At 35.7% G+C, this 125,557-nt stretch overlaps 3 protein-coding genes across 5 annotated transcripts; all 3 read right to left on the bottom strand.

Moving 5' to 3' along the window:
- Positions 1 to 13,026: 13,026 nt before the first annotated feature.
- On the bottom strand, positions 13,027 to 19,808 carry LOC149414190 (uncharacterized). Of its 2 annotated transcripts, XR_016304096.1 has the most exons (4): positions 19,093 to 19,808; positions 18,598 to 18,716; positions 18,199 to 18,356; positions 13,027 to 14,481 (listed from the first exon to the last, which is right to left on the bottom strand). XR_016304096.1 is itself a non-coding variant. In XM_089644029.1 (3 exons), the coding sequence occupies exons 1-3, from the start codon at positions 19,171 to 19,173 to the stop codon at positions 14,217 to 14,219; spliced, it is 465 nt and encodes a 154-aa protein (XP_089500155.1). In that variant the 5' UTR covers positions 19,174 to 19,808; the 3' UTR covers positions 13,027 to 14,216. The 2 variants fall into 2 exon arrangements, 1 of the variants encoding a protein (XP_089500155.1); XM_089644029.1 differs by lacking the exon at positions 18,199 to 18,356.
- Positions 19,809 to 67,939, bottom strand: LOC149414189 (uncharacterized). The gene is made up of 2 exons (XM_089644027.1): positions 67,719 to 67,939; positions 19,809 to 30,414 (listed from the first exon to the last, which is right to left on the bottom strand). The coding sequence occupies exon 2, from the start codon at positions 30,364 to 30,366 to the stop codon at positions 21,712 to 21,714; it is 8,655 nt and encodes a 2,884-aa protein (XP_089500153.1). The 5' UTR covers positions 30,367 to 30,414; positions 67,719 to 67,939; the 3' UTR covers positions 19,809 to 21,711.
- Positions 67,940 to 90,919: 22,980 nt separating this feature from the next.
- On the bottom strand, positions 90,920 to 98,285 carry LOC149414188 (uncharacterized). 2 transcript variants are annotated; one of them, XR_016304163.1, is made up of 5 exons: positions 98,158 to 98,285; positions 96,990 to 97,102; positions 96,495 to 96,613; positions 96,092 to 96,249; positions 92,241 to 92,374 (listed from the first exon to the last, which is right to left on the bottom strand). XR_016304163.1 is itself a non-coding variant. In XM_089644363.1 (4 exons), the coding sequence occupies exons 1-4, from the start codon at positions 98,192 to 98,194 to the stop codon at positions 92,110 to 92,112; spliced, it is 534 nt and encodes a 177-aa protein (XP_089500489.1). In that variant the 5' UTR covers positions 98,195 to 98,285; the 3' UTR covers positions 90,920 to 92,109. The 2 variants fall into 2 exon arrangements, 1 of the variants encoding a protein (XP_089500489.1); XM_089644363.1 differs by lacking the exon at positions 96,092 to 96,249 and having other exon boundaries at positions 90,920 to 92,374.
- Between the last annotated feature and the right edge of the window lie 27,272 nt (positions 98,286 to 125,557).

The raw sequence follows: 125,557 nt of genomic DNA, 5'->3' as shown, positions 1-125,557 counted from the left end.
GGAATTAATCACAGTCTGGCCCAACTCTGTGGTTAGAGCTTCATTATAAAGTTAATCAAATTGAGTCAACTGTTTTCTTTGTATTTTGATATTATTATGGCCTTTTTTCCAGTTGTAATAATTTCTTGTTCAACGACGCAAAGGATCACAATGGAGTACTGATACCAACCCTGAAGTATGATAGTGAGGCATGAAATTTTCAAAGGATGAAAGTAGGCTGAATGTTGTAGAAGTCAGATCCCTGAGGCGTATGTGTGTGAAAACGTTAATCGTGAACCTAAAGTCTAGGCGAGAGGTTCCCAAACTTTTGTGCCTGCCGAATATTGAATTTTCCTAAAACTATTAACGTCCCATGTGATAATCATTCAGATTCCCCTCCCTTGCCTGTCCAACAACCGGGTGGCGGTATAGTTCCTCTGTCTTTACATTGTGCAGACAGGGGCACCCTTGTGAGGTATTTTACACCAAATGAAAATGAAGCAGGATATGCAACGGGAATTTCTTTCTGTAGCTGGCCTTACAGAACTGCCCCTTAAGTTCTTTGTCAGTGCTTATTCCGGTCAGTTCTTCTTGTCACATGTTTTCCGATTCTTCAACGTTCCATTTCGATAGTCAAAATGTCCTCAAACTTAGTTTTGAAGTCTGTGTGAAGTGAATTTAAATGTTGAACGTCATTATTACCCTGGACGTTTTTCAAAAACAAGTTGGGGAACTAGAAAAATTCGCGGCTTCCAATGTGCAATGTTTTGCTTGAACATATTAATTCTGACGAGAAAAGGAACGTAGACTCTATTTATATACCTTAATTAACAACTTTACGAAATATAAACATACAAATATCAAATAAGTAATTTCTCAGTCTATTATATTTGTGTTAGGTCTTTTGTGTCATTTAACTCATAAATGTTGACTTGAGGTAAATGGGGGTCCGCTCGTATGTACCCAGATTTGAATCTCGTGGACCCCCAAATTTTTTTCTCGCTGTAATAGACCCCCAGCAAGCCGATATCGACCGCTGGGGGTCCATACAGATCACTTTGGGAACCTCTGGTCTAGGCCGACGTGTAAACTAGGTACTAGATATATTGAAATTAAATTAAATTTTTGTCACGAGAAATTTATATCCGTGGACCACCGGCGTATTCAATAATAATCAGTAATCTGTAAGCAATACTCGGCTGTTGGCACCTACAGATACAGATGTCGCGAGAGATCGACAATTCAATGGTTCATTGTACAAATTACTGAATAACGTTAAAATATCAAACAGAACAAAGCACCCATCAAACATCGTTCCGTGCAAATACATTATATGAGTACTTAGTAAGTTAACCCTTGCACCTTGTGTCCAAAAGCAATATTACTCATATTTCTATTTACGTCACTAACTATCTGTTGTTTCATCGCCATGGCCTCACTACTCACTAGGGTTGCCACCTTTCAAAAACAGTAGACCCGGAGATTTTAGAAATATAGTTTTTTTATAAAATAAAACTTTTTTAGTATGAATTATTTAATTAAGGCAAAATGTCATGGTAAATTACCATTGGTAATGTTTTTTAAATGTAAATGACCTAGCTAGTGCTAAACTGACTTGGACCAGCTTGACACATAAACTATATTTGTCTCTATTTATTGTTATTAAGTTTAATTTGTAGAACTCCATTTTATTTTTTTATTTTTTATATATTCAATAATATTGATATTGGGTTTATAAAAACAGTTTATTTTTAAACAAGTTCTGCTGTGTAATTATTATTACGCGTGACAGCTGTTTCGCCCTCTGAAGGCATTATCAAACTGTGGGTAGCCCACTTACAGACGATACATTTATATTATTTCTAGGTAGGTATTTTAATTTCAATTACTGATTTCTTAATTGATTATAACCAGTAAAGTTTCCCCAATTAGTGTAATGTTTAAATTTGACTGAATGTCTTTATGTTAGTTATTCTCAAGCCCTGCTTGACACTTAAAACTATATTTTTCATTCTGAAGGGATTGTTTAAACATCTTTTCTTGCTCAGCTTTCTTCAAAAACTTCAAAAATACTTGTCAATTCATATTGTAATTAATCTTCCCAATTAACTCTGCCTTCACCATGTCCACTGACAAGCAGTTTCGCTCGTCTGTCCACAAATTTCCCATTAAAGAAAAGACGCGTTCAACAAAAGCATTGCTTATAGGGATTGAAAAAATTTCCAATTATTTTTGGCAGTTCGGTGAAGGTTGAGGTGACTTTGAATAACTGAACCCATCGTAAATCAACAGGCAATGTTGAATCACTAGATTGTACGAACTGAGGAAATACTTGGTTTCATTTTCGGGTCTCGTCATAAAGTTTTCGTCATCTTCGTCGACATTTTTCAAACCAAGTGATTCGACAGTTTACACATTATTTTCGTAAATTACTGCACTTGTTAGATCGAATTTGGAAAAGATTTTGAATACAGAATCCTCAAAATCATAATATTTCTTTATGTATTCAAGAGTTTTCAGAAGGCCTCAAAAACTTTATGTTTCTCATTATTTTGGCACCGTAAAATTCATCATGCATTCACTCAGTCAGACAGTTACCGTGATGGTCGTCTGTCGATTCGCTGACCCGGAGATATTGATGTTAAACCCGTAGCCCGGACATGCACCATGCAAACCCGTAGGCTCCGGGTCAAACCCGGAGAGGTGGCAGCCCTAGGCCTCACCCATATTCTGTCTTTGCAATCAAATCCAAATAAATTGAATATTTTGAACGTATCCGAAAACTAAAAACTGTTTTTGTAAGGTGTTGAAACACTCCATCATATTTTTTAAATAGAAATGAACATATATTTGTTGATATATTAAAAATTTAAATGCAAACATTAAAAACTTTTAAAAATTGTTCACTTTACGTTTTTTGTAACTAAAATTAGGTACTGATAACAAAAAAATACATAAAAAAATCTTAATTTGTTAGACAAATGTTTTATAAACGTTATCGTAAGCTCACTTTTTTGTAGTTTCATATTAAAATAATTAATTAAAAATGAAGAAATTTTTATTTTTTTTCTCAAATTTCGGTCGAAATCACACACATTTTAATTTGTCTGTTTTAAACTTCTAAATTCAAATATAAAGCGTGTTGTTTTCTCTGTCTAACACCGTTTAGATCAAGGGTTGCCAACCCGCGGGTGTCTACTTGTACTTACTTTACTTTTGTGTACATAAAATCACCAAAAAACATTCCAACGTTCGTATCATATCTCGTACAAGTAACTCAGTACATTGATTCAACTATCAGTATTGCGAGTATTGCGAGTATTGCAAGTATTGCATGTCTATGTTTCAACTGTGTCAAATGTCCAATTTGATGAATTCAAAGGTTCCTGCCTATCTGTTTGACAGATTGCAGTGGTCCCGTGACTCTCATACACATAAAACTAGTGTGTTTGAGGGGAGTTATAGCTATTCTTCGTCAAAGCTTTGGAACGAAGTACCACTGTCAATTTGTATACCAACATCGTTGCATTGCTTCTAAAAGCTTTGCTGTGAATCGTTGCTATCGTTACAATGAAGGGGATACTTAGCTAGCTACTTGTGGTTGCGATTTTGTACTAGTATATTGTTTATTTGACCATATTATGAATTTGCACTGATTTGTATACCTATTATTTCTATTTTATTTTTTTTGTGTTGATTAGAGTTTTTATTGTCAAGGTGATGCACTACGTAGTAATGCAAAATCATGTGTTTTTGGTTTGAAAATTTGGTCGCCTAGAAATGTTTCAGATGCTTTAAATAAATACCTCGAGTAGAATACATCTTGGCCTTTGAAATAATCGAGTTTTTTTTACGTAAGTCTTTTTATAGGCCCAGAAAAAAATAATTTATAAGGCCTATGAAAACTGCTTTAAAGTTCAAAATTTCCTACTTACGAACCCATTTTCGGTTATGGTTTTATTGAATAATGTGGAAAATTAAGTTATTTATAAAATGATCGGAAAACATTTAAATATTTATGCCTGAACATCCACGAAATAAAATAAAATGCACTTTTTGGCTATGTTTTTTTCTCGCCTAAATCAAAATAGCTGGATGGTGTTAAGCGGGAATTTAAGCCTTATCGCCATCTACGTAAGGGCTGTTATTGATGGCGGCTCGATTCAAAATATTACACGACGCAGTGCATCACCTTAAGATTATTTCATTGTTCATTATTATACATAAATATGTATATATTAGTATTATTAAATTGGAGCCACTGCTGAAAACCAGCTGCATTCCCGGAGAGATCCGGAATGCATAGCTGAGCAGTGTCCTTTTTGTCAATAGAATTTATGTTAAAAAATATGTAAAATTTATCAATTGGCAAATAAATGTTTTATTATTATATTATACTAGGGAACAAGTATTTGGACTTTGTATTTATTCATACTTGTACCAGTTATTCCAAGTATCAAGACGAGCTAGTACGACTCACCTCTAGTACGGCCCGGTAGGATATCTCTTTTCTAAAATCTGGCCCGGCTGCTGAAAAGGTTGGCCACCCATGGTTTAGGTCATTTTTACGCAAAGAGTACAAAGCTGATGTAAGCGTAATGATCAAGAAAGGGACGCTTAGATGGTTTGGGCATGTAGAGCGAATGAGCGAAGAAAGGAGTGTAAGAAGAATATACGACGCAAATGTGAATGGTAGCAGAAGTCGGGGACGCCCGAGGAAGACATGGCACGACTAAGTAAATCAGATACTTGAGTCGGGCCATGTCATGAGTCAGAATAATAGAAGAGTATGTATTAGACGATGTATGAATGTTTGTTTGGCGGTCCGTCCTCTCAGCCTACCGCTGCGGGGAAACGGCGTGATGGTTAGCTAGTTATAAAAATGAATGGTGACTCTTCGATTTTTGTCGTCAGGTAATGTTTTCTATGTATTCTTATATTGCATTTTTGTATGCATTCATTGGAGATATTAATTTGTTGTGAAGTTTGATAGCTGATCCATCAGTTCGTGAAGTCGAATACTAGAATCATTATCACACATTTACACAGCCATTTTTTAAACATGACATTGTGTTAGTGATAAATAATGTTATGTTAGTCTCCATAGATTATTCCATTGTATTATTTCATAAAGCTGTTCATGGCGACAAGTAAACAAGTCCCAGAAAAACCGAATCGGTTGTAGATTTCTGTTTTACCATCCCGACAGTGACGTCAAAATTTACTGGAAGCGTCTCAACTTATCAATCTGTTTTGATAAGCTGTGAGAGAGCCGTAAATTCCCGCGTGAGCGATTAGACCAGCGGCGTAGCTACCTAGGGGCTACGCGGGGCAGTGCCCCGGGGCCCTCAAGCTCAGGGGGCCCTCGAATCCTTACCAGAAATCTCGTTCGAACTGAACTTTTGGAAATTTCTCCCATTTTCAAAATAAATATGACAGGTTGCAACTTGCAACCCCACTTTAATCATGACAACTCAGTTGAGAGAAATTCAAAAGTTATGCCCAGGGAATTCCCCTAAATTCAGGAAACAGCATCAAACGTTGGGATCTACTGTCAAAATTTACTGGCGAATCGGACACCACTCTAAAAAAACTAAATCCGACTGGATGGTCCAGTAGGGTCAATACGATATCTGCAATAAAACTTCGTTATTTTGATATTACGAGTATCAAAGCATTATCAGAAATAGTTCTAAAGAGTCCTAATAAAGATGAGCGTAGTGAGTTCGTGTTGCTTTGCGAATTCATGCACAGTGTATTGAACGACATCAATTATGCATCCAAAACTTTACAAAAATGCGACATCAATTTGGGTGAGGCGAGTAAAGTTTTAGCAGAGACCAAAGCAAAGTTGCAAATTTATAGAAATGATTTCGAATTATTCAAGTGCAAAGCCAGTGAAACTGCAAGAAAATATGGTATCGATAACCATTTTCAAAAAAAAAGGCAAAGAAAAGTTTTAAAACATTTTGATGAATTAACTACTGATCACCGATTTCCAAACCGAGAAAAAACATTTAAAATTGAGATTTTCAATAATGTTCTAGACACAGTAATATCTCAATTAGATACACGTTTTATTGGTATGAGTGCAGTCTGTCATATATTCGATTTTCTAACACCAACATTTTTATTACATGTTGATGAAGCAACTTTATTACAAAAGTGTGACGAATTCCAAAAAAAATATATAGGCAAATAATACAGATATAATAGGCCCTAGTTTTTCACTTCAATTTATTAATATTTACCATCTAGTTTTACCTCAACTAACTCAAGCATGGACTGTTCACCAATTATGTAAGGAAATAATGAGCAAATATGGAGTGCTAGAATGCGACCTAACGGAAGTATTTATAGCAATGTTATTATTCTTTACAATTCATGTTACTTCTGCAGCAGCTGAAAGGTCATTTAGCAAATTAAAAATAGTAAAAAATTATTTAAGAAATAAGATGGGCCAAACTCGACTCCGACATTTATCGCTAATAGCAATTGAAAACAAAACCGCATCAAGCCTGGATTTAAACGAAGTCATTGATACTTTTGCGAAAACTAAAGCTAGGAAAAAAATGTAAATATAATTGTTATTAAGTCAGTTGGTAGGCCCGACCTTTAAATAATAAACCCTTGAATCTTCTCTATTTCGTTTTATTAGCCAAACCTACACCAAGTATTAATTGTAATTTATGTTGTTACTGTTTAATATTTTTATTACCTGCCCTGCAGTCTGCAGTGCATAGAAAAAAGCTTAAGTAGCTTAGCATTTTTAAAGTGTTTGTATATTTTATATTTTTATTTGATAAAACCTAATCAGTTTACATAGCAGTGGGGCCCCATTTTTTAATTTGCCCCAGGGCCCTTGGTTACCTAGCTACGCCACTGGAATAGACCTGTCAAATCTTACGCAAGAAAAACTTCTGTAACTTGGTATAAATTACGGTAAGCAACTTATGGTGTCGTTTACATTGGTAAAGGTGTCGTAAGTCGCTTACGTGAGCAACTTACAGGAAAAAACTTACAAGTGTAAAGGCAGCCTTAGGCCAGTAACGGTGTAAGCATAAATAAACCAATCACGGTGTAAGCAATGTTGCCAACGGATCTTGGCCTAATGTTGCCGTTTTTCACACATTTAGTAGCCGAATTTCAGTTGCAGTAATTCTAATGAACTCGCATTAATTTTGCCCACATATTCCCCACAAATATTCTACGTGAGCTTGATTCCCCTTTTTATTATTCGAATTCCATGGGGGGGGGGGTTGTTAAAATGAGTACTCCCCACAAAATATTTTAAATTTCTTTGTTGGGGGAGGGTGGCTACGGAATTCCATTTCGAAAAATTCTTCACATTTTTCAGTTAAAATTAAATAAATTCATTTCAATTATATATTATTTGTAATTTGGCTGATTTAAATAACTTGTCTCTGAAGTAGCCTAATCGGCCCTTAGTGTACTGAAAAGTGTAAGGACTTGCCCGTTGTACTCTAAGGAGATTAAATTACATTTTATTATTTTTCCCAAATTCATGATAATTAATGCATGCTTAGAAGTTAACACTTGAATATATATAATTATAATGCTTGCATAATGTAGGTAATAAATATTAGATAATAAATAAATGACCCACTGGCGACGTAAGCAAGTTTTACACATGGAAATAATCATCACCCGGGTACTTTCGTTGACTTAGGGTACTTGGTAGTAGGTACTGATCATGGCATAGATGTCAAATTGTATAGATATTTGGGTACAAGAGGGTGGACAAAATAAATAATACGTCATCATTGTTACTGTTAAATTACATGATATATTAGCAAGTTTACATTTGTTTTTATTTCATTTGCACTTTTTGCACGTCAGTGAGAACATCTTATTTATATCAAAGAAAAACTTAACTACAATATACACACATAATACAGAGAAGATTAAAAAGAAATTAATAATTCAACAATTACAAAGGAAATAAAACAGCAGAAGATAATAAAAGCAAGAAGAGAAACATTCAAATAGAAGTTATAAATATATAATAGAATGAAACGATTAATGAGAACCAACAACATTTCTCTAAGTAAATAAATAGATTCATTTTGTAATTACATTAATGACCAAATAATTTAATGACTTATTGATTAATTATAAACAGCCTTAGGCCCTTGAGACTTATTTAAAATTCCACAAATAATAAAACACAATGAAAGTACTCACAGGACACAAATATTATTTCCCAAGTAAATAAATCCTTTGGCAAGCCATTGTAGATTTAGCTTCAGGTTCGAGTACCTAATTACCAAATAACTAGACATTGATTGTTGCCAAAAGTAACATAGTAACTAATGAAGGAAATGTAAATTAGATAATACATCAATATTCACCAACCTTTGAAATTTTATAAACTCTTTGCAAATCAACAACAAATACAATAAAATAAAAACTTTTATCAGTAATAACCACTTCCTTAACAAATCGTAAAAACCTAAGCATCCTAAGAAACCAATTCCGCGACAAACTAAAACACGGAATCATAATCCCAATATATAAAGGAGGCTCTAGAGCGGACATAACTAACTATCCTCCAATACATACATTACTAAATTCACTATCTAAAGCCTTTGAAAAAGCTATAAATAATCAACTAACAGAATACCTTGAACAAAATAACATACTATCCCACAACCAATTTGGATTCAGGAAAAATAAAGGCACCTCCGAAGCCCTGGCAACGGTTACAGATTTTCTAAATGAAAACTTAGACAAGGGTTCAAAATGCATATTAGTGATGCAACGGAAGTGTCTTAACGGAAGCAGAAACGGAAACAGATGTCAAAAGTAAATCGTAGCGGAAGCGGAAACGGAAGCGGAAGTGTTAATACTATGAAGAAAAAGCACAATTTTATTTTTTAAGATTTGTTTAACTAAATTTGTATTTTGTACTTTTAGTACTCCAAATTAAACAATGGTAAATTATATTTTATAAAAAGTAATTTGGCTGCTTTTTCACCTTTGAGTCTGTTTCGGTGTTCTTCATATATTAAACCAGCTGAACTAAATAATTGCTAGTGAGCAATTATTTAATTCAGCTGTTTTATTTAGCCAGTGGGCTACACTGCTGGGGGGAACTGATAAGTATTGGCGAACTATTGGCAACAGATGGGGGTATTTGTGCGCATTTACTTTCCACCACATAAGGGGATCCTCATTGAGAGGTAGTCTCTTCTCTTTCTTGTACTCACGAACATGTGACTGTATCTCTAAATATAAATTGTCACCATCGTAAGTTGTAGAAGAGTTCTCATTCTGGTCTTCATTTACACTTAACATCGATTCAATATTTGTAATGATGGTGATGATTTTGAAGTAGAAGGCTGCAATTCGATATCTTCATCTTCATTCGCAAATTGAGTTCGGCTTCTTTTGGGGGAAGGTACACGGTCATCATCTTGCATGGAATTGGGTTGTCTGGTTCTAAATGTAATATTGTTAATCATAATCGTTGCATTAAGTAATTTAGATTCAACCTGCTCTGAAATGATGCTGGTAAAAAATGAGATTTATATCGCGGATCCAAATAAGTCGCGATAGTGTATGGTGCGGTGATGCGCAGAATGCAGAATCATAAATAAACCCAGTGTTGCCAAAATACATAAACTATAAACAAACGAACTCGTTGCGACACGTTTGTATCGTTTGTGTCCCGCCTCCTGTCCAGTCGTCCCCGCGCCCCCCGCCTCCACGCTCCTCGCTGTATTCTCCGTTTAGAGTTCTGTTATAAAGTTTGCGGAACCAGAAACGGAAACGGAAGTGAAAAACTTGCGGAACTTCTGCAGAAGCGGAAGCGGAAGCAGAGCTCTGTTGCATCACTAATGCATATCAATATTCTTAGACCTGTGCAAAGCATTTGATACTATCTCACACTCTAAACTATTACAAAAACTATCTAACATTGGTATAAATGGTAATGAACTTACTATTATTAGCGATTACCTGTCAAACCGAAAGCAAAGTGTGAAAATCAATAACTGCAACAGCAATCAATTAGCGACGGCGTGCCTCAAGGAAGCGTTTTGGGTCCTACCTTATTCTTAATATAAATAAATGAACTGAGTGGAAATGGGCATCTAAAGTCTCCCTGCAACCAGTTTGGATTTGGTCAGCGATAGATTCAAAACAAAGGGATTAATATCCAACCCAATGTTGAGAACCACTCCGGGTCTCGGTGGAAAATGGTACAATAAATGATTATCTAATAACAAAGTTCAAGTAAAAGAGCAAATAAATTATTTATGAACATTTTAAAATGCAACTTGTTTGGATTTAGAAAATGATTTATTGACATAAATAAATTCTCTTGAAATTACATAACACTGTTCATTATATTTACATTAAGTAAAAAAGACAAATCCTCTAAAATACAATGTATTGTTACCTGTATGCCTCATTATTTCTTTAAAAATAATTTATCCTTACATTGCTATCTGTATGTCTTTTCTCATAACATTTAAATATAATCAAACATAATATAAATCAAATATAAAAAAAAAACACAGAAATTATTTTGAAAACCAATTTAAATTAATTAAATCCATCAAAATACGATCTATAGAAATATTATTTTTAGTAAAAATATTTTATTTTATTCTATTTTTTATAATTAGTACTATTAAAACCCTGAAGAAGTGAGCGTTGCTCATGAAACATGTTGGTATTTATAAACAATAAAAGTGGTAAAAACTAATATTATTAATTTCAAAAATATTTTAATTTCCAAAACTATAAAACTGCATTAAAAAAAAATCAAAATAATTTTTAAAAAATCAACCACAAAATTTAGTTAAAATAATCAAAAAATATTTTTCAAATAATCCAAACATAAATTTCAAAGCTAAAATTATTTTCTTTTCCTATTTAGTTATGTTTAATTTCATAATGTAATCATTTAAGTTCAGTTTAATTTCAAAATGTAATAATTTTAGACTTGTATTTCATTAAGAATCAACAGATAATGAGTTTTAATGACATTATATAATTTAACTAGTAGTTAAAAACCCGCTCCGCGGGTTTTTTTCTGCTAGGCCCTGCGGGCGGCTCTTCTTTGGGCTTCGCCCATTTTAAGTGATATTAACAACAGTTACATTTAATAGATAGATATTAGGACATTCACAGAGAGAGGGTAAGTATATATATATTGTTAAAACACGGAACAGAAAGGAGTTAATTAATAATAACATGCTAAATTTACGCATAATAAGAATGACAGTTGTTTGAATAAATGAAATTTTACGTATTTGTGATGGATTATTTCAAATGAAACACTATTATTGACTTCATGTCTACAACTGATATTAACTGTTATCTTAGGTACCTAATATAATTAGCTCATAGGAGACTTGCAGGGCTTAAATATGTGTTACAACCGTCAATGTCTATAAGTTGAATCAATATCGTTTAGTTTGTCACAATTAAAGATAGTTATAACAAAGTTGACTTAAATAATAGATTATTACATATTGATTAATTGTACCCGTGTTTATGAATAAAAGGAGGGTAATTGTGCGATGAGATTAGAAGTCGGTTTAATTAAAAGGTGTTAATTTTACTCCAACTGGTGGTAATTCTTAACCTACAACTGTTACTGTATCTAATAAAGTTTAAAGTTAGATTATATATACAACATCATCAGGAGAGTAAAAATCTATATATAAAGGTAGATTATTACAATATAGCGCCCCTGAGGTGATATCTCACAAAAGCGGCGCTATGCGACTTGTCCAATAAATAAATAAATATAATGTTTACATTTTATTGTGTATACACCGAAGTCATAAATTAAATATAGATTGCAATTGGGAAAGAAGAAGTGGAAGGAGAGGGGAGGGGTAAGAGTAGGCTGGGTTTATAATAATTAGGAATTACAATATCGTTAGACGGGAAAGACCAGTTGAGTGGGAAAATATTTAAAAGAGAGTTTATAAAAAAATTCTTGTTAATTATATCTGCTTTTATATTAACATGTTTCCTCGTTTCCCAAATTTATATATTATTTATAGTGAAGTATTTTAAGACCTGAAAAAAACAAATAGCATACAACCATAAAACAATATATCCATAAGACAAATAGCATTTAATAACGGTTATTCTAATAAATTGATAGTTGAAATACTAAATAAAAAAATTAAACATATTCTCTTCAAACGGTCTTTCTAAAGATAGAAATAAACAATGGCGTAGAATTCTGTTTGTGGATAACGATACTTTTAAAATTATATATAAAAACAATCCTGGTACTATTCAACTGGCGTTTTACACTAATAACAATGAAGAAATATATTCTTAATAATAAAGATAGCAAAATTCGAAATTCAAACAAAAAAATCAGGAGTTTAAAAACTCAACTGGGATGATTGTAATTTCTTTTACAAAGGTAGAACCAATAGAAATTTTGAAGTCAGAACTAAAGAATATCACACGGCTCTACATGGAAATAGTGAATCTGACTTTGCAAATCATCTTTTGAATAATGATCACACTTTCGATAAAAAATTCAGGTCTTAAAATACTTCACTCAGGACATAAAGCATCGCAAATAAATAATTTTGAAATTTTAGAAATTAGAAAACATGTCAATATAAAATCAGATATAATAAAAAAATAAAAAAAATATAAATAATAATGAAAAATGCCATTACAAAGTGATAAGCTTCCAGAAGAAATCTGCTTGTTAATCGTAAGTCCTCAAATATTGTGAGCTGCATATTTAAATATTCGCGCCATTCGTTTGGTTCGTTTTTAGACCGCCAGAGATGCGCTCTGTCGGCGATCTAATCTATAGCCGTGCGTATCGGCCATTGAAGGATCGCGTGATTTTTTTATAAAAGTCAAACATAATTACGTAACTGTGGATAATTTTCACTGTAATGTAATTAATCCAATGGATTATGAACTTTCTAAAACATATTTTATTTGATATTATCCAAAAATTATATGAGGAGAAACGATGCTTTTGAAGAAATCTCGTATTATTATGAGGCGATCCTATTTTAGTATGAAATCGTGTCTTAATTTTCAAGTTAGCGGAATTTAACCGAAACAGACAATTTAAATTTGACCAATCAGAGGGCCTACACCGTCCAGACGCTGGAGTATTAATAATATCAGATTACACTTATATAATTGTCCTTTCTTTCCATATTATTGTATGACTATCAATAGCTGCCATATATGTAAATGGCACTTGTGGCGTTAATTCTAAATAAATAACTCTCCTCAGAACAGACATTGTCTAGTGAGGCGGGGAAACAAAACTATGGAAGTAATAAAAAATCACAATTAAATAAAGGGCCGGGTTGCCGGCACTGAAACTGATAATACTTTGTTTTTATTTTTCCTTAAAATATGTAACTACCGATAATAACAACATTAACACTACCTAATCTGTCAATAACGTTGCACCGATATATTTGAATAGTACATTTCTGTCACCTAACTTATAGAACTGGTGACACCTAGTGAGGCAGGTAATGTAAAGGATACAATTAAATTATGTATGAATCAATTATGACGGCCTCGTGGTCGAGGCGTAAGGCTCAACTAGTAAAGCGGAGGTCGCTGGTTCAAATCCCGGCGGGCGCAGTCTATTTTATTTGATTAAATTTATTCATTTAAACAATATATAAATTATTTGCGGCGCATTCCAGAAAGGAAGATACTCTCAGAATTGAAATATTGCTTGCAATGGCTTTAGCCGTGTGTGGTGACTAGATCTGAATATTTTTTTTATAGCCAGGTACTTTCCCACCTTCATCTTACCCATCTCCTTCCCCATTTCATTTTTAGTCTCACAACATTCCTTAATAAGGAATTTTCTTTTTTTATTTAAAAAAAATGCGGAAAATTAATTATGGCATATACCTTCTTATATTGTTGTTTTTATTGTACATAACTGTAAAAATAATATTTCAATGCAATTGTTATGTGCAATGCATTTCACAAATAAAGAGCAATTTATTATTAAAAGTAAAGTAGCAATGTGCAATGCATTTCACTAGATCTGGTTCAATGAACTCAAATACCACCAATAATATATATTTTTTTAGTATAACAGAAAAAAGAATGCGTGAAGAATTCAGACTATTTTGTGATCTTTCACAGGTCTGCGCTAGTTAAAAACAAACTACTCACTGTGAACAAGTTCATATACCTAGGCTGGTCTATAAGTGAGGAAGGATGCACTGATATATCATTCAATAGACTATCAACAACTGTCTGCCCACAGCGTATTCTGAGATGCTTCTGTCACGTCGCTCTCCAAACTGAGAACTCCAACCTGGAGAAACACTGGCAAAGTGTTTGTTTGGCAGGAGAAGCAGAAGTTCACCGATGCGATGGACTGACCAAATATCAGCTATGTCCGGTGTCCTTGGCTCTGCATGCAGCGCAGGACCACGAGGAGTAGAGGAGTCGAGTTCATCAGAGAAATGGTCACGATCTCCAGCAATGCGGCAACAACTGAACAACAACAAAAGGTCACAATAAACCTAAGTACTTAGTAGAGTTGATACTACTACCACTGAACTGACGTCACATTACTCTGCGGTGAGAACTTATCTAATTTTTTCAAAGACTTTGGATAAACCGATTTAAATGTATTTTTCAATGTATGTAGAAGTTGGTTATCTTTTGTAAATTATTTAATTAAAATATGGTAAATGAGTTAAAATTAATAATAAGTATCGTAACCTGTTTTAAATTATTAATTAAGCAAGAAAGTGTAACTGAGCAGGTATTCAAAATAAGTTATATAGTGTTGCTACTCGCACGTTATGTCCAGCGTCAGGGGGTTTTTTTTTTTTTTTTTTATTTTTTTTTTTTTTTTTATTGAATAAATAGTTAATACATAATATCAAAAAACAAGTCCTGCTAAGCCGATTGAATTGGCTTGTCAACAGGTGCTTAAAGTTAGTTTCAAATACATTTTTAAAGTTATAATTTACATCTTATATCTACAGAATTAACAATTTTTTCATACAATATTTCATACATATTAAAATAAATATTTTTTTTCCGATAGCCAATTTTTCACCATATATTTAACCTTATTCATAGATTTACATTGCTTTATAGTGTCAGGTAATAAATTAAATATCTTCGGTATGTTGTATTCAAACGTTCTCTGTCCGTATTTATTATTAAATTTCGGAACTATTAACCCGTCATTGCGCGTGAATCTAGTACTGTATTTATGTTCTAATTTTTCTTTATGCTGCGGGGTAAATATATACTGAATTATGATTTTTTGCCATAGTATAGCCTTAACAGGTAAAATTTTGGCACTCTGAAACAGCAACGGTGTATTATGTCTCTGTTTAAAAATATTAGGGACGACTAGTAATTTTACAATTGCGTTTTGTACAACTTGGACTTGTTTCAGATTGGTTGTACTAGTATTTCCCCATATGGTTAATCCATATCTTATAATAGATTCTGCCATTGACATATAAATTATTTTAAGTGTTTCAATTGATAGGAAAAAATTTAATGTGTACATTCTGCCAGCAATTGATCTGAGTCTTTTACAGGTTTTTTTTAATATGTTTGTCCCATTTGAAAAAGCAATCTACTGTAACACCAAGATAGACATATTCTGTAACTAATTCTAAGCTTTCACATTTACAATTAGTCGGGATATTTTTATGGATGCAATTAAAACTATGAGAAATAATATTAGGATTGAATTGAAATCTGGCATTAGGTGATCTTATATGCATAACTTTGGTTTTTTTAGCATTTATTAATAGTCCTGCATCATGTGACCATTTACAAAGTTGATTAAAGTCAATTTGCATGAGTTCAATTGCAATTTTTAGATCTTTATGTGATATGACCAATGCCGTATCATCTGCAAATACAAAATGTTTAACAAAAGAGAAAAGTTTTTTCATTATAGTTACATAAATTATATATAGTGTAGGTCCCAATATGGAACCTTGTGGAACTCCTGCAGATACATTCTTTGTTTTACTAAAAGTATTATTTATTTTGGTACATATTTTTCTATTTCTAAGATAATCTTTAAATAAATTTAACACATTTCCTCTTATTCCAATTTTTTCTAAGGTTTCTAGCAGTTTTTTAGAGTTAATTGTGTCAAAAGCTTTAGAGTTATCGATAAATAACACAATAACATGTAATTTATTATTTAATTGATTATTTATGTAATTGGAAAAATCTTGCAGTAATTTTTCAGTATTTTTTTTCTTTGAAAGCCATATTGATTGGGATCTATGATAGCGAATTTTTCAATGTAATTATTTAATTTATTTGATAAAAATTTTTCGAGAATTTTTTCTAACGCAGGTAGTATACTAATAGGCCTATAATTTCCCAGTTCAATGTGTTTTCCACCTTTAAATATTGGTCTAGTAATGCTACATTTAAATTCTTGTGGAATTTTTGCTTGCTTTATTATCGTATTGATTAAATGAGTAATTATTGGCCCAAGAGTTTTTATATTTCTTTTTAAATCAAACATTCTTATATTGTCAATACCTGTGCTTTTAGAGTTCTTCATTTTTTTAACAATGTTTTCAATATCAGTTATAGTAGCTCTTGGTATAAATAAACTGTGAGGCAGTTCTTCCAGTACAATATTAGTAGCTTTGTGATTGCATTTATGTAACATGTTGCTGATGCTATCCGAGAAGTAATTCACAAAATCATTTGACACAGAATCCTCAGTTCTATCTTTTAACATATATCGTGTTATTGTTTCATCACAATCGTTTTTGGGTTTACGTCCTAAAATATTATTTATCACATCCCAGGTTTTTTTTGTATCATTAAAACAGTTTTTAAATTTATTATTATAGTAGTTAGTTTTATCTTTATTTATAATTTTATTGACAAGGTTTCGTGATTTTTTGTATTCTGTTTCATATGTTTTGTTTGTTGGTGTACTTTTCCATTTTTTATATTGTTTATCCCTTTTATTTATTTGACATAATAATTCACTGCTTACCCATTCATTTATTGCATAAGGTCGTGTTTTCGGGTTTTGCACTATCGTTTTAGAACTACTCTTGTAAAATTTATTAAATAAAGATTTTATTTTTTCATATAATGAAATACAATCCTTATCCTCTATAAGTTTACTCCAGTTATAATCTCTGATATGTCTATCAATATCCTTTTGTGAGATGATTTGAATATACTTATTTGCAAAGTCTACCTGACGTTTATGACATTTTATATTAATAGCAGTGATAAAATGATCGGCAATATTATTTTCACAGACGCAAGCTGTTATTTTCTTGCCTCTAAATTTGACAAATATATGGTCAATACACGTGCGAGTAATTTGTCCATTTGATACAGCTTCTCTGGTTACTACATTGATGCATTTAGTTAAATAATGGTTAGTAAGTAAGTTTTCATACGAAGTTACAATATTATCTTGTTCATCAAGCAAATTAAGATTTATATCTCCAAGTAAGATAATATTTTCCTTACTATTAATTGTCTCAAGATATGATGATAATTCCGTCAGAAATGAAGATTTACTGAAATTAGGAGGTCTATAGATAGCTATTATATTGACTTTAGTTTTGTCCTGGAGTATGAGCTTTCCTGATATATTTTCAAAATGTATTGATTTTAATGTTTTTAGTCTAAATTCAAATTTGTTTCTTATATACAATATAATTCCTCCTCCTGACTTATCAGTCCTGCAGTAGTTATATGCATTATATCCAGGAATATTGTAAATACACATACTTTCATTTTGTACAGATGTTTCACATAGCATCAGAATGTCAATATGCTTCAAACAATTAATTAAATATATATGCAATACATCCCAATATTTTTGTATAGATCTAATATTTAATTGAATACAAACAAGATTATCAGACGAATTTATGTTTTGTTTTTTTATCCAATCTTCTAAATTATTTACTGTACTACTTTCTATTTCATTATCATTATCTATATAAGAAAAATTATTCTGCGCCATTTAATTCGTGATGGTAATTAATTGTTTTCTTGTTTTGTTTAACAGACATATTTTGAGTATAAATTGAAGAATTTAATGTTAAATATTTAACAAAATAAAAGTGATTGTATTTTAAGCTAATTGGTACAAGTAATTTTTGATAAAGGCTTAATAAATATAAAATAAACTGTATGTTCACATCTAGTGTTATTTCAGAATATTGTTCAGGGTCATACATAGAATGTGGCTGCCATGAGATTGTTGCTCTCCTCAAGTGATGTCCAGTGGCGTAGATAGAATGTGACTGCGTTAAAAGTGTTGCTTCCCAAGTGATGTCCAGTGTTATAGATAGACTGTGGCTGCCTTGAGAGTGTTGCCCCCATCAAGTGATTCCCTGCAACAGATTGTTCGTATTTCAAATAAATATCTCGGAAGATAACATTTAACCAACAATGTTCATATAGTAATGATTAATATTATATCTACACATTTGAAAGAACTTTAATAAACTTAAAAAGTAGTAATGGTTGAAAGAGAATAATATTTATAAATCTTATTTTAGCAATGTGATTAGATAAGAACAGATAATGTTAAAATTAATCAATGGATATTGCGTACATTAATAAATTAAATACGCATGGATGTTCGCCTCTTTATGGATGAAATAAGTAATCGAGTCCACCATGGAGTGCTGATACCAACCCTGATGTATGGCAGTTAGGCATGGAACTGGTAGACGAAGGATGAAGGCAGACTGAAAATAAAAAATGTGATTCCTGAGACATACGTGTGGTAAAATCATGTATGTGTTACAAATCTGAAAATCCGTAAAAAAATACAAGGCGTAATGGATAAGATAAATAAAATTTACGCTTAGACCAGATGAACGGAGAAAGGAGTGGAAGGAGGATATATGGCGAGGAAGTGAATGGTAAAAGAAGTCGGGAATGCCCGAGGAAGACACAGCACGATCAAGTAAATCAAAAACTTGAGTCAGGTCATGGTCAAGAGCCAGAATAACAAGAGTAAATGAATGTGTATGAAGCAAGGAGTGTATAGCAAAACAGAGTTGAGTGGCGGTCTTTCATCTCTGGAGAAACCGCGTGATGATTAACTAGTTAGTGACTCACCAGCGGGGAATCTGTATAAATCAGTCTTCCCGAGAGTACGATGTCTTGATCCTGGTCCTGATCCTTACACAGTCTCTTCATGAACTCAGCGCGGTACTCAAATTGAGGAAGGGCTTTAAGCAAACAAACAAACAAATAAATAAACGATAACTAATTTTAGATCATTAGGATTTTGGAATGTGGATTTTTTGGGAAGTTGGTAATTTGGGGAGTTGTTTATTGTGGAAATTGTTCACTTTAGAGGCAGACAGAATCAGGTAGATAATTCTCAAACATGTTCATTCAGGATGTTGGCGAGCCAAGAAATGGTTCATTCGGTCATTATGTGCAGAAGATATAAAGTTCATTTTTAAAGATTCTGATCGTCATACTAAAAATGTTTCATTTGAATATTTTTATTCATAAATATTGATTTAAAAACGATCTTAAACCCCACACTACGAAACGATACCAACTCCCTACCCTCGCTGTGATAGAGATATTTACTTCTGTCAAGTTGCTTACTGATATACGGGGCCTATGACACAGAAAATGCCAATTTGACGTCAACGTCGTTTAGCAGCAAATCAAAAATACCACATTTTAAAATGATACATAAAATTATTGATATTGAAAATACCGTATTGTTGTTCAATCAGAGAGATGATTCATTTAATAGAAAGTTTATTTGTGAAGTTTGTTTGGAAAATTGTTAATTTACAAATTTTTAAGGTGAATTTTAAAATCCCTCAAGTACTAGTATAGATTACCCCTTTTCAATGAATGCTTTGAAAACACAAACCAATTAACCTTTTTGATTTCCGCTATTTAACTCAATGCCGATTGTTATTCCTACTGCAACTTACCAAGAGCTGTATTATAATCTGACAAACTGCATTATTTTATTTCAGCGTAACAAATCACAGGCATTTTTTCAATGTGACCACCGCACAAGATTATAAACTGCTTCCAACTATCTAGAACCTGTGGGGCTATGGCATATACAATAAGGCAATGCTCTTAGGCTAAAGGTTAGTGGGAGAAAAAAGAGATGAAGAAGGCTGGGCGTTAACTAACTATTCAGATCTGGTAACCAAACATAGCTAAAACCATTTCAAGCAACGTGTCGAATCAAAAAAACATTTAAGAAAGTGAACTAGATACGCAAGTTAAAAAAAGATAAGTTTACCTGTTGAAGTGAGTTGAGCAGGAGGTTCCTGGAACATGTGTTCAGTGTTCAGTCAGCAGGCGCTGCATCTGCCTTGTCTCTTGCTTGGATTGCGTATTGCATAGACTGGCCAGGGTAGCCATAGCTTCACTATTCTACTAAATACTAACTTGTCACTGCTACAGACTGATGTACACTTTAGTGCATGTTTCATGGGGACATTCTGTTACAAGTGTTTTAACCAAGACCGCACTTGATTAGATTGTCATTATTACAGTGAATTCCTGGAGCATGTGTTCAGTGTTCAGTCAGCAGGCGCTGCATCTGCCTTGTCTCTTGCTTGGATTGCGTATTGCATAGACTGGCCAGGGTAGCCATAGCTTCACTATTCTACTAAATACTAACTTGTCACTGCTACAGACTGATGTACACTTTAGTGCATGTTTCATGGGGACATTCTGTTACAAGTGTTTTAACCAAGACCGCACTTGATTAGATTGTCATTATTACAGTGAATTCCTGGAGCATGTGTTCAGTGTTCAGTCAGCAGGCGCTGCATCTGCCTTGTCTCTTGCTTGGATTGCGTATTGCATAGACTGGCCAGGGTAGCCATAGCTTCACTATTCTACTAAATACTAACTTGTCACTGCTACAGACTGATGTACACTTTAGTGCATGTTTCATGGGGACATTCTGTTACAAGTATTTTAACCAAGACCGCACTTGATTAGATTGTCATTATTACAGTGAATTCCTGGAGCATGTGTTCAGTGTTCAGTCAGCAGGCGCTGCATCTGCCTTGTCTCTTGCTTGGATTGCGTATTGCATAGACTGGCCAGGGTAGCCATAGCTTCACTATTCTACTAAATACTAACTTGTCACTGCTACAGACTGATGTACACTTTAGTGCATGTTTCATGGGGACATTCTGTTACAAGTGTTTTAACCAAGACCGCACTTGATTAGATTGTCATTATTACAGTGAATTCCTGGAGCATGTGTTCAGTGTTCAGTCAGCAGGCGCTGCATCTGCCTTGTCTCTTGCTTGGATTGCGTATTGCATAGACTGGCCAGGGTAGCCATAGCTTCACTATTCTACTAAATACTAACTTGTCACTGCTACAGACTGATGTACACTTTAGTGCATATTTCATGTGCTACAAGTGTTTTAACCAAGACCACAATTAATTAGATTTTCATTATTTATAAATAAGATAATGTATAGTTTATACGTGTAAGTCTTTTAGAGGACACTTCACTTTACACCGCCCATGAGGTGATTTTCTCACGAAAACGGCGCTATTCGAATAATTCAATAATTTTTATTTATTTATTTAATATTCACATGTTTTATTATTTCACCAGGACATATTTTAAACCTTACAAAATGCTTTAATATGGAAGTGTTGATATTGTTGGTTTAATATTGATTGGTGGTACAGTGTACAAAACTCAGAGAGAAACTCAGAGACTCACTCCATCGGGTTAGCTTCCAGGTAGCTGCGCAGAAACACAACCACTTCTCCGTGTCCCATTTCTTCCGCCCAAGAGAGAGCCGTCTTCCCATCCCTATCCTGACAAAAGACATCTACAGCACAATGCTGCAGAAGGACCTCCACAACATTCACATGTCCTTTGAGAGCTGACCATGACAATGCTGTTCTGCCATCATCACGCTGACAGTTGACATCAACACCGCACTGCAGCAGGAATACCACTATCTCCGCATGACCATTGGCAGCCGCCTGGAGAAATGCAGTATCACCATCTATATCCCTGGAGTTTAAATCAGCTCCATTCGACAGTAGCAGTTTGGCAACCTCTAGATGTCCATTACTTGCTGCACAGTTTAATGCAGCCAAGCCAATATCATTCCTTGTGTGGATGTCTGCTCCTTTCAAAAGTAGATGTTCACTGACCCCTAGATGTCCATTACTTGCAGCTTGCATTAATGCAGACTTGCCATCATTATTCGCTTTGTGGATGTCTGCTCCTTTCAACAGTAGGTGTTCGACGACCCCTAGATGTCCCTTTTGTGCAGCTAGCATTAATGCAGACACGCCATCATTATTTGCTTTGTGGATGTCTGCTCCTTTCAACAGTAGGTGTTCGACGACCCCTAGATGTCCCTTTTGTGCAGCTAGCATTAATGCAGACACGCCATCATTATTCGCTGTGTGGATGTTTGCTCCTTTCAACAGTAGGTGTTCGACGACCTCTAGAAGTCCATTACTTGCAGCTGCGATTAATGCAGACGAGCCATTATCATCCCTTGTGTGGATGTCTGCTCCTTTCAACAGTAGGTTTTCGACGACCCCTAGATGTACATTACTTGCAGCTAGCGTTAATGCAGACGACCTGAAATTAGTCCTTGTGTGGATGTCTGCTCCTTTCAACAGTAGGTGTTCAACGACCCCTAGATGTCCATTACTTGCAGCTAGTATTAATGCAGACCAGCCATCATTACTCGCTGTGTGGATGTCTGCTCCTTTCAACAGTAGGTGTTCGACGACCCCTAGATGTCCATGACTTGCAGCTACCATTAATGCAGACGAGCCATTAATATTCGCTGTGTGGATGTTTGCTCCTTTCAACAGTAGGTGTTCGACGACCTCTAGAAGTCCATTACTTGCAGCTGCGATTAATGCAGACGAGCCATTATCATCCCTTGTGTGGATGTCTGCTCCTTTCAACAGTAGGTGTTCGACGATCCCTAGATGTCCATTACTTGCAGCTAGCGTTAATGCAGACGACCTGAAATTAGTCCTTGTGTGGATGTCTGCTCCTTTCAACAGTAGGTGTTCAACGACCCCTAGATGTCCATTACTTGCAGCTAGCATAAATGCAGACCAGCCATCATTACTCGCTGTGTGGATGTCTGCTCCTTTAAACAGTAGGTGTTCGACGACCCCTAGATGTCCATTACTTGCAGCTGCCATTAATGCAGACCAGCCAATAACATCCCTTGTGTGGATGTCTGCTCCTTTCAACAGTAGGTGTTCGACGACCCCTAGATGTCCATTACTTGCAGCTTTCATTAATGCAGACGAGCCATTATCATCCCTTGTGTGGATGTCTGCACCTTTCAACAGTAGGTGTTCGACGACCTCGAGATGTCCATGAATTGCAGCTACCATAAATGATGACGAGCCATTAATATTCGCTGTGTGGATGTCTGCTCCTTTCAACAGTAGGTGTTCGACGACCCCTAGATGTCCCTTTTGTACAGCTAGCATTAATGCAGACACGCCATCATTATTCGCTGTGTGGATGTTTGCTCCTTTCAACAGTAGGTGTTCGACGACCTCTAGAAGTCCATTACTTGCAGCTGCGATTAATGCAGACGAGCCATTATCATCCCTTGTGTGGATGTCTGCTCCTTTCAACAGTAGGTGTTCGACGACCCCTATATGTCCATTACTTGCAGCTAGCGTTAATGCAGACGACCTGAAATTAGTCCTTGTGTGGATGTCTGCTCCTTTCAACAGTAGGTGTTCAACGACCCCTAGATGTCCATTACTTGCAGCTAGCATTAATGCAGACCAGCCATCATTACTCGCTGTGTGGATGTCTGCTCCTTTCAACAGTAGATGTTCGACGACCCCTAGATGTCCATGACTTGCAGCTACCATTAATGCAGACGAGCCATTAATATTCGCTGTGTGGATGTTTGCTCCTTTCAACAGTAGGTGTTCGACGACCTCTAGAAGTCCATTACTTGCAGCTGCGATTAATGCAGACGAGCCATTATCATCCCTTGTGTGGATGTCTGCTCCTTTCAACAGTAGGTGTTCGACGACCCCTAGATGTCCATTACTTGCAGCTAGCGTTAATGCAGACGACCTGAAATTAGTCCTTGTGTGGATGTCTGCTCCTTTCAACAGTAGGTGTTCAACGACCCCTAGATGTCCATTACTTGCAGCTAGCATAAATGCAGACCAGCCATCATTACTCGCTGTGTGGGTGTCTGCTCCTTTAAACAGTAGGTGTTCGACGACCCCTAGATGTCCATTACTTGCAGCTGCCATTAATGCAGACCAGCCAATAACATCCCTTGTGTGGATGTCTGCTCCTTTCAACAGTAGGTGTTCGACGACCTCGAGATGTCCATGAATTGCAGCTACCATAAATGATGACGAGCCATTAATATTCGCTGTGTGGATGTCTGCTCCTTTCAACAGTAGGTGTTCGACGACCCCTAGATGTCCATTACTTGCAGCTACCATTAATGCAGACGAGCCATAAATATTCGCTGTGTGGATGTCTGCTCCTTTCAACAGTAGGTGTTCGACGACCCCTAGAAGTCCATTACTTGCAGCTGCGATTAATGCAGACGAGCCATTATCATCCCTTGTGTGGATGTCTGCTCCTTTCAACAGTAGGTGTTCGACGACCCCTAGATGTCCATTACTTGCAGCTAGCGTTAATGCAGACGACCTGAAATTAGTCCTTGTGTGGATGTCTGCTCCTTTCAACAGTAGGTGTTCGACGACCCCTAGATGTCCATTACTTGCAGCTAGCATTAATGCAGACCAGCCATCATTACTCGCTGTGTGGATGTCTGCTCCTTTAAACAGTAGGTGTTCAACGACCCCTAGATGTCCATTACTTGCAGCTGCCATCAATGCAGACCAGCCAATAACATCCCTTGTGTGGATGTCTGCTCCTTTCAACAGTAGGTGTTCGACGACCCCTAGATGTCCATTACTTGCAGCTTTCATTAATGCAGACGAGCCATTATCATCCCTTGTGTGGATGTCTGCACCTTTCAACAGTAGGTGTTCGACGACCTCGAGATGTCCATGAATTGCAGCTACCATAAATGATGACGAGCCATTAATATTCGCTGTGTGGATGTCTGCTCCTTTCAACAGTAGGTGTTCGACGACCCCTAGATGTCCATTACTTGCAGCTACCATTAATGCAGACGAACCATAAATATTCGCTGTGTGGATGTCTGCTCCTTTCAACAGTAGGTGTTCGACGACCCCTAGAAGTCCATTACTTGCAGCTGCGATTAATGCAGACGTGCCATTATCATCCCTTGTGTGGATGTCTGCTCCTTTCAACAGTAGGTGTTCGACGAGCCCTAGATGTCCATTACTTGCAGCTAGCGTTAATGCAGACGACCTGAAATTAGTCCTTGTGTGGATGTCTGCTCCTTTCAACAGTAGGTGTTCGACGACCCCTAGATTTCCATTATTTGAAGCTATCATTAATACAGACACGCCATCATTATTCGCTGTGTTTATGTCTGCTCCTTTCAACAGTAGATGTTCGACGACCCCTAGATGTCCATGACTTGCAGCTAGCATTAATGCAGACCAGCCCTTATCATCCCTTGTGTAGATGTCTGCTCCTTTCAACAGTAGGTGTTCGACGACCCCTAGATGTCCATTACTTGCAGCACACATCAGGGCTGTTTCACCGTTCCTCGATTTGATAGAACGAAACATTTTGTATATTCCAGCATGTGGAAATGCGGTTGCTTTTTCATCGAGATGATTTTCATTTTTGATTAATTTTATGCTGTTATAGGTTTCTATCGATTGATTTAGTAAATAATTCACAATACTAATGTGTCCTTTTTGTGCTGATCGATGCAAAGGATTTTCTTCATATTTGTCATATGACATGCAAACTCCTTGTTTAGCAAATAATTTGAACAACGTATGATCGTCTTTGTTTGCTGCTACATTTATTGCAGTATGGCCCTCTTTATCAATGGCAATCAATAAGTGAGCTCGTTCAGTATCACTTTCCATTCCATCTAAGATATCTCGCACAGTATCGTAGTTTTCCCCTCTCACTGCCGCCATAAACGGAGTGATTTCTTTTCTAATCTGTTCAACTCTTTTTAAGACCTTGTTTAATTTACTTGACGGCTCGGTATTTGAAGAATATTCGCTAAACAAGTTGTGATCTCCGTCAATATCTAAAAAAGTCGCAAGCATAAGTTTAAGCAGCGACTCGTACGAACAACTCTCCACATTTTTCTTAATTTGCTTTACAATATTGTCATTCCCATTCTCTAATGCTATTTTCAGTGCGGTCCTCCCGGCCTTGTCTCTTGCTGCTATAAATTGGATGTAGGCTTCCTCAGATGACCTACTGCGCGGGCTACTCAGGAGGACTGCAAATGTGTGTATATTCTGCTCTTCAGCTGCTATATGCAATGGAGTTTTAACACAATCATGAAAGAATAGCTGACGATGTTCAGACCAGTGTTGGTACAATATCGGGTTGTTTTCCAGTACGTCGTTCCGTGGTGGTGACTTTTCAAGTTGTGTCTCTATAAACTTTCTAATGAAATAATACTCTGGTTTGAGCAACAAAACACACAACTCACTTTTAACGACTTTGATTAGTTCATTGCTTTCTCTTCTCTGACTCTCTCCAAGCCATTGGACGAAGAAATCTGCGCAAAAGTACTCTTCAAAAGTGCGGTGAATGAAAGAAAAGGTTCCATCAATATTAGCCCGAATCAGCCCTAGTCTACTTATGTCTTTCTTATTTTCGTCGGATATAATCGTGAAATATTCTGCGGCGAACTTTGGGTTAAGGGACTGGAAAGCCTGGACACGATGATTTTCCATTATGTCTGTGACCATATTATTTTGAAAGAAAGGCGGAAGAAGTTTATTGAAATTATTTTTTTGCTCAAAGTATATTGATTTCTTAACTTCGATAAACTGTTTATACAAGTCATGCAGATTGGTGATTTTGCATAAGTTCTGTGCTGGTTCAGGAGACACCACAGACCGTATGGCCTGCTGGAGGAACACTTCCGCCAGCATACGGATCTGCAGCGGGATCCCCATAAATCTGGACACATCTTTACGTAGCACTCCCTCCACCTCCTTCCTCAGCTCTCCGGCAAACTGGCGCAGTCTCCTCTTCCCCGACTCTCCGTGCTCTGAGAGTTCCAAGGCCAGGTGAGGAAGCCAGGAATTCATCATATAATCATCCTGTTCTGTTTCTGTAATTTTTTCTAATTCTGTAGAAAATTCTGACAGTTCATTTTCAAGCCATTCTTGCGGGTGCACCCTTGTGGTGACTATTGTTTTACAAGTTGTGGTGTTTTTTAAATATTTCAAAACATCTAACATTTTGACTTTGGTATTTTCTTCAATTATTTCATCAAACGCATCCACTAAAATACAAATCTGCCTCGAATGATCCGATTCAAGGCAGTACTGTAAAATACTGCGCAGAAAATCATCATTAGTAGGTAAACCCGAAGCACAAATCAAACAGTTTGTAACCAATTCCAGGCTAAGTTTTGATAGTTTGGTGAAAGCGGAAGTCAAGTTGTGGTGATCGATTCTCAGTATCCAAGAGCCTTTGATGAGCTCTGACATGCGCGTCAGGCTGGTGGATTTGCCTATTCCAGGATCGTCAGCAATAATGGTCACATTCCTCCTTGATTTGCTGAAGGCAACTTCCTCGGTGGGCTCCCTGTTATCCCTGGTGATGAAGCGACGTAAGCCTTCCAGGGAGCCGTGGGAGTATTGCCAGACCAGACACGCGCTGCCGCTAATCTCCAGCTTTTTAAAATAATGTTTGTTGAACAATTCCTCCATATTATTATTTCCGATATTCAATTCATGGGAATGATTTTGAATTTCAAAGTGATCTCTCGAGACAAATAGTTCCTCAGCTTCCTTGGATAATTTGAAGGAACTAATAAGTGTTAATTTATCTTTCACATCGTTGAATATAAAAACATCCTTATTTCCGTTATAGCGAACAAATTCTTCCACGGATTTAATGACAAAACGAGTGTGGTATTTTCTGGGCATGTAGAGACCGCTATTGTACACTTCCCTCAGGAAGAGGCCTTCTTCGCATAAATGAAGCCAGTAGATTACTCTAGCTGACTCCTTCCGACACTTTTCAAGAAACATGTCCCTTCCATCTTCCTTATAGATGAAGATCCTGGCCCATGTTGCCTCCGCCCCCTCCCCCCAGTGATCCTGGCTGAGGTGCTTTGGATCGCTGATAACCAGCAGTGGTCCATCGGCCCCGCTCCTCTCCAGCAGTACAGTGAGATTCTCTTTGTCCACAAGCTTGTTCACTTTACAAAAGAGAGCATCTAATTCACAAAGCTTCGGTAGATTGTTTGGGATGTTAATTTTATGCTGGTGGTCTTTCATGAGGTTCATCAACATGGGTGAAATTAATTCATTGATTTTCTTTTGAACCAGTTTATCGTTGGATTTACAGTCATCTCCCAATAATGTCAACAGACTCATTGTTTCTCCCCCTAATACTATTGCATTTCTTGTAAAAATTTCTTCTCTAGATGTAGGAACCAGGTCACTCAATTCAAATTCTTTAAAAGACTTAGTATCAACGGTCAGAGTGAAATCCTTCAATAGTTGATAATTATTATTTTGCTGTAGAATGATGACGAGCTTCTTACACTTGCATTCAACTAAATTTGCTAAAAGTTTTTTGAATAGATCGTTCGGGAGTGAATTATCGGTTGGAGAAGCGAACTCAAGAACGAGTAGGTTATTAATAGTAATACTCTTCCTGTTTAAGGCTTTAATATCTATTTTCTTAGCTATATCAGTCATATTATCCCAACTAAGTGATGTGTGACAGTTGTCATCTTTCAAATACATTTGATTAAAATCTGTGATTTTGGTCTTAAGCAAGATATTGTTTATTCTGGCAGCTTCAAATTTGGTATCATTTGTCATAATTTGTAAAACACGTTGTTCGGGATTTTCTAAGAATTTATTCAACTCCAAGGTGTCTTCGCAGTCCAGGATATTGGGCAATGTGCGGAGGTAGGCCTGGCCAGTCAAATACAAGGGGGCCGATTTTACACTACTGTTCTGTTTCCGCACAGCCTTCATTATCTTTGCAGGTAACCAGCGAAACAATTGTTTAGTTTGTTTTATCATTTCCACCAATACCTCCTTTGAATCACAAGTAATCGTTTTTTTTCGATCATTAATATAACCAATAACTGGGAAATCTAGTTTGTCAAGATTTAGGGAAGACTGAAATTTTTTAATTTCCGACAATTCAATCATATGGCTTTGAAAAAAACTCATATTTTTAACAAATTTCAACTCCTCCGTAGAAAATACTCCCAGATGACAAGTGTTTCCAAACCAAATATTGTATCTGTAATTTTTGGAAGATGGGTCAGTTCCGTCCTTCGTTTCTTTCAGTTTCATCAACTCTTGGTAAGTTCTTCTCTCAGCAAGTCCTTGTGGCCAATTCTCTACTACAAATCTCGTCCTCCCGTCACCGATGGCTTTGATTAAGGGATCTAAAGCATGGGCGTCCACATTGTAAAACAACGTGGCCTTCTTCGAGTCACTGGAGAGATCAAAATCTTTCATTGGGATGTGTTGTATATCTCCCACATGAAAGCCAGTGCTGTTTACCATATTAGGATCGGATAAGATGTTGGTAATATCTAATTCCTCGATGAACATGGAAGGGTTGTAGCGGTCGTCAAAATCTCTTCGTATCTTTATTAAAAAGTCTTCAACCCCCGGACTCTCCAAGGCCAGCGTGTGCGCATGGAGACCTTCTTCAATGCTATTGATTTTACGGAAGCCTTCACCTTCCCTCTTCAGGTATTTAACGGTCAAGGTGGTAACCCCTGCCAGCCAGGCCCCCAACGAGTGTCCACTAAAGGACAAAACGAGGTGGCAGGGGTTATTTTCTTTATTAAATTTCAGAATTTCTTCCTTAACCTCATCAGCAAACGTGATTGCGGAACACATATGTTTCGTGTAGAGGTTAAAATATACGCCTTTCAGGTCGACCCAGACAGCCCCCAACTCACTGAGTACTGTCCCTCGATGGGATATGACGATTTGCTGCAGCGACGGGCTCCAAAACGCACAGCCGAAGTATCCGTTGAAGAGTTTACCCGTCGAACAGCCGTTTTCTGCCGTGGTGAGCAGGCACCAATCTCCAGTCAGTTCTAGCTTCTTCTTGCAATCGGTGTAGGCCAGCTTCGCGAAGTTGGACAACAATTGTTCATTGGGATAGGGCTCCATCGCCATTTTATCTCTGTTGTTTTCAATGGGACGAAATTTTTTGAGTATTTCTCGCCAGTTGGGAGAACTGTAAACCAAGTTTTGGTGTTTCAGCATGTTGAGGAGTCGTAAGATGTAATATAATGGATATTCCGGAGATGGATTCTGCAAGATGGTAAACAATAGTCAGAGTTGGTTTTGTATTTACTAATGGACAGACAGACAGACAGTGAGCAAAATATGTAATTCCTCATACCTACCATCCTACTAACGATTTATCCATACAAGAGTACATGCACAGCAATACACTGAGCACACGTGTTATTGTGTGGGTCTTAATGGTAGATAAAATAAAGTTATTATTAATTTACTTTAGCTGTGTTTTGTGACAATCTGAAAAGCAAAGTGCACCACGAACTATCTCTTCCTTTTCTTCTTTTCCTCGCCACTAGTTATTTAATTATTTAATTGATTGTCAAAAATACAGATCAGTGTGCCTATTTTAAATCTAACCTAACCTAACCTAACCTAACCTGCTAAGGGACATAGTCAATATCCACATTAGTTTAGTTTTGGTCTATACCTACATTTGATTGCAAGCGTTGCAGTTTGTTTGGGTAGCGTTAGGACGTTAATTGGGTGTGGTCAGTTAGGTGAACATTTACTCGACTTGGCTTCAGTTTACATTTTAATGTTCAAGCATCACTTTTAAGGTGTAAATAATTGTTTATTTGCGATGATAAATATAAAACATGCATATTACATTTATTTTGTTAAATTCTCTAAATGATAGTGAAAACCCTATCAAAATCCGTTGGAAAGTTTAGAAGAACTAAGCGCACAAACAGACAGACGCGGATAGCGCAGATAAATTTAGAGATGACCATAATAAAATATGTAGGTACTCTAACATAAAAGAGGATTTTTATCCTTTAAAAATATGCAGTAATTATTCAAAATACTAATTTCTGATGCGTGTCGTCTGTGTTTGTAACTACGGTTCAATGAACTCTAGAACTAGGATATGCTTTGAATTTAAGACTCATCATTTTCAAAATTGGAAGTGTTTGTTTGGAAAATTCACAAAAGCGATGAAATACCTACCTACAAGATAGTTTTAACAGAAAATAATTATAATTGCCATTTTAAAAACTGGAACTGATTTGTCGAAAATCCAGACTATCCCCATTGACGTGGAATATTTAAATACCTGATTTTTAGGTACATCTATAGATCAATATAGATTTTCAATGAAGAACACGGTAAAGAATTTTTTGAAACATTATCGAGACCTTTCTTATTTTAATTTAAATGTTTTTTTCACAAAAATCCATTTATAACACTTGTATAATTTATAAGGTTCGACGCATGTGGTAATTTTTTTCAATATAACGTTATGTCAGAGTATTCTATTTTTACCTAGTGAGGAGATGGCAAATATGATTTAGTATACACAGGAGGCCACGGAACCAATACACGTGCAAACAACTTGTGTGTTCTGATTTCACAGGGCATTTCCATTCAAATTATGTTATATTATATTACAAATAATAACATGTTTTTAAAATTAATAAATGTTATTACCATTTATTTCATATATGTTTAGGTCTGACTGATAATTTATAGTTGGCTACTCTGACAAACATATATATGTTTGTCAGCACGTTTGTTATATATATTATACGCCCATATGGGCTTTTACAAACATGTACATAATATTTAGGTGGAACAGTAATCAAAATTAAAATTTGCTTTTAAAATTATATAAATCCCAGGAGGAAGAAAAGTATTATGCTAACCTTAATTGTTATTATTACTGAGATATGTTATTTATAGCCTTCTTGTAACTATATTCCGTGCAGTTGAACACATCTACGCAAATTGTGGGAAACGGCGTGATGGTTAGTTTGATAGAAACAAATTGAAACGATAAAATCAAAAAGGTTGAAACCTTTGAATTACATTTTCTAAACTTGTTTTATAATTTCAAAAAATTACAAAAAATATATGTTCTCGAGTAATAAAATATTTTAGAAACAACAAAAGTAAAAAGTTATAGAACCTCTGAATTCCACATATTCTATTTTATTTATTCATTAATTTATTAACGCTCTTTTAGGACTTTAGTAAAAAATATGCAGTACATATTTATTACACATAACTAAACTGCCAGTAACAATAGTTTGTATTTGTTTAGTGATAAATTAAAGATGTCCACTGACTCGGTATAATTATTTCTGGACAATGGGGAATACATTTGGTAGTTAGTCCAAGAATTTTTCTGCACTGAAATAAATCCCGACTTTTAGTATTACGTAGTGGAATCCGAAAGCTTATCCAATGCAAGCAATTCTATTTTCAATGAAGCAACTATCAAATGCATAATTTAGAATTTTATGTAGAAATACTAAGTCAGTGAAAATCCATCTGTCCGACAAATTAAGCATATTCATATAATTTAGAAAAGGTATAGAAACAGTAAAATTTAACAGATTGAGCTCCTCTAATTTAACCGTTTGAGCTCCTGTGAATTCTATTTTTTCTATTTAAAAAATGGAAAATTTAGTCGTTGTTCTTTTAGTGTTATTAAAAAAGGAAAAACTATGAATTCTATTTTTATTCTTATGTAAAAAAAATATGTGTGAGAACCTCTGAATTCTTGGTTTAACATGGTTGTAATTCTTTCAAATTTATAGTTTAGGAATTCTACAATCACTTTATCAGTTGTAAATAATTCTTTATGCATATTATATAAACCCTCCGGAAGAAATTCTATAAATGATGGTGAAAACCCTATCAAAATCCGTTGCGTAGTTTAGAAGAACTAAGCGCACAAACAGACAGACGCGGATAGCGCAGATAGATTTAGAGATAACAATAATAAAAAATGGAGGTACCATTGATGTATTATAATATTAGTCTATGGTAGGTACTCTTTAAAAACAAAGAGGATTTTTATCCTTTTAAAAATATGCAGTAATTATTCAAAATATTAATTTCTGATGTGTGTGGTCTGTGTCTGTAACTACGGTTCAATGAACTCTAGAACTAGGATTTGCTCTTAATTTAAGGCGATGCCATACGTAGTAATGCAAAATCATGTGTTTTTGGTTTGAAAATTTGGTCGCCTAGAAATGTTTCAGATGCTTTAATTAAATACTGCGAGTAGAATACATCTTGGCCTTTGAAATAATCAAGTATTTTTTAGATAAGTCTTTTTATAAGCCCAGAAAAAAATAATGTAAAGGCCTATGAAAACTGCTTTAAAGTTGAAAATCTCCTACTTACGAACCCATTTTCGGCTATGTGGCAAATTAAGTTATTTATAAAATGATAGAAAAAAAATTAAATATTTATGCCTGAACATCCACAAAATAAAATAAAAGGCACTTTTTGGCCATGTTTTTTTCTTGCATAAATCAAAACAGGGGGATGGTGCTAAGCGGGAATTTAAACCTTATCGCCATCTACGTAAGGGTTGTTATTGATAGCGGCTCAATTTAAAATATTACACGACGTAGTGCATCGCCTTAAGTCTCACCATTTTCAAAATTGAAAGTGTTTTTAAAGAATTCACACAAGCGGTGAAGTACCTACCTACATAATATTTTTAACAGGAAATAATTATAATTGCGATTTTAAAAACTGGAACTGATTTGTCGAGAATCGAGACTATCCCTATTGACGTGGAATATTTAAATACCTAATTTTAGTTATTTTTCTGAAAGGGACTCCCGCTTTGTATTTTTCGTCGAACAGAGATCGTAAAAGTGTCAGCTATTCTTCTAAAATCTTCTTTTGATAACGAACACTGCCCCCTTTAACACTATAGGGAAGTTGCAATATGGTCTTGTGGATCAACAAGTACCTACTGATTCTGAATATATTTATATTTGTATATTTTAATACTAAGGGGGTATTTCACTATCTCTGATTATGTTCTGACCAAGCACTTATCCGCGGATTAGTCATTTTTTCGTTTTCACTATATCTGAATAACGCTAATGCTCGGGTTAAAGTTAGATTTGACTAATCAGTGTTCGAACTTCACGTTAGGCGCTATTCCTCGAATCAAAGATGGCGTCAAAACATTCCGAGTTTAACAGCTGAGAAGTGAGTCGAATTTTGTAGAATGAATTTGAATGCTTGTATGATCCATCCTGAATTATTTGATTGTGTTCAAAATAAGAAACAATGTATTAATTCGACACGAATCTATCTAAAATGACCTGATAATCAACATAACATAACCAAAAAAATGCACACTTCGCGGTGTGCGGACTGTGACGCATGACAGCCGTGGCAGTAGATGGAGTAACTGCAAACATTTTGCGATGTTGCCAGACTATTTCGAGTGTTATCTATCCGAAAGTTCGAAACAATGGTGAAACGGTCGCCGTTGAATAACGAAGTTATTCTGATCTTTAAATCCAGCCAACGGATAGCTAGTCAGATATTTAGCCCGACATAGTGAAATACCCCCTTAAAATTAATTAATCGTTCTTAAAAATGGTTAAAAGGCCATAATACTCGTATAATAACGCTTCATGATTGGTCGAAAGAACTCTGACGTCGACTGTACGGAACCCTTTGTTTATGGTGCATCTCTTTCTGTTACATGCATACTTTGCCAACAAGAGGGAGAGGTTCTATAGGCTGAACAGTTTTGTGTGGTTTTGCTTGCTGTCTGTGTACGAACGGTTGTCTTTTTAGTTTTAACGATCATTTTAAAGTTTTAACGATCATTTTAAAGTTTTAACGATCATTTTAAAGTTTTAACTCAAATTAGGTAAATGTATATTTCGTGTCCGTAATATACAAAATCTATTTCAAAAAACTATATAGCATGTCCGTAATCGGATATATTCAAGCACAGTCCGACAACCTACCAATAGTTGATTCTGATATGTTGATATTATATTTAAAAAATAACAACAGTATAATGCAATAATATTATTACATTATTTACGAAAGTATACTTGTAAATATTGCAGGAGATGACTGTTTAAAACACTTGCACACTAATATATATCTATATGAATAAAAATATTGTTGAATTTGATCCACACAGTATGTAGGTACAAAATATAAAAATAAAAAATCCAAAACAATTTTTTTCTTTCAGCCAACTACTGTTAATGTGTAAGTCAATTTAAATAGCTTTATCAAAATGTTCCCCTACTTGATGAAAAACTTCAATAGGGTATGCTTATATATTGAAATTGATGTACTAAATATATCAACAACATCGGAGTATTTGTTTCCTAGCTGTTGAATCCGTCGCATAGGAGTGTGATATTGGGACGTTTATATAGAATTGCTACAATAATATGGTAGGTACTGTCTTGTAACCGACCTGCTTGGAGTATGAAAAGAGATTACATATAATAAATCAGGGGTATCAAACATTGAATTAATGATTTTATACAAACAGGTTAAATAGGAAATGATTCTATGATCAGATAATTTTATTAAATTTAATTAACAAAGTACGTTATCGTAATTATGGCATTCTCTAGAAATGCCCGTTTTAAAATTTACAAATCTCAAAAAAAATATTTTGGATTGAATGTCGCATGTGAATGAACCTCATAATTTGGGGACCAAACCGTGGAATTGTATTCTACATGACTCCTTATTAGTGACATATATAATGTGTTTACAGTATTGACATTATTGAAATCACTAGATACCCTTAAAATAAATCCCAACATTTTCAAAGCTTTATTTGTTATTATTTCAATATGCTTGATAAAGTTAAGTTTCGTGTCAAACCAAATACCCAAGTCATTAATTTCCGAGACAGATACTAACGACATATTGTAAATGGAATAATAAAAACAAAAATTGGATTCTTTATTCGATAAAACCTCATTATTTGACATTTGCTTATGTTAAGTTGCAAGCGGTTATCAAGACACCATTATATAATACATCTCAACAAGTTATGTGACTTATAGTTATTATGTAACATTTCCAGCAAATATCTAACAGATAACTTAAATTAAACTGTCGTACTAACATCAAAGTGATATTTGCAGCAATATCTTGCGGAATTACAAGACAGAACCCAATTTTGAATCACATCTCACCATTTTTTACCAAGTACAGCATTCCTGGGAACAGCGATAAATTGTTTATCGGATGCAGTAATGCCTGTATTCTTACAAATCTACATATTTGAAGGTTTTGTAGAAAATACGATAGCACGCAACTGACAGCGAGGCGGCTAACGACGAAAGTTGAAGTTCATGCCGGGCAGATCGACTCTAACAAAACTTTCTTTATTCGAACATATTATATAATGTTCACTTGAAAATAAATCCCAAGTCGACTCATTAAAAGCATTATTTGACAAAGTAAACCGTAGAATTTTTCTCGTAGAGGGTAAATTATTGGAATGGGTAAAGATGTACCTAACTTATATAATTCTACAAGTAAGAAATAATTCTAACCTTTCATACAAATTCATGGCCACTAGTGGTGTACCTCAATACTTCAGGATCCAAGGAAAACGTTATTATATTTTCTGAAGACTTTTTTCGATATTGTGTGAAGATTACAAATATATAAATTATCGAAAAAAAAAATCTTAAAATTGTAAGAACGGACAGTTTAAATGAGAAAATTGTTCGGGAAATCGGGCAGAAAGCGGGTCCGGAAATTGTGGAAATTATTTTATGTGAAATTCGCCGTGTTGGGAAATTTTTATTTTTCTGAAAAAAAAAATTTCCCGAAAAATTGGAAAATATGTCATTTTAGGTCCGAATTTTTTTTGGAAAATAAATCGGAAAATGGGTCGTGTATTATTTATTAATAAGAAAAATGTTAATTGTGTATGGCCAATATCACCCCTAATGGGTGAAAGCCAAAATAAAGAAATACATTCTATATATGGGGTATTTTTAATCTTAAATTTGGATCATTTTTGTAATCTAAGATTTAAAAAGAAATTTTAGAAAAAGATGACAAAATAGGTCGGAAAATGGGTTGGGAAATTGTTTACGTTTTTGAAACCGAGAAATGCAAGTACTGTTCATTTACTTTTTGGCTTTTTCTCATCGGGGTGTTGTTTGAAAACAATTTTTTTTTAAATAACAGAGGGCACCACTTCCGTCTACGACAATCAAAAACTGTTCAGGCTTTGAGATACTAATACTATTCACCTGAAAACCACCACGTTAATTTTTGTAGGAAAGGCATTGTTAAATAATACTAAACCTCCTACTAGGTGGTGCGGGATATATTATATCAATTTAATGGTGAAATATATATTTCATTTTGTTTCTGGCTTTCATCATTCAAACACTCATTTCAAATTATGAAGAATAATTATGATAATAACAAAGCGAATTTATATATTAATTTTGTTTACATTACTGATAAGGATAAGGCTTGAAAGAAGAGGGACAACCAAAAAATATGTGATCTAAAATTCCCATTTGTAGAGAACAGAATGTACAATCTGGGGAGTCAAGCACGTGAAGTTTATAAAGATGAGAAGGAACGGAACAATGTCCAATCCTCAGTCGAATAAGTGAGGAAATTTTAATTATGGAGAAATGGAGGAGTTGTTGAAACCACGGTTTGATGGGATAGTCCTTTGTGTTGAGGCATAGCAGGCTCCCTTGGGTTGACTAGCAATGTGCCAATACTCTGACCAAACATTACGGATGGAAAAATCGACAGATAGGGGAATGTGGTTTACGAGGGCAACAAAGGATTGGATACTCCTTATTTTCCCAAGGAATCCGCAATATCAGGCACGATGCCAACATGTCCAGGAATCCAAATAGAGTTACGGTTTTGCCAGAGATTTGAATGGGGGCTATCCAGACGCGGCCCGTGACTGTAATTACCAGCAGTGCATTTCACTTTAAAAATGTACCTAGTCTGTTATTTAGGTGGAGCAAATTAATGAATGGGAACACCTACTGCAATTCATTCTATCTTCTAAGTTATATTTGTAAAATAACTGATTAAATAATACAAAATTATCTCGAAAATAAAGGACACTCAATTCATCGTTGAAAATATAGTGAAACCATTTGATTTCACCGCGAACGAGTTCCAATGTGTTAATGTTGTTGCGTTAACATTGAACATTAGTATTTTTAAGCGAATCCATTCCGAACGCATTGGATTACGCATGATCAAAGTGATGCAAAATTCACTCGCCGTCAAAGAACTTCGATAATGCACGGATGGGTTATGTATCTGCACTACTCTAACACGTAATTTGACGTTAAGAGTGTAATCTGTCTCGGTCATGTCACCGTTTCGGCTACTTCGGGCTGTCTCGATACCGCCCGATGCTGTTTTATTAGTATGGTAAAAGTTGGTTCTGTGCATATCGGGGTATGCACGACCAGTGGGTTATTTATGCGCTTGATCTTGCGCGGGATTTTTTAACTAGAAGATAGCTCAAATAATGACCTGACGGGAATTACGAATTTCTTACATCGATCACTGGGGCACAGATGTCGTTGTAATTTGTTATGTGGAGATTGAAGACAAGCAGTGCAATGCACAAATGCACGTACCAAGGAACCGCCTCTCCGGCTATCAGCACTCGAATAGGGCATACAAAGTGGATTTTTTCAATTTATTTGGGTGTTTCAGAATAATAATTATTGCTTATCAAACTTATCATTATAAGCAAAAAATCATTATTTGTTATCCTTTATGCTTTAAAAGGAATGTGGAAGGTAAATTTCGTATTTCAGAACCGGCCCCGTGTAGCTGAATTTATAGAAAGGATTATGTGTAGATAAGAGAAAGAGATAAAGAGCAACATATTTATTTATTTATTATTTATTAACGCCGATTATAGCGGCTTTTACAAAAAAATAACATTTGTTTTATATATTAATACAGAATATACATAGATAAAAAATATATAAATATAAAATACATAAAAGAGAACAATAGAAATAGTTATTATAAATACAATACAACAATATATATATATATATTGTCCTCTTCCCGTATTATGTTGATCCAGTTAAAAAGTTGTTAGACTAAGTTGATCCACCTTTAACACCATATAACTTGGCTATTATGGAATACATCTGAATGAATTGACAACAGTGGTACAATAATTATCAATGTTGCCAGTTTGCCAGAAAAACCATTTGATATACTGTTAATAAAATTTTCAAAATTTGTATGGAAATCGGATGCATAATTTATGTTGATCTACCCAAATTGGCATACTTATGTTGATCTCATATATATTGATCTATTCCCGTAGTATGTTGATCTACCCAAATTGGCATACTTATGTTGATCTCATATATATTGATCTATTCCCGTAGTATGTTGATCCAGGTAAGAAGTTATTAGACAAAGTTGATCTGTGTCCCTATATATGGTTTTACTAAATGAACCAATCAAGGGGCAATCGGTGGACTGTTCAGTGTTCATCACAAGGTTTTATGTGATTCCGTAATCTTTTGTGATATTGAACTCAAAGTATTAGTCTCTAGAGTCGAATATCGCATGAAATGACTGTGAAATGGTACCGTTTCAAATCAAAATGACGTGTGTTGCTTGAATTGTTTATAAGAAATGTATGCGTATTTAGATCGAAACGAAAATTTCACAAAAACAAATCCATAAAAAAATCATAACTTAGCAGGGGTACACGGGTTCATAGGGTGAGGTTTGTCTAGGTCCTGGCGGCGGATGCGTTTTCCCATCTACTGCGTGGCGGGCCGGATCGAAATAAACTGGTTGAGGGATACCTTTCGACCATAAAAATCCAAAATGGCGGCAAAAGGAATAATGTTATATAGGAAATTTTGAACCTGTATCTTTTACCATCTCTCCTGATTACGCTTCGTGACTTAGTAGGGGAGGCCGGGTTCTTGGTTATAATGGGTAATTAATGGATGATTGGACGCGGTTGGAGCTAACTAAAAACTGTCCAAAGAAGCGAAGCTAGCAGTCCACAAAGGAGTGCTGGTACCTACCCTAATATATGGAAATGAGGCATGGAATTGGCAGAAGAAGGCTGAAAGTAGACAGAATACTGTAGAAATGAGATCCCTAAGGCATATGTGCGGTAAAATCATGTATGACGAAATGTGCGTATGCTGTGTCTATTCTACAGGTATTTTATAAGAGCCTGTTAAAAGGAGCTAGCAGCATTGATCCCCGGTGCACCGTGCACGTGCTTGATACTCGACGGACACGAGCGGAACACAGGTTCACAGTAAAGTTGATGTTATCGATATATGAACGGGTCGTTTCTCCGACTCGTTTTACCGTAAGTCGGCTCGCATGTGGAACGAGCTATCAGCATCTGTTTCTCCTCCTCCATATAATTCGCGCCTCTTTAAGACCAGCATTAATAAATTCATTCCTACAGCCCCTACCTTAACCCGCCTCATAACGCTGCCCAACCGGTTGGCGACATAGTTTCTCTTTATTTAGAGTGTAAAGACAGGGGCGCTCTAGTGAGAGGTGTCACATAAAAAAATCAAACCGCCGAATTTTAATATGGAGACTTACAAAATGATCTATATTATAAATTATAACCAATGAATCCACCCATCTTTTATCGATTATCACCTTTTAATAGGATTTAAAAAAAAATCGTAGGCTTTATAATCGCACAACTCAACTCAACTTCAAATATTAATATTCTGTATAAACGATTGTTACATCTTACCGGAGATGACCGGATAAATCATCAAAATGATTATTTTGTGTGTCTTTATATTCAAATTGGCAAGTATGATTTTTTTATGCGACACCTATCACAAGAACGCCCCTGTCTTTACACTTTAAATACAGAGAAACTATGTCGCCACCCAGTTGGGCAGCGTTATAAGGCGGGTTAAGGTAGGGGCTGTAGGGACGAATTTATTGATGCGGATCTGAAAGAGGCCCGTATTATATGGAGGAAAAAACAAACACACGAGCGGACTTACGCAAAAACGAGTTGGAAAAACGACCCGTTCTCATAAAGACAACATCAACTTTATTGTGAACGTGCGTTCCGCTCGTGTCTGTCGAGTATCAAGCACGTGCACGGTGCACCGGGGAACAATGCTGCTAGCTCCTTTTAACAGGCTCTAATAAAATACCTGTAGAATAGATTTCGTCATACATGATTTTACCGTACATATGCCTCAGGGATCTCATTTCTACAGTATTCAGTCTACTTTCAGCCATCTTCTGCCAGTTCCATGCCTCACTTCCATATATTAGGGTAGGTACCAGCACTCCATTGTGGAGTTTCGCTTCTTTGGACAGTTTTTTGTTATCTCCAACCGCGTTCAATCATCCATTGATTACCCATTTTAAATAATTACCCATTATAATCAAGAACCCGGCCACCCCTACTAAGTCACGAAGCGTAATCAGGAGAGGTGGTAAGAAGTTCAAAATATACCATATAATATTATTCCTTTTGCCGCCATTTTAGATTTTTATGGCCAAAAGGTATCCCTCAACCAGTCTCTTTCGATCCGGCCCGCCACGTAGTAGCTGAGCAAACGCAACAGTGTACCCCTGCTAAGTTATGATTTTTTTATGGATTTGATTTTTGCGAATGTTTCGAATAGCTCTAAAGATGATTCTTTTAAAATCATCTCATATTTAATATTATAAAACAATATGACCGGAAGTCGGCATCTTTCTATAAAGCATAAACTAAAAAAACAGCTACAAGGTGGTTACAAATGCAATTATATTTAATCAATTTGTTCGATTATATTTTATGTGAAGTTGTTTTCACAGTGGCCCAATGAATATTATATGGGGCCAATTGAACCAATTTGACTTTAAGCATTTTCTACGTCTTGCGATAAAAACTTAGGCTTACGATAAAAATACTCATAATCAACGGCAGAAAACTAGTTGTCTACCAAATTCTTATTTTTTTAATCTCATATAAATTAAGCTATATACTCATAAACCGATCGAGTGAAAAGCTGCAATGATCCCGACCCCGGGGTCATTGCAGCTTTTACGGAATGACGAGGAAAATAATATTTTTTAATTAGTTGAAAAAATTACTTTTCAAAATTTCAATTATGTTTAACGTAATACACTATCTGGCCTCAAGTAAATCAGTTTTATCACGAACCGTAACTATTTAATGTAATAAAATAACAAAACAAATTAATGTTAATATGATAGTTTGCTTTAATCTCAATAAAAAAATAAAGAGAAAAAGTTTTTTTTTTATGATTGAGATAAAACTTTCCCCCAAATAACATGTATATATATTGATTAAAATTATAATAGCACCTTCACATTAGGAAAGAGAGGACAACGAACAAATAAGTACATTGACTAAGTGTTACGGACGGACATGCACTTGAGCTTATAAAACTTGGGAGCTGTACTCACAGAAACTGGAGTTTAATTGTAATACGGGGTCAATTGTACCGGTATAATCATCCCCCAAAAACATTAACATAGAAACCATATAAACTACTAAATGCGGTTTAAAGCTAACGAATCCACCTAGATTTAATCAATAATCCCGTATTTTTAGATTCCATAAGTACCCACTCTATTGTGTACCTAGAGGTAAAACTAAGATATTGCACAATATTGGCAGAATATGGCAGAAATGGCTCCAGTGGATAAGTAATAAAACGTATTTTATAAGCACTTTTAAAAATAAATTGTCTAAAGAAACAGATAAATTCCTAAAACAATTATGACTAAAATACATTCTGGAATCGTTAATAAGTCGTTTTGAAATATTTCGTCGTGTTTAGTAATCAATAGTATCGCGGTGGCAAGACGCAGAATTCCCTAGCTGTTGATTATCATAGACAAAACAAATAAAATTATAATTATTATATGGGTTAAATGTATTATAATCAGGGTGTTGTCACATCCCGGCAGCTTAGAGTAATAATATTAATAATAATACTCTAAGCCCGGCAGTCCGCAGCTGCATTGTTTTAACAACGAAGTTTTGGTCTGATCACATTTTCAATACAGTATTATTTTGAAACGAAAATAGTTTTCATACAGAGAATATACAAATACACCTTTTTTGTGTATAAAAACATATCCACCTTTAAGTTAAGATGTAGTGTGATATGATTTGTATTTTTTTATTAAACACTAAAGCATGAAGCATGAAGGAATTATCAAAATTTAAATAAAATATATTGAAGTGTTTTATTTTATCTTTTAGTTGGTATTACTATAAACTGCACGTGTTAGTTCTACTTCTGCCATTTGTGTGCTAAAAATACGTTATTCAACTTCTCGAAGTTAGCAGCTGTGGCTTTTTGTAGGAAATATGATATCTGATTATAATATTTGTTTCATTTTTTACAAATAAAAACTTGTGTGAATACCGCACCAGAGTCATACAGTCCTAACCGCTCCCGTCTGGAGCCAGTGAGACTATGGCATCCTCAAAGGAGACCTCGAAGGAGATGAGGAGGAGGAAGGTGGGAGAGAACCTGGCTATTCAGATATGGTCACCAAACACTAATTGTAAAATAGTACAAATTAATTTTAATAAAATTTATTTGAACCCGCGACCTTCGGATTGCTAGTCGAGAGCCACCTCAAGTAGTTTGATATGTTTGGTGACTTAGCAGGAGTGCCCGGGTTTATAGGGTGAGGTTTGTTCGGTTCTTGGCGGCGGATGCGCTTGCCTACCAAATGCGTGGTGGGCCGGATCGATTAATCCTCTTTCAACGCATCGCCTTGCAACGCAGTAAGAGAGTTGGATTTTTATGTTTATCACTCGAACACACTGACCCCCAGATTACTACCCACCCATCATACCTATTTCCTTCCCAGAACTCACTGTCCTTCCTTTCTTTCAAAATACCCCAACACAGCATTCACAAAGATGACATAGGCCTTGAGAGTTAAGATTTTTCCTAAGGGCCTCCTGTGTGGAGACGATGTAAAAAAATACAAAAAATAAACAACTATCTCGCTAAATTGTATTGGTTATCTAATAAATGGTTCCCGGGGCGGCGGTATACATAATTGTAATAATTCTCGAGGGCTCTGATGTACAGACATTATGGCTCCTGTTGATTGACGAACATATACTAAAACATCGTTGGTTGGAATCGGTGCTTGAAATGACTTTAGCCATGTTTAATAAAAAACAAATTGGAATAAATTTTTCAGCAATTTTAATTTAAAATTTGAAAAATTAAATTCTCACCAATCTAATCGCCGCAATTTTAATAGGCACAAATTATGGATATTACGCTTTGTTTCAACTTAATCATTACAAGAAACTTACGTCGGGAGAGATGGTAAAAGATACATTAAAATAAAATTTGATTCAATCAATGTTCAAAATTTCTCTTTTAAAATGACTCAATGAACCTCACCCCATGAACCCGGGCACTCCTGCTTAGTCACGAAACGTAGTAAATGAAGCATTAAAGTTATATTTTTGTTTAATCAAGTTCAAAAGATTTTTTAAGCATGGATTTGACGTTTGCGAAAGTTCCATTTCAATATAAATATGCGTGAGGCAGTCTATCCTCTTTAAGTACAAAGTCATTTTCATAGAATATGGATGTTCTAACAGAATCTAAAAAGTACCACAACGCGCGCGAAATACAAGTTACAATGCATGCAAGCCGTCAAGTTGGTCAGAAATATAAAGATCAACAAAATAAATCGTGTAAAATGTATATGCGACCGAAAAATGGGCGTGGCTTACAGCTAAATCTCGATGACACAAGTTGATCTGTAGGGATTTACATATGTATGCCAGCTTGGGTAATGGATCAACATATCCGGAGTGGATCAACAAATGCAAACGGATCAACATATACCTGGCGTACCGTCGCTCGAGATCAACATAGTACGAGAGGGGATAAATATATATATATATATTTATCCCCTCTATATATATATTGACCTCTTCCCGTAGTATGTTGATCCAGTAAGAAGTTGTTAGACTATGTTGATCCACCTTTAACACCATATAATTTGGCTTTTGTGGAATACATCTGAATGAATTGACAACAGTGGTACAATAATTATCAATGTTGCCAGTTTGCCAGAAAAACCATTTGATATACTGTTCATAAAATTTTCTAAATTTGTATGGAAATCGGATGCATAATTTATGTTGATCTACCTAAATTGGCATACTTATGTTGATCTCATATATATTGATCTATTCCCGTAGTATGTTGATCCAGGTAAGAAGTTATTGGACAAAGTTGATCTGTGTCCCTATATATGGTTTTACTAAATGAACCAATCAAGAGCAATCGGTGGACTGTTCATCACAAGGTTTTATCTGATTCCGTAATCTTTTGTGATATTGAACTCAAAGTATTAGTCTCTAGAGTCGGATATCGCATGAAATGACTGTGAGATGGTACCGTTTCAAATCAAAATGACGTGTTCATTCGACTGTTTGTTGCTTGAATTGTTTATAAGAAATGTATGCGTATTTAGATTGAAACGAAACTTTCGCAAAAATCAAATCCATTAAAAAAATACCTACTGCGTGGCGGGCCGGATCGAAAGAGACTGGTTGAGAGATACCTTTTGACCATCAAAATCCAAAATGGCGGCAAAAGGCATAATGTTATATGGGAAATATTGAACTTGCATCTATTACCATCTCTCCTGATTATGCTTCGTGACTTAGTAGGGGTGGCCGGGTTCTTGGTTATAATGGGTAATTAATGGATGATTGGACGAGGTTGGAGCTAAGAAAAAACTGTCCAAAGAAGCGAAGATAGCAGTCCACAATGGAGTGCTGGTACCTACCCTAATATATGGAAGTGAGGCATGGAACTGGCAGAAGAAGGCTGAAAGTAGACTGAATACTGTAGAAATGAGATCCCTGAGGCATATGTACGGTAAAATCATGTATGACGAAATGTGCGTATGCTGTGTCTATTCTACAGATATTTTATTAGAGCCTGTTAAAAGGAGCTAGCAGCATTGATCCCCGGTGCACCGTGCACGTGCTTGATACTCGACAACTCGACGGACACGAGCGGAATACACGTTCACAGTTAAGTTGATGTTATCTATACATATATGAACGGGTCGTTTCTCCGACTCGTTTTATCGTAAGTCGGCTCGTATGTGGAACGAGCTATCGGCATCTGTTTTTCTTCCTCAATATAATCCGGGCCTCTTTTAGACCCGCATTAATAAATTCATTCCTACGGACCCTATCTTAATCCGCCCCATAACGCTGCCCAACTGGGTGGAGACATAGTTTCTATGTATTTAACGTATAAAGACAAGGGCACTCTTGTGAGAGGTGTCACATAAAAAAAGTCATACCTCCGAATTTGAATATAGAGACATACAAACTGATCTATATTATAAGCAATGAGTCCACCCATCTTTTATCGATTATCACATTATTTTAGAATTTAAAAAAACTCGTAAGCTTAATATTCGCACAACTCAACTCAACTTCAAATATTAATATTCTGTATAAACGATTGTTACATCTTACCGGAGATGACCAGAAAAATCATCAAAATGATAATTCATCACATCTTTAAAAAGTTATGTAAAGTCATGGAAAGTGATGAAACAAAAACATTATTAACTGGGTTAAGTAGGTTAGGTTCGGTTAGGTTTAATTTTTTTATTCATCGTTTCTAATGACTGTACATCACTTTTTAAAGGTGTGTTGAATTGTCACTGTGTTGAGTTATCATGGAACCCTTACCGGAAAGGTTTATATTTTAAAGTTCTCTAAATAAAATGAAATGCTCTTAAAAGAAACATCTCATATTTAATATTATAAAACAATATGACCGGAAGTCGGCATCTTTCTTTGAAATAAATAAATCATAAACTAAAAAACAGCTACAAGGTGGTTACAAATGCAATTATATTTAATCAATTTGTTCGATTATATTTTATATGAAGTTTTTTTTACAGTGGCCCAAATGAATTCTATATGTGGCCAATTGAACCAATTCAACCAAAGTTGTCCAATTGTAATAACTTCGACGAGGAAAAAAAGGTTTTTAATTAGTTGAATAATAATTTTTCAAAATTTCAATTATGTTTAACGTAATACACTATCGGCATCAAGAAAATCAGTCTAGTCACGAACCGTAACTATTTAGTGTAATAAAATAAAAAAATAAAATTATGTTTATATCATAGTTTGCTTTAATCTCAATAAAAAAGAAGGAAAAAAGTTTTTTTTTAATGAATGAGATAAAACTTTCCCCCAAACAACGTGTATATTTAACTAACTAACTAATTAACGATCACGCCGTTTCCCCGCAGGGGTAGACAGAGAGGACGGACCGCCAAACAACTCGGTCTTGGCACACACTTCTTGCCTCATTCACATTCATACATCGTCTCATAATACTCTTCTATTATTCTGACTCTTGACATGACCCGACTCGAGTATCTGATTCACTTGATCGTGCCATGTCTTCCTCGGGCTTCCCCGACTTCTGCTACCATTCACATTTGCATCATATATCCTCTTTACACACTCCTATCTTCGCTCATTCGCTCTACATGCCCAAACCATCTAAGCGTCCCTTTCTTAATCTTACTCATTACGCTTACATCAGCCTTGCACTCTTTGCGGATCTCCACATTCCTCACACGGTCAAACATGGTTTAACCACACATACGCCTCAGGGATCTCATTTATGAATTAAAATTAAAATAGCAACTTCACATTAGGAACGAGAGGACAACAAAAAAATAAGTACATTGACTAAGTGTTACGGACGGACATGCACTTGAGCAAGACTTGGGAGCTGTATTCACAGAAACTTTAAAAAAAAACTGACGTTTAGTTGTAGTACTGGGTCAATTGTACTGGTATCCCCCGAAAACATAAAAACATAAACAATATAAACTAATTTTTGAAAAGAAAGACAAACATTCCCGGGTTAAGAATAACCTGGCAATATTTGAAAATCTCCTACTACCACCACAGTCAGCTGAAAATGTTGCTTATGTTGTGATGGGGGACTTAGCCAGCCCAGGAATTGAACACACTATGCCTGGGTGGGACCCAAACGCGATGTCAACTCGGCCACCGACCGGTCTAAAATATGGCAGAAATCGCTCCAGTGGATAAGTAATAAAATGTAGTTTATAGGCACTTTATAAAAAAAAATTGTCTAAGGAAACAGAAATATTTAAAAACAGTAATAAATAAAATACATTCTGGAATCGTTAATAAGTCGTTATGAAATATTTAGCCGTGTTAAGTAATCAATAGTATCGCGGTGGCAAAACGTGGAATTCCATAGCCGTTTTTAATTTATTAAAAATATTTATGATATCAAAGACAAAACAATTAAATGTATTCTAATCAGGGTGTCGTTATATCTCGGCCGGCGGCCAGAGACTTAGAGTATTATTACTTTAAGGCCAGAGTCCGCAGGTGCATTATCTTAACAACGAAGAGTAGGTCTGATCAAATTCACAATACAGTATTATTTTATTAACGAAATTAGTTTTCATACAGAGAATATCCAAATAAACGTTTTTAGTGTATAAAAACATATCGGCTTCTTTGTCTGGATGTGGTGTGATTTCATTTGTATTTTTTTATGAAACATTAATATGAATCATTGAGGAATTATCAAAATTTAAATAAAAAAATATTGAAGTGTTTTACGCTCTCCTCTAGCTGGTATTAGTATAGCACTGCACGTGTCTTCCATAAACTGTGAAACAAATCAGCCTCTCGTTGGGTGGTCATGTTAAATGAATGTTATTCACTGACACTATTTCTGTTTTCATTTAAAAAAAAAAAAATGAATATCACACCAGAGTCCCTGGAGCCAGTGAGACTATGGCATCCCCAATCGGGGTTGTCGTGAGACTAAAGATATTGTGAACCTCGAAGGAGATGACGAGGAGGAAGTTGGGATAGTACCTGGCTATTCAGATCTGGTTGCCAAACACTAATTGTAAAATAGTACAAATTAATTTTAGTAAAATTTATTTCAGCCCGCGACCTTCGGATTGCTAGTTGATAGCCTTACCCCTCGATAACAGAGGCCGTCATTTAGGTACGTTTTAAATTATGTTTTACATTTGAAAGTAGACGTTTATTACAATTTGGGAGGAGGGTATGTGTACCACCGCCCCGGGAACCATTTATTGGATAACCCACACTTCTGCCATAGGTCTCCCCAAGTTGTTTGATATGTTTGGTGACTTATCAGGAGTGCCCGATTTTATGGGATGAGGTATGTGAGGGGCTTGGCGGCGGATGCGCCTGCCTAATAACTGCGTGGTGGGCCGGATCGATTAGTCCTCTTTCAACGCATCGCCTTGCAACGCAGTAGGAGAGTTAGATTCTTATGTATATCACTCAAACACACTAAACCCCAGATTACTACCCATCCATCAAACCTATTTACTTCCCAGAACTCACTCTCCTTCCTTTCCTTCAAAATTCCCCCAACACAGCATTCACAAAGATGAAATAGGCCCTGAGGGTTAAGATTTTCCTCAGGGCCTCCTGTGTGGAAATGATGTAAAAAATATAAGAAATAAACAACAATCTCGCTAAAGGTTGGCCGTGACCTAGGGTAGGGGTGTTGGTTATCTAATAAATGGTTCCCGGGGCGGCGGTACACATAATTGTAATAGTTCTCGAGGGCTCTGATGTACAGACATTATGGCTCCTGTTGATTGACGAACATATACTAAAACATCGTTGGTTGGAATCGGTGCTTGAAATGACTTTAGCCATGTTTAATAAACAACAAATTTGAATAAATTAATAGCAATTTTAATTTAAAATTTGAAATTATTAAATTCTCACCAATCTAATCGCCGCAATTTTAATAGGCACATATTATGGATATTACGCTTTGTTTCAACTTAATAATTACAAGAAACTTAAGTCGGGAGAGATGGTAAAAGATACATTAAAATAAAAATTTTATTCAATCAAAGTTCAAAATTTCTCTTATAAAATAACCCAGACAAACCTCACCCCATGAACCCGGGCACCCCTGCTAAGTCACGAAACGTAGTAAGTAAATGATGTATTAAATTTACAATTTTTGTTTAATCAAGTTCAAAAGATTTTTTTAGCATGGATTTGATGTTTGCGAAAGTTTTTCAATATAAATACTCGTGAGGCAGTCTATCCTCTTTAAGTACAAAGTCATTTTCATAGAATATGGATGTTCTAACACAATCTTAAAAGTACCACAACGCGCGCGAAATCGGCGGTTTTCAATTTACAACGCATGCAAGCCGTCAAGTTTGTCAGAAATATATAGATCAACAAAATAAATCGTGTAAAATGTATATGCGACCGAAAAATGGGCGTGGCTTACAGCTAAATCTCGATGACACAAGTTGATCTATAGGGATTTATGTATGCCAGCTTGGGTAATGGATCAACATATCCGAGGTGGATCAACAAATGCAAACGGATCAACATATACCTGGCGTACCGTCGCGCAAGATCAACATAGTACGAGAGGGGATAAATATATATATATATATATATATATATTGTCCTCTTCCCGTATTATGTTGATCCAGTAAGAAGTTGTTAGACTAAGTTGATCCACCTTAAACACCATATAACTTGGCTATTATGGAATACATCTGAATGAATTGACAACAGTGGTACAATAATTATCAATGTTGCCAGTTTGCCAGAAAAACCATTTGATATACTGTTAGAAAAAATTTTCAAAATTTGTATGGAAATCGGATGCATAATTTATGTTGATCTACCTAAATTGGCATACTTATGTTGATCTCATATATATTGATCTATTCCCGTAGTATGTTGATCTACCCAAATTGGCATACTTATGTATGTTGATCTCATATATATTGATCTATTCCCGTAGTATGTTGATCCAGGTAAGAAGTTATTAGACAAAGTTGATCTGTGTCCCTATATATGGTTTTACTAAATGAACCAATCAAGGGGCAATCGGTGGACTGTTCATCACAAGGTTTTATGTGATTCCGTAATCTTTTGTGATATTGAACACAAAGTATTAGTCTCTAGAGTCGAATATCGCATGAAATGACTGTGAAATGGTACCGTTTCAAATCAAAATGACGTGTGTTGCTTGAATTGTTTATAAGAAATGTATGCGTATTTAGATCTAAACGAAAATTTCGCAAAAACAAATCCATAAAAAAATCATAACTTAGCAGGGGTACACGGGTTCATAGGGTGAGGTTTGTCTAGGTCCTGGCGGCGGATGCGTTTTCCCATCTACTGCGTGGCGGGCCGGATCCAAATAAACTGGTTGAGGGATACCTTTCGACCATAAAAATCCAAAATGGCGGCAAAAGGAATAATGTTATGTAGGAAATTTTGAACCTGTATCTTTTACCATCTCTCCTGATTACGCTTCGTGACTTAGTAGGGGAGGCCGGGTTCTTGGTTATAATGGGTAATTAATGGATGATTGGACGCGGTTGGAGCTAACTAAAAACTGTCCAAAGAAGCGAAGCTAGCAGTCCACAATGGAGTGCTGGTACCTACCCTAATATATGTTGCTTGAATTGTTTATAAGAAATGTATGCGTATTTAGATTGAAACGAAACTTTCGCAAAAATCAAATCCATAAAAAATACCTACTGCGTGGCGGGCCGGATCGAAAGAGACTGGTTGAGGGATACCTTTTGACCATCAAAATCCAAAATGGCAGCAAAAGGCATAATGTTATATGGGAAATTTTGAACTTGCATCTATTACCATCTCTCCTGATTACGCTTCGTGACTTAGTAGGGGTTGCCGGGTTCTTGGTTATAATGGGTAATTAATGGATGATTGGACGAGGTTGGAGCTAACAAAAAACTGTCCAAAGAAGCGAAGCTAGCAGTCCACAATGGAGTGCTGGTACCTACCCTAATATACGGAAGTGAGGCATGGAACTGGCAGAAGAAGGCTGAAAGTAGACTGAATACTGTAGAAATGAGATCCCTGAGGCATATGTACGGTAAAATCATGTATGACAAAATGTGCGTATGCTGTGTCTATTCTACAGATATTTTATTAGAGCCTGTTAAAAGGAGCTAGCAGCATTGATCCCCGGTGCACCGTGCACGTGCTTGATACTCGACGGACCGAGCGGAATACACGTTCACAGTTAAGTTGATGTTATCTATACATATATGAACGGGTCGTTTCTCCGACTCGTTTTATCGTAAGTCGGCTCGCATGTGGAACGAGCTATCAATATAATCCGGGCCTCTTTAAGATCCGCATTAATAAATTCATTCCTACAGCCCCTACCTTAACCCGCCTCATAACGCTGCCCAACCGGTTGGCGACATAGTTTCTATGTATTTAACGTGTAAAGACAGGGGCGCTCTAGTGAGAGGTGTCACATAAAAAAATCATACCGCCGAATTTGAATATGGAGACTTACAAAAACTTCCGTCTGGAGCCAGTGAGACTATGGCATCCTCAAAGGAGACCTCAAAGGAGATGACGAGGAGGAAGGTGGGAGAGTACCTGGCTATTCAGATATAACCAAACACTAATTGTAAAATAGTGCAAATTAATTTTAATAAAATTTATTTGGACCCGCGACCTACGGATTGCTAGTCGAGAGCCACCTCAAGTAGTTTGATATGTTTGGTGACTTAGCAGGAGTGCCCGGGTTTATGGGGTGAGGTTTGTTCGGTTCTTGGCGGCGGATGCGCTTGCCTACCAAATGCGTGGTGGGCCGGATCGATTAATCCTCTTTCAACGCATCGCCTTGCAACGCAGTAGGAGAGTTGGAATCTTATGTTTATCACTCGAACACACTGACCCCCAGAATACTACCCACCCATCCATACCTATTTCCTTCCCAGAACTCACTGACCTTCCTTTCTTTCAAAATACCCCCAACACAGCATTCACAAAGATGACATAGGCCTTGAGGGTTACGATTTTCCTTAGGGCCTCCTGTGTGGAGACGATGTAAAAAAATACAAAAAATAAACAACTATCTCGCTAAAACGTTGGCGGTGACTAATGGTAGGTGTATTGGTTATCTAATATATTGGCTCCCGGGGCGGCGGTACACATAATTGTAATAATTCTCGAGGGCTCTGATGTACAGACATTATGGCTCCTGTTGATTGACGAACATATACTAAAACATCGTTGGTTGGAATCGGTACTTGAAATGACTTTAGCCATGTTTAGTAAAAAACAAATTGGAATAAATTTTTCAGCAATTTCAATTTAAAATTTGAAAAATTAAATTCTCACCAATCTAATCACCGCAATTTTAATAGGCACATATTATGGATATTACGCTTTGTTTCAACTTAATCATTACAAGAAACTTACGTCGGGAGAGATGGTAAAAGATACATTAAAATAAAATTTTATTCAATCAATGTTCAAAATTTCTCTTATAAAATGACTTAGACAAATCTCACCCCATGAACCCGGGCACCCCTGCTAAGTCACGAAACGTAGTAAATGATGCATTAAAGTTACATTTTTGTTTAATCAAGTTCAAAAGATTTTGTTGATCTATATATTGATCTATTCCCGTAGTATGTTGATCCAGGTAAGAAGTTATTAGACTAAGTTGATCTGTGTCCCTATATATGGTTTTACTAAATGAACCAATCAAGGGGGCAATCGGTGGACTGTTCATCACAAGGTTTTATGTGATTCCGTAATCTTTTGTGATATTGAACTCAAAGTATTAGTCTCTAGAGTCGAATATCGCATGAAATGACTGTGAGATGGTACCGTTTCAAATCAAAATGACGTGTGTTTCTTGAATTGTTTATAAGAAATGTATGCGTATTTAGATTGAAACGAAAATTTCGCAAAAACAAATCCATAAAAAAATCATAACTTAGCAGGGGTACACGGGTTCATAGGGTGAGGTTTGTCTAAGTCCTGGCGGCGGATGCGTTTGCCCATCTACTGCGTGGCGGGCCGGATCGAAAGAAACTGGTTGAGGGATACCTTTCGACCATAAAAATCCAAAATGGCGGCAAAGGAATAATGTTATGTAGAAAATTTTGAACTTGTATCTTTTACCATCTCTCCTGATTACGCTTCGTGACTTAGTAGGGAAGGCCGGGTTCTTGGTTATAATGGGTAATTAATGGATGATTGGACGCGGTTGGAGCTAACTAAAAACTGTCCAAAGAAGCGAAGCTAGCAGTCCACAATGTAGTGCTGGTACCTACCCTAATATATGGAAATGAGGCATGGAATTGGCAGAAGAAGGCTGAAAGTAGACTGAATACTGTAGAAATGAGATCCCTGAGGCATATGTACGGTAAAATCATGTATGACAAAATGTGCGTATGCTGTGTTTATTCTACAGATATTTTATTAGAGCCTGTTAAAAGGAGCTAGCAGCATTGATCCCCGGTGCACCGTGCACGTGCTTGATACTCGACGGACCGAGCGGAATACACGTTCACAGTTAAGTTGATGTTATCTATACATATATGAACGGGTCGTTTCTCCGACTCGTTTTATCGTAAGTCGGCTCGCATGTGGAACGAGCTATCAATATAATCCGGGCCTCTTTAAGACCCGCATTAATAAATTCATTCCTACAGCCCCTACCTTAACCCGCCTCATAACGCTGCCCAACCGGTTGGCGACATAGTTTCTATGTATTTAACGTGTAAAGACAGGGGCGCTCTAGTGAGAGGTGTCACATAAAAAAATCATACCGCCGAATTTGAATATGGAGACTTACAAAAACTTCCGTCTGGAGCCAGTGAGACTATGGCATCCTCAAAGGAGACCTCAAAGGAGATGACGAGGAGGAAGGTGGGAGAGTACCTGGCTATTCAGATATAACCAAACACTAATTGTAAAATAGTGCAAATTAATTTTAATAAAATTTATTTGGACCCGCGACCTACGGATTGCTAGTCGAGAGCCACCTCAAGTAGTTTGATATGTTTGGTGACTTAGCAGGAGTGCCCGGGTTTATGGGGTGAGGGTTGTTCGGTTCTTGGCGGCGGATGCGCTTGCCTACCAAATGCGTGGTGGGCCGGATCGATTAATCCTCTTTCAACGCATCGCCTTGCAACGCAGTAGGAGAGTTGGAATCTTATGTTTATCACTCGAACACACTGACCCCCAGAATACTACCCACCCATCCATACCTATTTCCTTCCCAGAACTCACTGACCTTCCTTTCTTTCATAATACCCCCAACACAGCATTCACAAAGATGACATAGGCCTTGAGGGTTACGATTTTCCTTAGGGCCTCCTGTGTGGAGACGATGTAAAAAAATACAAAAAATAAACAACTATCTCGCTAAAACGTTGGCGGTGACTAATGGTAGGTGTATTGGTTATCTAATATATTGGCTCCCGGGGCGGCGGTACACATAATTGTAATAATTCTCGAGGGCTCTGATGTACAGACATTATGGCTCCTGTTGATTGACGAACATATACTAAAACATCGTTGGTTGGAATCGGTGCTTGAAATGACTTTAGCCATGTTTAGTAAAAAACAAATTGGAATAAATTTTTCAGCAATTTCAATTTAAAATTTGAAAAATTAAATTCTCACCAATCTAATCACCGCAATTTTAATAGGCACATATTATGGATATTACGCTTTGTTTCAACTTAATCATTACAAGAAACTTACGTCGGGAGAGATGGTAAAAGATACATTAAAATAAAATTTTATTCAATCAATGTTCAAAATTTCTCTTATAAAATGACTTAGACAAATCTCACCCCATGAACCCGGGCACCCCTGCTAAGTCACGAAACGTAGTAAATGATGCATTAAAGTTACATTTTTGTTTAATCAAGTTCAAAAGATTTTGTTGATCTCATATATATATATTTTTTTTTTTTTTTTTATAGTGAATACCTCACAAGAGTCCCAACTGCTCCCGTCTGGAGCCAGTGAGACTATGGCATCCCCAATTGGGGGATGTTGTGAGGCTGAAGGTAAGTGGGGAAGGGAAAGAGGAAGGTGGGGAAGTACCTGGCTATTCAGATCTAGTCACTAAACACGGCTAAAGCCATTTGGAGCAACGTTTCAATTCTGAATGGTGGTCTTACACCAGGGCGATACTGGTAGTATCTTCCACTCTGGAACGTGTCGCAAATATACTATATATTATTTTAATTAATTAATTGTGAAATAACACAAATCAATCAAATAAAATTTATTTGCGCACGCCGGGTTCGAACCCGCGACCTTCGGAATGGCAGTCCAATGCGTTACCACTGGACTATGCCGGCCGTCTATATTGATCTATTCCCGTAGTATGTTGATCCAGGTAAGAAGTTATTAGACAAAGTTGATCTGTGTCCCTATATATGGTTTTACTAAATGAACCAATCAAGGGGGCAATCGGTGGACTGTTCATCACAAGGTTTTATGTGATTCCGTAATCTTTTGTGATATTGAACTCAAAGTATTAGTCTCTAGAGTCGAATATCGCATGAAATGACTGTGAGATGGTACCGTTTCAAATCAAAATGACGTGTGTTTCTTGAATTGTTTATAAGAAATGTATGCGTATTTAGATTGAAACGAAAATTTCGCAAAAACAAATCCATAAAAAAATCATAACTTAGCAGGGGTACACGGGTTCATAGGGTGAGGTTTGTCTAAGTCCTGGCGGCGGATGCGTTTGCCCATCTACTGCGTGGCGGGCCGGATCGAAAGAAACTGGTTGAGGGATACCTTTCGACCATAAAAATCCAAAATGGCGGCAAAAGGAATAATGTTATGTAGAAAATTTTGAACTTGTATCTTTTACCATCTCTCCTGATTACGCTTCGTGACTTAGTAGGGGAGGCCGGGTTCTTGGTTATAATGGGTAATTAATGGATGATTGGACGCGGTTGGAGCTAACTAAAAACTGTCCAAAGAAGCGAAGCTAGCAGTCCACAATGTAGTGCTGGTACCTACCCTAATATATGGAAATGAGGCATGGAATTGGCAGAAGAAGGCTGAAAGTAGACAGAATACTGTAGAAATGAAATCCCTGAGGCATATGTGCAGTAAAATCATGTATGACGAAATGTGCGTATGCTGTGTCTATTCTACAGGTATTTTATAAGAGCCTGTTAAAAGAAGCTAGCAGCATTGATCTCCGGTGCACCGTGCACGTGCGTGATACTCGACGGACACGAGCGGAACACAGGTTCACAGTAAAGTTGAAGTTATCTATGTATGAACGGGTCGTTTCTCCGACTCGTTTTACCGTAAGTCGGCTCGCATGTGGAACGAGCTATCAGCATCTGTTTTTCCTCGTCCATATAATTCGCGCCTCTTTAAGACCAGCATTAATAAATTCATTCCTACAGCCCCTACCTTAACCCGCCTCATAACGCTGCCCAACCGGTTGGCGACATAGTTTCTATGTATTCAACGTGTAAAGACAGGGGCGCTCTAGTGAGAGGTGTCACATAAAAAAATCATACCGCCGAATTTGAATATGGAGACTTACAAAAACTTCCGTCTGGAGCCAGTGAGACTATGGCATCCTCAAAGGAGACCTCAAAGGAGATGACGAGGAGGAAGGTGGGAGAGTACCTGGCTATTCAGATATAACCAAACACTAATTGTAAAATAGTGCAAATTAATTTTAATAAAATTTATTTGAACCCGCGACCTACGGATTGCTAGTCGAGAGCCACCTCAAGTAGTTTGATATGTTTGGTGACTTAGCAGGAGTGCCCGGGTTTATGGGGTGAGGGTTGTTCGGTTCTTGGCGGCGGATGCGCTTGCCTACCAAATGCGTGGTGGGCCGGATCGATTAATCCTCTTTCAACGCATCGCCTTGCAACGCAGTAGGAGAGTTGGAATCTTATGTTTATCACTCGAACACACTGACCCCCAGAATACTACCCACCCATCCATACCTATTTCCTTCCCAGAACTCACTGACCTTCCTTTCTTTCAAAATACCCCCAACACAGCATTCACAAAGATGACATAGGCCTTGAGGGTTACGATTTTCCTTAGGGCCTCCTGTGTGGAGACGATGTAAAAAAATACAAAAAATAAACAACTATCTCGCTAAATCGTTGGCGGTGACTAATGGTAGGTGTATTTGTTATCTAATAATTGTAATAATTCTCGAGGGCTCTGATGTACAGACATTATGGCTCCTGTTGATTGACGAACATATACTAAAACATCGTTGGTTGGAATCGGTGCTTGAAATGACTTTAGCCATGTTTAGTAAAAAACAAATTGGAATAAATTTTTCAGCAATTTCAATTTAAAATTTGAAAAATTAAATTCTCACCAATCTAATCACCGCAATTTTAATAGGCACATATTATGGATATTACGCTTTGTTTCAACTTAATCATTACAAGAAACTTACGTCGGGAGAGATGGTAAAAGATACATTAAAATAAAATTTTATTCAATCAATGTTCAAAATTTCTCTTATAAAATGACTTAGACAAATCTCACCCCATGAACCCGGGCACCCCTGCTAAGTCACGAAACGTAGTAAATGATGCATTAAAGTTACATTTTTGTTTAATCAAGTTCAAAAGATTTTGTTGATCTCATATATATATATTTTTTTTTTTTTTTTTATAGTGAATACCTCACAAGAGTCCCAACTGCTCCCGTCTGGAGCCAGTGAGACTATGGCATCCCCAATTGGGGGATGTTGTGAGGCTGAAGGTAAGTGGGGAAGGGAAAGAGGAAGGTGGGGAAGTACCTGGCTATTCAGATCTAGTCACTAAACACGGCTAAAGCCATTTGGAGCAACGTTTCAATTCTGAATGGTGGTCTTACACCAGGGCGATACTGGTAGTATCTTCCACTCTGGAACGTGTCGCAAATATACTATATATTATTTTAATTAATTAATTGTGAAATAACACAAATCAATCAAATAAAATTTATTTGCGCACGCCGGGTTCGAACCCGCGACCTTCGGAATGGCAGTCCAATGCGTTACCACTGGACTATGCCGGCCGTCTATATTGATCTATTCCCGTAGTATGTTGATCCAGGTAAGAAGTTATTAGACAAAGTTGATCTGTGTCCCTATATATGGTTTTACTAAATGAACCAATCAAGGGGGCAATCGGTGGACTGTTCATCACAAGGTTTTATGTGATTCCGTAATCTTTTGTGATATTGAACTCAAAGTATTAGTCTCTAGAGTCGAATATCGCATGAAATGACTGTGAGATGGTACCGTTTCAAATCAAAATGACGTGTGTTTCTTGAATTGTTTATAAGAAATGTATGCGTATTTAGATTGAAACGAAAATTTCGCAAAAACAAATCCATAAAAAAATCATAACTTAGCAGGGGTACACGGGTTCATAGGGTGAGGTTTGTCTAAGTCCTGGCGGCGGATGCGTTTGCCCATCTACTGCGTGGCGGGCCGGATCGAAAGAAACTGGTTGAGGGATACCTTTCGACCATAAAAATCCAAAATGGCGGCAAAAGGAATAATGTTATGTAGAAAATTTTGAACTTGTATCTTTTACCATCTCTCCTGATTACGCTTCGTGACTTAGTAGGGGAGGCCGGGTTCTTGGTTATAATGGGTAATTAATGGATGATTGGACGCGGTTGGAGCTAACTAAAAACTGTCCAAAGAAGCGAAGCTAGCAGTCCACAATGTAGTGCTGGTACCTACCCTAATATATGGAAATGAGGCATGGAATTGGCAGAAGAAGGCTGAAAGTAGACAGAATACTGTAGAAATGAAATCCCTGAGGCATATGTGCAGTAAAATCATGTATGACGAAATGTGCGTATGCTGTGTCTATTCTACAGGTATTTTATAAGAGCCTGTTAAAAGAAGCTAGCAGCATTGATCTCCGGTGCACCGTGCACGTGCGTGATACTCGACGGACACGAGCGGAACACAGGTTCACAGTAAAGTTGAAGTTATCTATGTATGAACGGGTCGTTTCTCCGACTCGTTTTACCGTAAGTCGGCTCGCATGTGGAACGAGCTATCAGCATCTGTTTTTCCTCGTCCATATAATTCGCGCCTCTTTAAGACCAGCATTAATAAATTCATTCCTACAGCCCCTACCTTAACCCGCCTCATAACGCTGCCCAACCGGTTGGCGACATAGTTTCTATGTATTCAACGTGTAAAGACAGGGGCGCTCTAGTGAGAGGTGTCACATAAAAAAATCATACCGCCGAATTTGAATATGGAGACTTACAAAAACTTCCGTCTGGAGCCAGTGAGACTATGGCATCCTCAAAGGAGACCTCAAAGGAGATGACGAGGAGGAAGGTGGGAGAGTACCTGGCTATTCAGATATAACCAAACACTAATTGTAAAATAGTGCAAATTAATTTTAATAAAATTTATTTGAACCCGCGACCTACGGATTGCTAGTCGAGAGCCACCTCAAGTAGTTTGATATGTTTGGTGACTTAGCAGGAGTGCCCGGGTTTATGGGGTGAGGGTTGTTCGGTTCTTGGCGGCGGATGCGCTTGCCTACCAAATGCGTGGTGGGCCGGATCGATTAATCCTCTTTCAACGCATCGCCTTGCAACGCAGTAGGAGAGTTGGAATCTTATGTTTATCACTCGAACACACTGACCCCCAGAATACTACCCACCCATCCATACCTATTTCCTTCCCAGAACTCACTGACCTTCCTTTCTTTCAAAATACCCCCAACACAGCATTCACAAAGATGACATAGGCCTTGAGGGTTACGATTTTCCTTAGGGCCTCCTGTGTGGAGACGATGTAAAAAAATACAAAAAATAAACAACTATCTCGCTAAATCGTTGGCGGTGACTAATGGTAGGTGTATTTGTTATCTAATAATTGTAATAATTCTCGAGGGCTCTGATGTACAGACATTATGGCTCCTGTTGATTGACGAACATATACTAAAACATCGTTGGTTGGAATCGGTGCTTGAAATGACTTTAGCCATGTTTAGTAAAAAACAAATTGGAATAAATTTTTCAGCAATTTCAATTTAAAATTTGAAAAATTAAATTCTCACCAATCTAATCACCGCAATTTTAAAAGGCACATATTATGGATATTACGCTTTGTTTCAACTTAATCATTACAAGAAACTTACGTCGGGAGAGATGGTAAAAGATACATTAAAATAAAATTTTATTCAATCAATGTTCAAAATTTCTCTTATAAAATGACTTAGACAAATCTCACCCCATGAACCCGGGCACCCCTGCTAAGTCACGAAACGTAGTAAATGATGCATTAAAGTTACATTTTTGTTTAATCAAGTTCAAAAGATTTTTTAAGCATGGATTTGACGTTTTTGAAAGTTCCATTTCAATATAAATACGCGTGAGGCAGTCTATCCTCTTTAAGTACAGAGTCATTTTCATAGAATATGGATGTTCTAACGGAATCTAAAAAGTACCACAACGCGCGCGAAATTGGCGGTTACAAGTTACAACACATGCAAGCGGTCAAGTTTGTCAGAAATATATAGATCAACAAAATAAATCGTGTAAAATGTATATGCGACCGAAAAATGGGCGTGGCTTACAGCAAAATCTCGATGACACAAGTTGATCTGTAGGGATTTACATATATGCCAGCTTGGGTAGTGGATCAACATATCCGGGGTGGATCAACAAATGCAAACGGATCAACATATACCTGGCGTACCGTCGCGCGAGATCAACATAGTACGAGAGGGGATAAATATATATATATATATAAATATATATAAACAATTCATATACAATAAATCCCGGATAAATTAATACTTTAAAACTGTATTTGATTATAATCAATCTGAGAAGCGCTGACATACAGTTTTAATTAAGTAGTGTTTGTATGAGGTTAAGCTAGCAATGTTTATAGATTCATCCAAAACATATTTATTACCAAGTACATGTAGGCGATTCATTATGGAATTGAGTTCAGCGTTAGATCCCGTATTGTTGCAATGATAGGGTAATTTGAAACGAACTGATCGACTAGGTACATGGAAACATATTAACGAAAGAAGTTCAGGGGAGTTCAACAGGTTGGTAACGATTTTAAATAAATAAAATAGTTCAAAACAAATTCTTCTTTCTTTTAATGTATCGAGTCCCAATAATTGTAACAGAGAGGGGTAATTAATGTTTTCGACGAATATTCCCAATTTAAAATTAATGTAACGTAAAAATTTATGTTGGACTCGCTCAAGGGAATTCTCATGTACACTGTAGTAAGGACTCCAAATGGTGGTGTTAAATTCTAGTTGGCTTCTAACAAGTGAAGTGTAAAGTAATTTGACAGTTTTTAAATTTTTAAAATCCTTTGAAATCCGTAAGACAAATCCTAACATTTGCATTGCTTTACTGGTTATATTATTAATGTGTTTAATGAATGTTAATTTAGTGTCAAAGGTTATACCAAGGTCTCTTATTTCATCCACAGATAATAAGGTGTGATTATTGAGAAAGTAGGTGAACAAGAATGGGTTTTTTTTTCTGTGGAATCTCATAAGTTGACATTTTTTTACATTAAGAGTTAATTTGTTTTTAAGACACCAATCGTAAAAGCTATTAATATTAGACTGAAGTGTTAGACAGTCCTCGATATTGTCAATAATTCTATATATCTTCATATCATCAGCGAACATTAGAATGAGAACACGGGTGAATATGTTTGTTACGTCGTTAATGAATAAATTAAAAAGTAAAGGACCAAGATGCGAACCCTGGGGTACGCCACTGGTAGCTTCGAACATGTAGGATAAGTGATCATTAATACAGACAGTTAACTGACGCCCAAGTAGGTAACTCTTAAACCAAGATAAAAGGTTTCCATTAATGCCGAGTTTCAAAAGTTTATTAATGAGGATTTTATGACAGACCTTATCAAACGCCTTACTGAAGTCGGTATATATAGAATCAACTTGTTGTTTGTTGGCAAGTGCATTGGAAATAAAATTTTCATATAATGTTAGGTTAGTCAAAGTTGATCTGCCGGAGATAAAGCCGTGTTGACAAGTTGCGATATAAGAGTTTACAAAGAAGCTGATTTTCTTAAGAATCAATTTCTCAAAAAGTTTAGGTATAGACGATTGAATACAGATAGGCCGATAATTTTCAACAAAGGATTTATCACCACTTTTAAATACAGGAGTTAGGTAGCTAAGTTTCCATATTTGTGGAAAGTGTCCTGTGGAGAGTGACTTGATGAACAGTATATTAAGCGGAACAGATAAACTTTGGACACAATTCTTAAGTAAGATGGAAGGAATCTTATCAGGTCCCGAGCTCGTTTTGGGTTCAAGTGATTTAATACAGACTATAATGTCTTCAATATCAATGTGTATTTGCGATAAGTGTAAATTTATATCCGAATTGAAGTAAGGAATTAAGTCATCTGGAATATCAGGTTCATACACGTCCTTAAAGTAATCAGCAAACATGTTAACAATTTCATAAATTTTACTGGAGCTATTTTGTCTGTAACGTATATTACCAGAAATACCAGCATCATTGTTTTTCATTGATTTTGTGTATTTCCAAAAGTATTTTACATCATGAAGTATCGTGTTCTCAACCGAATTAATGTAATTTTTATAACATCTTTTTGTCATTTTTTTGCAATCTCTTCTAATATTGTTGAATGCCGTATAGTTGGGAATTGTTCTGTGTTCTTTATATTTTTTATGTGTTTCTTTTTTAATAACAATTAACTGAATTAATTCTTTGCTGAACCATATCGGATACTTTCGTACTTTATGATGAATTAGAGGAATTGTGTCGGAAATGATACTATTCAGTTGAGAGTAAAATAGTTCTACGCTATAGTTGAGATCACCTTCCTTGAGAACAGACCAATTTACTTTGTTAAGTGCATGATTAATGTCCTGGTAATTAGCATTAATGAAATTACGACTACAATTTTTAATTAGAGGGTCACACTCTATTGTAATAGGTACTAGTATTGTAAGTGGAGGGTGGTGACTATCAATTGGGTCAAAGGATTCGGCTGACTCATAGACTTTTATATCCTCATCAGTAGAAAAAATTAAATCAAGTGTCCGATTACTACAATTCGGCACATTGTTACATTGAAATAGACCTAAATAGTTCGACATGTCTAAGATTTCTCTCTCGCACGCCGTTAATGGTAAGTAATCCAAATCATTAAATTTACAATTAGGTAGGTTATAATCACCGCAAATTATAATATTGTGATTAGGGTGGTTAGATTTGAGTAGCTCGACATCTTCACAGTGATTTTTATACATTATTATATTAGAATTTGGTGGAATATATACACATCCGATGATAGTTTTTTTGGATTTATCGTTTAACATTACAAAAATTTGCTCAACATCATTGTTTTTGTTTTTTAATAATTTCGATGAAATTTTTTTATTTACTGCTATCAGGACGCCTCCTCCTCTTGATTTGGAGCTGGTGTTCCGATTTCGGTCAACTCGGTAGATACTGTGGTTAGGTAGACCGAGCTCCGCTGAGTATATCGATGGTTCCAGCCAGGTCTCAGAGAGTATGATGATGTCCTGTGTGATGGTGGGTGCATTAGTTCTAAAGTCACTGAGTTTAGTCCGAAGTCCCCTGACGTTCTGGTAGAAGATGGAACGTGGCGCGGTTATAAGTTTTTTGGTATATTTATTATAATTTTGGGTCTATTGTTGATATATTTGATAATTAAATTATTTTCTCCCTTGCTTTTTCGATCTTCCAGCTCCTTCCACAAGTTTTGTACTTCTTGCCGTTGAAGCATTGTTAAGTCGTTCTTGGTCTTGATAATTACATTTCCATACGGTATTCCTTTTTTCTGTAGAACAGTTCTGGCTTGATATTTATCGGACAGTTCGACCTTGATGGGGCGTGTTTTATTAGTGTCCTTCTTACCCAATCGATACACTTTAATTAGCGAGGTATCTACATTATCAACATTGTTAAGAATATTCTTGACATTATTCAGATCTTCACTCATTGTTGCAGTTTGAGAATTACCCGAGCTTTCAGGAACATTGAACATTATTACATTTTTAGATCGCGATTTTCTCTCGTCCATTTCATTCAAAGTTTCGCAAATTCCTGTTAGTTGTTCCGTTTCGATGTTGGTAGTTGATAAATTTTTGGAATGATTAGGTGAAATGTTCCTGTAGGCATTCAATTCACCTTCAAGAAAACCAACTTTTGTGGAAACCAAACTAATATTGCCTAGTAGCACTGAGAGTTGAGGCGTTAATTTACCCATTTGTTCTTTAGTAAATTTATTAGTGGGATCCACGATGGTCGTATTTAAATCACGTATAATATTGTTTGCTAATGTGATGAATGCATATGTATCGCAGGAGTCCATGATAAAGTAGCTGGCGAGATGGGTTTAGCTGCCCTGACTTGTGTCGGCGGGAAGGAGTGAGTACTTGCGCTGAGCGGCTAGTACGGACACGCACACAGTCACACTAGAGTAGTAAGTCGCGCTAGGTGGAATTAGGTACCTAATAGCGGTAATGGCGGATTATTTTTAATAAACTTAGGTTTTGAGTTGACACAACACGTATGTGGAGTAATGCACTACTTTCACTGCACTGTTACTAAATTAGCACTAGAGTAACGTATTACTTATGATCAGGATCTATTTAAATTAGTTATTTTTTTAATATTTTAGCAGGAGCTGATTCAAACACGTTAGTAATGTGTATATTCGTATTGTTGTATGATAATTCCGGTCACGAATAACCTGACAATATTTGAAAATCTCCTACTACCACCACAGTAAGCTGAAAAAGTTGCTTGTGTTGTGATGGAGGACTAAGCCAGCCAAGGAATTGAACACACTACGCCTGGGTGGGACCCAAACGCTATGTCAACGCGGCCATTACATGACACTCCCACCATTTCAATATTCAACTTTCATGTCTTCATTTTATTACATGACAATTTATGAATCTGCCGAATGATATTTATCAGAAAATTAATCCACGTGAAATCGGAACACTAGCGGCACAAGAAGTGTATCCACAAATATTATTAATCGAAATATTTTTAATAAAAAAACTATATTTCTAAAATCTCCGGGTCTACTGTTTTTGAAATGTGGCAACCCTATATGTAACGCATTATTATATCAACACTTCGGCTTCTTCCATAAATAGGAATGACGCAGGTTACTGACTATGCATTTCTACGCTGAGAGAATTCTTCATTAAACAAGCTGAGCGTTTTTACGCCGGAATACCCAATCATAAAAATAACTCAATAAATAAACTCGCCCGGTATGACGAAAGAGTCCGTACTATACATAAAAAGCCCAAACAAATCCTCAGGAAAGACTAAAACTATATTGCAACCACTCCCGCAAAATTAACGACCACAAACTTGTAAATTAATAATTTATCTGTAAAATCATGCCCATCATTATAAAGGAGCTAGAGCTTGTAAACCAAGCTAATTACTCTATTTGCCATTCTATCAAAGTCAAAGTCAAACATCCCGCAAACAAATCGCCGAATTAAAATATCAGATGCTATTGTTAGAGGTTTTTTGACTTATTCTAATTTTAAATCAACCGTGTTTTAAATATATCTAGTAAGTAGTATATATATATATTTAGTTATATATTTCACTAGTGTATGAATGCAATTCAAAGTGAAAATTAACCCGATATCTGATCGAGCTGAAACTCGGCAGACAGGTCGATGATAAAACATTCTATTTCGGTGGCATACACACACGAATGTATGTTGAATGACACCGCAGCAGTTAATATACGAAATAAATGTCGGTCCTATCCAATCGGGATTTGGTTCAGTTGTTAGCGCAGTTGACTGCAGTCTCTGGGGAGGAAGATTCAATCTTCAGTACTTAACCAAATCAAATGTATTTTTAAATAATCCATTAATAAAAACAGATTTATTGTAGGTAGTAAAAAAACATTTTTATTGGTCGCTAAACAAAACTAACTAACTAACCATCACGCCGTTTCCCGAAGGGGTAAGCGGAGAGGATGGAACTTCACTCACTCTTTGGACAATCGTATTTTTAAAAAAAGCAACACACACAGCGGTAAAATGTGTTATTTACGGTTGGTTAGTGGTTAAAGCGAAGTTTAATGCCAATTCACTATTTTGATTAATCTTTATAACGAATCTATGTACATTATGAATACCAAAAAATATGCTTTAGATAAATAAGATTTTCCTATCGTTTTGCTCGAGTATAATACAAATAAAATAATAAATTACTCAATTAAAAATATAAATGCAAGCTACTAAAATATTTTTTCAATAGAAATGTAAGAACGCGTAAAGGAAACCACTTTTAAAAAATACAGTTTTATAGCTAAGATTATCTGTGACAGTTTCACTTGATTAACTTTTTTGCTTTCTTATAAAATTATTTACAAAATAACTAAAAACGAGATTTTTGCTTGAAATCGAACTTTTCTAGACTCCGTTTGTCAAACGATTTTAATGCCTATTACCTACAATATAAGGTATACCAAGAATATACACATTTTTGGCTTGTAGCTTCCGCTTAAGTAATGACCTGGTTAAATAAGTACCTAATAATTAGATTAATTATTAACTTGTGATATTCTTACCTATAGATAACGGCGCGGCGGTTGGTTGCTTCTGTGCTTGCTCCTTCTTTTAGTCCAGATTAGATTTTAACTAAACGAACTTCACAAAAAATCAACCGGTCAACAACGAAGCAATGAAATCTTTATATAAGTATTCACAAATAACGTTATTAATGATTCTAATATTAATCGATAAAATGAACTGATGAAATCTGACTGGTAAGTTGTAGATAGCTTCACCCACTGGCCACGAGTGACCAGGAGAAAGAGGACGCTTATTAATAAGTTTTTTCAGTATCAGTGATGGTATGCCGAAAAAATAAATCTCCCCAGCTTTTTCGGCAAAACTCTCAGATTTCTTAAAAACTCCCCAGATTCGAGAAATTCGGTACTTCAACCTTGAAAAAATAAGCAAAACTGCAAAATACCGGTTAAAACAGGCACAACAGCTATCGACGAGCGGGGCAATACTTTTTCCATTTTCAATAATGTTTTATTTCGTAATATTTAGACTAACCTTCCCACAATCCTTATCGTGATAAACAACACTCGGTCAAGATCATATCTTGGAGTAATCCGCTCAAAGCGCCGAATTGTCAAGGCGCTGATAATACCTTACAGTCCTAACACAAGGAATGGGTTCACTGGGGGTTCATCTTGGCATGGCTCCTATCAGCAGGGCCGGCCTTGGAGCAAACCGCACTGGGCGCCGAATTGTCAAGGCGCTGATAATACCTTACAGTCCTATCACAAGGAATGGGTTCACTGGGGGTTCATCTTGGCATGGCTCCTATCAGCAGGGCCGGCCTTGGAGCAAACCGCACTGGGCGCCGAATTGTCAAGGCGCTGATAATACCTTACAGTCCTATCACAAGGAATGGGTTCACTGGGGGTTCATCTTGGCATGGCTCCTATCAGCAGGGCCGGCCTTGGAGCAAACCGCACTGGGCGCCGAATTGTCAAGGCGCTGATAATACCTTACAGTCCTATCACAAGGAATGGGTTCACTGGGGGTTCATCTTGGCATGGCTCCTATCAGCAGGGCCGGCCTTGGAGCAAACCGCACTGGGCGCCGAATTGTCAAGGCGCTGATAATACCTTACAGTCCTAACACAAGGAATGGGTTCACTGGGGGTTCATCTTGGCATGGCTCCTATCAGCAGGGCCAGCCTTGGAGCAAACCGCACTGGGCGCCGAATTGTCAAGGCGCTGATAATACCTTACAGTCCTAACACAAGGAATGGGTTCACTGGGGGTTCATCTTGGCATGGCTCCTATCAGCAGGGCCGGCCTTGGAGCAAACCGCACTGGGCGCCGAATTGTCAAGGCGCTGATAATACCTTACAGTCCTAACACAAGGAATGGGTTCACTGGGGGTTCATCTTGGCATGGCTCCTATCAGCAGGGCCGGCCTTGGAGCAAACCGCACTGGGCGCCGAATTGTCAAGGCGCTTATAATACCTTACAGTCCTAACACAAGGAATGGGTTCACTGGGGGTTCATCTTGGCATGGCTCCTATCAGCAGGGCTGGCCTTGGAGCAAACCGCACTGGGCGCCGAATTGTCAAGGCGCTGATAATACCTTACAGTCCTATCACAAGGAATGGGTTCACTGGGGGTTCATCTTGGCATGGCTCCTATCAGCAGGGCCAGCCTTGGAGCAAACCGCACTGGGCGCCGAATTGTCAAGGCGCTGATAATACCTTACAGTCCTATCACAAGGAATGGGTTCACTGGGGGTTCATCTTGGCATGGCTCCTATCAGCAGGGCCGGCCTTGGAGCAAACCGCACTGGGCGCCGAATTGTCAAGGCGCTGATAATACCTTACAGTCCTATCACAAGGAATGGGTTCACTGGGGGTTCATCTTGGCATGGCTCCTATCAGCAGGGCCGGCCTTGGAGCAAACCCCACTGGGCGCCGAATTGTCAAGGCGCTGATAATACCTTACAGTCCTAACACAAGGAATGGGTTCACTGGGGGTTCATCTTGGCATGGCTCCTATCAGCAGGGCCGGCCTTGGAGCAAACCGCACTGGGCGCCGAATTGTCAAGGCGCTGATAATACCTTACAGTCCTAACACAAGGAATGGGTTCACTGGGGGTTCATCTTGGCATGGCTCCTATCAGCAGGGCCGGCCTTGGAGCAAACCGCACTGGGCGCCGAATTGTCAAGGCGCTGATAATACCTTACAGTCCTAACACAAGGAATGGGTTCACTGGGGGTTCATCTTGGCATGGCTCCTATCAGCAGGGCCGGCCTTGGAGCAAACCGTACTGGGCGCCGAATTGTCAAGGCGCTGATAATACCTTACAGTCCTAACACAAGGAATGGGTTCACTGGGGGTTCATCTTGGCATGGCTCCTATCAGCAGGGCCGGCCTTGGAGCAAACCGCACTGGGCGCCGAATTGTCAAGGCGCTGATAATACCTTACAGTCCTAACACAAGGAATGGGTTCACTGGGGGTTCATCTTGGCATGGCTCCTATCAGCAGGGCCGGCCTTGGAGCAAACCGCACTGGGCGCCGAATTGTCAAGGCGCTGATAATACCTTACAGTCCTAACACAAGGAATGGGTTCACTGGGGGTTCATCTTGGCATGGCTCCTATCAGCAGGGCCGGCCTTGGAGCAAACCGCACTGGGCGCCGAATTGTCAAGGCGCTGATAATACCTTACAGTCCTATCACAAGGAATGGGTTCACTGGGGGTTCATCTTGGCATGGCTCCTATCAGCAGGGCCGGCCTTGGAGCAAACCGCACTGGGCGCCGAATTGTCAAGGCGCTGATAATACCTTACAGTCCTAACACAAGGAATGGGTTCACTGGGGGTTCATCTTGGCATGGCTCCTATCAGCAGGGCCGGCCTTGGAGCAAACCGCACTGGGCGCCGAATTGTCAAGGCGCTGATAATACCTTACAGTCCTAACACAAGGAATGGGTTCACTGGGGGTTCATCTTGGCATGGCTCCTATCAGCAGGGCCGGCCTTGGAGCAAACCGCACTGGGCGCCGAATTGTCAAGGCGCTGATAATACCTTACAGTCCTATCACAAGGAATGGGTTCACTGGGGGTTCATCTTGGCATGGCTCCTATCAGCAGGGCCGGCCTTGGAGCAAACCGCACTGGGCGCCGAATTGTCAAGGCGCTGATAATACCTTACAGTCCTAACACAAGGAATGGGTTCACTGGGGGTTCATCTTGGCATGGCTCCTATCAGCAGGGCCGGCCTTGGAGCAAACCGCACTGGGCGCCGAATTGTCAAGGCGCTGATAATACCTTACAGTCCTATCACAAGGAATGGGTTCACTGGGGGTTCATCTTGGCATGGCTCCTATCAGCAGGGCCGGCCTTGGAGCAAACCCCACTGGGCGCCGAATTGTCAAGGCGCTGATAATACCTTACAGTCCTAACACAAGGAATGGGTTCACTGGGGGTTCATCTTGGCATGGCTCCTATCAGCAGGGCCGGCCTTGGAGCAAACCGCACTGGTCGCCGAATTGTCAAGGCGCTGATAATACCTTACAGTCCTAACACAAGGAATGGGTTCACTGGGGGTTCATCTCGGCATGGCTCCTATCAGCAGGGCCGGCCTTGGAGCAAACCGCACTGGGCGCCGAATTGTCAAGGCGCTGATAATACCTTACAGTCCTAACACAAGGAATGGGTTCACTGGGGGTTCATCTTGGCATGGCTCCTATCAGCAGGGCCGGCCTTGGAGCAAACCGCACTGGGCGCCGAATTGTCAAGGCGCTGATAATACCTTACAGTCCTAACACAAGGAATGGGTTCACTGGGGGTTCATCTTGGCATGGCTCCTATCAGCAGGGCCGGCCTTGGAGCAAACCGCACTGGGCGCCGAATTGTCAAGGCGCTGATAATACCTTACAGTCCTAACACAAGGAATGGGTTCACTGGGGGTTCATCTTGGCATGGCTCCTATCAGCAGGGCCGGCCTTGGAGCAAACCGCACTGGGCGCCGAATTGTCAAGGCGCTGATAATACCTTACAGTCCTAACACAAGGAATGGGTTCACTGGGGGTTCATCTTGGCATGGCTCCTAAAAATACAAATCACTACAGTTACAGTGACCGGCGTCTACTGGTTTTGACAAGTGGCGTAAAATTCAACTTGCGCAAGGCATCGTTCGGTTCATGGCCGGCCCTGGGAATTACCTGCTTAATCAGATCTGATCACCATACACAGCTTAAGCCTGGGCTTATTTTCCACTCTTGAAAGTGTTTATTTATTTCATACATTTTATTTAAAACATAGATATATAATACAATAATAATCCTGGTTATATGATTTGAGGATATACGCACATAAGAAATGCTTTATATTATGTGACGATATAAGCACATAAGAAATGCGTTATATGATTTGACGATATACGCTCACAGGAATTGCGTTATATGATTTTTTCTTATTGTTGTAAAATTATCGCTTCGATCTTACTTTGTCAAAGCATTTCAAGACAACACTTTCATAGGCAAGTAGAATAATACAAAGATATTAGATTTCTTTTAAAAGAAAATATTTGTACATAAATACCTTATTGTTTATAATTATATTTGACCAATTTATGTAGCGCCGTTTTCGTGAAGAATCATCTCTTGGTCGCTGCTGCAGTAAAAGTGATGAAACTGCGCTTTTCGTTCAACAACTTAGTTCCTTCAAAACATTCAAGAGAATTTTTTACAAATCTCGCCACTGATCAACTATGAAACTACTTGTTGGACATTTTCAGTGGATGGTGATTTGATAACCTTGGATATGAAAAAATTCCCCGAGGGATTTTTTTCTCCCGAGATATAAAGAAATTTCACAAAACATTGCATCACCGGTGAAACATTACATTGCGGCCTACAGATGACGTGGTGGCTTATTTACACAGATGTAGAAGTGGTATATTTTTTGTCTGCTGATATCGTTAGTCGATTGCCGCCGCCATCTTTCAAATATCCAAGTTGAAACTGCGTGGGATATAAATAAATATATTATAGTCTATTGAGTGTGAGTTACATTCCGCAGATTGTTCATGTCTGGAATTTGGTAAATACGCGAGCGCAAACGTAGGTTAATTTTAGGCACCCACTTTAAATTGTTATTCGTATAACATGCTCTGTTATATCTGGTTAACGTACAAATAAATCCAATTATAAGATTCCTAATATAATTTTGCCGTTCTCTTGTTTGATTATATTGTTTTATTATTAATCTTATATTTATTCTAGAACTTAAAGAATGACCTACCCAATCTAGTACTTATTTATTTTTATATAGGTATATAAAAAATACTTTTTACATAGAAGTGATACATGATGCAGTGTACATAGGAGAATATCTGTATTATACAGGAGATACTGACAACAAATAGATGTAATCCATTGTAAAGAAGGTACAAAATACACAATTGTAAAATTGTGATTACAAGTATAATGAGAAAATATTAAGAAATAATTTAAAAAAAAAACTAAATATGAAGCAATATTAGTAAAACGTAAGAGTAACATAAAGTAAAAAATAAATTACCACAACACTTCATATAAGACAAATCATTAAAACTAATTTACCAACGCTACTCTAATTTGTAGGATTCGGCAAAGAGTTGGTATAGATTATGCTTAAATGGAGTCGGTAAATATATCAATAGCACCCCCATACTTGTTGCCCAGATCATGCATCCTATTGGTCAGTGAGTGTGTCTGATAGTTGGTCGTGTATGTATTACAGAAGAATACATTAAAACACTACTAGCATTTGGATCGTTGCACCCAATTTATATTTTTTTAATTATTAGTATTATTGGTGAAAATTAACACTTGAATTAATTTCTTTTGTTTCCAAATTAAAATCGTGAGTAAGTTGTTGGGGTTGTAGAGTAAAGAAAAAGTTAAGACGATGCACTACGTCGTGTAATATTTTGAATCGAGCCACTATCAATAACACACCTTACGTAGATGGCGATAAGGCTTAAATTCCCGCTTAACACTATCCAACTATTTTGATTTATGCAAGAAAAAAACATGGCCAAAAAGTGCCTTTTATTTTATTTTGTGGATGTTCAGGCATAAATATTAAAATGTTTTTCGATCATTTTATAAATAACTTAATTTTCCACGTTATACAATAAAACAATAACCGTAAATGGGTTCGTAAGTAGGAGATTTTGAACTTTAAAGCAGTTTTTATAGGCCTGATGCGTTATTTTTTTCTGGGCTTATTAAAAAATACTCGATTATTTCAAAGGCTATTTAATTAAAGGATCTGAAACATTTCCAGGCGACCAAATTTTCAAACCAAAAACACATGATTTTAAATTACTACGTAGTGCAGGTGTGGCGAACCTTTTTGGGCCCGCGTGCCAAAAATTCTCTTATATTATTTCTAGATTGTGTGGCGTGCCCAAGCTGTAAAAAAAATAACCAAATAGATAAAATAAAAAAAAGTTTTTTTTTTTAATTTTATTCATAAGCTTAAAAATTACAGTAGAGTTTCATAAAAATAAAGTCATAATCAATAAATGTACATATTAGTTATTTATCAATGAGATTTTTGCTGTTGTACATTCGATTACAAATTCTTAATATCTGGATCATATTTCGTCACTTTTAGTAACACACCCGACCAACTGGATTCGTCAGTCATTCTCGTTATTGAATCACATTTTATGAAATTCATTTCTGAAATTGACTCACAAGCATATGTAGAAGAGAAAATTGAAAATATTGCTCTCGCTAGTGTTTTTAAATCGCTAAAGATTTCTGGAATGGCTTTCCAAGTTCTCATTATTTCTTCTTCTGCATTTTTACTATTTATATTCGTTAATCGAACGCTTTCAATTATTTCCAGATCATTTCTCAAATAAACAAATTTTTGTTTCCATAGCGAACTCGATTGGAATTCGATAAATTGCATTTCAAAATCTTCTAGATTTAGCCACTCGAAAATCTCCAAATTGGGGTCATCTGCTGATAATGTATCTGGATATAAAATAAATTTTGATATCTTTTCAAATCTCCTGAATTGTTTGAATCTTGAAGAAAACTCGTTGATTATCGATTGAATAACTACAGAAAATTATTGTGTTAATTTGATTTGATCTGGATATTCTTCTGCAAAAAGTTTTTTTTGTATTTGGGAAATATTTTAAGGTGTTAGATACAACGTCACGATCAAAAATTTGTAATTAAGCTTGAAATGCTTTGATTAAATCAAACATAACAATAATTGTTTTGCTAACGCCTTCCAATTTAATATTTAATTAATTTAAATGTCAGCACAAATCAGTAAAAAACATTAATTTTGAAAGCCATTCGAGGTCTAGTAACTCATTTATTAAAAAAGCCTAACTTCTTCCAAACACTCAACGAATCTTTGTAGAACTTTTCCACGACTTAACCATCGCACATTGTTGTACATAAGTAAGCCCGTATATACTGAGTTTACCTCATTTAACAATTCTAAAAATTGTTTCGGCGGGGAACATTGAATGAAATTTTCAAATGTAACGTAAGTTAAATTTGAGTTGGAACAACCCATTCTGGTTTGAAAAAAATCAACAGAATGACTGTTACATTTGAAAAGAAAAGAAGAAAATAAACGATTGTTTATTTTCTTTTCAAAAAAACATTTTTGAAACAACTGGTCAAATCAAAAAAATATATTTTTTCAACTTAAAAATTAAAAAAAAAATTGTTCTTGGAAATCGTTAGTGTGCCATCCAAATGATCAAACGTGCCACCTCGGGCACGCGTGCCCTAGGTTCGCCATACCTGACGTAGTGCATCGCCTTAACAATTTTTCCTCATAAAACTCATGAATGTAACGTAAAATCAGTCTTGTAAATACAACCATCAGATGGTAATAGTAATAAGGCCAACTGAGCCGCAGTACTAGTTAGTTAGACACATGAAAGGGTATTGTTATAAGCCCTAGCTAGTTAGAGGTTACGAAAGAATCCATACAACCAAAATAAAATTAAAAAATTGTCGTGACCAAGCCAAGTCTGCACTTGTAAGTATGTTCTTGAAGCGTGTTGCTGGACTGCATCTTTGGTGGGTGGTAGCCTGGATAAATTTAATTTGTTCTTTTTTACTCCTTTGACAAAAATGATGTACCTTAAATTTTCCAAATTTGATTTCTCATTGCCGCCATACAAAAGTGCAAATAATTGTTCGGCAGCCAAAGTGATTGTTTCTGGCTTTACTTTTGGATCTTGAAATACACGAACAAGTTCATTCGCTGAGCGTTTCTTGAGAAGAATATTACAAAATTAGTATTTGCTTTGACCGAACGGAGCTCCAGTTGTATCGCAACCACTAATGGCATGAAGGAATAAAATGTTTCCAAATATTTCAATGTGTTTAAAACATTTGTTCGGGTACAACGCGTTAGATGATTTACCTTTACCAACTTTTTGGTAATATACGTTGGGAGGTGAGAGAGCTGTGAGGAGTACCAGCAGGTCAATATCCTGACCAACGATTATGACTTCATCATGTTGAGATGACAACGAGTTTGCTGTGACTACTATAAGAATGTCAGCATCCTCTTCAGCTTGTACTGTCGTTATGTGGGATCGTGCAAATGACGTTCTGAGTAGGGAAATAAAACGAGACTTGTTCTTGTCATTTCCCTGAAATTTTTCCTGTGACACTTGTGGGTGCATGCTTTTAAAAAACAAAACTTCAGCAGAAGTTGTAACTCTGGCACGCCGTGCTCTTTCCACCCCTTTAGTGCTTTTCTTTTCTATATAATCTGGGTATCCATCGAAGACCACTAGGTACTGCATTGGATCCATAATGATTTTGTACATTTCTGACATATTGCTGGAAAATCACTGAAAAGGGTTGAGCACGACCCCATACAACTTTGTGCAGTAAATATCCTCAATCAATTACGTGTATTTTACTGCTTCCCAGTTCTGTATTATTTGGTAGAGGGTTGAATGAGTAAAATATAGACTTCGTTTCTTCCTCTGAGAAAAAAGACAATGGGACAGGAGAGAGTTCATATTGGAAATATTATTTAGGTTCACTTTCAGACCTTTTGGCAATACACATACGATGGAATTGCATTAATGGATCTATTGCCATAGTCACACCCTGGTTTTTGATACTGCTGATCACCGCCGCAAGAGAAACTATCGCATCATTACGTTTTAAGGCGAAGCTTAGTGCTAAATCACTATTTTGATTAAACTTTATAACGAATTGGTGTACATTATGAATACCAAAAAATATGCTTTAGATAAATTGAAGGTTTTCCTATCGTTTCGCTTGAGTAAAATAATAAATTACTCAATAAAAAATATAAATGTTGACTACTAAATTTTTTTTCAGTAGAAATGTATGAACGCGTAAAGGAAACAACTTAAAAAAATACAGTTTTATAGCTAAGATTATCTGTGACAGTTTCACTTGATTAACTTTTTTGCTTTCCTATAAAATTATTTACAAAATAAATAATAACAAGTTTTGTGCTTGAAATCGAACGTTTCTAGACTCCGTTTGTCAAGCAATTTTAATGCCTATTACCTACAATGTGGTGTACCAAGTGTGGTGTACCAAGAATATACACATTTTTGGCTTGTAGCTTCCTCTTAAGTGGGTTTCCAAAGTTCTGGTTGATAACTTTAGACGTCTATAGCTACAAGCCAAAAATGTGTATATTCTTGGTATACCTTATATTGTAGGTAATAGGCATTTAAATCACTTGACAAACGGAGTCTAGAAACGTTCGATTTCAAGCAAAAAACTGGTTTTTACTTATTGTGTAAATAATTGTATAAGAAAGCAAAAAAGTTAGTCAAGTGAAACTGTCACAGATAATCTTAGCTATAAAACTGTATTTTTTAAAAGTTGTTTCCTTTATGCGTTCATACATTTCTATTGAAAAAATATTTTTTGTAGTAGTTTGCATTTATATTTTTTATTGAGTACCTAATTGATTTTTTTATTTGTATTCTACTCAAGCGAAACGATAGGAAAACCTTCAATTTAAGTAAAGCATATTTTTTGTTTTTCATAATGTTCACCAATTTGTTATAAAGATTAATCAAAATAGTGATTTGGCATTAAGCTTCGCCTCAATAATAACAGAATTTTCCCTGTAGCTCAAATATTGAATTATAACGTAATACGAAGTCTGTTGTTATCGCTAGCGGATGCGGAGTATGTTCACAAGAACTATAAATAGGAATTAATCACAGTCTGGCCCAACTCTGTGGTTAGAGCTTCATTATAAAGTTAATCAAATTGAGTCAACTGTTTTCTTTGTATTTTGATATTATTATGGCCTTTTTTCCAGTTGTAATAATTTCTTGTTCAACGACGCAAAGGATCACAATGGAGTACTGATACCAACCCTGAAGTATGATAGTGAGGCATGAAATTTTCAAAGGATGAAAGTAGGCTGAATGTTGTAGAAGTCAGATCCCTGAGGCGTATGTGTGTGAAAACGTTAATCGTGAACCTAAAGTCTAGGCGAGAGGTTCCCAAACTTTTGTGCCTGCCGAATATTGAATTTTCCTAAAACTATTAACGTCCCATGTGATAATCATTCAGATTCCCTTCCCTTGCCTGTCCAACAACCGGGTGGCGGTATAGTTCCTCTGTCTTTACATTGTGCAGACAGGGGCACCCTTGTGAGGTATTATTACACCAAATGAAAATGAAGCAGGATATGCAACGGGAATTTCTTTCTGTAGCTGGCCTTACAGAACTGCCCCTTAAGTTCTTTGTCAGTGCTTATTCCGGTCAGTTCTTCTTGTCACATGTTTTCCGATTCTTCAACGTTCCATTTCGATAGTCAAAATGTCCTCAAACTTAGTTTTGAAGTCTGTGTGAAGTGAATTTAAATGTTGAACGTCATTATTACCCTGGACGTTTTTCAAAAACAAGTTGGGGAACTAGAAAAATTCGCGGCTTCCAATGTGCAATGTTTTGCTTGAACATATTAATTCTGACGAGAAAAGGAACGTAGACTCTATTTATATACCTTAATTAACAACTTTACGAAATATAAACATACAAATATCAAATAAGTAATTTCTCAGTCTATTATATTTGTGTTAGGTCTTTTGTGTCATTTAACTCATAAATGTTGACTTGAGGTAAATGGGGGTCCGCTCGTATGTACCCAGATTTGAATCTCGTGGACCCCCAAATTTTTTTCTCGCTGTAATAGACCCCCAGCAAGCCGATATCGACCCCTGGGGGTCCATACAGATCACTTTGGGAACCTCTGGTCTAGGCCGACGTGTAAACTAGGTACTAGATATATTGAAATTAAATTAAATTTTTGTCACGAGAAATTTATATCCGTGGACCACCGGCGTATTCAAGTAATCAGTAATCTGTAAGCAATACTCGGCTGTTGGCACCTACAGATACAGATGTCGCGAGAGATCGACAATTCAATGGTTCATTGTACAAATTACTGAATAACGTTAAAATATCAAACAGAACAAAGCACCCATCAAACATCGTTCCGTGCAAATACATTATATGAGTACTTAGTAAGTTAACTCTTGCACCTTGTGTCCAAAAGCAATATTACTCATATTTCTATTTACGTCACTAACTATCTGTTGTTTCATCGCCATGGCCTCACTACTCACTAGGGTTGCCACCTTTCAAAAACAGTAGACCCGGAGATTTTAGAAATATAGTTTTTTTATAAAATAAAACTTTTTTAGTATGAATTATTTAATTAAGGCAAAATGTCATGGTAAATTACCATTGGTAATGTTTTTTAAATGTAAATGACCTAGCTAGTGCTAAACTGACTTGGACCAGCTTGACACATAAACTATATTTGTCTCTATTTATTGTTATTAAGTTTAATTTGTAGAACTCCATTTTATTTTTTTATTTTTTATATATTCAATAATATTGATATTGGGTTTATAAAAACAGTTTATTTTTAAACAAGTTCTGCTGTGTAATTATTATTACGCGTGACAGCTGTTTCGCCCTCTGAAGGCATTATCAAACTGTGGGTAGCCCACTTACAGACGATACATTTATATTATTTCTAGGTAGGTATTTTAATTTCAATTACTGATTTCTTAATTGATTATAACCAGTAAAGTTTCCCCAATTAGTGTAATGTTTAAATTTGACTGAATGTCTTTATGTTAGTTATTCTCAAGCCCTGCTTGACACTTAAAACTATATTTTTCATTCTGAAGGGATTGTTTAAACATCTTTTCTTGCTCAGCTTTCTTCAAAAACTTCAAAAATACTTGTCAATTCATATTGTAATTAATCTTCCCAATTAACTCTGCCTTCACCATGTCCACTGACAAGCAGTTTCGCTCGTCTGTCCACAAATTTCCCACTAAAGAAAAGACGCGTTCAACAAAAGCATTGCTTATAGGGATTGAAAAAATTTCCAATTATTTTTGGCAGTTCGGTGAAGGTTGAGGTGACTTTGAATAACTGAACCCATCGTAAATCAACAGGCAATGTTGAATCACTAGATTGTACGAACTGAGGAAATACTTGGTTTCATTTTCGGGTCTCGTCATAAAGTTTTCGTCATCTTCGTCGACATTTTTCAAACCAAGTGATTCGACAGTTTACACATTATTTTCGTAAATTACTGCACTTGTTAGATCGAATTTGGAAAAGATTTTGAATACAGAATCCTCAAAATCATAATATTTCTTTATGTATTCAAGAGTTTTCAGAAGGCCTCAAAAACTTTATGTTTCTCATTATTTTGGCACCGTAAAATTCATCATGCATTCACTCAGTCAGACAGTTACCGTGATGGTCGTCTGTCGATTCGCTGACCCGGAGATATTGATGTTAAACCCGTAGCCCGGACATGCACCATGCAAACCCGTAGGCTCCGGGTCAAACCCGGAGAGGTGGCAGCCCTAGGCCTCACCCATATTCTGTCTTTGCAATCAAATCCAAATAAATTGAATATTTTGAACGTATCCGAAAACTAAAAACTGTTTTTGTAAGGTGTTGAAACACTCCATCATATTTTTTAAATAGAAATGAACATATATTTGTTGATATATTAAAAATTTAAATGCAAACATTAAAAACTTTTAAAAATTGTTCACTTTACGTTTTTTGTAACTAAAATTAGGTACTGATAACAAAAAAATACATAAAAAAATCTTAATTTGTTAGACAAATGTTTTATAAACGTTATCGTAAGCTCACTTTTTTGTAGTTTCATATTAAAATAATTAATTAAAAATGAAGAAATTTTTATTTTTTTTCTCAAATTTCGGTCGAAATCACACACATTTTAATTTGTCTGTTTTAAACTTCTAAATTCAAATATAAAGCGTGTTGTTTTCTCTGTCTAACACCGTTTAGATCAAGGGTTGCCAACCCGCGGGTGTCTACTTGTACTTACTTTACTTTTGTGTACATAAAATCACCAAAAAACATTCCAACGTTCGTATCATATCTCGTACAAGTAACTCAGTACATTGATTCAACTATCAGTATTGCGAGTATTGCGAGTATTGCAAGTATTGCATGTCTATGTTTCAACTGTGTCAAATGTCCAATTTGATGAATTCAAAGGTTCCTGCCTATCTGTTTGACAGATTGCAGTGGTCCCGTGACTCTCATACACATAAAACTAGTGTGTTTGAGGGGAGTTATAGCTATTCTTCGTCAAAGCTTTGGAACGAAGTACCACTGTCAATTTGTATACCAACATCGTTGCATTGCTTCTAAAAGCTTTGCTGTGAATCGTTGCTATCGTTACAATGAAGGGGATACTTAGCTAGCTACTTGTGGTTGCGATTTTGTACTAGTATATTGTTTATTTGACCATATTATGAATTTGCACTGATTTGTATACCTATTATTTCTATTTTATTTTTTTTGTGTTGATTAGAGTTTTTATTGTCAAGGTGATGCACTACGTAGTAATGCAAAATCATGTGTTTTTGGTTTGAAAATTTGGTCGCCTAGAAATGTTTCAGATGCTTTAAATAAATACCTCGAGTAGAATACATCTTGGCCTTTGAAATAATCGAGTTTTTTTTACGTAAGTCTTTTTATAGGCCCAGAAAAAAATAATTTATAAGGCCTATGAAAACTGCTTTAAAGTTCAAAATTTCCTACTTACGAACCCATTTTCGGTTATGGTTTTATTGAATAATGTGGAAAATTAAGTTATTTATAAAATGATCGGAAAACATTTAAATATTTATGCCTGAACATCCACGAAATAAAATAAAATGCACTTTTTGGCTATGTTTTTTTCTCGCCTAAATCAAAATAGCTGGATGGTGTTAAGCGGGAATTTAAGCCTTATCGCCATCTACGTAAGGGCTGTTATTGATGGCGGCTCGATTCAAAATATTACACGACGCAGTGCATCACCTTAAGATTATTTCATTGTTCATTATTATACATAAATATGTATATATTAGTATTATTAAATTGGAGCCACTGCTGAAAACCAGCTGCATTCCCGGAGAGATCCGGAATGCATAGCTGAGCAGTGTCCTTTTTGTCAATAGAATTTATGTTAAAAAATATGTAAAATTTATCAATTGGCAAATAAATGTTTTATTATTATATTATACTAGGGAACAAGTATTTGGACTTTGTATTTATTCATACTTGTACCAGTTATTCCAAGTATCAAGACGAGCTAGTACGACTCACCTCTAGTACGGCCCGGTAGGATATCTCTTTTCTAAAATCTGGCCCGGCTGCTGAAAAGGTTGGCCACCCATGGTTTAGGTCATTTTTACGCAAAGAGTACAAAGCTGATGTAAGCGTAATGATCAAGAAAGGGACGCTTAGATGGTTTGGGCATGTAGAGCGAATGAGCGAAGAAAGGAGTGTAAGAAGAATATACGACGCAAATGTGAATGGTAGCAGAAGTCGGGGACGCCCGAGGAAGACATGGCACGACTAAGTAAATCAGATACTTGAGTCGGGCCATGTCATGAGTCAGAATAATAGAAGAGTATGTATTAGACGATGTATGAATGTTTGTTTGGCGGTCCGTCCTCTCAGCCTACCGCTGCGGGGAAACGGCGTGATGGTTAGCTAGTTATAAAAATGAATGGTGACTCTTCGATTTTTGTCGTCAGGTAATGTTTTCTATGTATTCTTATATTGCATTTTTGTATGCATTCATTGGAGATATTAATTTGTTGTGAAGTTTGATAGCTGATCCATCAGTTCGTGAAGTCGAATACTAGAATCATTATCACACATTTACACAGCCATTTTTTAAACATGACATTGTGTTAGTGATAAATAATGTTATGTTAGTCTCCATAGATTATTCCATTGTATTATTTCATAAAGCTGTTCATGGCGACAAGTAAACAAGTCCCAGAAAAACCGAATCGGTTGTAGATTTCTGTTTTACCATCCCGACAGTGACGTCAAAATTTACTGGAAGCGTCTCAACTTATCAATCTGTTTTGATAAGCTGTGAGAGAGCCGTAAATTCCCGCGTGAGCGATTAGACCAGCGGCGTAGCTACCTAGGGGCTACGCGGGGCAGTGCCCCGGGGCCCTCAAGCTCAGGGGGCCCTCGAATCCTTACCAGAAATCTCGTTCGAACTGAACTTTTGGAAATTTCTCCCATTTTCAAAATAAATATGACAGGTTGCAACTTGCAACCCCACTTTAATCATGACAACTCAGTTGAGAGAAATTCAAAAGTTATGCCCAGGGAATTCCCCTAAATTCAGGAAACAGCATCAAACGTTGGGATCTACTGTCAAAATTTACTGGCGAATCGGACACCACTCTAAAAAAACTAAATCCGACTGGATGGTCCAGTAGGGTCAATACGATATCTGCAATAAAACTTCGTTATTTTGATATTACGAGTATCAAAGCATTATCAGAAATAGTTCTAAAGAGTCCTAATAAAGATGAGCGTAGTGAGTTCGTGTTGCTTTGCGAATTCATGCACAGTGTATTGAACGACATCAATTATGCATCCAAAACTTTACAAAAATGCGACATCAATTTGGGTGAGGCGAGTAAAGTTTTAGCAGAGACCAAAGCAAAGTTGCAAATTTATAGAAATGATTTCGAATTATTCAAGTGCAAAGCCAGTGAAACTGCAAGAAAATATGGTATCGATAACCATTTTCAAAAAAAAAGGCAAAGAAAAGTTTTAAAACATTTTGATGAATTAACTACTGATCACCGATTTCCAAACCGAGAAAAAACATTTAAAATTGAGATTTTCAATAATGTTCTAGACACAGTAATATCTCAATTAGATACACGTTTTATTGGTATGAGTGCAGTCTGTCATATATTCGATTTTCTAACACCAACATTTTTATTACATGTTGATGAAGCAACTTTATTACAAAAGTGTGACGAATTCCAAAAAAAATATATAGGCAAATAATACAGATATAATAGGCCCTAGTTTTTCACTTCAATTTATTAATATTTACCATCTAGTTTTACCTCAACTAACTCAAGCATGGACTGTTCACCAATTATGTAAGGAAATAATGAGCAAATATGGAGTGCTAGAATGCGACCTAACGGAAGTATTTATAGCAATGTTATTATTCTTTACAATTCATGTTACTTCTGCAGCAGCTGAAAGGTCATTTAGCAAATTAAAAATAGTAAAAAATTATTTAAGAAATAAGATGGGCCAAACTCGACTCCGACATTTATCGCTAATAGCAATTGAAAACAAAACCGCATCAAGCCTGGATTTAAACGAAGTCATTGATACTTTTGCGAAAACTAAAGCTAGGAAAAAAATGTAAATATAATTGTTATTAAGTCAGTTGGTAGGCCCGACCTTTAAATAATAAACCCTTGAATCTTCTCTATTTCGTTTTATTAGCCAAACCTACACCAAGTATTAATTGTAATTTATGTTGTTACTGTTTAATATTTTTATTACCTGCCCTGCAGTCTGCAGTGCATAGAAAAAAGCTTAAGTAGCTTAGCATTTTTAAAGTGTTTGTATATTTTATATTTTTATTTGATAAAACCTAATCAGTTTACATAGCAGTGGGGCCCCATTTTTTAATTTGCCCCAGGGCCCTTGGTTACCTAGCTACGCCACTGGAATAGACCTGTCAAATCTTACGCAAGAAAAACTTCTGTAACTTGGTATAAATTACGGTAAGCAACTTATGGTGTCGTTTACATTGGTAAAGGTGTCGTAAGTCGCTTACGTGAGCAACTTACAGGAAAAAACTTACAAGTGTAAAGGCAGCCTTAGGCCAGTAACGGTGTAAGCATAAATAAACCAATCACGGTGTAAGCAATGTTGCCAACGGATCTTGGCCTAATGTTGCCGTTTTTCACACATTTAGTAGCCGAATTTCAGTTGCAGTAATTCTAATGAACTCGCATTAATTTTGCCCACATATTCCCCACAAATATTCTACGTGAGCTTGATTCCCCTTTTTATTATTCGAATTCCATGGGGGGGGGGTTGTTAAAATGAGTACTCCCCACAAAATATTTTAAATTTCTTTGTTGGGGGAGGGTGGCTACGGAATTCCATTTCGAAAAATTCTTCACATTTTTCAGTTAAAATTAAATAAATTCATTTCAATTATATATTATTTGTAATTTGGCTGATTTAAATAACTTGTCTCTGAAGTAGCCTAATCGGCCCTTAGTGTACTGAAAAGTGTAAGGACTTGCCCGTTGTACTCTAAGGAGATTAAATTACATTTTATTATTTTTCCCAAATTCATGATAATTAATGCATGCTTAGAAGTTAACACTTGAATATATATAATTATAATGCTTGCATAATGTAGGTAATAAATATTAGATAATAAATAAATGACCCACTGGCGACGTAAGCAAGTTTTACACATGGAAATAATCATCACCCGGGTACTTTCGTTGACTTAGGGTACTTGGTAGTAGGTACTGATCATGGCATAGATGTCAAATTGTATAGATATTTGGGTACAAGAGGGTGGACAAAATAAATAATACGTCATCATTGTTACTGTTAAATTACATGATATATTAGCAAGTTTACATTTGTTTTTATTTCATTTGCACTTTTTGCACGTCAGTGAGAACATCTTATTTATATCAAAGAAAAACTTAACTACAATATACACACATAATACAGAGAAGATTAAAAAGAAATTAATAATTCAACAATTACAAAGGAAATAAAACAGCAGAAGATAATAAAAGCAAGAAGAGAAACATTCAAATAGAAGTTATAAATATATAATAGAATGAAACGATTAATGAGAACCAACAACATTTCTCTAAGTAAATAAATAGATTCATTTTGTAATTACATTAATGACCAAATAATTTAATGACTTATTGATTAATTATAAACAGCCTTAGGCCCTTGAGACTTATTTAAAATTCCACAAATAATAAAACACAATGAAAGTACTCACAGGACACAAATATTATTTCCCAAGTAAATAAATCCTTTGGCAAGCCATTGTAGATTTAGCTTCAGGTTCGAGTACCTAATTACCAAATAACTAGACATTGATTGTTGCCAAAAGTAACATAGTAACTAATGAAGGAAATGTAAATTAGATAATACATCAATATTCACCAACCTTTGAAATTTTATAAACTCTTTGCAAATCAACAACAAATACAATAAAATAAAAACTTTTATCAGTAATAACCACTTCCTTAACAAATCGTAAAAACCTAAGCATCCTAAGAAACCAATTCCGCGACAAACTAAAACACGGAATCATAATCCCAATATATAAAGGAGGCTCTAGAGCGGACATAACTAACTATCCTCCAATACATACATTACTAAATTCACTATCTAAAGCCTTTGAAAAAGCTATAAATAATCAACTAACAGAATACCTTGAACAAAATAACATACTATCCCACAACCAATTTGGATTCAGGAAAAATAAAGGCACCTCCGAAGCCCTGGCAACGGTTACAGATTTTCTAAATGAAAACTTAGACAAGGGTTCAAAATGCATATTAGTGATGCAACGGAAGTGTCTTAACGGAAGCAGAAACGGAAACAGATGTCAAAAGTAAATCGTAGCGGAAGCGGAAACGGAAGCGGAAGTGTTAATACTATGAAGAAAAAGCACAATTTTATTTTTTAAGATTTGTTTAACTAAATTTGTATTTTGTACTTTTAGTACTCCAAATTAAACAATGGTAAATTATATTTTATAAAAAGTAATTTGGCTGCTTTTTCACCTTTGAGTCTGTTTCGGTGTTCTTCATATATTAAACCAGCTGAACTAAATAATTGCTAGTGAGCAATTATTTAATTCAGCTGTTTTATTTAGCCAGTGGGCTACACTGCTGGGGGGAACTGATAAGTATTGGCGAACTATTGGCAACAGATGGGGGTATTTGTGCGCATTTACTTTCCACCACATAAGGGGATCCTCATTGAGAGGTAGTCTCTTCTCTTTCTTGTACTCACGAACATGTGACTGTATCTCTAAATATAAATTGTCACCATCGTAAGTTGTAGAAGAGTTCTCATTCTGGTCTTCATTTACACTTAACATCGATTCAATATTTGTAATGATGGTGATGATTTTGAAGTAGAAGGCTGCAATTCGATATCTTCATCTTCATTCGCAAATTGAGTTCGGCTTCTTTTGGGGGAAGGTACACGGTCATCATCTTGCATGGAATTGGGTTGTCTGGTTCTAAATGTAATATTGTTAATCATAATCGTTGCATTAAGTAATTTAGATTCAACCTGCTCTGAAATGATGCTGGTAAAAAATGAGATTTATATCGCGGATCCAAATAAGTCGCGATAGTGTATGGTGCGGTGATGCGCAGAATGCAGAATCATAAATAAACCCAGTGTTGCCAAAATACATAAACTATAAACAAACGAACTCGTTGCGACACGTTTGTATCGTTTGTGTCCCGCCTCCTGTCCAGTCGTCCCCGCGCCCCCCGCCTCCACGCTCCTCGCTGTATTCTCCGTTTAGAGTTCTGTTATAAAGTTTGCGGAACCAGAAACGGAAACGGAAGTGAAAAACTTGCGGAACTTCTGCAGAAGCGGAAGCGGAAGCAGAGCTCTGTTGCATCACTAATGCATATCAATATTCTTAGACCTGTGCAAAGCATTTGATACTATCTCACACTCTAAACTATTACAAAAACTATCTAACATTGGTATAAATGGTAATGAACTTACTATTATTAGCGATTACCTGTCAAACCGAAAGCAAAGTGTGAAAATCAATAACTGCAACAGCAATCAATTAGCGACGGCGTGCCTCAAGGAAGCGTTTTGGGTCCTACCTTATTCTTAATATAAATAAATGAACTGAGTGGAAATGGGCATCTAAAGTCTCCCTGCAACCAGTTTGGATTTGGTCAGCGATAGATTCAAAACAAAGGGATTAATATCCAACCCAATGTTGAGAACCACTCCGGGTCTCGGTGGAAAATGGTACAATAAATGATTATCTAATAACAAAGTTCAAGTAAAAGAGCAAATAAATTATTTATGAACATTTTAAAATGCAACTTGTTTGGATTTAGAAAATGATTTATTGACATAAATAAATTCTCTTGAAATTACATAACACTGTTCATTATATTTACATTAAGTAAAAAAGACAAATCCTCTAAAATACAATGTATTGTTACCTGTATGCCTCATTATTTCTTTAAAAATAATTTATCCTTACATTGCTATCTGTATGTCTTTTCTCATAACATTTAAATATAATCAAACATAATATAAATCAAATATAAAAAAAAACACAGAAATTATTTTGAAAACCAATTTAAATTAATTAAATCCATCAAAATACGATCTATAGAAATATTATTTTTAGTAAAAATATTTTATTTTATTCTATTTTTTATAATTAGTACTATTAAAACCCTGAAGAAGTGAGCGTTGCTCATGAAACATGTTGGTATTTATAAACAATAAAAGTGGTAAAAACTAATATTATTAATTTCAAAAATATTTTAATTTCCAAAACTATAAAACTGCATTAAAAAAAAATCAAAATAATTTTTAAAAAATCAACCACAAAATTTAGTTAAAATAATCAAAAAATATTTTTCAAATAATCCAAACATAAATTTCAAAGCTAAAATTATTTTCTTTTCCTATTTAGTTATGTTTAATTTCATAATGTAATCATTTAAGTTCAGTTTAATTTCAAAATGTAATAATTTTAGACTTGTATTTCATTAAGAATCAACAGATAATGAGTTTTAATGACATTATATAATTTAACTAGTAGTTAAAAACCCGCTCCGCGGGTTTTTTTCTGCTAGGCCCTGCGGGCGGCTCTTCTTTGGGCTTCGCCCATTTTAAGTGATATTAACAACAGTTACATTTAATAGATAGATATTAGGACATTCACAGAGAGAGGGTAAGTATATATATATTGTTAAAACACGGAACAGAAAGGAGTTAATTAATAATAACATGCTAAATTTACGCATAATAAGAATGACAGTTGTTTGAATAAATGAAATTTTACGTATTTGTGATGGATTATTTCAAATGAAACACTATTATTGACTTCATGTCTACAACTGATATTAACTGTTATCTTAGGTACCTAATATAATTAGCTCATAGGAGACTTGCAGGGCTTAAATATGTGTTACAACCGTCAATGTCTATAAGTTGAATCAATATCGTTTAGTTTGTCACAATTAAAGATAGTTATAACAAAGTTGACTTAAATAATAGATTATTACATATTGATTAATTGTACCCGTGTTTATGAATAAAAGGAGGGTAATTGTGCGATGAGATTAGAAGTCGGTTTAATTAAAAGGTGTTAATTTTACTCCAACTGGTGGTAATTCTTAACCTACAACTGTTACTGTATCTAATAAAGTTTAAAGTTAGATTATATATACAACATCATCAGGAGAGTAAAAATCTATATATAAAGGTAGATTATTACAATATAGCGCCCCTGAGGTGATATCTCACAAAAGCGGCGCTATGCGACTTGTCCAATAAATAAATAAATATAATGTTTACATTTTATTGTGTATACACCGAAGTCATAAATTAAATATAGATTGCAATTGGGAAATAAGAAGTGGAAGGAGAGGGGAGGGGTAAGAGTAGGCTGGGTTTATAATAATTAGGAATTACAATATCGTTAGACGGGAAAGACCAGTTGAGTGGGAAAATATTTAAAAGAGAGTTTATAAAAAAATTCTTGTTAATTATATCTGCTTTTATATTAACATGTTTCCTCGTTTCCCAAATTTATATATTATTTATAGTGAAGTATTTTAAGACCTGAAAAAAACAAATAGCATACAACCATAAAACAATATATCCATAAGACAAATAGCATTTAATAACGGTTATTCTAATAAATTGATAGTTGAAATACTAAATAAAAAAATTAAACATATTCTCTTCAAACGGTCTTTCTAAAGATAGAAATAAACAATGGCGTAGAATTCTGTTTGTGGATAACGATACTTTTAAAATTATATATAAAAACAATCCTGGTACTATTCAACTGGCGTTTTACACTAATAACAATGAAGAAATATATTCTTAATAATAAAGATAGCAAAATTCGAAATTCAAACAAAAAAATCAGGAGTTTAAAAACTCAACTGGGATGATTGTAATTTCTTTTACAAAGGTAGAACCAATAGAAATTTTGAAGTCAGAACTAAAGAATATCACACGGCTCTACATGGAAATAGTGAATCTGACTTTGCAAATCATCTTTTGAATAATGATCACACTTTCGATAAAAAATTCAGGTCTTAAAATACTTCACTCAGGACATAAAGCATCGCAAATAAATAATTTTGAAATTTTAGAAATTAGAAAACATGTCAATATAAAATCAGATATAATAAAAAAATAAAAAAAATATAAATAATAATGAAAAATGCCATTACAAAGTGATAAGCTTCCAGAAGAAATCTGCTTGTTAATCGTAAGTCCTCAAATATTGTGAGCTGCATATTTAAATATTCGCGCCATTCGTTTGGTTCGTTTTTAGACCGCCAGAGATGCGCTCTGTCGGCGATCTAATCTATAGCCGTGCGTATCGGCCATTGAAGGATCGCGTGATTTTTTTATAAAAGTCAAACATAATTACGTAACTGTGGATAATTTTCACTGTAATGTAATTAATCCAATGGATTATGAACTTTCTAAAACATATTTTATTTGATATTATCCAAAAATTATATGAGGAGAAACGATGCTTTTGAAGAAATCTCGTATTATTATGAGGCGATCCTATTTTAGTATGAAATCGTGTCTTAATTTTCAAGTTAGCGGAATTTAACCGAAACAGACAATTTAAATTTGACCAATCAGAGGGCCTACACCGTCCAGACGCTGGAGTATTAATAATATCAGATTACACTTATATAATTGTCCTTTCTTTCCATATTATTGTATGACTATCAATAGCTGCCATATATGTAAATGGCACTTGTGGCGTTAATTCTAAATAAATAACTCTCCTCAGAACAGACATTGTCTAGTGAGGCGGGGAAACAAAACTATGGAAGTAATAAAAAATCACAATTAAATAAAGGGCCGGGTTGCCGGCACTGAAACTGATAATACTTTGTTTTTATTTTTCCTTAAAATATGTAACTACCGATAATAACAACATTAACACTACCTAATCTGTCAATAACGTTGCACCGATATATTTGAATAGTACATTTCTGTCACCTAACTTATAGAACTGGTGACACCTAGTGAGGCAGGTAATGTAAAGGATACAATTAAATTATGTATGAATCAATTATGACGGCCTCGTGGTCGAGGCGTAAGGCTCAACTAGTAAAGCGGAGGTCGCTGGTTCAAATCCCGGCGGGCGCAGTCTATTTTATTTGATTAAATTTATTCATTTAAACAATATATAAATTATTTGCGGCGCATTCCAGAAAGGAAGATACTCTCAGAATTGAAATATTGCTTGCAATGGCTTTAGCCGTGTGTGGTGACTAGATCTGAATATTTTTTTTATAGCCAGGTACTTTCCCACCTTCATCTTACCCATCTCCTTCCCCATTTCATTTTTAGTCTCACAACATTCCTTAATAAGGAATTTTCTTTTTTTATTTAAAAAAAATGCGGAAAATTAATTATGGCATATACCTTCTTATATTGTTGTTTTTATTGTACATAACTGTAAAAATAATATTTCAATGCAATTGTTATGTGCAATGCATTTCACAAATAAAGAGCAATTTATTATTAAAAGTAAAGTAGCAATGTGCAATGCATTTCACTAGATCTGGTTCAATGAACTCAAATACCACCAATAATATATATTTTTTTAGTATAACAGAAAAAAGAATGCGTGAAGAATTCAGACTATTTTGTGATCTTTCACAGGTCTGCGCTAGTTAAAAACAAACTACTCACTGTGAACAAGTTCATATACCTAGGCTGGTCTATAAGTGAGGAAGGATGCACTGATATATCATTCAATAGACTATCAACAACTGTCTGCCCACAGCGTATTCTGAGATGCTTCTGTCACGTCGCTCTCCAAACTGAGAACTCCAACCTGGAGAAACACTGGCAAAGTGTTTGTTTGGCAGGAGAAGCAGAAGTTCACCGATGCGATGGACTGACCAAATATCAGCTATGTCCGGTGTCCTTGGCTCTGCATGCAGCGCAGGACCACGAGGAGTAGAGGAGTCGAGTTCATCAGAGAAATGGTCACGATCTCCAGCAATGCGGCAACAACTGAACAACAACAAAAGGTCACAATAAACCTAAGTACTTAGTAGAGTTGATACTACTACCACTGAACTGACGTCACATTACTCTGCGGTGAGAACTTATCTAATTTTTTCAAAGACTTTGGATAAACCGATTTAAATGTATTTTTCAATGTATGTAGAAGTTGGTTATCTTTTGTAAATTATTTAATTAAAATATGGTAAATGAGTTAAAATTAATAATAAGTATCGTAACCTGTTTTAAATTATTAATTAAGCAAGAAAGTGTAACTGAGCAGGTATTCAAAATAAGTTATATAGTGTTGCTACTCGCACGTTATGTCCAGCGTCAGGGGGTTTTTTTTTTTTTTTTTTATTTTTTTTTTTTTTTTTATTGAATAAATAGTTAATACATAATATCAAAAAACAAGTCCTGCTAAGCCGATTGAATTGGCTTGTCAACAGGTGCTTAAAGTTAGTTTCAAATACATTTTTAAAGTTATAATTTACATCTTATATCTACAGAATTAACAATTTTTTCATACAATATTTCATACATATTAAAATAAATATTTTTTTTCCGATAGCCAATTTTTCACCATATATTTAACCTTATTCATAGATTTACATTGCTTTATAGTGTCAGGTAATAAATTAAATATCTTCGGTATGTTGTATTCAAACGTTCTCTGTCCGTATTTATTATTAAATTTCGGAACTATTAACCCGTCATTGCGCGTGAATCTAGTACTGTATTTATGTTCTAATTTTTCTTTATGCTGCGGGGTAAATATATACTGAATTATGATTTTTTGCCATAGTATAGCCTTAACAGGTAAAATTTTGGCACTCTGAAACAGCAACGGTGTATTATGTCTCTGTTTAAAAATATTAGGGACGACTAGTAATTTTACAATTGCGTTTTGTACAACTTGGACTTGTTTCAGATTGGTTGTACTAGTATTTCCCCATATGGTTAATCCATATCTTATAATAGATTCTGCCATTGACATATAAATTATTTTAAGTGTTTCAATTGATAGGAAAAAATTTAATGTGTACATTCTGCCAGCAATTGATCTGAGTCTTTTACAGGTTTTTTTTAATATGTTTGTCCCATTTGAAAAAGCAATCTACTGTAACACCAAGATAGACATATTCTGTAACTAATTCTAAGCTTTCACATTTACAATTAGTCGGGATATTTTTATGGATGCAATTAAAACTATGAGAAATAATATTAGGATTGAATTGAAATCTGGCATTAGGTGATCTTATATGCATAACTTTGGTTTTTTTAGCATTTATTAATAGTCCTGCATCATGTGACCATTTACAAAGTTGATTAAAGTCAATTTGCATGAGTTCAATTGCAATTTTTAGATCTTTATGTGATATGACCAATGCCGTATCATCTGCAAATACAAAATGTTTAACAAAAGAGAAAAGTTTTTTCATTATAGTTACATAAATTATATATAGTGTAGGTCCCAATATGGAACCTTGTGGAACTCCTGCAGATACATTCTTTGTTTTACTAAAAGTATTATTTATTTTGGTACATATTTTTCTATTTCTAAGATAATCTTTAAATAAATTTAACACATTTCCTCTTATTCCAATTTTTTCTAAGGTTTCTAGCAGTTTTTTAGAGTTAATTGTGTCAAAAGCTTTAGAGTTATCGATAAATAACACAATAACATGTAATTTATTATTTAATTGATTATTTATGTAATTGGAAAAATCTTGCAGTAATTTTTCAGTATTTTTTTTCTTTGAAAGCCATATTGATTGGGATCTATGATAGCGAATTTTTCAATGTAATTATTTAATTTATTTGATAAAAATTTTTCGAGAATTTTTTCTAACGCAGGTAGTATACTAATAGGCCTATAATTTCCCAGTTCAATGTGTTTTCCACCTTTAAATATTGGTCTAGTAATGCTACATTTAAATTCTTGTGGAATTTTTGCTTGCTTTATTATCGTATTGATTAAATGAGTAATTATTGGCCCAAGAGTTTTTATATTTCTTTTTAAATCAAACATTCTTATATTGTCAATACCTGTGCTTTTAGAGTTCTTCATTTTTTTAACAATGTTTTCAATATCAGTTATAGTAGCTCTTGGTATAAATAAACTGTGAGGCAGTTCTTCCAGTACAATATTAGTAGCTTTGTGATTGCATTTATGTAACATGTTGCTGATGCTATCCGAGAAGTAATTCACAAAATCATTTGACACAGAATCCTCAGTTCTATCTTTTAACATATATCGTGTTATTGTTTCATCACAATCGTTTTTGGGTTTACGTCCTAAAATATTATTTATCACATCCCAGGTTTTTTTTGTATCATTAAAACAGTTTTTAAATTTATTATTATAGTAGTTAGTTTTATCTTTATTTATAATTTTATTGACAAGGTTTCGTGATTTTTTGTATTCTGTTTCATATGTTTTGTTTGTTGGTGTACTTTTCCATTTTTTATATTGTTTATCCCTTTTATTTATTTGACATAATAATTCACTGCTTACCCATTCATTTATTGCATAAGGTCGTGTTTTCGGGTTTTGCACTATCGTTTTAGAACTACTCTTGTAAAATTTATTAAATAAAGATTTTATTTTTTCATATAATGAAATACAATCCTTATCCTCTATAAGTTTACTCCAGTTATAATCTCTGATATGTCTATCAATATCCTTTTGTGAGATGATTTGAATATACTTATTTGCAAAGTCTACCTGACGTTTATGACATTTTATATTAATAGCAGTGATAAAATGATCGGCAATATTATTTTCACAGACGCAAGCTGTTATTTTCTTGCCTCTAAATTTGACAAATATATGGTCAATACACGTGCGAGTAATTTGTCCATTTGATACAGCTTCTCTGGTTACTACATTGATGCATTTAGTTAAATAATGGTTAGTAAGTAAGTTTTCATACGAAGTTACAATATTATCTTGTTCATCAAGCAAATTAAGATTTATATCTCCAAGTAAGATAATATTTTCCTTACTATTAATTGTCTCAAGATATGATGATAATTCCGTCAGAAATGAAGATTTACTGAAATTAGGAGGTCTATAGATAGCTATTATATTGACTTTAGTTTTGTCCTGGAGTATGAGCTTTCCTGATATATTTTCAAAATGTATTGATTTTAATGTTTTTAGTCTAAATTCAAATTTGTTTCTTATATACAATATAATTCCTCCTCCTGACTTATCAGTCCTGCAGTAGTTATATGCATTATATCCAGGAATATTGTAAATACACATACTTTCATTTTGTACAGATGTTTCACATAGCATCAGAATGTCAATATGCTTCAAACAATTAATTAAATATATATGCAATACATCCCAATATTTTTGTATAGATCTAATATTTAATTGAATACAAACAAGATTATCAGACGAATTTATGTTTTGTTTTTTTATCCAATCTTCTAAATTATTTACTGTACTACTTTCTATTTCATTATCATTATCTATATAAGAAAAATTATTCTGCGCCATTTAATTCGTGATGGTAATTAATTGTTTTCTTGTTTTGTTTAACAGACATATTTTGAGTATAAATTGAAGAATTTAATGTTAAATATTTAACAAAATAAAAGTGATTGTATTTTAAGCTAATTGGTACAAGTAATTTTTGATAAAGGCTTAATAAATATAAAATAAACTGTATGTTCACATCTAGTGTTATTTCAGAATATTGTTCAGGGTCATACATAGAATGTGGCTGCCATGAGATTGTTGCTCTCCTCAAGTGATGTCCAGTGGCGTAGATAGAATGTGACTGCGTTAAAAGTGTTGCTTCCCAAGTGATGTCCAGTGTTATAGATAGACTGTGGCTGCCTTGAGAGTGTTGCCCCCATCAAGTGATTCCCTGCAACAGATTGTTCGTATTTCAAATAAATATCTCGGAAGATAACATTTAACCAACAATGTTCATATAGTAATGATTAATATTATATCTACACATTTGAAAGAACTTTAATAAACTTAAAAAGTAGTAATGGTTTAAAGAGACAAAATAATATATCTAAATCTTATTTTAGCAATGTGATTAGATAAGAACAGATAATGTTAAAATTAATCAATGGATATTGCGTACATTAATAAATTACCTACGCATGGATGTTCGCCTCTTTATGGATGAAATAAGTAATCGAGTCCACCATGGAGTGCTGATACCAACCCTGATGTATGGCAGTTAGGCATGGAACTGGTAGACGAAGGATGAAGGCAGACTGAAAATAAAAAATGTGATTCCTGAGACATACGTGTGGTAAAATCATGTATGTGTTACAAATCTGAAAATCCGTAAAAAAATACAAGGCGTAATGGATAAGATAAATAAAATTTACGCTTAGACCAGATGAACGGAGAAAGGAGTGGAAGGAGGATATATGGCGAGGAAGTGAATGGTAAAAGAAGTCGGGAATGCCCGAGGAAGACACAGCACGATCAAGTAAATCAAAAACTTGAGTCAGGTCATGGTCAAGAGCCAGAATAACAAGAGTAAATGAATGTGTATGAAGCAAGGAGTGTATAGCAAAACAGAGTTGAGTGGCGGTCTTTCATCTCTGGAGAAACCGCGTGATGATTAACTAGTTAGTGACTCACCAGCGGGGAATCTGTATAAATCAGTCTTCCCGAGAGTACGATGTCTTGATCCTGGTCCTGATCCTTACACAGTCTCTTCATGAACTCAGCGCGGTACTCAAATTGAGGAAGGGCTTTAAGCAAACAAACAAACAAATAAATAAACGATAACTAATTTTAGATCATTAGGATTTTGGAATGTGGATTTTTTGGGAAGTTGGTAATTTGGGGAGTTGTTTATTGTGGAAATTGTTCACTTTAGAGGCAGACAGAATCAGGTAGATAATTCTCAAACATGTTCATTCAGGATGTTGGCGAGCCAAGAAATGGTTCATTCGGTCATTATGTGCAGAAGATATAAAGTTCATTTTTAAAGATTCTGATCGTCATACTAAAAATGTTTCATTTGAATATTTTTATTCATAAATATTGATTTAAAAACGATCTTAAACCCCACACTACGAAACGATACCAACTCCCTACCCTCGCTGTGATAGAGATATTTACTTCTGTCAAGTTGCTTACTGATATACGGGGCCGATGACACAGAAAATGCCAATTTGACGTCAACGTCGTTTAGCAGCAAATCAAAAATACCACATTTTAAAATGATACATAAAATTATTGATATTGAAAATACCGTATTGTTGTTCAATCAGAGAGATGATTCATTTAATAGAAAGTTTATTTGTGAAGTTTGTTCGGAAAATTGTTAATTTACAAATTTTTAAGGTGAATTTTAAAATCCCTCAAGTACTAGTATAGATTACCCCTTTTCAATGAATGCTTTGAAAACACAAACCAATTAACCTTTTTGATTTCCGCTATTTAACTCAATGCCGATTGTTATTCCTACTGCAACTTACCAAGAGCTGTATTATAATCTGACAAACTGCATTATTTTATTTCAGCGTAACAAATCACAGGCATTTTTTCAATGTGACCACCGCACAAGATTATAAACTGCTTCCAACTATCTAGAACCTGTGGGGCTATGGCATATACAATAAGGCAATGCTCTTAGGCTAAAGGTTAGTGGGAGAAAAAAGAGATGAAGAAGGCTGGGCGTTAACTAACTATTCAGATCTGGTAACCAAACATAGCTAAAACCATTTCAAGCAACGTGTCGAATCAAAAAAACATTTAAGAAAGTGAACTAGATACGCAAGTTAAAAAAAGATAAGTTTACCTGTTGAAGCGAGTTGAGCAGGAGGTTCCTGGAGCATGTGTTCAGTGTTCAGTCAGCAGGCGCTGCATCTGCCTTGTCTCTTGCTTGGATTGCGTATTGCATAGACTGGCCAGGGTAGCCATAGCTTCACTATTCTACTAAATACTAACTTGTCACTGCTACAGACTGATGTACACTTTAGTGCATATTTCATGTGCTACAAGTGTTTTAACCAAGACCACAATTAATTAGATTTTCATTATTTATAAATAAGATAATGTATAGTTTATACGTGTAAGTCTTTTAGAGGACACTTCACTTTACACCGCCCTTGAGGTGATTTTCTCACGAAAACGGCGCTATTCGAATAATTCAATAATTTTTATTTATTTATTTAATATTCACATGTTTTATTATTTCACCAGGACATATTTTAAACCTTACAAAATGCTTTAATATGGAAGTGTTGATATTGTTGATGTTTAATATTGATTGGTGGTACAGTCTACAAGACTCAGAGAGGAGACTCACTCCATCGGGTAAGCTTCCAGGTAGCTGCGCAGAAACACAACCACTTCTCCGTGTCCCATTTCTTCCGCCCAAGAGAGAGCCGTCTTCCCATCCCTATCCTGACAGGAGACATCTACAGCACAATGCTGCAGAAGGACCTCCACAACATTCACATGTCCTTTGAGAGCTGCCCATGACAATGCTGTTCTGCCATCATCACGCTGAGAGTTGACATCAACACCGCACTGCAGCAGGAATACCACTATCTCCGCATGACCATTAGCAGCCGCCTGGAGAAATGCAGTGTCACCATCTACATCCCTGGAGTTAAAATCAGCTCCATTCGACAGTAGAAGTTTGGCAACCTCTAGATGTCCATTACTTGCTGCACAGTTTAATGCAGCCCAGCCAATATCATCCCCTGTGTGGATGTCTGCTCCTTTCAAAAGTAGATGTTCACTGACCCCTAGATGTCCATTACTCGCAGCTCGCATTAATGCAGACGTGCCATCATTATTCGCTTTGTGGATGTGTGCTCCTTTCAACAGTAGGTGTTCGACGACCCCTAGATGTCCATTACTTGCAGCTACCATTAATGCAGACGAGCCATAAATATTCGCTGTGTGGATGTCTGCTCCTTTCAACAGTAGGTGTTCGACGACCCCTAGAAGTCCATTACTTGCAGCTGCGATTAATGCAGACGTGCCATTATCATCCCTTGTGTGGATGTCTGCTCCTTTCAACAGTAGGTGTTCGACGACCCCTAGATGTCCATTACTTGCAGCTAGCGTTAATGCAGACGACCTGAAATTAGTCCTTGTGTGGATGTCTGCTCCTTTCAACAGTAGGTGTTCGACGACCCCTAGATGTCCATTACTTGCAGCTTCCATTAATGCAGACGAGCCATTATCATCCCTTGAGTGGATGTCTGCTCCTTTCAACAGTAGGTGTTCGACGACCTCTAGATGTCCATGAATTGCAGCTACCATAAATGATGACGAGCCATTAATATTCGCTGTGTGGATGTCTGCTCCTTTCAACAGTAGGTGTTCGACGACCCCTAGATGTCCATTACTTGCAGCTACCATTAATGCAGACATGCCATAAATATTCGCTGTGTGGATGTCTGCTCCTTTCAACAGTAGGTGTTCGACAACCCCTAGATGTCCATTACTTGCAGCTAGCGTTAATGCAGACGACCTGAAATTATTCCTTGTGTGGATGTCTGCTCCTTTCAACAGTAGGTGTTCGACGACCCCTAGATGTCCATTACTTGCAGCTTCCATTAATGCAGATGAGCCATTATCATCCTTTGAGTGGATGTCTGCTCCTTTCAACAGTAGGTGTTCGACGACCTCTAGATGTCCATGAATTGTAGCTACCATAAATGATGACGAGCCATTAATATTCGCTGTGTGGATGTCTGCTCCTTTCAACAGTAGGTATTTGACGACCTCTAGAAGTCCATTACTTGCAGCTGCGATTAATGCAGACGTGCCATTATCATCCCTTGTGTGGATGTCTGCTCCTTTCAACAGTAGGTGTTCGACGACCCCTAGATGTCCATTACTTGCAGCTAGCGTTAATGCAGACGACCTGAAATTATTCCTTGTGTGGATGTCTGCTCCTTTCAACAGTAGGTGTTCGACGACCCCTAGATGTCCATTACTTGCAGCTAGCGTTAATGCAGACGACCTGAAATTATTCCTTGTGTGGATGTCTGCTCCTTTCAACAGTAGGTGTTCGACGACCCCTAGATGTCCATTACTTGCAGCTTTCATTAATGCAGACGAGCCATTATCATTCCTTGAGTGGATGTCTGCTCCTTTCAACAGTAGGTGTTCGACGACCTCTAGATGTCCATGAATTGCAGCTACCATAAATGATGACGAGCCATTAATATTCGCTGTGTGGATGTCTGCTCCTTTCAACAGTAGGTGTTCGACGACCCCTAGATGTCCATTACTTGCAGCTACCATTAATGCAGACATGCCATAAATATTCGCTGTGTGGATGTCTGCTCCTTTCAACAGTAGGTGTTCGACGACCCCTAGAAGTCCATTACTTGCAGCTGCGATTAATGCAGACGTGCCATTATCATCCCTTGTGTGGATGTCTGCTCCTTTCAACAGTAGGTGTTCGACGACCCCTAGATGTCCATTACTTGCAGCTAGCGTTAATGCAGACGACCTGAAATTAGTCCTTGTGTGGATGTCTGCTCCTTTCAACAGTAGGTGTTCGACGACCCCTAGATGTCCATTACTTGCAGCTTCCATTAATGCAGATGAGCCATTATCATCCCGTGAGTGGATGTCTGCTCCTTTCAACAGTAGGTGTTCGACGACCTCTAGATGTCCATGAATTGCAGCTACCATAAATGATGACGAGCCATTAATATTCGCTGTGTGGATGTCTGCTCCTTTCAACAGTAGGTGTTCGACGACCCCTAGATGTCCATTACTTGCAGCTACCATTAATGCAGACATGCCATAAATATTCGCTGTGTGGATGTCTGCTCCTTTCAACAGTAGGTGTTCGACGACCCCTAGAAGTCCATTACTTGCAGCTGCGATTAATGCAGACGTGCCATTATCATCCCTTGTGTGGATGTCTGCTCCATTCAACAGTAGGTGTTCGACGACCCCTAGATGTCCATTACTTGCAGCTAGCGTTAATGCAGACGACCTGAAATGAGTCCTTGTGTGGATGTCTGCTCCTTTCAACAGTAGGTGTTCGACGACCCCTAGATGTCCATTACTTGCAGCTACCATTAATGCAGACATGCCATAAATATTCGCTGTGTGGATGTCTGCTCCTTTCAACAGTAGGTGTTCGACGACCCCTAGAAGTCCATTACTTGCAGCTGCGATTAATGCAGACGTGCCATTATCATCCCTTGTGTGGATGTCTGCTCCATTCAACAGTAGGTGTTCGACGACCCCTAGATGTCCATTACTTGCAGCTAGCGTTAATGCAGACGACCTGAAATTAGTCCTTGTGTGGATGTCTGCTCCTTTCAACAGTAGGTGTTCGACGACCCCTAGATGTCCATTACTTACAGCTAGCATTAATGCAGACCAGCCATCATTACTCGCTGTGTGCATGTCTACTCCTTTAAACAGTAGGTGTTCGACGACCCCTAGATGTCCATTATTTGCAGCTGCCATTAATGCAGACCAGCCAATAACATCCCTTGTGTGGATGTCTGCTCCTTTCAACAGTAGGTGTTCGACGACCCCTAGATGTCCATTACTTGCAGCTACCATTAATGCAGACGAGCCATTAATATTCGCTGTGTGGATGTCTGCTCCTTTCAACAGTAGGTGTTCGACGACCCCTAGATGTCCATTACTTGCAGCTTCCATTAGTGCAGACGAGCCATTATCATCCCGTGAGTGGATGTCTGCTCCTTTCAACAGTAGGTGTTCGACGACCTCTAGATGTCCATGAATTGCAGCTACCATAAATGATGACGAGCCATTAATATTCGCTGTGTGGATGTCTGCTCCTTTCAACAGTAGGTGTTCGACGACCCCTAGATGTCCATTACTTGCAGCTACCATTAATGCAGACATGCCATGAATATTCGCTGTGTGGATGTCTGCTCCTTTCAACAGTAGGTGTTCGACGACCCCTAGAAGTCCATTACTTGCAGCTGCGATAAATGCAGACGTGCCATTATCATCCCTTGTGTGGATGTCTGCTCCTTTCAACAGTAGGTGTTCGACGACCCCTAGATGTCCATTACTTACAGCTAGCGTTAATGCAGACGACCTGAAATTAGTCCTTGTGTGGATGTCTGCTCCTTTCAACAGTAGGTGTTCAACGACCCCTAGATGTCCATTACTTGCAGCTAGCATTAATGCAGACCAGCCATCATTACTCGCTGTGTGCATGTCTGCTCCTTTAAACATTAGGTGTTCGACGACCCCTAGATGTCCATTATTTGCAGCTGCCATAAATGCAGACCAGCCAATAACATCCCTTGTGTGGATGTCTGCTCCTTTCAACAGTAGGTGTTCGACGACCTCTAAAAGTCCATTACTTGCAGCTGCGATTAATGCAGACGAGCCATTATCATCCCTTGTGTGGATGTCTGCTCCTTTCAACAGTAGGTGTTCGACGACCCCTAGATGTCCCTTTTGTGCAGCTACCATTAATGCAGACGAGCCATTAATATTCGCTGTGTGGATGTCTGCTCCTTTCAACAGTAGGTGTTCGACGACCCCTAGATGTCCATTACTTGCAGCTTTCATTAATGCAGATGAGCCATTATCATCCCTTGTGTTGATGTCTGCTCCTTTCAACAGTAGGTGTTCGACGACCCCTAGATATCCATTACTTGCAGCTACCATTAATGCAGACGAGCCATTAATATTCGCTTTGTGGATGTCTGCTCCTTTCAACAGTAGGTGTTCGACGACCCCTAGAAGTCCATTATTTGCAGCTAGCACTAATGCAGACATGCCTTCATTATTCGCTTTGTATATGTCTGCTCCTTTCAACAGTAGGTGTTCGACGACCCCTATATGTCCATTAGCTGCAGCTAGCGTTAATGCAGACCAGCCATCATTATTTTCTGTGTGGATGTCTGCTCCTTTCAACAGAAGGTGTTCGACGACCCCTAGATGTCCTTTATTTACAGCGTGTATTAATGCAGAGCAGCCATCATCATCCCTTGTGTGGATGTCTACTCCTTTCAACAGTAGGTGTTCGACGACCCCTAGATGTCCATTTCCTGCAGCTCGCATTAATGCAGACACGCCATCATTATTCGCTTTATGGATGTCTGCCCCTTTCAACAGTAAGTGTTTGACGACCTCTACATGCCCTTCACTTGCAGCTAGCGTTATTGCAGACGAGCTATTATTCATTTCTGTGTGGATGTCTGCTCCTTTCAACAGTAGGTGTTCGACGACCCCTAGATGTCCATTATTTGCAGCAAGCATTAATGCAGACAGGCAATTATCATTCCTTGTGTGTATGTCTGCTCCATTCAACAGTAGGTGTTCGACGACCCCTAGATGTCCATTAGCTGCAGCTAGCGTTAATGCAGACCAGCCATCATTATCCCTTGTGTGGATGTCTACTCCTTTCAACAGTAGGTGTTCGACGACCCCTAGATGTCCATTACTTGCAGCTGCCATTAATGCAGACCAGCCAATAACATTCCTTGTGTGGATGTCTGCTCCTTTCAACAGCAGGTGTTCGACGACCCCTAGATGTCCAGTAATTGCAGCTTCCATTAATGCAGACGAGCCATTATCACCCCTTGTGTGGATGTCTGCTCCTTTCAACAGTAGGTGTTCGACGACCTCTAGATGTCCATTACTTGCAGCTAGCATTAATGCAGACACGCCAAAATTATTCGCTGTGTTGATGTCTGCTCCTTTCAACAGTAGGTGTTCGACGACCCCTAGATGTCCATTTTTTGCAGCACACATCAGGGCTGTATTACCGTTCCTCGATTTGATAGAACGAAACATTTGGTATATTCCAGTATGTGGAAATGCGGTTGCTTTTTCATCGAGATGATTTTCATCTTTGATTAATTTTATGCTGTTATAGGTTTCTATCGATTGATTTAGTAAATAATTCACAATACTAATGTGTCCTTTTTGTGCTGATCGATGCAAAGGATTTTCTTCATATTTGTCATATGACATGCACACTCCTTGTTTAGCGAATAATTTGAACAACGTATGATCGTCTTTGCCTGCTGCTAGATTTATGGCAGTGTCGCCCTCACTATCAATGGCAATCAATAAGTGAGATCGTTCAATATCACTTTCCATTCCACCTAAGATCTCTCGCACAGTATCGTAGTTTTCCCCTCTCACTGCCGCCATAAACGGAGTGATTTCTTTTCTAATCTGTTCAACTCGTTTTAAGACCTTGTTTAATTTACTTGACGGCTCGGTATTTGAAGAATATTCGCTAAACAAGTTGTGATCTCCGTCAATATCTAAAAAAGTCGCAAGCATAAGTTTAAGCAGCGACTCGTACGAACAACTCTCCACATTTTTCTTAATTTGCTTTACAATATTGTCATTCCCATTCTCTAATGCTATTTTCAGTGCGGTCCTCCCGGCCTTGTCTCTCGCTGCTATAAATTGGATGTAGGCTTCTTCAGATATCCTACTGCTCGGACCACTCAGGAGGACTGCAAATGTGTGCATATTCTGTTCTTCAGCTGCTATATGCATTGGAGTTTTGACACAATCATGAAAGAATAGCTGACGATGTTCAGACCAGTGTTGGTACAATATCGGGTTGTTTTCCAGTACGTCGCTCCGTGGTGGTGACTTTTCAAGTTGTGTCTCTATAAACTTTCTGATGAAATAATACTCTGGTTTGAGCAACAAAACACACAACTCACTTTTAACAACTTTGATTAGTTCATTGCTTTCTCTTTCGTGACTCTCTCCAAGCCATTGGACGAAGAAATCTGCGCAAAAGTACTCTTCAAAAGTGCGGTGAATGAAAGAAAAGGTTCCATTAATATTAGCCCGAATCAGCCCTAGCCCACTTATGTCTTTCTTATCTTCGTCGGATATAATTGTGTTTGTGAAATATTCTTCGGCGAACTCTGGGTCAAGGGACTGGAAAGCTAGAACAGAATGCTTTTTTATCATATTTGACCATAAATCATTTATAAAGGTCGGCTGTAATGTTAAGTTGACTTTAGTCTTCTGCTCAAAGTATATTAATTTCTTGACATTGACAAACTGATAAAACAAGTCGTGCAGATTGGTGATTTTGTATAAGTTCTGTGCTGGTTCAGGAGACACCACAGACCGTATGGCCTGCTGGAGGAACACTTCCGCCAGCATCCGGATCTGCAGTGGTATGCCCATAAATCTGGACACATCTTTACGTAGCACTCCCTCCACCTCCTTCCTCAGCTCTCCGGCAAACTGGCGCAGTCTCCTCTTCCCCGACTCTCCGTGCTCTGGGAGTTCCAAGGCCAGGTGAGGAAGCCAGGAATTCATCATATAGTCATCCTGTTCTGTTTCTGTAATTTTTTCTAATTCTGTAGAAAATTCTGACAATTCATTTTCAAGCCATTCTTGCGAGTGCACCCTTGTGGTGACTATTGTTTTGCAATTTGTGGTATTTTTTAAATATTTCAGAATCTGTATCATTTTGACTTTGGTATTTTCTTCAATTATTTCATCAAACGCATCCAATACAATACAAATCTGCCTCGAACGATCCGATTCGAGGCAGTACTGTAAAACACTGCGCAGAAAATCATCATCAGTAGGTAAACCCGAAGCACAAATCAAACACTTTGTTACCGATTGCAGGCTAAGTTTTGAAGATAGTTTGTTGAAAGCGGAAGTCAAGTTGGGGTGATCGATTTTCAGTACCCAAGAGCCTTTGATGAGCTCTGACATGCGCGTCACGCTGGTGGATTTGCCTATTCCAGGATCATCAGCAATATTGGTCAGCTTCCTCCTTGATTTGCTGAAGGCAACTTCCTCGATGGGCTCCCTGTTATCCCTGGTGATGAAGCGACGTAGGCCTTTCAGAGAGCCTTGGGAGTATTGCCAGACCAGACATGGGCTGCCGCTAATCTCCAGCTTTTTAAAATAATGTTTGTTGAACAATTCCTCTACATTATAATTTCCGATATTCAATTCATGGGAACGATTTTGAATTTTAAAGTGATCTCTCGAGACAAATAGTTCCTCAGCTTCCTTGGATAATTTGAAGGAGCTAATAAGTGTTAATTTATCTTCCACATCGTTGAATATAAATTTATCCTTATTTTCGCTATAGTGAACGAATTCATCCACTGATTTAATTATAAAACGAGTGTGAAACTTCCTGCGTATGTAGAGGCCGCTATTGTAAACTTCCCTCAGGGTGAGGCCTTCTTCGCTTAAATAGAGCCAGTAGATTACTCTAGCTGACTCCTCCTGACACTTTTCCAGAAACAGGTCCCGTCCATCTTCTTCAGAGATGAAGATTCTCCCCCGCGCAGCCTCCGCCCCCTCCCCCCAGTAGTCCTGGCTGAGCTGCTCTGGATCACTGATCACCAGCAGTGGTGCATCAGCCCCGCTCCTCTCCAGTAGTGCAGTAAGCTTCGCTTTGTCCACAAGCTTGTTCACTTTTGAATAGAATGTATCTAATTCACAAAGCTTCGGTAGATTGTGTTTGATGTTAGTTATATACTGGTGGTCTGTCACGAGGTTCTTCAAAATGGATGAAATCAAATAATTGATTTTCTTTTGAACCAGTTCATCGTTGGATTTACAGTCATCTCCCAGTAACTTCAATAGGCTCAGTGTTTCTCCTCCTAATACTATTGCATCTCTTGTAAAAATTTCTTCTCTAGATGTAGGAACCAGGTCACTCAATTCAAATTCTTTAAACGACTTAGTATCAACGGTAAGAGTGAAATCCTTCAATAGTTGATAATTATTTTTTTGCGGCAGAATGGTCACTAGCTTCTTGTGGCTGCATGTTTCTAAGTTCCTTAGAATTCTTCTCAAAAGATCACGGTTTGGGAGTGAGTGGTCATTTTGAAAAGCAAACTCAAGAACGAGCAGGTTATCAATAATAACACCGCTCTCGTTTAAACCTTCGATGTCCACATCCTTAGCTATACTAGCCAAATCGTTCCAACCGAGAATTGTGTGGCAGTTGTCTTTCAAATATATTGATTCTAAATATGTGTTTTTAATCTGAAGCAAGATACTGTTCAATCTGGCAGCTTCAAATTTAGAATCGTTTGTTTCAATTAGTAAAACACGTTGCTCCGGTGATTTCAAGAATGACTCCAGCCCCAAGGTGTCCTCGCAGTTCAGGATATCTGGCAAGGTGCGGAGGTAGGCCTGGCCAGCCATGTATAAGGGCCCTGACTTTATACTCTTATTCTGTTTAGCTACAGCATCTGTTATCTCTTCATGAAACCAGCGTAACAATTGCTTGGTTAATCTTATCACCTTTCCCAAATCTTCCATTGTCTTACAGGTGATAATCTTTTCTTGAGTATCTATTTCAAATTGTGGGACGTCTAATTCTTGAAGACTTTGTTTTTTTGTGAATTTTTCAATTTTTTTTAATTTCATCAGAGTATTGTTTTGAAAAAAACTCCAATTTTTTATAAAAATAGTCTCTTCTGCAGAAAACACTCCCAGATGACAGATGTTTCCCAGCCAGGGCTTAGTTGCGTACTTCCCTTCGAGGAGTGTACCATCAGCATCTTCTTCAAGTAGCTGTGTGTTCTGGCAGCTGCCATTAGAACTCGCAGAGGGAACTTTTACATCATCCCGATGCAACATGTAAGTTTTCATGTACGCCTCTAAGTCTTCATAATCTTCGCGCTCAACTAATCCCTGAGGCCAGTTCTGTACCGAAAGTTTCTTCTTCCCTTCAGCAAAAGCTTTGATGAAATTGTCGATCCCGTGGGTATTTACATTTTCCAGCTGATATTTATCTCCCACATGAAAGCCAGTACAGTTCACAGTATTTGGAGTGGCAAAGATGGTGGTGATATCTAATTTCATAGTATATATAGACTGGTTGTATCTCTCATCATAATCTCTGTATATCTTATTTAACATTTTCTTGACACCTGGACTGTCGAAAGTTAAAGTGTGAGCATGGAGACCTTCTCGGGGGCTGGCTATTTTGCAGAAGCCACTGCCTTTCCTCTTCAGATGTTTCACGGTCAAGGTGGTGACTCCGGCGAGCCACGCTCCCAGCGAATGTCCTGTGAAGGAGAGAACCAAGTGACTGCCGGATAACTGATTCGTATCAAGAACTGCCTTCTTAACTTCATCTGCGAAAGATACACCTGAAGCCATATGATTTGTATAGCTATTAAAATAAATTCCTTTCAAATCGACCCAGAGTGCCCCCAGCTTCTTAAAGGATGTCCCTCTATGGACAACGACCACTTGCTGCTCGGAGGGGTTCCACAACGCACAACCGAAGTATTCGTTACCCCATGAGTTGTTCCGTGCCGTGGTAAGAAGTTTCCACCCTTTGGGCAGGACGAGCTCTCCCTTGCAATCAGTATACGCCAACTTCGCAAAGGCAGCCAGTACCTTTTCATCGGGATATGGTTCCAACATCAATTTTTTACTGTTATCGATGGTTTCAAACGATTGGAGGGTTGTCTGCCAGTCGGGATTGCAATAAACTAATCCTGTATCCGCCTGCATGTTGAGGAGATGGAGATGTGGAGGAGACTGAATCTGCAAAATGACAACAACAATATGGAGTTGTATACATACAAGTCATCAACAGACAGACATTCAGCAAAATACGTAATCTTTAAAGCAACGATTTATACAACATTTTATTCACATATTGCGTAGGACATACATCTGATAGAGAAAGTTATACATTACAATAAAAACAAACAACTCTTCGACATTTTTATAGTTCCAAGGAGTTTATATTCATCACATGAGTTAGCAAAAAGATTAATGAAATACAGCAACAACTTTCCAAAAAAAAAAAATGATACTGTATATATGAAGAAAAATTTTGAACTTGAAATGATAGAAATGAAAAAAAAAGTTTGGATTTTATAACATTAGACATAATTGGACGGAGTTTACTGGTGTTGTAACCCCGCCAAGTGAAGAACCGCTGGATGCCATCATTAGATTGATGATGGAGATTAAGTCAATGTGGAACGCCAGAAGATTTAAAAAGTCATTCGTTATCAATATCAATCCAAGAAGACAGTTAAAGGAGGGCGGCGCTTATACACATAAGATAAGATATACACATAAGGAAGAAAACCAATATCTGTATACTTGGCTCAAAAATAATAAACTTCTGACCACTCTTCTAGAGTAATAAATATAAAACATGTCGGCGACTTACAACTAATAATCCAACCAGCTTAATCTAATTTTAACTGTTTAACTCTAATCTATACAAACGGCTTCAGTAAAAAATATTTATTTGAACCAACTTCTAACGAAGAATATAATAAATTCCACAATAATAATATAATTGAAACAATACGTACTCAGAATCATTTTTGCACACTTTTTCAGTTGATTTTCTTTTTTACTAGCACAACTTTAGTAACATTTAATGCTAATTTACACAATTTTTATTATAACTATGTGAAACATAAAATCAAAAAATGTAAGACTAACAGATTTACTAGACAACACAACACCAATACCATGTACATCGACTAATGATTCCTATGTAGTGCGTCAATTATTATTAGTTAATTCTACCATTAAGATATTCTCTATGAATATCAGGAGTATAAACAAAATTTTTGATGAATTCTTAATTCTTCTCACTGACCTTGCCTCAGATTTTGATGCAATCGTTTTGAGCGAATGCTAGATTCAAGAAAATTTTATCCCTAAAACAATTAAAAAAAAACTACAATCACTATAACACACATAACCAAACTCAAAACAGTGGCGTTATTGTATAAATGAAAAATTACGTCACACATTCAGTCAAGAAGGGAACAATTAAAACGCAAACTATCTTCAACTCAACTTGATAATCATATAACAATCCTGACTTTATACAGATCTCTGAACAAACACAATATTACCCCATTTATACACTTACTAAATTAAATTCTGACAAACATAGACCATTGCCAGAACACCTTTAATTGGGGATCTTTACATAAATATCATCAACAAAATGCATCCTCAAACCAACGAATACTTAAATTCATTAACTCTACTGGGATATTTACCAGTTGTCACCAGTCCAACTAGAGAATCTGAATCAAACACCAGTAAACTAGACACAGAATCCACTGTGTACCAATCAACTGTCACAGATCACTATACAATTATCACTTCCATCAAACAACAAAATCCACAAATCAGCACAAAATACTCTCCCCTAAGCAAAGTTATCCTTTGACACTCTCCTAATCAATGTTTCTAAATAAAACTGGGAACATATCTATTCCTGTACCGATACCACCTCTGCATGGGAATTATTAATAAATACTTTACACAACCACTTGGCCAATGCAACAACATAAACAAAAAGTTTTAAAAAAAACCGATCTGACATGAAACTCAAACCATTGATCACTGCTGGCATTCTCCACTGTACCTATCAGAAAGTGCGATAAGCTTCATAACTTCTAAGACTATGCATCTCTAACTAACTAACTTACAAAAAAACTTATTTATTTCTTTAAAAATTTAAGAAATTTAGTAAATAAAAATGAAAATCAAATTTAATAATATAATTATTAAGTTCTGCAAGTATTTTTTGGTTTTTGTTATTGTTACAGCTGTTTCGGCTTTAAGGCCATTTTCAAACTGTGGTTTTAGCCACGTTTAGACGACTTATTAATATGATTCTATTTTACCCCCTCCCAATTTAAAATGATTTATTACGGGTTAAACCAATTTACTGATAAAATAATTGTGACAATAGATTTCATATTCTGTGGGGGTATTTTGAAGTCTATTTTCCCCAATTGTTATCTTAATTATTTAATAATGACGTTATTAATTTATTTAAATGTGTTATATTGTTTAGGTTTTGTGAACATACTTAGAAGCGGGGAATAAATAATTTTCATTACTTTATTAATTAATGTTATATTAGGGTCATTGGTTCATTTATTGATTTCTAATTGTTCAAGTAAATTTAATCTGAGGCCCTTTCTTTCTATGTGCAAGGGTTAAAGGTGACAAGTTCATTGTTGTCAAGCGGGACGTGATTATTTACTAAGAGATGTTCTGCGAATTTTGAAAAGGTGATTTTATTATTATAACATCTTATATGTTCTTTGAATCTATTTGATTTAGCCCTTCCCGTCTGTCCGATATATACAGTCGGAGTGCGAACATTTTAATTCATATATGCCACTATTATTAAGTTTAGGATTTCTACTTTTAGAGTTTTTAAGGTTTTTTCCTATGTTATTATTGGTTTTGAAAGCTATATTTAGACGGCATTTTTTTATTTCTTTTGCTATTTTTATGGATATTGGACCCATAAATTCGAGATCATTTTAATAAAATAAAAATAAAATTAAATGGAGTTAGAGGAATTAAACACAAAAACAATAAATAAAAAAAATCTATTATGTTTTTTGACATTCTCGTATTGAATATGGATTTATAGGATGGGGATCTGCTGTATCTAAGTATATACATAACCTGAACACAATTCAAAAAGGAATCATAAAGACCAAACTGAAAGTACCCATAAAAACGCCTTCAATCGAAAGTTTCAATAGTTTTGATGTACCAAATAAACAACAAATATATGCTAAAAATATATTATTGAAACTATTCAAAAATACTGAATCCTCTACAATACCGCGTATTCTTCAAACAAGGTCAAATAGACGGCCGGCATAGTCCAGTGGTAACGCATTGGACTGCCATTCCGAAGGTCGCGGGTTCCGGGTTCGAACCCGGCGTGCGCAAATAAATTTTATTTGATTGATTTGTGTTATTTCACAATTAATTAATTAAAATAATATATAGTATATTTGCGGCACGTTCCAGAGTGGAAGATACTATCAGTATCGCCCTGGTGTAAGACCACCATTCAGAATTGAAACGTTGCTCCAAATGGCTTTAGCCGTGTTTAGTGACTAGATTTGAATAGCCAGGTACTTCCCCACCTTCCTCGTTCCCTTCCCCACTTACCTTCAGCCTCACAACATCCCCCAATTGGGGATGCCATAGTCTCACTGGCTCCAGACGGGAGCAGTTGGGACTCTTGTGAGGTATTCACTATAAAAAATAAATAAATAAAAATACCAATGAAATAAATGTTCCAGGTCATAAAACGACATTCCGGCAAAGAAATTATATTTATTTTGCGTCAAAACTCCACAACATTCTTCCCCCTGATATAAAGCGAATAGATGATTTAAATTATTAAAAAAACAAGAATAAAAATCTTGCTGAAAGATATTAATGAATAAAAAATACAAAAAAAATGACATAGAAAACTAATAAATCAGAAATGAATAACTTTAGTTCGCCTCTGCACAGGTCACTTTAGTGAGGAGAACTAAGAAATACAATTTACTATACATATATTATATATGTACAATGTTTTATAACTAACCATCACGCCATTTCTCCGCAGGGGTAGGAAGAGAGGATGGACTGCCAAACAACTCGGTCACTTCTTGCCTCATTCACATTCATTTATCATCTCATATACACTCTACTATTATTCTGACTCTTAGCATAGCCCGACTCAAGTATCTGATTCACTTGATCGTGCCATGTATTCCTCGGGCGTCCCTGACTTCTGCTACCATTCACATTTGCATCGTATATTCTCCTTGCACTGCTTTCTTCACTCATTCGCATACATGCACAAACCATCTAAGCGTCCCTTTCATGATCTTAGCTTCGTTAACTTCCCTTCTTTGGACAATTTGTTATTAGCGCCATTAATGGAGATACCTGCATTTACCCTTCTCTAAATATCTCTGTCAGCCTTCCCATCTCACAAACTAAACAAAAACAAAACTAAACAAAATCCACCTGCTCCAAGTATTCCTCATTAACAACTATATTGCACACTAAAAAAAAAAAAAAACTAACTCATTATGTACCGAAGTATCCAATCATTAATTGACTCAATTAAAATTGAAATAGGAAAATGCTCATCTATCATAGAGGCAAAACAAAGGAGTAACATAGAACAAGATATACACCAGCTAGAGGAAATCCATATTTCCATAATCCATATTGCAAGGAAAATTTCAACTACAAGAAAAAATAATTGAGCTACAAAATAAACTTATATTAAATGAAGAAAAACATTCAGAAAAAATTGAAAATTATTTAAAGGAAAAAAATGAATCAATTAATACAACGTACAGCAAGTCAACCCTCTCAATACCTATACCAGAGGCCAAATACTCATTAATAATTGCAAGTGAAAATACTAATACAACATCTGATGATATTCGAGACATGATAGTTAAAAAAATTAAAACATCGCATTTGGGGATTGCAGTAAATGGAGTTCAAAAAGCATCAAATAAGAAACTATAAATCATCTCTTGCCCCAATAAGGATCACGTAAAAAAACTAAGAGAACAAATAAATATGGTCTTCAAAAATAATATGATCGCGAAAGAATTAGAAAAAAAAATCCCAAACTATTCATCAGAAACCTACCTACCGACCTATCAGAAGAAGAAATAATGGAATTATTTAAAACCCAAAATGATGGAATTAAAATCATCATGGATGTAAATCGAAAAAACTCAGTAAAGTTAGTAAAAATGCTTAAACCAAAAGGACAAAATAATCTTACAAATTATATAATTGAAACAAGTGGAAAACTTAGGAAATATCTCATATCTAAAGAGAAAATGAATATTGGATACCACAGAGATGGGGTGGAGGATGCTAATCCAATAATGCAATGCTTCCATTGCCTGAGATTTGGTCATTCAGCTGTCAACTGCTTTAATAAGGACAAGAATGCTTCGTGCCGCCATGGATCATCCTTGGAAAGACTGTCCCAATAAAAACAAAGAAGAGAAATGCAAAAATTGTGTTTTCCAAAACAACACTTTTAAGTCAACAAACGATACAAATCATAAAGCAAATAGCAAAATTTGTACGTATTTAAAAAAAATGATGACTATTGCCCAAGGGCGTATAAATTATGAATAGGTATGTACCTACTTTAACATTCTTAAAACTAACTTTAAAATTCTTAACAATATTAAAAACTCAATACCAAAATTTATTTTTTTGTTTCAAATACGCTTGTTTTCTGACATTTCACACAATTTCGCTATAAATATTAAAACTTTAAGACAATTGAGGAACATTTCAATATTATTAATCTGCCATCGAAGAGCTAACGATTTATTAGAAATATCCAACAAATATTTAATTATCTATTTCTGTAAAATTTTAAGACAAAAACAAAGCATTAAAATATTAGCCTACTCTCAAAGTGTTAATGTTTGTAAAATATTATTTATACAAAACGAAATTAATATACTACATAGTATGTATCATCTTTAAAATATTATCACTAGTTATATAATGCTAAGTTGTTCAATATTGTCACCAAAACTATTTCAAGTCAACCTTGATATTATCCGTGTACAATGTACATATTATGCTGCTAATTTATAGCTTGTCATCAAAATCAAATTCAGTTTTGACAATTAGTTATAACAATGGCTTGTACCGACATGAGATACAAATACTTGTGAAAATTTTTTTTTTAGTTATTAAGTACTCTCTTCACAAACATTATGTCTTTTAGTTACATAGATGATGAAAATAATATTAATTTTTGTAAGGTAAATAACCTGCATGAATGGTTTCAAAAACAAGATACAATAAAATGTAAAACGAGTAAACTTAATTTTGTGGAACTAAACATTAGATCAATATGTAAGTATTGGGACCTATTTCATGTTTATTTTAAAGACTGTTTAAATCAAATTGATATACTCATGCTTTGCGAAATTGCAATTCGTTCGGAACTTGTTAATCTTTATGATATTCCCGGATACAATTCGTATCACTATTGTAGAAGCCATAAATCCGGTGGAGGAATTTTGTTATATGTAAAGAATAACCTCTCCTTCTCGCAAATAGTTCTGGACACAAAATATTTTGAGAATGTTTTTGGAATATTGACACTTCCAAATAACAGCACTTTAAATGTCTTAGCAATATACCGACCTCCGAATTTAAATAAGCAAGCATTCTTGTCAGAAATATCATCTGTGTTTGATAACAATATTAAATCTAATGAAAGTGTTATATTTTTCGGCGATATAAATTTAAATTTATTAAATAAAAATGATACTCTCATAATAAATTATGAAAATATCCTTACTAATAACTATTTAAAAAATGTATAGATGTCGCTACTAGGGAAGTAATAGTTCTTCGGAAAATAAACCGCTCATGTATCGATCATTTTTATGTGCGTTTAAGTGGAAAGCTACCAGCTGGATTATCCAGTACAATATCTGCGTGCGTGTGTGACTATAACATCGCAGACCACAATACAACGGCTGTTACTATACACTATAACTCGATAGATCATTTCAAATCTTCTGATTCTAATTACGTGAAAATTCTTTCGCAAAAACTGATCGATAAAAATATTTGTAAGTATGATTGGAAATCGCTTCTAAAGGAAACCGAATGTTCTGTTATTTATTTTAAAATTAAAAATTATTTTGATGACTTGTACAAAAACAGCACGATTGAAATTAGCAAAAAATCTAAAAGCAGACCTCATGCCATAAATGACTGGATATCTACGGATGCACTATATAAAATTAAAAAAAGAGATTATTTATATAAACGTTGGAAAAATGCTCCAACAAACAAATACTATGAAAAAGAATATAAGTGTTACCGTAATGTTTTAAATAAATTGTTACTTAAATTAAAAACCACACACTATAATGATAAATTCAAAAACCTTTTTCAAGATTCAAAAAAAACATGGGACGAGTGTAATCAAATTTTAGGAAAGAAATGTAAAAATAATTGTGACCAAGTTGCCTCCAAATATTTGATGAAAGATCAGACCAAAGAAAATGTAAATAATGATTTTGTTAATTATTTCTCTGATAGTGTTTGCAATATGTTACATAAATGTAATTACAGGACAACTGGGTTTGAACCAGAGGAGATGCCTCAAAGTATGTACCTACCAAGGGCCAAAATTGCTGATATAGAAAGCATTGTAAGACAACATAAAAACTCTTCTCCTGGAATTGATAATATCAGAATGAGCGATATTAAAAAACACATATCTACCTTAGGTCCAATTATAACCCATTTTGTTAATAGAATCATATTTGACGCAAAAATTCCAGATGACTTAAAATGTAGTATCATCCGACCCATTTATAAAGGCGGTGATCACACTGTATTGGGTAATTATAGACCGATTAGTATTTTGCCATCACTCGAAAAAATCCTTGAAAAATACATTCAGCTGAAATTGATTAAATATTTAGAAGATTTTTCTATTATTGATTCAAATCAATACGGCTTCCAGAAAAAAAGGGCACTGAAATGCTAATTCAGAAGTTTGCCAGCCTAATAAATAATGAATTAAATCATCTATTAGTCTTATTTATAGATTATTCCAAGGCATTTGACACTATTAATCATAAAAAAGTATTGAAAATATTAGAAATCATAGGAATAAGAGGGAAACTTCTAAAACTCCTTGAAAATTACTTAAACAACCGATGCATGAAAATAAAACTTTTGAACACCTTAAGTAAACAAAGGAAAATATTAGCAGGCGTTCCTCAAGGTTCCATATTAGGCCCAATTTTATATATTATTTATGTATCTTTTATTAAGTACATTTTTAAACATGTAAAACACTTTGTATATGCGGACGATACTGCATTGGTGATTTCTCGCAGTGATTTGCAATTATGTATTGAACTATTACAAAAAGATTACATTGAACTTTTGAAATGGTCTCACGACTCTGGTTTAATTATAAATGCCAAAAAAACTAAATTGATACATATTAGATCACCCGATGCTAAGGCAAATATTATTACACCTGAAATAAAGACACACAGTTCAAATTGCTTACATTTTGGTATTCCTGCAATATGTACATGTGAAAATATTGAACTGGTCACAGAGTATGTATATTTAGGTATTATTATTGATTGTTTTTTCAAATGGGACTTACAAATAAATAAAGTATGTGAATGTCTGAGATCTATTGTTAATAGATTATATCAATTAAAATTCTATGTTCCAATACGTACACTTAGAATAATTTATTTATCACTAGCTGAATCTATTATAAGGTATGGAATCACAGCTTGGGGACTTTCATGTAAAACAAATATAAACCATGTTAAATCAGTTCAAAATTCACTAGTTAAATTATTAGCTCATAAAAGTTTATACGAACAAAGACATAATGTTCCATACCTTTATCAGAATCTTAAAAATTTTTCAGTAAGATCAATTCTGTGGAATAAAATTATATTTCAGCATATGAATAGCCCTATATACATAAATAGACTGGACCACACTTACAACACTTGTTTTTACGTTAAATGAAGGACTAATCGTACCTTAGCATTTAAACAAATATGGACAAAGAACACTGGACTACATGATACCTAGTTGCTTAAATATGTTACCTGCTGAAATAAAAAAAATGTACAAATGTAAAAACAAATATTATGTAGAAAAATTGGCTCGCTGAAAGAAATAGTTTTGTATTAGAGTCTAATACAAACTATAGGTAGATACTATCACTGTTGTGTATATGTTTTTATATTTTTAAAACAAATTGTTATTTTTTATTGTTATCACTGTTATTGTCATTAAGTAAAATAAGATTTTATCTCTTTTTAATATTTTTTATGTGAAAAGTTGCCATCGACAAACTACTGAAAAGTAGTTTATTGAAACTTTTCTGTATTTTATTTTATTATTTACTGTAATATATATTTTTGTCTTGCTTTCTTTATATAATAATAAAAAAACTGTTTTCGTACTCTCTCTTTCAAACATCATGACTTTAGACTTACTTAAATTTAATTCATCACTCATTCTTCGGTGTTCACTGTTAACTCGATGTTCGGTTTCTGAATAAAACTATTATTGCTAGAAGAGGTTAGTTAATATTCAAAGAAAATTCTAGAGAATTTAATATATCGTAAAACACCATTAGTTTTGTTCTCACAAGACCTTGTTAAATTTTCTCGATTATTTATTTATTGTAAGAAACAAACAGCAATTTTATACAAGATAAGTTATACAAGAGGTTAAATATGAGGTAAGCCAAAATAGTTTCTTATGCTAATGTTGGTTAATGTGATATAATACAAAATTGTAATTGGTTATAACCATTAACTGAAAATGGAATTAACAAAAAATAAAAAAATAAGAATCATATAAATATATTATAAGGAAGAAGGAATAGGAAAGGGCAAGAGGCAGAGGAAGATGGGATGGGGACAGGAGACGCTCATGTTATACCTTTTCTATAACTGTGCATTGATTTAATTAACATTTGTGGTCGTACGCTTGACTTCGTTTCGGTATTTCACAAGAGTATTATTAAGAATATCGATATTGTTAAATTGCGTGTTATATTGCGCGCATATACGGGGGATTGGAGAATTTTTTCTAAGGTTGGTTCTGCACGTGGGCAAATGAAAAAAATGGTTTTGTCTGGTTGGCCTTGTAGGTATGTGAATTGTTAAATAATTTACGAGTTTTAAGGAAATTATAGGCCTATTAGTATACTACCTGCGTTAGAAAAAATTCTCGAAAAATTTTTATCAAATAAATTAAATAGTTACAATGAAAAATTCGCTATCATAGATCCAAATCAATATGGCTTTCAAAGAAAAAAAAATACTGAAAAATTACTGCAAGATTTTTCCAATTACATAAATAATCAATTAAATAATAAATTACATGTTATTGTGTTATTTATCGATAACTCTAAAGCTTTTGACACAATTAACTCTAAAAAACTGCTAGAAACCTTAGAAAAAATTGGAATAAGAGGAAATGTGTTAAATTTATTTAAAGATTATCTTAGAAATAGAAAAATATGTACCAAAATAAATAATACTTTTAGTAAAACAAATAATGTATCTGCAGGAGTTCCACAAGGTTCCATATTGGGACCTACACTATATATAATTTATGTAACTATAATGAAAAAACTTTTCTCTTTTGTTAAACATTTTGTATTTGCAGATGATACGGCATTGGTCATATCACATAAAGATCTAAAAATTGCAATTGAACTCATGCAAATTGACTTTAATCAACTTTGTAAATGGTCACATGATGCAGGACTATTAATAAATGCTAAAAAACCAAAGTTATGCATATAAGATCACCTAATGCCAGATTTCAATTTAATCTTAATATTATTTCTCATAGTTTTAATTGCATCCATAAAAATATCCCGACTAATTGTAAATGTGAAAGCTTAGAATTAGTTACAGAATACGTCTATCTTGGTGTTACAGTAGATTGCTTTTTCAAATGGGACAAACATATTAAAAAAACCTGTAAAAGACTCAGATCAATTGCTGGCAGAATGTACACATTAAATTTTTTCCTATCAATTGAAACACTTAAAATAATTTATATGTCAATGGCAGAATCTATTATAAGATATGGATTAACCATATGGGGAAATACTAGTATAACCAATCTGAAACAAGTCCAAGTTGTACAAAACGCAATTGTAAAATTACTAGTCGTCCCTAATATTTTTAAACAGAGACATAATACACCGTTGCTGTTTCGGAGTGCCAAAATTTTACCTGTTAAGGCTATTCTATGGCAAAAAATCATAATTCAGTATATATTTACCCCGCAGCATAAAGAAAAATTAGAACATAAATACAGTACTAGATTCACGCGCAATGACGGGTTAATAGTTCCGAAATTTAATAATAAATACGGACAGAGAACGTTTGAATACAACATACCGAAGATATTTAATTTATTACCTGACACTATAAAGCAATGTAAATCTATGAATAAGGTTAAATATATGGTGAAAAATTGGCTATCGGAAAAAAATATTTATTTTAATATGTATGAAAAATTGTTAATTCTGTAGATATAAGATGTAAATTATAACTTTAAGAAATGTATTTGAAACTAACTTTAAGCACCTGTTGACAAGCCAATTCAATCGGCTTAGCAGGACTTGTTTGTTGATATTATGTATTAACTATTTATTCAATAAAAAAAAAATAAAAATAAAAAAAGTTCAGGAGAGTCCAGGCCGTTATTCAAAATTTTGTATAAAAATATTTGATCAGATATTAATCTACGTGTTTGAAGTGGAGTAAAGTTGTGAAATTTTAAGGATTCGGTGTTATTTGCAAAGAGTAATTTAAATTTATAATTTATGTGTTTAAAAAATTTGTTTTGCACACTTTCGATTCTGTCAATATGGCATTGGTAGAACAGTGCCCAAATTAGTGTGCAGTATTCTAAGTGGGGGCGGATATACGTGGTGTAAAGGGAATACATAGTTTTAATATTGCGAAAAGGTTTAGATATGCGAATTATAAATCCCAACATTTTATTGGCTTTGTTGATTACTTCGTTAATGTGTTTGATAAAATTTAGTTTTACATCCAGTACTACCCCAAGGTCACGGATTGATTCTATTTCATTGATATGTGTATCATGAAAGTTATAATTAAAATAAATTTTATTTTTGTTGCGCGTAAAAGATAATTTGTTGCACTTAGAAATGTTTATGATTAATTTGTTTAATTTACAGTATGCAAAAAGACGATTTAGGTCTTCTTGGAGTTTTATGCAGTCATTGATAGATTTGACTACTAAGTATATTTTTTTGTCATCTGCATATGCAAGGTAGTTAGCATGTAAAAAACATTTATAAATATCAAATATATATACATTAAACAGTAATGGTCCCAGATGGGAACCCTGCGGTACGCCAGAGGGCACAGTTAAGAAACTAGACTTAGTTCCCTCAACTGATACGCACTGTAGTCTTTTCTGCAGATATGAAGTTAGCCACCTAAGTAAGTTGCCATGGATTCCTAATTGGTGTAATTTTTTAACGAGGATAGAGTGGTTAACTTTATCGAAAGCTTTCGAGTAATCTGTGTAGATAACATCTACTTGGTGTCCATTATCCATATTGCTTGTTAAGTATTCAGTAAAGTTGACTAAGTTTGTTATTACTGACCTTTTTTGTAAAAAACCATGTTGTTGATTTTGTATGCTGCGGACAATAGTTATATAAATTTGATCGTACACAATACGCTCAAAGAGTTTACTAAGTACTGTGAGTATTGAGATTGGGCGATAGTTTGCAATGTTACTTTTTGAACCAGTTTTATGGATGGGGATTATAATGGCTTCTTTGAATTTTGTAGGAAATATTCCTTTTTTTAAAGACATGTTAAATAAGTTAGTTAAAGGAAATGCAAGATTTTTGGCACATTTTGAGATAAAATATGGCGAGATACCATCACTGCCCGCACCCTTTGTAACATCCAATTCATTCAAGTATTTATTGACCAATGAGTTGTTTATTTGTACGTCTCTGATCGGGTTATCATTATTAACGCAGGTAGAATTATCTATATTACTGGGATCATCCGTGCCCTCATCGCTTACGTAAGTAGATTGGAAGTGTTTACAGAACAGTTGGCACACTTGATGAGCACCGGTGCCTGACTCGTCTTTTAGGTTCATGATTTGTGGTATGCCATTTGTCCTATTTTTGTTCTTAGCGTAATTCCAGAGACTTTTATTGTTAGTTGGAATACTAGACTCAACTGAATTTATATATTGGGTGTAACAATGTTTCTGTAAGTGTTTTTGTTGTATTCGTTTGATAGAAAACTCTATGTAATCTACTGGATTATTATTTGATTTCCATTTTTTGTGTAGTCTTTGTTTCTCATTTATGATTTTGATTAGGGGAGGTGAGTACCAGTTGGGAAATTTTTTCTTTTTGATGAAACGTTTAGGGACAAACTGGTTAATGGTGTTATTTAAAATGTCATAAAAAGTATAAATTGCTTCGTCAACGTCAGCATTATCGTGAGTAAAAGACCAGTCTGTTTTAGACAGGTATTGGTTTATTAAATCATAATCAGCTTTATCATACCGATAAATTTCTTTTGGTGGAGCATTGATAGTTGGAAGTGTGTCTAATTGTTGTATGATTTTGAGCGATGGATGGTGTAAATCCTCTTTGACAAGAGGGTTGTATGCTTGAGATACAAGGCATTCCTCATTACAGATAACTAAATCTAGTATACGTTTATTGGCATTTTTGATGGAATTGTATTGGTTCAGTTCAGAGTAATGGATTGTGTCAGTAAGTAAGGAAGTAATTGAATTTAAATTTTCAGGTGTTAAGTGTGAATTTTTATCTTTTGGTTTCCATGTTATGGTGGGCATATTAAAGTCTCCAATTTCATTCTATATCAACTTAAAATGTGTACTTATTTATTTATTTATTACACGCCCTAGTGGGTTTTTCTTTAAAAAAATATACAAGCATTTTGTATCAGAGTAAACACTTAAAAATTAATACAATAAAGAAGAATGTAAACATAATGGCAAAAATTAATCCTCACGCAATAATTGAATTTAAAAGATTCAACAAAACAAAATAGTAGAAGCGGAGAAGTTATATGGGTACATAGGTCTATTTGTGTCTAGAAGAATAAAAGTGATAGAATATACAACATTTATACTGATTAGTTTTCAAATGAAATATATCACCCAGATCAGAAAGACTGTGAAGTGTCGGAATCGGAGAATTTTGGTAAGCTAGTGTCCTGGTGTTATTGAAGTAAAAAGGTAAGAAATGGTCCTGGGTTCGAGTACTAGATGTGACCGTATCTTTTTCTGATTTTTCTGTTTCAGATTTTCGTTTAGGAATCGCAAATATTGTCTTCAATAATTAATAATAATAATTATAATACCTGGATGACTTTTATAGCGCCGTTTTTGTGCAAAAACACCTCAAGGGCGCTGTACAAACTTATAATACATTTCTACAGTGTTATTACTTAACTATTTATGGAGAAAATATACAGTACAATACTTACCTGGTAGGTCACTTGAGATTAACACTTAATTAATATTATCTAATTGTTTATTGGCGAGATTTAGATACAGGGTTTAGGACTTAATTAAAATTAAATATAACAATTTCAGGTTTTACTCACTAAGTTATTCCAAAAAATAAACAGCTTTTTATATTACAAACTCCAGGGCCAGTTATTTGATCAGTGGTATGCATAAAGACATAGCTTAATAAGGGCGACTTGCACCAACTATCGCAAATTTTATCTTAAATTGTATTTAACTAAACGTATTTAAGACCCTAAATACATTTAACTTAAATGCGTTTAGTTGCGTCCTGCACCACGCAGTTCGGTGGCAATTTTAGTTAAACGTTTTTAACGCGTCGGTAAAACAGTTACCGCGTGGTTACCGCCATTAACGCGTAAATAAAACAGCTACGATGTTTCATTTTGCTTGAAGTGTCAAAATATTTTGTGATTGTGTGTGTGGTTTAATAGTGTTTTCATTTATTTTATGAAGAAAAAGTTAAAGCAAATAGACATAATGATGAAATAAGACAAAAAGAGCTTATGTTGTTGGAATTAAAAATAAAACAATTATCCGAGTAATTTTGTTTTTTATTTCTTTTACATAGGTACTATATTGTTTTAAAGTATTATAAGAATGCTGTAGGTATGATTAGAAGTTTACAACCTTGCAAAGTACTCCTCGATAAGGAGCGTTAGCTCCAGTGACGAGCACCTCGCTGATGTTTTTATTGGCGTTGAATTTTAACTGAGGTTCAATTTCTTGCACTAATAATGATGTCGTTTCTTTACTGAGACGAAATCTTCTTTGAAACTTCTTGGCACTGAGTGTTTCAAATAAATTTGTTCTTGTGTTTACTTCTCTGACTATAAACGGTCTACTTATATATATAAGTATAATTTATTTATAATTTCCATAATTTCTTCATCATCGTGAGAATACAAATCCCAAATGTTCATTGTGAATACAAATTAAAATGAGATAGATTTTAACCACAATCAGAAATCGAAGAACCTAAAAATTTTTGACAGTACTGTTTAGAGTGGGGCTAAACACGTTTAACTCGGTTAAACGGCCGCTTTTAACGTAACGGCCCCGTATTTAACTTTGACAGTTCTTTAAACGCATTTAACGACTTAAATTTTGTGGTGCAAGACGCCAAGTCGACTTAAATCAAATAATGTGTTTAAAATTATATTTAAATCAAATTTAACTTATGGTGCAAGCCGCCCTTAAATCTCTGGTAATGGTTAAACATTGCCAAATTACCTTTAAATAATTATTTATTTTTAAATTCCTTTTTTTAAATATTGTGTACTGTAAAGTTTTAGATATAATAGAGAAAATAATAAGATTAATTTGCGAGCGAAACTGGAACTCGGTACCTTATTCTCTCAGTCTTTGAAGACAAAAAAATATTGAAAACCGTAAGAAATTATTTACCTTCTAAGGCTAGCATTACACTTGTAAGTTTTTTCGTAAATTTACGACTTCTAGCCAATGGGCGCATTGGATTTTCAAAATGCAAGATGCCCATTGGCTAGAAGTCGTAAATTTACGAAAAAACTTACAAGTGTAATGCTAGCCTAAGTTAAAGCAGTTTTTAAATTTTAAAAAAATCATCTTAATTGACTGTTGAACTGCAAATGAATTTAAAAAAAAGATCAAATATGAACTTCGAAAATAATTACGTTAAGGAGTAAACTTAAAATTATTCAAAAACTGCTCGTTCATAGACGGAGTTATTCAAGTATTTTAGGTAAAACGTTCTTGCAAGTAATGCTTTAAGGTTAAACGCGACGCTCGTTATAATCTACGTGTTCATAGACGGCGTTATTCAAGTATTTTAGGTAAAACGTTCTTGCAAGTAATGCTTTAAGGTTAAACGCGACGCTCGTTATAATCTACGTGTTCATAGACGGCGTTATTCAAGTATTTTAGGTAAAACGTTCTTGCAAGTAATGCTTTAAGGTTAAACGCGACGCTCGTTATAATCTACGTGTTCATAGACGGCGTTATTCAAGTATTTTAGGTAAAACGTTCTTGCAAGTAATGCTTTAAGGTTAAACGCGACGCTCGTTATAATCTACGTGTTCATAGACGGCGTTATTCAAGTATTTTAGGTAAAACGTTCTTGCAAGTAATGCTTTAATGTTAAACGCGACGCTCGTCATAATCTACGTGTTCATAGACGGCGTTATTCAAGTATTTTAGCTAAAACGTTCATGCAAGTAATGCTTTAAGGTTAAACGCGACTCTCGTTATAATCTACGTGTTCATAAATTAATATTGCGTATGTTTGGGCGCAAACAAATAATTTGTCTTAC

This window comes from Hesperophylax consimilis, chromosome 20 (assembly GCF_061612785.1).
Source record: "Hesperophylax consimilis isolate HC1 chromosome 20, BYU_Hcon_1.0, whole genome shotgun sequence".
Lineage (NCBI taxonomy): Eukaryota > Metazoa > Arthropoda > Insecta > Trichoptera > Limnephilidae > Hesperophylax > Hesperophylax consimilis.
Note: the sequence above shows the minus strand (reverse complement) of the source record. Positions and strands in the feature narration are given on the sequence as shown.

Coding starts and splice junctions, on each gene's coding strand:
- LOC149414188 (XM_089644363.1), bottom strand. CDS start 98,194: ATGCTCCAGGAACCTCCTGCTCAACTCGCTTCAACAG. Junction 97,103..98,157: donor TGCTCAACTCGCTTCAACAG/GTAAACTTATCT, acceptor GTTTGCTTAAAG/CCCTTCCTCAATTTGAGTAC. Junction 92,375..96,494: donor AAAGAGGCGAACATCCATGC/GTAGGTAATTTA, acceptor GTTGTTGTTCAG/TTGTTGCCGCATTGCTGGAG.
- LOC149414190 (XM_089644029.1), bottom strand. CDS start 19,173: ATGAAGAGACTGTGTAAGGATCAGGACCAGGATCAAGACATCGTACTC. Junction 18,717..19,092: donor TTTATACAGATTCCCCGCTG/GTGAGTCACTAA, acceptor TTTTATTTTCAG/TCTGCCTTCATCCTTCGTCT. Junction 14,482..18,597: donor AAAGAGGCGAACATCCATGC/GTATTTAATTTA, acceptor GTTGTTGTTCAG/TTGTTGCCGCATTGCTGGAG.
- LOC149414189 (XM_089644027.1), bottom strand. CDS start 30,366: ATGCTGAAACACCAAAACTTGGTTTACAGTTCTCCCAACTGGCGAGAA.